The 119,093-nt window shown below is 41.9% G+C and overlaps 1 protein-coding gene and 1 pseudogene across 8 annotated transcripts; both read right to left on the reverse strand.

The window, feature by feature from the left end:
• Positions 1-14,646: 14,646 nt before the first annotated feature.
• On the reverse strand, positions 14,647-15,098 carry LOC112872043 (large ribosomal subunit protein eL33 pseudogene; annotated as a pseudogene).
• Positions 15,099-42,575: 27,477 nt separating this feature from the next.
• INO80D (INO80 complex subunit D) lies at positions 42,576-116,485 on the reverse strand. Of its 8 annotated transcripts, none has more exons than XM_086719424.1 (11): positions 116,350-116,484; positions 97,093-97,185; positions 96,741-96,896; positions 90,364-91,115; positions 82,542-82,650; positions 71,567-71,791; positions 65,059-65,168; positions 63,079-63,212; positions 56,968-57,185; positions 56,118-56,275; positions 42,576-54,742 (listed from the first exon to the last, which is right to left on the reverse strand). In XM_086719424.1, the coding sequence occupies exons 4-11, from the start codon at positions 91,016-91,018 to the stop codon at positions 53,577-53,579; spliced, it is 2,775 nt and encodes a 924-aa protein (XP_086575550.1). In that variant the 5' UTR covers positions 91,019-91,115; positions 96,741-96,896; positions 97,093-97,185; positions 116,350-116,484; the 3' UTR covers positions 42,576-53,576. The 8 variants fall into 8 exon arrangements, with proteins under 8 accessions (XP_086575550.1, XP_086575543.1, XP_086575548.1 ...); XM_086719417.1 differs by having other exon boundaries at positions 96,741-96,987; XM_086719422.1 differs by having other exon boundaries at positions 116,200-116,413.
• Between the last annotated feature and the right edge of the window lie 2,608 nt (positions 116,486-119,093).

A 119,093-nucleotide genomic window follows, 5' to 3' on the forward strand; every position in this document is an offset into this window, starting at 1 on the left:
GGATGGGGGGGTGGGTGGGCAGAGGAAAGAGGAAGGGGGGGGTCACTTTTCTCTGTCTTATTTCAGCTGTAAATTTTCTGGGCAATACGACCGTGACAATTGATTTATTTTTCATTTAATACAGATTTATTCTGCGAAGCTTTGAACACTCACTGACTCAGAATGGAGAATTTTCAGTTTAGCAAAAGCAAACGCTCAATAAATATTATTGGATATGAAATTTGTTAATCTGCACTTCCCCTGTTTGGAGATAACCATATTTTCTGCTGCCCCGTTTGACAGATCTCCAACCTCTAGCATTTCAATGTTAATCTGAAATGATAACCGATCAAGGCTCATAACCGATTTTCTTTTCAGAGAAGACTGACATTTAAAAAAAAAAATCACCTTCTTAAAATCACCCAAAGAACAAGTCAGGAAATCCCTAGGGAATCTAATCAGATCTATTATGCTAACGATGAAGACACCCCTGCCCCCAAGCCCTCAAGAAAGGATCTTAAGGAAGTAGAAATTAAATTGCCAGGTCTAATGGATTCCCTGCGTGACTAAATCGTTGTATTATTTCTCATGTTTGAGGAGCTACACAAATTTCACACAGAGGCCCACTCCCAGCTTGGATATTCCTGCTTTAACAGCTGTTGCCTTGCCCTGTGTCTAAGGTCAGGTTCATCGATGGAGGAGCCCAGGGGTTCCTACTCAAGTGGGCTGAAAGCATGAAAGAGTTTTCTGTTGACATTACTCAGATGCCTCCAGGAGACCCCTCCCCGGTCTGTCCCAGGGAAGATTCCGCCTCTCCTCCTCATGATGGGAGGTGGTGGCGATGAAAGGAATCGGGGTAGCTGAAAGCACTTTCATCTAAGTCTGAATAGTGCAGGATGGTTCGGGTCACCCAGCTGTCCCAAAGAGGCCCTGCCCCTCATGGCCTCCAACCTTCACCTCCAGCTTCAACAATCTGCTTCTTCCTGGGCCCCATTTCTTGCGCAAACTCCAGAGAGAAAACTAAATCAGCCATCTTAAGTCTTTGGGGGGAAAGGGTGGCATAAATACCTTCAACAAAGAATAACAAACCTTTTTTTCTAATGTTTATTTTTGAGAGAAAGAAAGAGGGAGAGCATATGCGAGGGGAGGAGGAGGGGCAGAGAGAGGGGGACAGAAGACCCTGAAGCAGGCTCAAAGCTGACAGCACAGAGCCCGAGGCGAGGCTCAAACTCACGAACTGTGAGATCACGACCTGAGCCCGAGTCAGAAACTTAACCTACTGAGCCACCCAGGTGCCCCAATTACAAACTTTTGACCTTCTCCTTTTGATCAGCCTATTGTCCAGGTCAACCCCAGTAGCAAAATCTGAACTAGCCCTCCAGGCTGTGGGCATAACATACAGTTTTTTACCCTCAATTCCACTTACTGCATTTACATTTTAATGTGGTTTAGATTTCATATATATTGGAAATCATCATTTAGGATGTATTGAATAATGGAATGAATATAATCGTATGGTCTATAATAGCACATGTGTTTAAATGCATCATCTGTGTAGTATAGTACGGAATTTCTTTTTTTTCAAATAGCTATTAATAAGGCTAAATTTTTTTAAATTTTTTTTTTAACATTTATTTATTTTTGAGACAGAGAGAGACAGAGCATGAACGGGGGAGGGGCAGAGAGAGAGGGAGACACAGAATCGGAAGCAGCCTCCAGGCTCCGAGCCGTCAGCACAGAGCCCGACGCGGGGCTCGAACTCATGGACCGCGAGATCGTGACCTGAGTCGAAGTCGGACACTCAACCGACTGAGCCACCCAGGCGCCCCAATAAGGCTAAATTTTTAACCTGATAAGCAGACCACTTTATCCAAACTCAGACAGGAACCATATCCTTTCTACAAATCCTAAGCTTAGTGAACACTAAAAATAACGTGATGCCTTAAGTTTAAAGTTAGTTCTTCAGGGAGTTCTTTGCTCTGATCATTTCTAGCAGCTTCTACCAAATTATTTCCATTCTCCAACATCAGTTTTAGTTATGCTTTAATAGGACCTTCCCCAGGAAAGTGTATCTACCTATTAGGGAAAGAAATCAGAAAACACTGTAACTACATCTCAGACTTCCTCTTTCTGTTGTCATGTGAAACGGGCATAGGGAAGAAAGCAGACGATTCTGAGCTGAAAGCAGGGTGTGCGGCAGTGTAGGGGGTTCATTACACCTGGCAACCAGAGAGCTCATCAGAAGGCAGGAGGCCCGGGCTCCTGAGAGCAGGCCCCCACACATCCACAGGCTGGTGCCAACAAGCCCCGACCTCGGCCCATGAACAAGGAGAGGGCACCAAATGAAGCACCTGGAAGGTGAAGGGAAGAGAGAACTTCCTAACTTTCATGCGTGCGTTCACAAAAAGGGCGAGAGGGTCTGCACACAACATAGAAGGTCTCTGGACTCAAGTAAGATGCCTAGGACCTAGATAGTTCTTCCCTTCTGCTCCCCGTCTTAGTTTGCTCAGGCACCGTACCACAGGCTGGTGGCTGAAAGAACAGACATGTATTTTCTCACAGTTACTGGTGGAGGCTGGAAGTCCAGAATCAAGGTGCCACCATATTTAATTGCTGGTGAGCCCCCTCTTCTTGGCTTGCCTTCTCCCTGTGTCCTCACATGGCTCTTCCTCAGTGTGTGCAAGGGGAGGGAGAGGGACAGAGTGAGAAAGAGAAGGGTTCTCTGGTGTCTCTTCTTAGAAGGTTACCAATCCCATCAGACCCAGGCCCCACCCTGAGCCTCTCATCTAATCCTAATTACCTCTCAAATGTTTCCTCTCCAAATAGCATCACCTCAGGGGTTAGGGCTTCAACGTATGGGAAGGGGGTCACACAAACATTTAGTCCATTATAGGACCACAAGCCCTAAAACAACCAGCCACAAAGGCTCAGAGCCATGCAGTACAGCCATTTATTTCTCACACATGTATGAGGTTCATTGATTTCATCCAGAGGCCCAACTTATGTATTTGGGGTCCAAATCTACACTGATTTACACTGATCTACACTGGATCACCTCGGGCCATGTTCCTGGAGGCCCATGTCTCTTTTCTCTAGCAGGCTGGCCTGGCCCTGCGCTCCTGGTGGTGGCACAGGAGCCACAGAGAGAGCAAGCCTTTTCCGCCGTCTTGTTGTGTCACATTTGTTACCACTCTGTTGGCCAAAGCCAGGGCGAGTATCTGAGCCCAGAGGCGGCATGGAGGGTGCAATATAAATAGTGTTTTAACACTGGTTAAACAGTATTTTAAGCAACGTTTTGACAAAGGAGGGGGGACGGGGTTAAGTCTATAATGTTCAATGAAACCAAGACTTTAAGAAAGAGTTCATCTTTCTTGGGTTTTGTCTCTCTCCTCTGCCTCCCCTTAGAGGGTGTTTTTCTCTGAAGAGAACGGTGGGAGTGGGGGGGGGGGGTGGCTCAGCAAGTGAAGTATCCAATGGGGCCTATTTGCAGCCAATTCCAGCTTGTGTGAGAAAGATAACACCACATCCTGAAAGTTACTAGGTGTGGGGAGAGGAGGAAAAAGACAAAAGAGCTATTGTACAGACATCCTGATGAATTAAAAAAAAAACAAACAAAACCTAGGCGATTTAAACAGAAAATCTAGGACTCTGAGCTTCTGAGTTGTCAGGATAATTGAGAACAGGTAATTTCCTAAGTGATAACGAACTAATGTAGAAGCCTTGGAAACAGGTTGTACCAAAATATCAAATTTAGGGAGATCCCCAAGAGACAGCGTGACGCACGCGTTCTGGTAGTGAGAACGGCATCGCGACCCTGCACAGCCGAGCGCGTGAATGGTCCTGTTGCCTGTGGTCCCCTCCCGAAGGAGGCGAAAGCCTGCAGCAGATTCCAGTTGTCATAACCAGCCTTCCCTTTCTGCAGGGGGCCCTGGGAGTCAGCCCAGAAAGGGACCCAGGTGGCAGAAAGCAGACCAATCCTTGTCCCAGAGCAGCCAAGGGTGCGGGGCTTGGTGGTTGGGGAAGAGGTACCTCACTGCTCCTTCCTGAGTCCCCTGAGGCGTGACTCCACTAAGGCAAGCCACCGGCAGACCCTTTGACCTCAAGGAAAACCCTGCCTCTGTTTCTCCATCTGTGGAACAGAGCCATTCAAAGCCAGACCAGCTGAGAGCAGGCCGTTGGGGCCAGAAATCACTGCCCTGTGTCTCCCACTATGCCAGGTACCATGGTAGCCCTTTCATGCCCATCAACTCACTCACTTTCTCTGAGAAGGGTAACACCCCATTCTGTGAGAGCCGGCACCCCAAATGCAGACAACCTAGCCCGGGAGCACTCACAGGGCGGAAACCCAGCCAAAAATAAAGGGAGGTAAAGAGGCCATCGGTGAGCAGGGTGCGGGGGTGCTTTGAAGGCGGGTCTGGTGTGCTGCTGAGTCCTGGCCCACCACACGCCCCCACCCTCCTCCAGCAGCTCCATTCACGCGGCCCTGGCCTTGGCCTGCGTGGAGGCGGAGCTCCGCAAACGGCCTCCATAGTGACGTAGAGACGTCCATGGGCACAAGCTGTCACACTTGTCACTAACACCAAGTGATCTGGGGAGACACCTCCTGGCGCCTGTGGTAACCGTGGCTGTGCCAGTGGCGGATGAAGGGCTCAGAACAAGGACAACCAGAGACTCAGAAAGCCTGGGGCCTGGAGACCAATCAACTGCTGTAAAATCTCTTTCCATTGAAATAGGACACGAAGTTCAACTTTAAAAAAGTCATCATCTGACACGCGTTCACAACTGGATTCCACACCTGGGTTTCTGAGCCAACGAGGAAATGAAGGTTTTGTCCAAAAGAAACCAAACAGAGCTGCTTTGATGCTCTGCTCATTCTGAGCCATCTTTTGTCATTTACTTGATTAATAAACAGAGGTGGTTCAAAAAAAACAAACAAAACAAAAAAAAAAAACAAAGATGAAACAGAAGACACCCTTCAGCCCTGTCAGAAAATCACCACAACATCCAGAAAACCACAGACACACAAAGGGAACATAATAGGACATGAGAGGTGCTGGTGTGGCCCCAGCTCAGAATGTAATCATCTCTCCCCTCCACCAGCCCTGCCTCTTCTCTCCCTTATCTGCCTCTGCCTCTCAGCTCCCACTCAGCGTATTCTCTCTGTAGATGGACACTATGCCCGGCACTACAAAATAGGCTACTTTTATACTAAAAGGAATTCAATAAAAGTGAAATACATAAAAGCCAGTGCTTATAGATTTTTGTTATGATTCTTTTCAGCCAGGCTTTAAAAAAGTCTCTGATGTGGGGAGAAGTATAACCAATGCATCTTGCAGGAGGAGACAAGATGTCCAGAAACAAAGCTGGTGTGCCTGCCCGAAGACAATCCCGGCCCCAGACCCCCCTCCCCCACCGCCTTCCACAAGAACCGTTTTCCAGCTTAACCCCCCTCGTGTCCACGTGCTTTGGGACAACTTGCGTTTCGTCTGTCCTCTTGACAGTTTTGGGCACCGAGGATGTGGTCCCCCCCCCCAAACTGCATCTTTTTATGAATCTTTCATGAAAGCACTCTTTTTTTCATAAGCAGTGGTAATCTGATGGTCATAGAGATTGATGAGGGGCCCGGGTGTCAGCAGACAATCAGACAGATGGCAATTTTGACAAGAAATAATCGTAATGCTTTTCACTCTCTTGACCTCAACAATTCAAGGCTCTCAAAACACAGCAGCAACTCAGAATTTACAGGGAAGGAGAGACCTTGGGAAGGGCATCCTGATTCTCCTTCCAGCTTCTCACCCAGAGCTCGGACTAAAGGAGATATTGTCATCGGCACGTGGCCTCAGGCCACTGTGGGGACTGCTGTGTTCCTGGTGAGGACACAGGTGCAGCCCATGAGCTGCGGTACATGCCTCCTCATTGTCAGAGTCAAGGGCAGAGGACACAGTGAGCTCAAGAGCCCTCCCTGTGAGATGGAGAAGCTAAAGAGGAGCTGGAGGCCGAGGGCCATGGGAGCGGTGCAGGAGGCAGCAGTGGGCCCTCAGAGCACTGTCCTGGCAGGAGATGGTCACCATGGCCACCAGGAAAGATCAGATGCTGCGGAACCTGCAGGGACACGATCATCATCACACTCTGGAGGGCCGGGCGGCCCTGTTCTTTCTTAGCAAACACGTTCTACGTGACATGGCTCCTTCCTGGGCTGTTAATCAGATGTTAAGAGGGGACGTGCCCCGAGACAGTGACTAGTGACTCACTTCACCTTCCACTTGCTGGCTGCCATGACAGGGCACTTAATGAACCGCAGCGCACTAGCGTTTCCAGATGTGGGTACAGAGACGGCGGACTGCGGCTACCAAATCTTGGTGCTGCCCAGAAACGACGGGGGAGAAGTGAGGAGAGGACGTTTTGCCTTCGGTCACCCACATCCACACACACCAATACCAGGGCCATGTGCACAAGGACCAGTTTAAGGTGAACGTCTGGCAAATGGGTTGTCAATCCAGTGATAGTTAATTTTCATCATTTCATGAAGTTCAAGGCCTCCTTAGAACTCCCTCCCTCTTCATCGTCCCCATAATCATAAGCATTCCAGCCAAGCGGCTCAGGGTTTTCTGTGCGGGCATCTCTCCCTTCCCTCGAGGGCCCTATGTCTCCTGAATCTTATGCGAATCTTAATCCTCATCTCCTTTGAAAAAGTTAATCTTGCCTTTGACTAGAAAAGCAGGAACTATCCTGCGCCCATAAAAATCTATAATAATATCTTTGTTCTTGAATGCCAAATACAAAAAGTAGAGGTGATTCCACATCCTTCTCGCCTTCTTTATCATGTCCAAACTCTGAACTGGAGGAGTTTTAAAATGTGACAAATTTATTAATTTACTCTTCCAATTTAAAAAATGCACTTGTTGTAGCCTTCTGAAAACTGGCCTTGAAACAACAAATACCCACAAGTAAATAGTGGGAGCTGAACAGTCACTAAGAAATAATGAAGTACTTTTTATAAAAGTCCTGTTTATGGCTCAATTTTTCTGCTTTAAGTACTGGCTTAGGCAGGAATAGATCCAGGCATGATTAAAACAAGATAGAACTTGGGGAGCCTGGGTGGCTCAGTCGGTTAGGCATCCGACTTTGGCTCAGGTCGCGATCTCACAGTTTGTGAGTTCAAGCCCCGCACTGGGCTCTGAGCCGACAGATCATAGCCTGGAGCCTGTTTCACATTCTGTGTCTCCCCCTCTCTCTGCCCCTCCCCCATTCACACTCTGTCTATCTCTCTCAAAAATCAATAAATAAAAACATAAAATGGGGCACCTGGGTGGCTCAGTTGGTTAAGCTTCCAGCTTCAGCTCAGGTCATGATCTCGTGGGTCGTGAGTTCAAGCCCCGCATCGGGCTCTGTGCTGACAACTCAGAGCCTGGATCCCGCTTTGGATTCTGTGTCTCCCTCTCTCTCTCTGTTCCTCCCCCACTGGCACTCTGTCCCGCTGTCTCTTAAAAATAAAGAATGAAGAAACTTTAAAAAAATAAATAAATAAACATAAAAAAAAAAACAAGATAGAACTTAATGTCCAAAGTGTTCCCAAAATACAACTGTTCCTCAAAGGCACACCTCCACAACTACTCTGCACAGACCTTCGGCAGAGAAAAGTCCAAGCATCATAGCACGACAGTGCTCTGCCATCTGGTGGCCATAAGTGAAATGACCCTGAACTTTCAGTCAAAAGAACAGCTGAATCGCACAAACCACCGCAATCATTAACACCGTGGTTTTCTGAAGCCCCCTACCAATGAGCAGCGAAAGCTGGGATCCTGAAAAAACAAAACACAAAAACAAATTAGATGTGGAAGAATCTCCCCGAAGCGTCACAGCTATGCATGAAACGCTCTGAAACTGCTTGATTGGCTGAGCCTGTCTCGTTACCCAGCACAGGTACAGAAAGACAGTGACTATTAAGTCTGCAAACCCCTTCGATCATACGTATACGCTGACCATCTATCTGTGCCATGCACATCTCTGGTGATGGTTAAATGGAAAAACACGTAGCTCATTTGGGTAATGCAGTTACAAGATGGGAAAGGAGATCTGGGATGTTCTGAGGGCCACCTGTGAATGTATTTAACTAAGTATGGTCTGCAGGAGCTAATCTATGATACACCAGTCCCAGAGACAATGAAACTGGTCACAGAAATTGGGAAAACCGGCCCCCTTGCTTCCTTTCTCCAGCACATCTGTCATTTCTCCCTCCTTGGTGATTCCTAATATACTTTAAAATATGAATCCCTCAGAGAAGTCTGACAGGAAAGTTGTTTTACTTGTTTAACTCAGACTCACTTCAATTTCTTGGACCTCTAAATATGTTTTATTTGTTGTTCTTTGGGGTTTTCTTTTCATGTTTTTTATTTTCGAGAGAGAGACAGAGTGTGAGCAGGGGAGGGGCAGAGAGGGAGGCACAGAACTCGGAGCAGCCTCCAGGATCTGTGCTGTTAGCACAGAGTCTGACGTGGGGCTGGAACCCACAAGCCACGAGATCATGACCTGAGCTGAGGTCAGATGCTTAACCGACTGAGCCGCCCAGGTGCCCCTACTTGGGTTTTGTTAAAAGCAATTTTGGGGCGCCTGGGTGGCGCAGTCGGTTAAGCGTCCGACTTCAGCCAGGTCACGATCTCGCGGTCCGTGAGTTCGAGCCCCGCGTCAGGCTCTGGGCTGATGGCTCAGAGCCTGGAGCCTGTTTCCGATTCTGTGTCTCCCTCTCTCTCTGCCCCTCCCCCGTTCATGCTCTGTCTCTCTCTGTCCCAAAAATAAATAAACGTTGAAAAAAAAAAAATTTAAAAGCAATTTTATCCATGAGGTTTTTTTATGTTTATTTATTTTGAAAGAGAGAAAAAGAAAGAGTGTGGGGGAGGGGTAGAGAGAGAGAGAGAGAGGGAGAGAGAGGGAGAGAGAGAATCCCAAGCAGGCTCTACACTGTCAGCACAGAGCCTGATGTGGGGCTTGATCCTATGAACTGCCAGATCATGACCTGAGCCAAAATCAAGAGTCTGACACTCAATCAACTGAGCCACGCAGGTGCCCCTGTTATTTGTTTTTTTAGTTAGATCTTTGTTTTCGGATCCTTTTTAAAAATTGTTGTTGTCTTTAATATGAGCCAGAGAATTTGAGAAACTCAGATCTAAATGTAGTCTCAGCTCTGCCGTTAGCTGAGCAACATTTTGGAAAGTCCCCTAACCTCCCATGTGCCTTATTTTCTTCAGATGGAAACCAAGAGCAGAGAAGGAAAAGAAAACCTTTTACCTCAGCCATCTCTAAGTTCTACCATTGTTTCCCCATCTGCGATCAACTGTCAGCAATCCACACTGTGGATTATCTGAAGCCTTTCGTCTGTGAAATAGCCAACTGACAACACACACTTGCTCCCTTCCTCTCCCCATATCCAACTAGGCTGTGAAGGAATAATAAAGAAGAAATTATAAGGGGAAAAGAACAGGAGAGGGAAGAACCAAAGGTACACGATTTCAAATAACGCTGGGTGAAAAATAGTAACTAGCTCAAGTCGTAACACGCAGCAGATTGTGTTTCCAAAGATGGCCACAACACTTCCTATCTCATGTGCTCTCCGGTGTGACCTTGCCACTCACCCATCAAGAGGGATAGTCTAATTTCCCTCACTCTTGAATCTGGGCTTGCCTTAATGACTTTCTTGTAACCAACAGAAGTCTTGCTTCTCTGCCTTGTCTCCGGGAAAGCTTTCTCTCAAAACATTCCCTCTTGGACCCCAGTAGCCATGCTGTAAGGAAGCCCAAGCCACGTTATGTAACACCGAGTAGGCACCCTGGTCCACAAGCCCAGCTGAGCCGAGGTTTTGAGACATCCCAACCCAAGTGGCAGACAGGAGAGTAAAGAAGCCCCAGACAGAAAAGCTTTCCCGGGCTACTCTATCTGCTTTATTTTTATTCACAGCCTTAATGTAATTCATTTGTTTATTATTCTCCCTTGCTAGAATATAATCTCCATAAGGTCAGGGGACTTTATCCTATTAACCACTATATCCCCAACACGGAGTACATAAAAGGCACTCAATAAATATTTGATGAGTAAGTAAATGAATAAAACAATCAGAAAAAAAAACACAGGAAAATGCAATCCATGCAAAGAATAGAATGAAACTTCAACAGGTATTAATTAATATCCTCGGAGAGATGTATAGCATCCACATAACAAGAATTGGAAGCTGTCAGGGCAGCAGGGCAAAGAAGAATAAACAGAATAAGGAAGAGCTTATACAAAGTAAAAATGGAGTCGCTGAAATAAAAAATTCAATAGAAGGCTTATTAGATAAAGCTGACTAAATCTTGCAGAAAGCTGAATCAAAAGAAAATGAGGGGGAGGGAGAGAAAATTAGGGGCTCAATCGAGGGGGGCTCACATCTAATATAAAATCCAGAAAATAGGAGCAGAGAAAATGGAACATAGCTGAGTAGTACAGGCAACTCACAGGAAGCCGTGCGTGCACCAAGCCAGAGAATACGCCACCAAGTGGAGCAGACCACAGAGGGCGGGGGGAGCCCAAGGGAAACACAGGACTGATGGATTGTGTGATTTGTCTGAGCATTTGGAGAAGCCATTATAAAGTATTTTGTTGGAAAGTTCTGTTAAGTATTGAGAAAAAAAAAAAAAACCAAACTGTGTGTGTGCGTGGTGACAGAGCCATAGCAAACTCCAAAACTAAAAACTTAAGGTGATTATTAACTCCAGGAAAAGCAAAACATTATACAATTTAACCTAGCACTAAAAAGACAAGATTATTACTCTAACCCTCAATTGTGAGGTCAGCATGTTGGGGGGATGGGGGGAGGGAAAGGCACTGAAGGAGGAGAAGTGTAAGTGAGCTAAGTCCTCCACCACCAGAAGCCAGGAGATCATGTCCAAAATGCATAACTAATATATCTTAAGATAAGCATAGTATTTAGGTGTATGCAGTAAATACAGGAGAAGAACCATAGAGTCCTAAGTGGAGACCTATGGCGAGTAGAGACGGATGAGCAGGAAATTAATATTTTTCTTTATAAGCTCTTTGATACTCACTGGTTTTTCAGCTATGTGCCTGTGTGTCTTTGATATATGTACACACACACACACACACACACACACACACACACACACACACATAAATATAAAAGACAAGGAAATCGACTTGAATATAGAAAAGGCCTGAGGAGGGTTTGTGGCAGTCCTGGATGGCAAGCTCCTGGGCATTGTTTTGTCTTCCTTCTTCTTGTTCGCATTTTCCAGATTTTCAATAATGAGAGTGTAATATGTTTGCAATGGAAACGTTCCAATGAACATTGTAAAGAACATACTGCAAATATTTATGCCAAAGTGATACTCCCCAAATCTTGATACGCGCAGAAATTCCTTAAAATGTAGAAGCCCAGGCCTCAACCCCTGCGAGTCTGGACTTTCACAGATACCCTAAATATGCCAGAAGTGCCACAGTGCTCCAAACCAGAAAATTTTGCTTTAATTTCCTAAATTACGCAATACGTGAGGCACCTACAATGGACAGGAAGCTTAGTGTCTCTCCAGGTTGAACCATTCTCTCATGTGCCCGCGTGTTTCCACACACGCCTCTGAGTTGCTAGCGCCCCCAGCAGGTGCAGGCTGGGAGCAGAGATGGGCATTTGCGGCGCACTCCCCAGGAGATGTGCCCAGGAGATGCGGGCACCACCGGTTTGGGACCCCACTCCGCAAAGGGTGCTCCCCCACCCAGTCCCTGTAGCTCTCAGTTTCAGTGCCAGTTGCTCGCTCCACAACATCTGGGGCCACTGTGTGACCACAGCCACAACAGAGACACTTGGAATTTTCCTGGAAAGTATGATTTGGTTGAGAGCAGTAACAGCTAGTAAATTCAACTGAAGAAGAGTTAACACAGTGAAGCAACTCCCCTCAGACGGTGGGAGTCCCAGCTCCACTGGAAGGGGTCAAGCATCGGTCGCCCCCCACCCCCAGGAGATGACACCACAGGCTTCCGACGGCCAGGAGGCTGAATTTCAAAGCCCCTCAGAACCCTAGCGCAGGGGGTTGCCTAAAGCAATTTTGCCCACCCACCTCCCCCCATGAGACATTTAACAACATTTAGAGACATTTTTCTTTGCTACAGCTGGGCACTGGCAGTGGGATGTCCCTGGCATCTAGTAGCTAGAAGCCAGGAACGTGGCTAAACAGCCTAGGACACACAGGACAGCTCCGCCCACCAGCTCCTGTAAAGCATCATCCGACCCAAAACGTTAATAGTGCCCAGACTGACGAGCCATGTGCTAGAAACTGTGACAGAATTATTCAAATGAACTAAAAAGATTAGCTGTTTTCTTCTTTTGCCTCTATTATCTATAAATACTCCACTTGATAGAATGTGTTCCAGGCCATGTGCAGAAGTTGGGACCATTTATCGACAGGTGCAAGCCCACCAGTCGATCCTTCCCAAATAAGATCAAGACACACACTGTTACCGCCTCTCCTTAGCAGGCACAGACATAATCTCATAAAAGATAACTTTCCATGGTATGCTGTTTTTTTTTTTTAAGTCTTACTTCCCAGTGGAAGCTGGAGATGGTAAAAAATAAAATCTGTGTACAAAACTAGTGAGAAAAACAATTTGACAAGTGATGTCCAATGCTAAAAATAAAGTAAGAGGTGTTAGTTTCCTAGTGTTGAGGAGAATAGCAGATGCCGTGAGGCAAGTTCAAGACACCAGCATGACATATGTTGGAATGGACGGATGTTAGATATAATTATGACATCACCCCAGAAATAAAAGATCGGTCAATATGCTAGAGTAAGGTGTTTCGTTAGATACAGATATAATAAGGCCAACAGATCAGAAGATGACTATCATTAAAAAGATTGTTGGGGCACCTGGGTGGTGTCCAACGTCGACTCAGGTCATGATCTCGCGGTCTGTGAGTTCGAACCCGGCATCAGGCTCTGTGCTGACAGCTCAGAGCCTGGAGCCTACTTTGGATTCCGGGTCTCCCTCTCTGCCTCTCCCCCACTCACACTGTCTGTCTGTCTGTCTGTCTCTCTCTCAAAAATAAACATTAAAAAAATGTTTTAAGGTTGTTTATTACTCATAGTTCTCCAGAGGAGGTACACGCCATGCCACACACGGCCATATGGGGAATCACTAGAAGCAGGTAGAAGGCAGAAGGGAAGTATGAGCAAGAGTCTTCCTTGTGGCTTCCATGGGGAAGACTGGGTGAAACAGAGTGGGCAGGCTCATCTAAACAGGTTTAGGATTGGCTAGTTTGGGTCATTTCAGCAGGCTCTGGGCATAGGGCCTGTCCCTGGTTGTCTGGTCCCCGGCCCCAGAGTGATTACAGTAGGTGGATAAGGGCCCAGAGCCTGAGAACCCGATAAAGGAGGTGATTGTGGTCATGGGCTCTAGAGTGATAAGGGTGTGTTTGCAAAGCACCCTAGAGGCCAAACTCTTTATTATTTCTAGAAATTGGCTAACCCTGGAAGGGGCAGTCCCTCCAGGGTCTCCAAAGCTCCAAATAACAAAGCATCAGAATACAGAAAATAAAAGACATGATTAATACAGGAAAGGAACACCTGAATGAAAAACTATGCAACATAGTAAACTTATTCTTGCTGAGTGTGCACGGGTCCACGAAAAGGAGATATACACCCAAGAAAGGTGAACGGTGCCTGACAGAGTGGGGTTTTCCCCTCCACAGATTGGGCTTCACTCAAATGGCTGAGTCATCTAATGAGTGAACAAAACCAAACATACACACAAATACGCATCAACTGATGACTGAATAAATAAAATGTGGTTCATCCATACAATGGAATATTATTTTTCAATAAAAAGGAATGGAGTACCGGTACATGTTACACCATGGATGAACCCTGAAACCATCATACTACATGGAAGAAGCCAGATAAAAAAGGTCACATACCGGGAGCACCTGGGCGGCTCAGTCAGTTGAGCGTCCGACTTCGGGTCTGGCCATGATCTCATGGTTCGTGTGTTCGAGCCCCATGTCAGGCTCTGTGCTGACAGCTCGGAGCCTGGAGCCTACTTCAGATTCTGCGTCTCCCTCTCTCTCTCCGCCCCTCCTCCACTCGCACTCTGTCCCTCAAAAATAAATAAACCTTGAAAAAAAATTAAAAAAAAAAAAAAAGGTCACATACCAGATGATGCCATTTCTATGAAATGTCCTGAGTAGACAAATCTGTAGAGACAGAAAGTAGATTGGTGTTGCCAGGAACCCAGGGGAAGGGGGACCAGGGAGCGATTGCTAATGCGCGTAAAGTTTTTGGGGGAGGTGATGAAAATGTTCCAAAATCAGAAAGTAGTAGTAATGGTCGTATCACTCTATGAACATACCAAAAAAAAAAAAAAAAAAAAAAAAAGCTACATTGAACTGTACATTGTAAAACAGTAAACTTTGGGCTGACCTGGCTGCCTCAGTTGGAAAAGCATGCGATTCTCAATCTACGGGTGGTGCACTCAAGCCCCACATCGGCTGCAGAGATTTGCTAAAACAAAACAAATAACCTTAAAAAAAAAAAAAAAGAGTAAATTTTGTGGTTTACGAATTATGTCTCAGTAAAGCTGATTGCAAAAAAAAAAATATTTTATATATTTGTTTTTTATTTTTTTCACAAGAAAACAAGTCTACACCTTTATTTACTTAATTTGCAGTTAGCTTAAATCCTTAAAGGGTACAGCATCAAACGGATTCTGTGGCCAATGGCTTTAACAGGAAGGTTGCTTCGGAATTTGGCACGAACCATGCCACTGTTTCCATGAGCACGAGTTACTTTTCCCCAGATCTCCCCAATTTTATTTGGTTTGCCACCAGGAGTCACTGTGCTGCTCTTTGCTTTGTACACATAAGCGTATCTCTTGCCTAGATAGAATTCAGTTTCATCTCAAGCATAAACACCTTCAATTTAAGAAGAGCTGTGTGCTCCCTCTGGTTCCAGAGACCCCGCTTATAGCCAGCAAAAATGGCTTTGGACCACAGCCTTCCAGACATATTTGTCGTTTCAGGAGTCCTGTTCGCAGCAGGTCTCCACAGGTTCCAAGATGGCGGAAGAGCTGTTACCAAAAAATGTTGAAAAATCAACAGACTGTGCTAGGCTCCTCCTGAGACACAGAGTGATGAATTGAGAGTGAGCAGACAGGAAGGCAGGGTTCAGGGCTGGCGGTCCTCCCAGAGGAGGGGCCTCGGGTAGCTTTGGTAGGCCTGCCCCCAAACTACCGTGCCCACTGGCTGGCCTAGTGAATTGTATTCCACCCTAAACTATTCATTACTTTGACATGTGACGGCTTTTGGTAATTGAGAGCCTCCTATTAACATGCAAATCCTCCCAGGAGAGTCAGAGCAGCGGTGTCTCTGGAGGAGGGAGGGCAATCCTGTAGGAGAAGCTGCAGGCCACCTGCATGCAAATGCATCAGTGCAGGTATTGCCAACGTGGTGAGACTCAGCGGAGCCCTCAGTCGTGGGGGCAAGGGGAGGGGTTGTGACAGGGGCGTGAGTCTGACTCCGGAGAGATTGAAGGGAGAGGGGAGCAGGTGAGGGATGGATATGGGACAGAGGAAGGAGGACATGGAGTATGGGAATGGCTCGCTTTCCGGGGAACCATAGGAGGTGAAGGCAGACCACGGCAGAGACGAGCCTACACACCCCACACTGTGGTCCCAAGCCTCCCTCCACCACACAGCACTCCCTGAGGTGACAGTGTGGCCATCCACGTCAGGATGGAACTAGGATACAGACAGGGGAAAAGACCTCGAGTAGGTTAACAACAGACCAGGGAAGGACGTGACAGAAATCAGGAGGCACAGTGTCACAAGCCAAGGTGGCATGGCAAAACCCAGGTGGCCTCACACCAGGACGGGGAGGTCGCTGAGGACCAGGGACAGTCCATGGGCCACAGTGGCAGGGCCAGCCCGGTAAGCCCGAGTCTCCTCCTGCCTCAGGCTGCCCAGTGTGGTTTGGTTCCACACGAACTGGACACAAATGATGTGTCACGCCAGCCCTCACTCCCCTCAATAGAAGGAGCTGCACTAAGAAATCTGTCAGTAACCCGTGCATTTTGCCACTCCCTCCTCCTGTGGTAAACATTACTGAAGGTCCGCCTGGCACAGGACCTATAGCAGACAGTGAGCACATGGACAGAGATGTGGCCCCTGAATGCAGTGGGGACAGAGTCACATCCAGAGTCGAAAAGAAAGCTCCTCCCATGGTCCTTGCCAGAGAAAGCCATTCTCCTTTTAGACTCAGGGGGAGAGCATTCACTCAGAGAACGAGGTCAAGGCTAGGGGCATAGTGTCACCACTTCCTATTTTATGAGCAGGTGTTACCATGGCCTGGGGAAAGGGCATGCATGAGGGGGAGAAGGAAGGCACATCTCGAGGGGCTTCTGTGGGGACAACAGGAAAGTCATCCAACATCAGGGGCTCTTGAAGCTCAAACGTATCAGAATCACCTAGAACAGATTCCTGGGTCCCGCCCCCAATGTTTCCCCTTTGGTAAGTCTGGGGTGGAGCCTAAGCATCTGCATTTCTAATCAGTCCTCAGCCATACTGATGCAGGTACTGCCCAGATAAACTGTCTCACCCGTTTTCCCAGGTCACCCGCTCAGAGGGGTCATGTGAAGATACACAAACAGGGCTAAAAGGAAGCGCCCAGCATCAAACAGCCTGGCTGGAGAGAAACACGAGGAGAGATTCCATTGAAAAGACACAAGTAGGGGCGCCTGGCTGGCTCGGTCGGTTAAGCGTCTGGCTTTTGAATTCAGCTCAGGTCATGAAATCACGGTTCATGAGGTTGAGCCTCGCGTCAGGCTCTGCTCAGACAGCACGGAGCCTGCTTGGAATTCTCTCTCTCCCTCTCTCTGTGCCCCTCCCCCATTCGCGCTCTCCCAAAATGAACATTAAAGAGCACACCCTATAAGATTTGTAACTGATCTCATTTAAACCACACAACACCCCCACAGAGGTGGTGTATTCCCGTCGTCTATTTATCCATATCAGGAAATCAAAGCACAAGGAAGGTTAAGTATTAGATTCAAGTCCCAGAATCAAGTCCAGCTCAAGTGCCCTCACCCTTAACCACTGTGCCCTGCTGCTGGGAAAGGAGGTAGAACCGACACCAGAAACCGAGAAGCTAGAACTTTCTTTCCCTCAGAATCCTCCCACCAGACCTTCAGGTAAGCACCTCAACTTTGCAAGCCACTCTTTTTGCAAGCGAAGTGAAAAGGGAAGGGTGAGTTTGCCCGGGCTGCCAAAGCAAAGTACCACGCACCGGGTGGTTTAAATAACAGAAACATATCGTCTCACAGCCCTGGAGGCTGGAGGTCCAAGGTCAAGGTGTCAGCAGGGTTCATTCCTTCCGTTACTGTGAGGGAGAATCTGTCCCACGTCGCTGGGCTAGCTTCGGGAGGTTTGCCTGCCATATTCGGTGTTCTTCGTGTTTACAGGGTGTTCTCGCAGTGTGCGTGTGTCTCTCCAAACTTCCCCTTTTTTATAAGGACACGATCAGATCCTACTGGATTGGAGGCCTAGCTTGCTCCAACATGACCTCCTCTTAAGTAATTACATCGGCAACGACCCTAATTCCAAAGAAGGTCATGTTCTGAGGTAAAGGGGACCAGGACATCGCTATATGAATTGCAGGGGTAGGGGTGGGCGGTATAATTCAACTCATAACAGGAAGCAAACACCTTCTTGGAACTAACTCCAAATACCTACGTCCTAACGATATCAAAAATTCTTCCCCGGACGGGGCCACCTTGCCATACTGTACACACTAAATCACACTAAATAAAAAGTCCCACGTTCTTCCAGGACTTGAGAAGCCATCACCTATGATGTAGAATCAACTAGGAAAAAGGAGGAGTATGTTAAGGGAATTTTCACAATGAAAATTCTCTTTTTTCCCTAACACTTGACTTCAACTTTAATGTTACTCTTTCAGATGTATGTACCATCCAATTATAAGGTAGAAATGCAGCGAGTCAGGGCAAGATGGTCTTCTGGTACCTGCCACTAACCAGTGTGTGAACCTCTCCTCTTTGAATAGCATTTGAATAAAAGCTGTGCTCATTTTTGGAGAGCAAGGTTGAATTAGAGAAGATGGATGTGAAGATTTCTCTGAACACAGGTCTAAGAAGCAAAGCAAGGAGAGCTGGTGTTATGTATCAAACTACCTGGGAAAGACATAATTATCTCTCTCTTTCATTCTTAGAGATTTCCCACATGCTTACCCCACTCAGCGTGGGATGGGCCAAATGTAGAAACCCACAGTATCCGAATCCTACAAGAAGTTCCTATGGTGAGGGATGAGAACAACCTTTTTCTGGGTATTTCTTCTTTTTCTTAGGCAGCGCCCTAATTAAGTGGAGGGAGAACAACACGGACCTCCTTGAGAATGCCAACTGACGTCCAATGCAGAATTCAATTTGGTTTAATGTATATTACACTGGGAAGATAAAGAGACTTGGGTTCCAGTCTTTGCTACAAAGACCTCTCATTCTTTCCTTTAGTTGCTGTTTATTGGACTCCTGTGATGTGTCACGCATTGTGAAAGCAATGAGCGAGAAAGTCAGATTTAACCAGAAACTTCTTTCATAGAGCTCTGCAGCCTTGAACAAATACTTGTCTTCGTGTGTAAGTTTCAAGTAATATAAAAATAGAAAATTGAATTTGCCTGAGGACTTCAGTTCAACAAACATCCACTGGCCCTTAGCTTGGGTCTAGACAGTGCATTCAGAGCTAGAAGGCTAGAGAGCAAGGCAGGGGGATGGGATCGACAGTGAGTTGCATGGGGCCCCTGCCTTGGAGACGCAGAAGCAGGGTGGGGAAGGCAGACATGTCAAAAACCGAGATCGGTGCTCAACAGAGGCATGAGCACAAGCAAAGACGGGGCTTATTCCGAGTGCTGAGAGCAGGAAAAAGCTTAAGGGTGCGAGGTGCACCCTATACGCTGGGCCCTGAAGAAAGAAATGCTTTCTTTGGTTAAGAACTGATGAAGGACAGTCCAGGTTCAACGTAGAGTGCGAGCAAAGGTCCTGGGCAGGAAAATACCACACTGACAATAAAGGCATGTAGCAAATGTAGTCCCCCTCAATAATGTGGCTCCTGTCTCCAGCCCTTTCATCCTGTACTAGGGACCCAAACATGCAGTGCAGAAGGGGGTCAGGAAACAGCTGGGCTCCAAGAGCCATCAGAGCAATTCAGGGGAGTCAATTATCGCAGATTACAAAATTGGCATGGGGCAGGGGTGGTGACAAAGCATGTCATCTAAAGGGGAGAGCCACTGCTCAGCTTGGCATGCTATATGATTAGAGCAGCCCAATTCAGGGATTCTTCAGAGAAGCTAGCAAAACATAGACAGAGTGTATGTATATATACTTTCACACGTAGGTACACGTATATATACACATATGCACATACATACATTTTATTTATTTCTATATTTTTAATTGTTTTAATGTTTATTTTTGAGAGAGAGAGAGAGAGAGAGAGAGAGACACAGAGTGTGAGCTGGGGAGGGGCAGAGAGAGAGGCAGACACAGAATCCAAAGCAGGCTCCAGGCTCTGAGCTGTCAGCACAGAGCACGACGCGGGGCTCGAACCCACGAAACAGGAGATCATGATCTGAGCCGAAGTCAGACACTCAACCGACTGAGCCACCCAGGTGCCCCATATATCTCTATATTTTTAAAATATGTTTTTTAATTTGAAATATCCTTAATAGGTTGTGCAGGACAAATAAAGGGCATCAGTAGCTGTGGGCCAAACTCAGGCCCACAGGCCACATCGCTACAAGTGGAAAGGACACCGAAGTTCCAAGACAATGGCCCGCATGAGGCCACGTGGTAGATGCAGAGGCAGGGGTTCAAATCCCGGGCTACTGGAGCCCAACGCAGGGCTTGTGGAAGGGCAGGGCTGGCAAGGGGAAATCACCCAGTGATAGCGCTGGAAGTGGTGGACAGAGAGGATGGAAGCCATGAGGGCACAGAGGAGAAAAAGAGCTGGTAACCCGGGACAAGGCGTTGTAGCAGTCAGAGAAAGACAAAAATCATATGACTTCACTCCTATGAGGACTTTAAGAGACAAAACAGATGAACGTAAGGGAAGGGAAACAAAAATAATATAAAAACAGGGAGGGGGACAAAACAGAAGAGACTCAGAAATATGGAGAACAAACTGAGGGCTGCTGGAGGAGGTGTGGGAGGGGGGATGGGCTAAATGGGTAAGGGGCACTAAAATCATTGTTGCACTGTATGAAATCATTGTTGCACTATATACTAACTAATTTGGATGTAAACTTTAAAAAATAAAAAATAAAATAAAAGAGATAAATAAAAATTAAAATTAAAAAGAAGAGAAAAGAAAAAAAGGAAGGAAGGAAGGAAGGAAGGAAGGAAGGAAGGAAGGAAGGAGAAAGAAAGAGGGAGGGGAGGGGAGGGGAGGGGAGGGGAGGGGAAGGGAGGGGAGGGGAGGGGAGGGGAGGGGAGGGGAGGGGAGGGGAGGGGAGGGGAGGGGAGGGAAGAGAAGGCCAAGACCAGACCAGCATTCTCCAGGGATGTTAAAGAACCTAGCATTGAGCTCTGCCCTGCCAGGCGCCACAGGTGAACATTTGCATATGTCAGAGTAAAGCTCACTTCTACTAGCCATCCCTGCTCTCCTGGGATATCCCCAGGGCCCTGCAAGTCTGGCAGAATTTCGGCAGAAGGGAAGACGGCAAACAAGTGCACATTTCCACCACGTACGTGCATGTTACATAGGTGCACACAGATGTCTGGGATCTGCTGGGTTTGTAATGCCAGCAGCGAAGCGATGGTGGGGAAAGGGGAGGAGGAGAGAAACAAAAACGTTGAGAAAAAGGAAGATGGAGAGATATTTAGACCCAAATGCAATATTGCACTTCTTCTTGCTGAAGCCATTCCCATCCAGCCACAGAGTGTCGCAACTCTTCCTGGGTTACACCTTAAGAGAATTTTTTTGATGGAAAACGCGTATTCTTTTAAAAAATCAGGGAAAACCACCTACTTAGATGCATGGTAAAGCCATTAAGGCTGATGGCATAGCAGGACATACCTTATTGGGTATGAGCGTGCCAAGGAGAGCTTTGTTCCTGTCAAGCCTTTACTGTAACGACACACACCCTTAGCGACTTCAGTGGAAATGAAGCTTGGAGGAGTTCTTGGGGAAGACTGACAACAGCCGCAAAGCAAATCTCTCGGACTCACACCGGCCAACATCGGGTAGCAAGGGGCTTGATTCGTGGGAAATAAAAGGGCAAATAAATTCATCTTTGATATTTGTGAAAAAAATACAGTCTCCACGGGCAACAGTCAAATTTCCCTCTACAGGTTTCTTCCTCTTTTACAAGCGATCCTGCACCAAAGGCTGAGCTGTATGAAGCAGGAAAGCGACCCTCCCTTCGGAGCAGCTCTGGAAGGAAGAGGTCAGAGGGGTGGAAGGAACGAAGCCCCTGACCCAGATGACAAAAGCAAGGACGGTGGCAGCTCAGTGTGCCTGAGCTTCCTCCCTGAGGCCGGGCACATGGTGTCAAGCTGTCCCCTGTGGTTTCAAGGGGGGCGGGGGCGTTCCTTCCTCCCATTTCCCTGAAGATTTTTTTTCTACTAGACACCAATTTTTAAAGCTTCTCTCTTTACCCGCTACACACTCTCTGCTCTGACCAAAAAGTTCATTCAGCCAACTTGGGGCGTCTGGGTGGCTCAGTCGTTTAAGCGACCAACTCTGGATTTCGGCTCAGGTCATGATGTCGCCGTCTGTGAGTTCAAGCCCCACGTCAGGCGGTGTGCTGGCAGCACGGAGCCTGCTTGGGATTCTCTCTCTCCCTCTCTCTCTCTCTGCCCCTCCCCCACTTTCTCTCTCTCCCTCTCTCAAAATAAATAAATAAACTTAAGAAAAATACGTCATTCAGGCAACTTGCAAAATACCTTCGGGGTGTATCTGTTTGAGTGGCTGCCACCGGCACTGGGTGCCAGCTGAGAACCTGCCCAAACTTTGCAACGCTAAGGAGTAAGAAAGGAGTGAGCGTTGGATGGGGCAAAGGGGGGCAAAGAACAGACTCCCCAACAGAGAGGGACGGGAACATCCACAGCCAGGGACCTGGTTCCTCCCAGCACTTCTGGAATCAACAGACTTGATCCACCTAGTGTCATAGGAGGCTCGATCTCACTAACCTTGTATTTTTCTTTCCTTTCTGCCTGATGGCTTGTGTGTGTGTGACAGAGAGAGAGACGTCTCATGAAAAGCCCTGTTAAGAAACAATGGAGTCCCATACATTTTGTAACCGAGAAGCAATATAGCTCAGAGCTCAAGCTCCGGGCTCAAATTTGAGTTCTCGCCATAGTTACATCACTTCCTACCCACATGAACTTGGATGAGTTAATGAACCTCTCCAAGCCTGTTTTCTCACCTATACAATGGGACTACCTAATAAAGTTTGTGTCTAGAAAGAGAAAATAGGGAGGCAGTGAGTTCTGCTATTTTTCGTAACAAGCCTTCTTGAAATACCTGAAATTTTTAAACCATGTCTATTTATAATTTTGTTTAAAAGGTAAAAATTATTCTAAAATATTAAAATACTTCAGGAAATAGGAGCGTCTGGGTGGCTTAGTCAACTAAGCATCTGAGTCAATTTCAGCTCAGGTCATGATCTCACAGTTGTGGGATTGAGCCCCACATCAGGCTCCACACAGGGCGCAGAGGGTGCTTGGGATTCTTTCTCTCCCCCCCGTCTCTCTGCCCCACCCCCTGCTCACTCACTCACTCTCTCTCAAAAAAAAAAACCAAAAACCAAACAAAAACAAAAAACACCTAAATAAATAAATAAAAGTAGCTTTAAGAAATAAAAAGAGAAAAAAAACCAAACCCTGAAGGCTAGGATAAGGCTTTTTTTTCTAACCAAAAAAAGAATATACACAGGTTTATATTAATGAAATGCATATTTGTATCCCTCAAACATGTATTTCTCAATTATGTTATGAAGAAAGTGAGGGTAGAAGATAAAATAAAGTGTCAATATTCACATTTCATTTTCAGCCTGAGGAGTTCATTGGGCGTAAGCCAGCCTGGGTCTGCTACCTACTTTGTGCTGGTTAGTCATTTCTCCATTACGTCTCTTTTTATTGCATGTATATTTATTTTCTTTATGAAAATCATAATTTCTACATACAGCAAAATATCCATTTTAGTTCTCCCTCAGGTCTCTTAATTCTTTTTTCTGAATATTAAAAAAAAAAAGCTTTTATCAGAAAAAGTTGATTAGATCTGTTTATTGGACGAAAAAATCCATTTTCCAAGTGCAGAATGAATTATAGTATGAAAAGAGTTATTTGTAAAAAAAAAAAAAAATAGAAATATCAAATCTAGATTTGCGTGAAATAGCTTCTACTGCAATTTACTGTAAAGAGAGATTTAAAATATGGCATAACATCACCCTAACTGAAAATTTCTCTGGCAAAATATTCTCTTATTCTGAAAGAATTTTGACAAACAGCATTTCAGAGGTAAGGCTGAATCACGTTGTAGGTCAAAAACAGTTAAACATCCACAATTTTGTGTGATCGAATCTAAAGAAGGAGGACTCAGGAGAGGGTCATTACTTTTCTTCATAGTTACAATAAAAACTCTACTCGGGGGGCGCCTGGGTGGCTCAGTCGGTTCAGCGGCTGACTTCGGCTCAGGTCAAGATCTCGCGGTCCGTGAGTTCGAGCCCCACGTCGGGCTCTGTGCTGACAGCTCGGAGCCTGGAGGCTGTTTCAGATTCTGTGTCTCCCTCTCTCTGACCCTCCCCCGTTCATGCTCTGTCTCTCTCTGTCTCAAAAATAAATAAACGTTAAAAAAAAAATTAAAAAAAAAACTCTACTCGGATTGTGCACTTACAATGGGTGAATTTTACGGCATGTAAATTATGTCTCTGTGTTATGGACTGAAGGTTTGTGTTCACCCAAAATTCACACGTTGAAACCCTACCCCTCACTGTGGGCTTTGGGTGGTAATCAGGGTTAGATGAGGCCATGGGGGCAGCGTGCTCTCGAATGGGACGAGTGCCCTAAGGAGAGAACTTGCTCCCCTCTGCTCTTGGCCAGAGGAGGGTTCAAGAAGGTGGGCGTCCGCAAGAGAGCCTTCACAAGGACTCTGACCGAGCTAGCACCCTGGTCTCAGGTTTCCGGTCCCCAATAAATTAATTCTGTTGTGTTATGAGCCACCCAATCTGTGGCACTTTGTGATAGAAGCCCAAACCAACGGAGACATTCAATGAAGCTGTTTAAAAAAATCTACTGGAGTCATTCATTCATTACTATTTTCAAAATCCTAATCTATAATTTATCGGTGGGAGAGCTCACTGAGGTTCTATGAAGCTAAACAGCTTGTCTGACTCATCCAGAGGCGGGGAGAAACCCAGGCCACGATGAAAAGCACAGACCTTGCTCTTCGTGGCTCCACCCCCTCATTCATGAGACTTGGATATAAAAGGACCCAGCCTATTTCCAGTGTTTGCAGTACTCCAACATGGGAGGATAATTAAACCAAGGCCACGGAAGTTTGTAGAAAAAGAACCAGAAACTAAAGTCCACGGTCTCAATTGCTTCCTTCTCCCTGGGAAGTTAACCATTACCTTGAGGCCAAACAAGGCTCGCTGATGGCTCCCTCACTCTGACACACCTGCTTCTCCCCAGCCCACCTCTCAGCCGGCCCCTCGTGGTGTTAGCAGAGGACAGCCTCCCAGTCCACGCTGGGGAACTGAAAACAAAATAAAAGAAAGAAAAAGAAAAAAAGGTTTGGGTAGCAACATTCAGAAAGCCTCTTTACGTGTTGGTTAGCAGCCGCAGTGGCCTGCTCGAACACGCTCCTGGGAGCAGAGAGATGCACTAAACTTCCAGGAGGCCCTGGCAGAGGACTGCCTCAAACTTGAATGCACACCCGAACCCCCCCTGGATCTGATGAAAAGGCAAAGTCTTCTGCTTTAGATCCGGAGTGAGCTCTGAGACTGCATTTCTCTTTTTTCTTTTAGAGAGCACGAGTCAGGGAGGGACAGAGGGGGAGACAGAAAGTCTTAAGCAGGCTCCGCACTCAGTGCAGAGCCTGATGTGGGGCTCAATCCCACGACCCTGGGATCATGACCTGAGCTGAAAGAATCCGACGTTCAACCGCTCAACCAACTGAGGCAGCCAGACATCCCCGAGACTCTGCATCTGGGACAAACTCTTGGGATATGCTGATGCTGCTATAGGGACTGCATTTCAAGCAGCAAAGTTCGAGAGCACCTCTGCTCCACAGAAACGCAGGCTGATGCAAAAAGACAGGAGAACCACATACATAAATTTAAATTTTCTGGTACCCACATTAAAAAAGGAGAAAGAGGGGCGCCTGGGTGGCTCAGTGGGTTAAGTGACTGACTTCGGCTCAGGTCATGATCTCACAGGTTTGTGAGTTCAAGCCCCTCATCAGGATCTTTGCTGCTAACTCAGAGCCTAGAGCCTGCTTCAGATTCTGTCTCCTTCTCTCTCTGCCCCTCCCCCACTCATACTCTCAAAAATAAACAAACATTAAAAAAATTTTTAAAAAGGAAAAAGAAATGGATATAATTAATCTTAATAATACATTTGTATATAACCCAGTAACTCAAAACATCATTTCAATATGGAACTAATACAAGAATTTCTTTTTTTTTTTTAATTTTTTTTAACGTTTATTTATTTTTGAGAGAGACAGAGACAGAGCATGAGCGGGGGAAGGGCAGAGAAAGAAGGAGACACAGAATCCAAAGCAGGCTCCAGACTCTGAGCTGTCAGCACAGAGCCTGACGCCGGGCTCGAACCCACGAGCTGAGAGATCATGACCTGAGCTGAAGTCGGACGCTTAACCGACTGAGCCACCCAGTTGCCCCATACAAGAATTTCTTTATGACGCATTCTACATTCTTTTGTTCATACTAAGCATTCGAAATCTGGTATGTATTTTATACGTACAACCCATCTCAATTCCCACTAGCCATGTTTCAAGGGCTAAGTAGCCCTGGGTGACCAGTGGCTGTTTTACAGGTGACACAGCTCTGGGGCCCTCCTTAATCGGCAAGCAACCAGCAGCCACCGCTAAGGGGAACTATTCTTATTCTACTCTCTTCTTTGCTAGCGAGAGGTCTGCGAAGAAGTCTTGCAGACTCAGAAACGAAGACAAGGAATGTTGAGTCTTTTGAGGTCTACTTATCAAAAACAGGGAGAGGCATGATTGCAAGAGGGGAAGGAGGGCATTTGCAAAAGGGGAGCCTTCTAACAGGGAATGTAGCAAGCACACAATGGGAAGTTGGGAATGGCCAGTTCGGGTGGGTGAGACGCAGGGCAAGGGGGAGGCCCCAAGGTTCCTCAGCTGCTTGCTCAGCCCTGACCCCTCACCCTCCATCCCTGACCTCGAGCTGCTCGGGTCATGCCCCACACCCTTCGGCCACAGCCGAACTCACCAACCCTGGAGCTTCCATTTAGTATCAAAAATGAAGTCAAAGAGGGAAAGAAAAAAAAATGTTTAAAGGATAAAGTAAAGATAAAAATGGAAGGTGAGGTAAGCGGGAGATAAAGGAATTTCCAGAAGAAGAAAAACTCTTCTAAACACTTAACCCCTATTTGCTTTCTCACTCTTAGTTCCCAGGCTACATAGAGGAAGATACATTTTGGAAACTTGGTTTTCCTGCCTTGACTAGAGGCAGGAGGAGGCCTGAAGCCACAGCGTTTTGGCCACGTAACACCCACACGAGAGGATCGCTCTCAAGTCTTCTACAGAATTTGCTTATGGAAGTCACAGAACTGACTGTAGGACCGTTGACTTCAAACCCCTCTTCAAGGCAGGAATTATTTCAGAAATAAGGACAGCCAGCCTTTCCTTGAAAACTTCCACAAAGGGTTTATGTCAAGAAGACATCCTTTTCCATATTTAAGGAGTATTACAAAGTCATTCCTATCAATTTATTTAACGTTCACCCACTAATCCAAGTCCTGTTTCCGGAACTACACAAGATACTCGCCATCCTTATTCTTGAAATAATTGGAGACAGCTGTTCTGGGATGCTTGCCCTCGGTCTCTTGCTGTTCAAATCTGCCAACACCTTTATATCAATTTGAGACCAATATGTATAGTGTAATTGTCCAGAAAGAGAATTAGTTAAATAAATTGTGGTTCAGCCACACAGTGAATTATTATGCAGCCATTTAAAAATGACAATGGAGATGCAGATTTATTGATAGTGGAAGACCTTCACCATATGTTAAATAATTAAAAGGCAGGCTAGAAAACCACATGTATCGTAGAATCCTATTTCTTTTAATACATAAGTATATTGTTACAGAGAGAAAAGTCTAGAGGACATATTAATTTGTCACAAAGGTTATTTATGAATGAAGGCATTACAGATATTTTTGTCTTTCTGCTTAACCACATTTTCTAATTCTTCTGTAAGAACATGTGGTACTTGTATAATACTGTTAAAGAATGTTTTATATAAATAAATATAAATCATAACGATTCTTCATAGCAGATAAGGAACAATGACAAATCATCCATGCATTCATCCAATGAATGAATATTTACTACATGCCAACTGTTCGAGGTGCGGTTGTAGGTACAGTAGTGAACAATACAGACAAAAATCCCTGCTCTCTGGAACTTATATTCCAACGAAGGAGACAAACATTAAAATATAAATTAGTAAAATACATAGTATATTAGTGACAAGTGGTAAGGAGAGAAAAAAATTAAGCAGGGAAAAAGTAGTCAACGTTGGGGAGATTGTAATTTTAGATAAGATTGCCAGGGAAAGCCTCACAAAAATGTACTGTTTTGAGTAAAGACCTGATGTAGGTACACAGACAAGCTCTATCTGTGTGTCTGTGGAAAAAGCATTCCAAGTCCAGAGAAATTCATTACAAAGACCCTAAAGTAGAAGCATGCCCCACATTCAAGAAGGACCAAAGAACCCAGCAGAGCTGGGGTGGAGGGGGTTGGGGGGACAAGGTCAAGGTATTAGCCAGACCAGTAGGGTCTTGCATCAGCCTAAGACAGGCAGCCATGGAGGTTTCTGAGCAGAGGACTCAGTGATCCCACTATGTTTGAACAGAGTCATTCCGGCTTCCATGTTGAGACTAGACTGAAGTGGGACAAGAACAAAAGCAGGGTGACCAGGCGGTCACTGAAATAATCCAAGCAAGAGATGACAGCAGCTTGGACCAGTGTGGTAACCTGTGGAGGTGGCTAATCAGATGAACCGTTGTTAGTAGCCAGAGTATATTGTGAGAACAGAGCCCTCAGGATTTGCCAGTGAAGTAGATGTAGGGTGTAAGAGAGAGAGAGGAGTAAGGATGACACCAAGATTTTAGGAGGAAGCAATTGGACGATGAGGAAGAAGGTGAAAGGGTCCAATGGAGTAGACATGAGGAACTCAGTTTTGAACACTGAACTTGAAAACCTCTTGGACAATCAAATGGAGATGTCACAAACACAGAGACACATGTCTGGAGATAAGAAGAAAGATACTGGATTGAGATGTTAAAACACAAAATCCAACTGAGTAAATCTTAAAGATCATACTGGCTTTATTCAATGATTCATGAATTGGGCAGCATCCAATCAGGCAGGTAGAAAGGAGCTCTAAGGAGCTATACAAAATGAAAAACTTTTATAGGTAGAGGGAGGCAGGAACAAGGAAATTATACCAGGCAGAAGAGCGGATTGGTTATTGGAAGGTTACTTTCCTTATGAGAGATGGAAGGGACCTAGCAGGCAGATGATTTAACTAGTGCTGATCAGGCAACTCCTAACTGGCTTAAGATCCCATTTCTGGGAGAACCAAAACTGTAATTGAGTTAAATCTCACTGGCGATACAGCCTTAGCATAAGTGACTCCATTTAGGGCCTGTTGTTGTTGTTGTTGTTGTTGTTGTTGTTGTGGTTTTACCAGATATAAATCAGGAGCTATCAAATAGATGGAAATTAACGCCAAGAGATTGGAGGAGGTCGCCAGATTGTGAGTGTGGGGAGAAGAGTTGCAGGGTCCGAGCCTTGGGGCACCCAGAATTACAGGAGCAGCGAGAAGAGGACGATCCAGAGAGAGACTGGGAAGCACCAAGTGAGAAGGAAAAACGGCCAAGAGAATCTACTGTCCTAAATGTTAATAAAGATAAATGTAAAAAGAGTTTTAACATGGAGGGAGTGGTCAGCTGTGTCTAGTGCTATTGCTAGGCTAAGTGAATGAAGGAACATGGGCTGAGTTAGCAACTCAGAGGTGCACATGACCTTGAAAGGGCAGTTCTGTGGACCACAGGGGCAGGAAGCAGTGGTGGAAGTCTCATCGAAGTAGGTTTGAGAGAGAATGGAAGGAGAGAAACTGGAGACTGCCAGTACACATGACTCTTTCAAGATTTGCTCTAAGGGATAGAAGAAAAATGGAGTAATAACTAGAGATGAAGAAGCAAGAGAGTCTCTTTTGGTTTTTCCCTTTTAAGATGTGAAACATACAGCATGTCTGTATACAGGTGGAAAGGATCCAGAAGATAAGGAAACAGTAGGGAAGAGAAGGGAAAGTTACTGGAGTAGTGTCTTTGGGTAAATGAAAGGGAATAGGATCCAAGCCCAAGTGGAAGGGGAAGCCCTTGCTGGGGGCATGGATACTTCACCTATCATACCAAGAAAGAAGGGGGCAGGAGGGGGGGTGGCGGTAAATGGGAACAGATACATCTACCAGTGAGTACGAGTGTCATAGGAGCATGTAGGACTTGTCTTTAGTTGCCTCACTTTTCTTAGTGAAACAGGAAGCAAGGATATCTGCTCAAACTGAGGCTGAGGTATGAGGTGAGATTCAAGGAAAGAGGAGAAAGTATGAACTTGCCCTCTAGGAAAGAGAAGAGTAAAGGGACCACTTGTTTGCTAGGCAGCATTACGGGTACACTTGAATTTAGTGACCATAAATCATGTTTGAGACCTACTACTTGTAATTCCATTTTTAAAAATAACTAGGCATCAATAAATGGAAATACTGACTTCACTACTAAAATCACAGTACCCTAGACTTTCCGAATTGAAAGTTACTTTAAATACTCTCATTTGACTTCTTTCTTTCATAGAGAAGGAAATAGAAGACCAAGGAAGTTAGGACGTTTGCTAAACTAGGTCCCTAAACAAATTAGTGGCAGAACCCAGATCTTTACTGTGGGGGAGAGAATGAATACTTGATAGGCGTGCGCCCCAAGAGCAGAATACGCACCAATGGCTGGAATGTATAGATTTCAGTAACGTATGGAATGGTCTCACTAGAGGCACACAATAATAGGATGCCTTACCGGAGAGGGAGTGAAGGTAGGAGACATCTTGTAAGTGTAGTGAAGGATGGTTCTTACCTTATGGAGTGAGGCTAGATTAGCCTTCCACTTCTGATATTCTACACTTCAAATGGAATGTTGAAGAATATCATGCATGGGCCTTGAAAAAAAAGAATACCAGGAGCAGCGTTAGGCTTACCAGAAGAAGTAGGGCCCACTGCCCACTTAGAAAAGCCTCCTCCCCAACGGGCACCTGGGTGGCTCAGTCGGTGAAGCAGCCAACTTCGGCCCAGCTCAGAATCGCACACTTCATGAGTTCAGGCCCCACACGGGGCTTTCTATTCTCAGCGCAGAGCCCGCTTCGGATCCTCTGCCCCCCTTTACCCCTCCCCTGCTTGAGTGCTCTCTCTCTCTCTCTCAAAAATAAATAAACAAACAAAAAACAAACCTCCTCCCCTAAATTCTGCAATTATAACTCCTGAAATATGAGAACTAACTGAAGCACCCAACTTCCCCTTCCCGCACTGTGGCCCATGTGCTTAGACAGCACGAAATGTCCATAAAACAAGTAGTCAGAGGAAGAGTAGGGAGACCTCAGGAGCTTGGATAATAAACAGAACAGATAATTAGTCCTTGAATAATGGATGAACTTAGGCTTTAAGGCTATTACTCCGACAAACATTCTTAATGGCACTAAAACTAATCCAAACATTTTCCCAGTGCCAACCAGCGAATGGATTACGAGTTTGTTCCAAAGGAAACACTGTTTAGAAATGATGAATAAATTGCTATTCCAACAAATAGCAATTGCTGCAGCAGAGAAGGTGCCTTTAAAATACAATCTGGAAGGGGCACCTGGGTGGCTCAGTCGGTTGAGGGTCCAACGTCAGCTCAGGTCATGATGTCACGGCAGGTGGGTTCGAGGCCCGGTTCGGGCTCTGTGCTGACAGCTTGGAGCCTGGATCCTGCTTGGGATTCTGTCTCCATCTCTCTCTGCCCCTCCCCCCTCTTGCCCTCCCCCCCCCCCCTCAAAAACAAACATTTAAAAAATTTTTTAAAAATTCAATCTGGAAAAGCTTTCTCCAATCTAGTTGGTGCTGTAGCATGTTTGCACATTTAAAATTTTTCAACAGCATATTTGGGACAGAAGTGAGCGAATAAGCAAGGACGGGGATAACGTCCACAGATGGCTGCCATGTGTCAAGCAAGGCTGACGGATTCGGCCAGTAGGGAAACAAGCAGCCTTGTTAGATTCAGACAGTTTGTTACTTTAGGCGGACAGCAAAAGAAAAACGGGCAAAGGTGCCAGCACGTCATGTCCCGCGTCCCACAGGGCAATACTAAAACAAAAGGGGCCAGGTAACCTACAAGGTGGATGCAGGATGTTCTGTTGCTGAGGGGCCAGTGCCACAGCCTGTAGGTCAAAAGGTGGGGACAAGGTCTCACACTTCATCAGAAGCCAGGAAGCAACGAGAAGCTCACATGACGACTTCCTGGGGAGACAGGGAGGCAAGTGGAAATGACCCTAGAGCATCTCCGCACTCGGCTCTCGTGTTCTGGGACAATCGTGGGGCCTATGTGGAAGCATGCACAGATCACTGGGGTATCAGGTGGAGCCAATCCCCTGCACCTTGGTGGATTTAAAGAGTCTCTTGAGAAAGACTATGAATGAAAGGGATGCAAAAGTCAGTAAAAATAGCCAAAAGGTGGAACACCTGGGTGGCTCAGTCAGTTGAGTGTCCAACTTTTGATTTTGGCTCAGGTTATTATCCCACGGTCATGGGATCGAGCCCAGCATCACATTGGACTCTAAGCTGAGCGTGGGGCCTGCTTGGGATTCTCTCTCTCCCTCTGCCCCTCCTCTCTGCTTGCACATGTGCACGCTCTCTCTCTGTCTCTCAAAAATCTCTAAATAAAATATTTTTAAAATAAATTTTAATAAATAGCCCAAAGGGATCTGATGAGGAAGATGAGGCACTGATCTCTCAGCAAGGGAAAGAGTTCACAAGAGCCATAATGGTTCACTGTGGTAGGATCTACCAGGGCCCGGGAACTAAGGAAAAGCCCACTGGATACACCATAACAGGAGAGTTTGGAGCATCCCCAGCCCAGGGACCCGGAAACACTACGTTAGATCGACAAAACCAACAGCAGAAGGGCGTTGCTGGAATTTTTAAAGGCTAACAGACAAAATAACAAAATACCTTGAGAATACTATTATGTTACGTTACATGAATATCTGAAGAGTTTCTGTGATGGCATGATGTTCCCTAAATACTGTACTCAACAGATTTTGTTAGAGTTTGGATCTTCCCAGTCTTCAAGACCCTACAAAGCTAGAATCTCTGGTGGCATAAGGAGGGGAAAATAGGACTTTAAAAAAAGAATCCAAAACAGCTTAGCATAGCTATACTTCATAGTGAAGACATTATTTTCAAAACAAAAAATAAAAGTTAGAATTTCGGATTTGGAAGGAATCTTGGAAATTGTATACTCCAAAGATTGTCAAACATTTAAAATTTCTAGTTCCAGAACTCACTGTTCAAAGAAAAGCCCATGAAAAAAGGAGGGGGGATCACAGAGCCTGACTGTTCACCCCACTTCATTTTCTAGTCCCACCCATCACTCTGAGGGACCTTGAGGCCTTCACAGAGCAAAGTTTAGAAATCACAAATCTAGCCTAATTCCCTGTTTATGGATGGGAAAACTAATATCCTGGAGGGTGAGTTTAATTTCCTAAGGTTAACTGTCTAGTTTATTTTATTTCATTTTTGGAGAGGTGGGAGGAGGGGCAGAAGGAGAAAGAAAAATCTCAAGCAGGCTCCACCCCCAGCACAGAGAGGATGTGAGGCTCAATCTCATGACTTCGAGATCATGACCTTGAGATCACGCCCTGTGCTGAAACCAAGAGTAGGATGCTTAACTGACTGAGCCACCCAGGTGCCCCTTAAACTTCTAGTTTAGAGAGGCAGCTTGGACTCCTGAGCACTTTCTCACAGTACAGTATTGTTGTCTGATGAGCAAAGACAGTGGTTTCTTGAGACGGAATCTACTCCTGGTGAAGATGCTGTGAAGATTGTTGAAATGACAACAAAGGATTTAGAATATTTTTTAAATTTTTTTAAAAATGTTTGTTCAGTTTTGAGAGAGAGAGAGCGCAAGGAGGGGAGGGGCAGAGAGAGAGAGAGGGAGACCCAGAATCCGAAGCAGGCTCCAGGCTCTGAGCTGTCAGCACAGAGCGGGACTCAGGGCTCGAACCCACAAACTGTGAGATCATGACCTGAGCTGAAGTCGGACGCTTAACCGACTGAGCCACTCAGACGCCCCAGGATTTAGGAAATTATAGAAAACTTATAGAAATTATAGAAACTATAGAAATTATAGAAAAATATAGAAACTATAGAAAAATTATTAGAAATTAGTTCATTAAGCAGCAGCAGGGTTTGAGAGGACTGACTTCAATTTTCAAGGAAGTTCTGCTGTGGGTAAAATGCTATCAAACAGCATCACAGGCTACAGAGAAATCGTTTGTGAAAGGAAGAGTCAATCGATGTGGCAAACTTCACTGTTGCCTTATTTTAAGAAATTGCCACAGCCATCCCAGCCTTTAGCAACCACCACCCTGAATAGTCAGCAGCCAACAACATTGAGCAACACCCTCCACTAACAAAAAGATTAAGACTCACTGAAAGCTCAGAAGACAATTAGCATTTTTTAGCAATAAAGTATATTTTAATTAAGCTATGGACATTGTGTTTTTAGGCATAATGCTATCGTATACTTAATAGGTTACACTATAGTATAAACATAACTTTTATATTTAGTGGGAAACCAAAAAATACATCTGACTCATTTTACCGCAATATTCACTTGATTGCAGTGGTCTGGAACCAAACCTGTAATGTCTCCAAGGTATGCCTGTATGTGATTTTAATGTTTCACCGCGTTTTCTAACAAGGTTTTTATTTAGTCTTAGACCTAAAACACTTCCCAAAGGAGAGCATCTCCAATTTGGTAATTTATGTCAACAAGAAAATATGATTAATTAAAACAGATCAGATTTACTGCCAACTTTTTAGGAATAAATTTATTCTGTCAAGTAGCCTATTAATTAAACAGAAGTATGATAAGAGAAACAAATGGTAATAATAGAAATAAACTACAGCCCCAAGTTTCTTACTATTTTCAGAGAGAAATGTTGTAGGTAATAGCCATGAACAGAAAAAAGATGTTATACTTTATTTATTTTTTCTAAGTAGACTCCACACCCAACGTGGGGCTCAAACTCACAACCCCAAGATCAAGAGTTTCATGCTCCACTGACTGAGCCAGCCAGGGTCCCCAAAGATGTTATACTTTAAATATCAAAATCCAGATACAGTTTTGGCACTGCTAGTCTATCAGTATATAAAAACCAAACAAAAAGGACATGATATGCTTCTTTAATGATTAATATTCTGCACATATTCTGAGGGAGATAGGACATGGGTAAACAAAATGCTGATAATCTAGCATATGCTGTGACAAATGACGGTTACAGACAAGATCACCAATTTTATTTATTTTTTTTTAGGTTTATTTATTTATTTGGCGGGGGCACGGGGGTGCGGAGAGAGAGGGAAAGAGAAAATCTTAAGCAGAGCCCGACATGGGGCTCAGTCCCACAACTGTGAGATCATGACCTGAGCCAAGATCAAGAGTCAGAGGCTTAGCAGCCTGAGTCATCCAGGTACCCCAATATCACCAATTTTTTTTTAATGTTTATTTATTTTTGAGGGGGGTGGGGAGGGGCAGAGGGAGAAGGAGACATGGAATCTGAAGCAGGCTCCAGGTTCTGAGCTGTCAGCACAGAGCCCAATGTAGGGCTCAACCCCATGAACTGTGAGATCATGACCTGAGCCGAAGTCGGACGCTTAACCGACTGAGCCACCCAGGTGCCTGCCACGATCACCAATTTTAAATATGAAGACTTACTTAAATATCAAGATATACCCAAGAAGGTAGATGTATGATTTAGCTTCTCCTGGCCTCATCATGAGCAGCAATTTATTGAGGTTCTACTATGTATGCATTGGACCCCATCCGAAGCAATAAAAATTTTAAAAAGAGAAACTCTTATCTGAACGTGGCTTGGTCTGCTTAAGGAGGCACAGGACACAGAAAGATAAATGTAAGTCAGAGAAGCATGTTCTGCAGCAAATTAGTGCTACAGGCAGTGAGTGCTACCAAGGAAAAGTGACTGAAGATTCCCCTGGAGAGGGAATCTTCTTGAGGGTGGAATGCCTTGCAAGTAGGCTCTAAAGTAGGTAGTTCTTAAAAAAGCAAAGGGAGGGTCTTAATAGAATGCATCATCACAGGTCTACACTGGGTGGTGGGTGTGCACAGACGTGTGTGCAGAGCGGTTTGGCCGGAAGAGGGGCTCGAAGGGAAGAACATTTGCTGTAGATGATCACACAATGAAATTTGGCTCAAACAGTTTATAAAGGAGCCTTGAAAAATCTATCTATGTTGGGACCCTCCGATGGGGGATGGAAGGAGATTGAATGAAGGACATTCAGATCTGAAATCATAAATTACTCTTGGCCAATTTTGGAGTGACGTGGGAAGATTAGTCGGGTAGGAGTGTATGTAAAGGCTGATCTGAGGGAGGAGAGTTTGGAAGCAAGGATACCAGTTAGGAAACTGCCATGCTAGGTTAGTCACCAAGGGATGAAAAGCTGGGAGAAACTGGGAGAAATCAAGATGACTAGAGATTCTAGTATGGGTGACCTGGAGTCTCTCTGTTTGCTGAATGATTGAGTGAACAAATGAATAAGGGCAAAGACTCAGGTGAGAACTGGCTTAAAATGGGAAGATGAGCCACTCTGGAAAACAGTATGGAGGTTCCTCAAAAGGTTAAAAATAGAACTATCCTGGGGCGCCTGGGTGGCGCAGTCGGTTAAGCGTCCGACTTCAGCCAGGTCACGATCTCGCGGTCCGTGAGTTCGAGCCCCGCGTCGGGCTCTGGGCTGATGGCTCAGAGCCTGGAGCCTGTTTCCGATTCTGTGTCGCCTTCTCTCTCTGCCCCTCCCCTGTTCATGCTCTGTCTCTCTCTGTCCCAAAAATAAATAAACGTTGAAAAAAAAAAAAAAATAGAACTATCCTATGATCCAGCAATCTCACTACTAGGTATTTACCGAGAGAATACAAAAATACTAACTCAAAGGGTTACATGCACCCTGATATGTATAGCAGCATTATCTACAATAGCCAAATTATAGAAACAGCTCAATCTCCCTCAACTGATGAACAGATAAAGAAGATGTTGTAAAGGGGCACCTGGGTGGCTCAGGCAGTTGAGTGTCTGACTTCAGCTCAGGTCATGATCTCATGGTTTGTGGGTTCAGGCCCCACGTCAGGCTTTCCACTGACAGCGTGGAACCTGCTTCAGATTCTCTATCTCCCTCTCTCTCTGCCCCTCCCCTGCTTGCGTTCATGTTCTCTCTCTCTCTCTCTCTCTCTCAAAAAGTAAATAAACATTTAAAAAAAAAAGATGTGGTATATATATATATACAATGGAATATTACTCAGCCATAAAATAGAATGAAATCTTGCCATTTGCAATGACACGGGCGGAGCTAGAGAATGTTATGCGAAGCAAAATAAGTCAGTCAAAGACAAATACCATATGATTTCACGCATGTGTGGAATTTAAGAAACAAAACAAATGAGCATTGGGGAAAAAGAGAGACAGACAAAACCAAGAAACAGACTCTTAACTATACAGAACTAATGGATGGTTACCAGAGGGAAGGTGGTGGGGGATGGGTGAAATAGGTGACCGAGATTAAAGAGTGCACTTGTGATGAGCACTAGGCATTGTATGGAAGTACTGAATCGCTATATTGTACATCTGAAACAAATACTGTATGTTAACTAACTGGAATTTAAATTAAAACTTTTGTAAAAAAACAGAAAAAAAGGGAAAGATAAGTTGGGATTTAGATAAACCAAATTCGTAGCGGTGGCCCAATATAGAGGCGGAGGTCTTCAGGAAGCAGATGTGAGGCTGAAGTCTGAGAGCCGTCAGAGCTAAGACACAGGTTTGACGTTAATCTCCAGGGAGGTCAACATTTAAGCCATGAGAGCAGAAGGATCCTGCAGTGGGATTTCGTGTGCAGAGGAAGAACAACAGGGAAGGCTGAAGAATGAGTCTGAGACGTGTTCACACTGAAGGAGAAGGGAGTTGGGGCTAACAAAGAACCCAGAAGAGGCATGTGAGAATTGAATGGAGCAACAGGACAGTGGAATGTCATCAGTGCTGACTGGTTCAGAGAAGTTAAAGAGAGTGACGGCAAAGGTCGCTGGTGGCCTTGGAAAGAATGGCCCCAGGAAAATGACAAGGGGAGAGCTGAACTGCAGTGGGTCAAGAAGTCATCGTGGAAAGAGCAAGTATAATGTGTAGCAGTAAAAAGAAATGACAGCAGTTGAAGGGAAAAGAAAGTAGAGGGAAGATTTTAGTCTTAAAGAAATATCCATGGTTAAGAGGGTAACTACTGTGGGCACCCTATTTGGGCTCTAAGAACGTGAAGGTGATATCCGCTCTAGCTCTTAAAATTTGCTTTCGACTCTTTTAGTTTAGCAGGTAACATGCACAGTGTTTTTATAAAGGACCTTCTACTCTATTCTTTATACTTATATTTTATTTTCTTAGACACTTTCTAACCCAACACCTATTCTCTAAATCAGGATACAATGACACATTTCGTTCCATTAAATGCGTTACTATGCAAGATGAAACATCGAAGAATTCTTTAAAGTTTCAAAGCAAAAGGCAAAGTTATACTCAGTTAACTGGATTTCCGATTACATCCTAGAATATTTGGGAATGTGACTGGGTAAAAGTAACCCTATCTGTGGGTTATTTATGTCCTCTTGTATTATCAAAATCGGCACTCCCTTATCAGAAACTTCTTTCCTCAACTCCTGTCCATCCCCATCTTCCTTCTCCACACCTAATCTTTATTTGTTCATTTTCCCCTAGACACTTATTTTAGGAATTAGCCTATGTTGTTTGTATCTTCAACCGTTTCCTCTAGTTACAAAATGAGCGTAACTAAAATTTACGAAGCGCTTGAAAAGTGCCACGGGCTAATCCAAGTGTTTTCCATGGGTGGCGTCCTGCAATCTTTGCAATGCATTTTATGGACAAGGCAAATGAAGCAGGGAGAGGTTAAGTGACTTACCTGAGATCACATAGTTCTTAAATAGTGGAGTCTATATTAGAACTAAGGAAGTCTTTTCCGGAGTCCACAGCCTTAACCAAGCGCTGCGCTGCCTCTCACCAGATGCTCTAAGTTTCCTGAAATCTGCATTCCTTCTGTCCACAAACACGTTGAGGTTACTAACTTCATTCAGTAATACGTATTGGGAGATAATAGGTAGGCACGCTGTGCTCGGGGCCAGAGTTTCAGGAGCTAACAATGCAGACGCTGGAGATTCCTGTCCGGAAGGGGAGGCAAACAAGAAGTCAAGTCGTTCAGGTGGAGCGTGGGAGTGAGAAGGCTAGAGTCGGGGGGAGAGCTGACATTCCTCAATACCGTCACTCCAAGGGGCACCTGAGTGGCTGAGTGGGTTGATTTCAGCTCAGGGCATGACTTCATGGTTCATGAGTTTGAGCCCTGCATGGGGCTCTGTGTTGACAGCCAGAGCCTGCTTGGGGTTCTCTCCCTATCTCTCTGCCCCTCCCCCCTGTTCTGTCTCAAAAATAAACAAACATTTCAAAAAATTACCATCACTCCTAGTGGAATGTGAAGGAGACAAGTCAGCCCCCTAGCCTTTGAATACCAGCTCAGGGTTCCCTAGCTGGGAGACTCTTGGGAAAGTGAGCTCTTCCTGGGCCCGTAAATAAACTATAGTAGTAGATTGCATACAGCTGCTCTCCAGAATCTGTCCTTGGCTTTCTTCCTTGATCATTTACAGCTGGCTTCAACAATGAACTCCATGCCCAAGACTTGTGTATCTCTATCTCCAGCTTGAGCCTCTCTTCGGAGCCCTAACTACACTCCTGGTGGGCCATGCCCACCAGACATCCCTGCTTCCAACTCTAACTTCATAAATCTAAAACTCGTTGGCTCTCTCCAAACCCTTGGTCCTGAGTAGTGCCATCTACTTCTGCCACCGGCGCTGGCACTCTTCCAGAAGCCCGGGTGGAGCCTCTTTTGATTCCACCTCCTCCCTTGCCCCACCATCTAATCAGTCAGGTGTCAAGTCTTTGAACTCCTACCTCCTTTACATTTTTACTGCCACCACCGGTTTCTACTTCGTTAAGTAGCCTAACCATTGCAGAGCCTCTGCTTCACTCTCCTCTCTGCCAGGAGACTTCCCGAATCACATCTGACAGCCCCTCCTGTGCCCCCTGCCTGTTCCACCTTCCATGCTCACTATGCAATCACCGTTGGCTTCTCCACTCTATTCCTCACCCCTCTCCTTTCTGCCTTCCACACCTGTCAAGTTCAACTGCTTATGCTGCTCCCCCCATCTGGGACACTTTCTCTATTTCTCAATGTCCAAATACTGCCCACCGCCAGTTCACACGCACGGTCCTCTACCAACTTTTCTCTCCTTTGGTTGGAAACCATCTCTTTCTGACATGAACTTACAAAGCGCTTTACTGCTCTTAGCACTTGGCAATCTCTACCTTGCTTGTGTAGTTCTTACGAATCTTCTCTCCTCCACTACGTGGCAAAATCTTTGGGTGTAGAATCCAGGCGCGGTTCATTTTGTAGGTGTCGCAACTGTCTCTAACACAAAGTGCTCAAAAATATAAATCGGTGACTAAGAAAATGAGTGGAAGGCCTGGAAGAAGATTGGAAAGATGAGGGAAAAGAAACAGCAATAACATACCACCACGGGCTTGACTGAAAGCTGAACACTAAGCAGCAGACATCCCTCCATCACAGGGACTTCAAGTAGGAAAAATAATGCACTATAATCACATGTCACTTAAACATTTTTCCAGAAAGCCAGTTATGCGAAAGGAACAAAATAATACCACCTTAACGGTCAGAGCCACACGCTGCAGAAAGGTACAAACAAATGCAAGTAAGCAGGCTTTTAAATAATATAGGCTTTTTCTCCAAGAATTATTGGTGGGGCACCTGGGTGGCTCAATGAGCTAAGCGTCCGACTCTCAATGTCCACTCAGGTCAGGATCTCATGGTCCCGGAGTTGGAGCTCCCCACCCCCCTCCCCTCCCGGTCAGGCCCTGAGCTGACAGCTTGGAGCCTGCTTGGGATTCACGGTCTCCATCTCTCTGCCCCTCCCCTGCTTGGACTCTCCCTCCCCCTCTCTCTCTCAAAAATAAATAAACAAACATTTAAAAAAGTGGGGAGGGCTGCTTGGATGGCTCACATGGTTAAGCCTCTGACTCTTGATTTAGGCTCAGGCCATGATCTCATAGTTCATGAGATTGAGCCCCACATCGAGCCCCAAGCTGGCAGCGTGGGGCCTGCTTGAGATTCTCTCTCTCCCCCTCTGTCTACCCTCCCCCTGTGCTCTCTCTCCTTCCCTCTCTCTCAAAATAAATAAATAAATAAGCATTAAAAAAAAATTATTGTTAATGAGGCACCTGGTTGGCTCAGTCAGTAGAGCATGCAACTCTTGATCTCGGGGTCATAAGTTCAACTCCCACATTGGGTGTGGTGCTTACTTAAAAAAAATATTATTAATAGAACAGAGGAAAGAGCAAGTGAAGATACGTCAATGAAGAGTTAAAAAAATAGATTCTCTTCTAAACTTTAATTTTTGCTTTTACTTGGCGATCCACAGGCTCCTAGCATCACGCTTTTAAAGATGTGGCCTCATCTGAAAACATTTCACTAATAATCTTGTCTTGTTAAGGCAGCTAGTTTCTAAAAATCAAATCAAGAACTGAGCCAGGACAATCTCAAAAGCTTGTGATTTGTGCAGATATTCAGAAAAGGAGCATCCTTAATAGAAATAAACAAAAGAATTTAATAATCGCTTTACACATTTATTTGGAGAGAGAGAGAGTAAGCATAAGCGGGAGAGGGGCAGAGAGAGAGAGGGAGAGAGAATCCCGAGCAGGCTCCGCTCTGTCAGTGCAGAGCTGATGAAGGGGGTCAAACCACAAACCAGGAGATCATGACCTGGGCCGAAATCAAGAGTCGGACGCTTAACTGACTGAACCACCCAGGCGCCCCATGAACAGGAGTTTAAAATCAACTATCAGGGGCGCCTGGGTGGCGCAGTCGGTTAAGCCTCCGACTTCAGCCAGGTCACGATCTCGCAGTCCGTGAGTTCGAGCCCCGCGTCAGGCTCTGGGCTGATGGCTCGGAGCCTGGAGCCTGTTTCCGATGCTGTGTCTCCCTCTCTCTCTGCCCCTCCCCCGTTCATGCTCTGTTTCTCTCTGTCCCAAAAATAAATAAAAAACGTTGAAAAAAAAAATTTTTAAATCAACTATCATATAACGGAAGAAATGGACAGATCAATTTCAAGCATTATTCTTCATACCTTGTCAATTTCAAAAGTGGAGCCCGGGATGGATGACGTTGTTACCGCGGGCCAATTTACTCGTACTGTGGGCATCTGCACTTCTGGTCTCAAAATGTCACCTTCTTTAGGAGAAGCAAAGTACAATTTTAGATGTATCTTAAGCATGCCTGGGTTAAGGAAGAAGGAAAACCAGTCTAAATGTCCCACAGAAGTGAAAAATAGTAAATCTCTAAGAAAAGGGATATGTGATTAATTCACTAATTTCTCCTTATGATTTTTATCCTAGCCTCTATGTGCACCACAAAATCCTTTGGCAACAAGACAGCACAGGAAATGAAAAGTTCCAATCCGCCTATTAAAAAAAATAAAAGAATGTTTCTTCAAGTTTTTTCTTTTTTTAAACTTTTGGTTATACAACATGAAGTTCTTCTTATACTTGTGAAGCTATGAAAATGAAGAGAGAAGGGGCGCTTCTGATTAAATGAAATAGAAATGCAACTTCTGGTTGCATTTCAAGGTTAGATACCACGTTAAACTCACTTAGGCTTTAACTGATCTATAGCTACTACAAATATTAATCGTTGTTGGTCTAACCATAAAGAACCATGAGTACATCTCCCTGGAGTTCTTGATAAAATACATTAAAATAATTACTCTACTTAAATAACAAAGGGGGGGAATATGTGTGCCCTGGATTTGCAGCTTCTATGTATATCCAGGCAAAGGAAATTATACCCAAAACAAGGCTACTTCACAGCAAGATTTATTAATACATCCAAAAGAAAGAAAGAAAAATCATTTTGTCACACTATATACAGATAATACATACAGTGTTTTATACACATATTACATCAGTTTTTACACAAGAAAAATATACATAAAAATGTAAACTTTTGTATACAAAAATCCTTAAACAAATTAAACAAGGACCAGATAACAAAAGGAGACCAATCCATTATTATTTCATCAAATTTTTAAAACAGTAATACAGTACATTCATTGAGATATATATGGAAAATGTGAGCCATCTCTTCATGTTTAAAGGGAAATTACAAACCAAAAGCCCATCGCCTCCCAAAATGTGGTTCCCACCCCCACCCCCCCAGCAATACCATACTCAATGCCATAGATATGCTTTTCCGTTAGAACTGGGCAGCAGGGGGATGGGGGTGGGGGGGAGGGGCTCTTACCCAAACCTGCCAACCTCCTCATCTTGCTCCTATAGTCTGTGCAGAAACGAGTGGCCCCTTAGCTTTTGTGCATATAACTAAGCTTCTAGCCACTATTCATGCAAATAGAAGATTCTCAGTTTGTAAGTTCCCTTTAAGCAGGTTTTTTTTTTTTTTTTTGTAAATAGTTTTAATGTATGGCCTGTTAAACATACTTGTGTGCCAAGGTGAATGAGAACACTGAAAAAGAAGGGCTTTGAGAACCGCTAGTCCTTGCTACCGTGCAGTTACTTGGTAAGAAGAGATTTTACAACTGTGCAACCTGTCACTTACTGGATTCAAAGATGTTACCACCTCACCTCTGATTTCCCACTGCAACTTGGTTTCAATTCACACCTCAGGACTCCAGTTAGTACCATACAATTGCCAAGAGGCTTTCTGTTAAAGGCTGCTTCTGATATCAAGTTCCAGCTAAACTATTCCATGAAATCCCTCAAACCCCAACCTCTCTGTTTTAGTGTTCAGGGGAACTCTCAATCCACTGTTTTTTGTTTTCGCGTTTTTTGTAACGTCTTACAATGGAGGATTGTCCATCTATGTTTATGTTCCTCTCTCTGTGAGGTCTTGAAATGTAATCTGCTGCCAACTCATCACAAAATAAAATATTCAACGTTTTTTTCCTTAATAGTCTGTCATTCGGCGTGTCAAATTGATATACGAATGAAAACACCTGAAGTTGTGGGGAATAAGAAATCTATGGCAAGTGCATACAGACTTGGAGCTCTTTTAAAAAGAAAAAAAAAAGTGTCTGGGAAGACCTTTTAAGTAAATAAATGCAAAACATGCTCAAGACAGCTTCAGGAGCGCTGCCTTCCCTCAAAGTTGAATTTTGAACAAGGCAGAATAACAATTAGGTGATATAATTCCCTGCAGCTAGAGAGTAGTTAACTTCCCCCCCAGGCAAAATGATCTCAGTGATCATTACTTATTAATGAAAGGAAGAGGCAGACTGGCGAATTAAGTTGGTCCAGAAGATGGTGGATGACATACACTAATGGAAATGTTAGGATTGCTTTATAACTGAAATAAACAGGCTGGTTTGTGGTACATCTCCATTTGAGAGAGAGGAAAAATGCACAAGGTTCCTCAAGTGAATCTCCAGCGCTCTCTCTCTTTCTCCTATGGGACAGATGGCATTTTAAAAAATGACAGTCTCCCTTTCGGTTAAAAAAAAAAAAAAAGTAACAATAAAAAGGAAAAGGAAGATAAATAAATAATGTGTGGATGTCTTTAGATGAGACTTTTAAATGTTCTTTTAAATAATTTTCGATAATGTATTTTAAATCATTACATACAACTGCCACTGCAGTGACAATATTCCAGTAGGGGCAGCATTTTGCTAAATGTAAAAGATTGCCATTTAAAACTCATACATATACATGTGTATATACAGTATATCAACACTATTTATATACATATATATCTGGAAAGCAACATTTCATTGCCTTTGAATATCTATATATCCACTCCCACAATATATGAGACATACTGTGTGAGTATATACGAAAGTATATGTACACATGCTCCAACATGTATATATACACTTTTGTCTGTGTGTGCATAAGAGCTTTAAAGGCACAATATATAGGGATGCAAGTGTTGTAGAGAGCTGCAGCAAAGTTAAAACAGAATGTCACCAACGTGAAAAAAAGTCAAGAGGAAATACAGCAAAACTCATTACGTAAGAATTCATTAAAGCAGTTTCATCATGAGTAAAAGGAGTTAGAGAATTCAAGAGGCATATGCGTGACTTTGTACGCTTTCCATGAAAAATGAAAATGGCAAATTTGTGGCTAAAACACAAAGTAAACCAAATTTTTAAGTGACAAATTGATGACGGTAAAGGAGAAAATAAACCTAACACTGTTATCAATTAATAAAATCGTAATTATGTTCTTTGCCAATGTGAGTAAAATGTCCCAAAATTATCTAGGTAAAACTTCCAAATGCATTTTGTTTGACTGTTGGTTTGCTCGTTTTTGAGACAAAGACGAATGCCCAATCCTCAAAACTACTCTAGAAACTATTACCAAAACTTACATCTTCTGGAAAATTTAAGAGCGTAAGATCTTTAAAAGAAACAACTGAGGAGTTAATGAAATATGCTTAAGCCAAATGCTTCTGGCTAGAAAGGCCATAATGGGGGGGGGGGGGGAAGTACCAAATGAAGTGTGATGAGAGACTGATTTAGAAGGCAGTGAAAGTCTACGGCCATACCACCCTGAATGCGCCCGATCTCGTCTGTTCTCAGAAGCTAAGCAGGGTCGGGCCTGGTTAGTACTTGGATAGGAGAAGGCATGAAGGTGAAGAATAGTGGAACTGGAAAGTAAGAATAGTTCTAGCAGGAATTCACTTATAATAACCATGAACAAGACTATCATCCAAAGGACTTCCGTCTTAGGATGCACTGATAATGTACTCTAGACTGTCACCTCCTCTTGCTTACAGAATAACCCAGAGTTTTCCAGGGACGGATAATCTTGCTTCACAAAGGCTGTTTATCTATTACACACACACATTTAGGGAAATATATGTATATAGCTTTATCTATACACACACATATACATACGTGTATATATAGATTTATACAAATGTATAAATAAACATAATACTTTTCAATCTTTCCATTAACAAGGCAAGTTCACATTCAGCAAAGTGCCACCACATCCCATATACACATCTCTGTACAGATATACACAAAAGGGTCTATTTTCACCCTTCAATCAGGGGGAATTTATTCTAGCAAATCCCATTAACCAGTAACTGAAGGGAGGAGTGGCACCGAAACCAACCCCCTTCTTTCATTTGCATGCATATGTACAAGAAATATGCAGATTTTTTTTTTTAATCCATAAAGCAAGAGTGAATGAAACTGGGAGATGCAGAAATACAACTATAAAAGGAACGACACGTAAAGCTCTCCTAGGTCTTGACTATACCTAAGATGAATGAGGCTTCAAAGAGAACTACAAATTCAGGTGTAGTATCAGGAGTTGTTTTGACAGATTTCAAAGTACATGATTTTTTTTTAATATTAAATATAAATGTGATTGGAGCACTTAATAACAACTCTAGTTTGGGCTATCTGAGACCACCAGATACTCCAGTAATTAATGTATGGCAAAATGACAAAACTCAAACTATAGGAATGTATCTTTTTTAAATTCCCTATGAATCAGGTAAAAGTCAAGGGTAGCATAATTTTTCCTGTAACCAAAATACGGGGGCCGGGGGCACACTCACTTCATAAGTAAGAGCACAAATGAGTTAAAAAAAAAAATTTTTTTTTGATTTTTGGAGGTAACTAAAATCATCCCAGCTTTGAAATATGCATGGTGAAATGATCCCACCAACTCTTTCAACAAAGCAGTCCCTTCAAAAAATGGCATTCTTTAAAAAGAGCCTATACTTTCCTTAACTTTACCAAGAAAAGATGTTCAAGATTTTCTAACTCAGAATATGAAGAGATCTATTATTAACATAAAGAAAGGTTCAACGGATCTGGTCCCATCACCCCAGTAGATAAACACAGCTCACGTCTGGGTTTGCATCTCTCTCTCTCTCTCTCTCTCTCTCTCTCTCTCTTTCTCTCTCTAATTTTTATGCTCAAAGGTGAGAGGCTGGTCTTAGAACCTGCTGTTTCTCACGTCATTTTAAAAACATAGCGTAATATATAAGTTAATCAAAAGTTAAAAGAAAATGCACATGATATCAGAGATAGCCTTTTAACATAAGACAGCATAATGAAGAATTTGGTGTATTTATACTACGGAGACAAAGAGAAAATAACTCTGATAGCCCCCTCTAAATAGTCATATTTCTACAATACATTCTGTTACCTTCCTCTATTTTCACCTAAGCACACATTCACCTCTCCCACACACGTGCCCCCCCAATGTATATTTTTGCATGTGTGTAAAAACACAGACAGAGACATGCACACGAGTAATTTAATTCTATTTTTAAGTCACAGTGGGAATTCCTTAGTGAGGAGGGATAAAAAGTTCCTGAATAAGACACTGAGAACATCTAGACTTATTATTTTCTCTATTTTACTTCCCAACTTACAGAATAAACTGTAAATTAAAGAATAAATCCATAGGAAATAAAGGAGGTCTTAAAAACTTAAGTTTACAAATTCCAGCTACAGTAGTTGGGAGCTTTGCTTGATCTATGTATTTCTATTTACCCTGTAACTAAGCTTCTAGCCATCTGAAGTGTAAACCACAGATCAGTTACTAAAGAAACACGACGCCCAACAGTTCTATGAGCAGTAATAAATGGTCTAAAGGTGTTCTACGTTTTGAGGCCCCAGGATATCCTTTTATTTTATATATCTGCAAGGTAGCAAAGGATAGCTATACACCTTGACACGGCAGAGATCCAGTGTAAAAAGGTGCTTCACTAGTTTGTTTTGTCAAAAAAAAAAAAAAAAAAAAAAAAGCTCATATATAATTTTTTAAGCTATTAAAACACATAGGCAACATAATTCATTACACTCAATACAGCTTTAGTATAAAACTTATAATTTATGAGGTGATGTTAATAGTATAAATTAATATACCTTTTCTCTTAAAATCTACAATAAGTATTCTGAAAGCTCATCGGGGAAGGAAATTTTTAAATAAAACTTTTAAAGCTGTGCGTGGTGGGAAAGGACTGTTTGCTGAAGCGGAGGAGAGCCTGAAGGAGAAAAGGAAGAGTCCTACGCAAGACACGGCGGGCTATGAAACCAAATGTTTTCTCTTTCTTGCGCTCTCTTCAATGGTGAGTCACCTTTAGTTTCTTTTAAAACTATTTTCTTATTTTAAAAACTGCCCTAATTTCCACAAGGAATCCCTGAGACATACTCAACACTGTACAGCGAAAAGAACGATCACTGTGCCGAGGAACTGATTCCAACCCTTCTGAGCAGATGAAGACAATGTTCCAAGCACCAGATTTCCTGTCACTTCCATGCTAATCTGCTGGAGCCCACTGGGCCTGAACCAGGCAGGGTGGAGTCCTTTCAGGGCAAATCAGTCTAGTCCCCGAGCAAAAGCAATGGTGTGGCGTCTAGCTGCACTGGAACCTTCCGCACTGCATACTGACATTTTTTCCAAGGGGAACTTTGGGTGCATCTAGAGCTTACTTCAGTGGTCCCAGCTTAAACACACAAGTAAGAACAAACGAACAAGTGCAAGAGGCAGCTTCTAGTACTCTCAGGCCACGATCAGGACAGATCGGGCTGTACGTGTGCATACTTGAGAACTGGGGGCAGGCGGAGGCAGGCAGGCAGGCGGGAAGGGGGGAGGAAAGCTGGGCTGCCCTACAGAGCTTACCAAGAGTTAGAAAGCTTTTCTCTTGCAACATTCTTTTTCAGACTCAACTTTAGATCACCAAAAAACTCCGCCACTCAAAGTAGTCAGACATCCCCAAGACTTGGGAACCTAGTTTATGGTCAAGAAAGTCACACCAAATTTGCTCTCTCTCCGAAATGCCACGTGTCCTTTATTGGCTCTGTTGATCACAGTGCAGAGAGGTTGGAAAGCTGACAGAAATCAGAGGTGAAGGGAACGAGAATTTTTGCTATTGAGAAACGAGGCTAAGTCGGCCCCGCAATTTTTGCATTAATGACACTGGCTACTAGGAGACAGAATTATTCACTTGTGTTTTAGGTTTTCTTTCCTAACTCACTAGTCAGGGGGAAATGCTTAACAGATGCCCAAATATGTTCTTCACTGGTATTTTATGTCAAATTTTTTGAAAGATAGCATTTAAAATGTTACTTTAATCTACTAAACATGGATTCTTGTTCCCTCCAGGGTATGATATTGGAACGCTTATAAGGCTCAAGATATTAAGAAGTCATTAAACTGTTTTACCTTTCTATAGAATGCCAGTGAAGATTCTGTATTTTCAATGTATTGCGAGAGGGGGGAAAAAAAAAATCGATGTTCTATACATGTATACTTCTACCTCCCACCTCACCAAGAAATGTATTTCTCATCGGGAAAAAAAATCCTTGGAGTGATGTAGGTGTTAGTGATGGTTTAAAAGATACAGATGAAGACTGTTCAGTATGACTACATTTTCTTTTAAGGAATCCTTTAAACTGCCTCATTCAACTGCAGAGTTCTGTTGACCATTTAGAAGACCACTGGATCAGATTATTCCACATAAAACAGATTAAAAACACAACTTAGTAGAATGTTAAAAGGCTAAAAAGAAAGAGGTTGAAGAACCTGAAAACTAGCTACCTAAAAAAAAATTTTTCAAATGCAGTCGAAACTGATTAAATAATTAGTTTAGTGTTATCAATATCTTCATCTTTTTGCAATACCAGTCCACAACAACCTACTGAACTAACTCGGAGAAAGGGCGACCGCCTCAAACACTGCTGACACAGCCCCAGAACCCCTCGCAAGGGGGCAGGGAGGACGACAAACGTAAGGGCGCAAGTTACAACGAACTGAATGGAAGGGGGTGTGCTTGGTTGGCTCAGTCGGTAGAATATGCGACTTGTGTTCTCAGGGTTGTGAGTTCGAGCCCCATGTTGGGTGTGGAGCCTACTTAAAACACAAAAAACTGAACGGTATATTGGTCAACAGAAATTCTTTCACCTAAGAAGAAAGCTTACAGATCGGGCACGTATCACAGACACCGTTTCCTTCCAAATCAAAGCACTGTCTTTGCCTCTGGGTTGCGATGGTGGCCTGAGAACGAGCTCTGATAAGGAACAGCTTTTAGTGTTAGTCACAGAAAGTGAGGAGGCTTAGCTCGCAGTTGAGACATTGGGCTTATCGAGGAAATAAATGGGCTTATTGAAGAAATAAATCTTATAAATAATTATTTGGCAAAGATAAAGGATTAGCTTTCTTTAGCCTGACACCACTCAAGACAGTAACTACAATCTTAAGGAAAAGAAAACAAAGAAACACATCTTCCAACTTTATCTCCATACCTACTATTTGCTTCTTATGAAATTATAATCTTTTCATGGAGGGACACTAGACACACCGCACTGCCTGCCAGCATGAAATTGCTCAGGAAGTCACTTATAAAGCAGTTCTATCTCACGTGGTAGGTTACTAGAGGGGAAAAAAAAAAAATCCTTCACCATATAAGCTTTGTGACGATAATTACAAAATTTTTCCATTGCATAGTCTGTCATTTGGTGGGTTAAGTGTAATTGCTATTTACTATTGTGAATTGTTACTAGCTACATAACCTACGCAGATGTGCAAATTACTAAGCCATTTTTACAGAGAAAAAAACAATGTCTTAAGTACTTTAATTAAAATAATATTAACAATTATGTAGAGAGAGTAAAGGAGAGAAAACACATCTTTTCTTCGGATGCTATAGATCACAGCCAGTGAGTATCATTCGTTAGAATGGACTTCAGATTCTCAGAGCACAGAATGTATCCATTAACTGCAGCAACTCTGTAAATTAAATCACATTAACACAATCTAACTGGCCTTTATAAATGGTCCCAAAGAACTGCAGAAATAGAGTGACCCTTCTCTGCCACTATTTCTGATGAGTTTCACCCTAGAATAAAAAGCTAGCTTCCACCTAATTAGGACCTTACATACAATCTGTTTTTGATTCCAGTATTGCCTTATTATAGTATAGTGTAAGTGCTATTTAAAAGACACTAATTTTCCTGTTTCTGGAGGAAAAGACAATTCATTCCTTCCTCTACACATTAACAGCAAACCTACTACTGATAGACGAGAATTGCTCTATATCAGCTAAAAGAAAAACGTTAACAGGTGTCTCTGGGTTCACAGATGTTCTTCTGTCTTCCAAAAAGGGACTCGCAAGAAACCGCAAAGGCAAAGCAAATTGCAAGCTTGGATATTTGTTTTGCAGTAGATGAAATGAGAGGACAAATTTGTTTTTTGCTAATTCCTCAAACCTACACTGGTACTTTCTACGGGTGCCCTTTCTTCAGCTATCACTGTGGGCGTCTAAACAAAAATGAATTTACTCAAAAGTTTTTGGTGTGAAGCTGTAACTGGCAACATTCCTGATCATTTCGTGCCTCCTTATTAGAAAGCAGGAAAGGGCTTTTAAATGCACACAAAACAGAAAATTGCGAACAATAAAATGTGCAACTTACTGCAAACTCAGTTTTGATAACTGAAGAATTTTAAGCAGCTACCACGAGGGACAAATAGCCAGAAAAGTTCAAACCGACTCCCCATGACTTTCCGTTTGCTGTCAAAGAAGGGGGCCGGTAAGATAGTGTCCTGCTCTGGTACAACCTTGGATTAGTACACGATGGAGACTAGACCAAATTGCTGGGAATGGACAGTTATCCGGCGAGGATTAGAATGGGAGGCGAAACGACTGGAGCAAACTAAATGACACTTCTGAGCAGAGGTAACTACTCATCATCATTTCATTACAGTACATTAAAATAAAAAAGCTTACTAACATAGGTTCACAGGTGAGAAATATTCAAATTATCTGCTCTCACCGTTCAGAATAGAAATTTATGGTGATACCAAATATAATTTTGCTTTGTGACATAATTTATAATTTAGAAATTTCTCAATCTGCAAAAAAGGCAAAGCTATTAAAAAATAAATCTTCCAATCAATTATCATGATTAAAAAAAAACTAAATATATTACAAACATATTTTTGGCCCACAAAAAGAAACTTCAATAAATACAAAATAGGGCATATAATGATTTCATACAGTCATGGGACATTTCCCCTCCATAACCTCAGGCGCATGGCATCTGCATAATGCCTGCTGATCACCATCATTCCTTTAAAAAGCAGAGAAAGAAAAGCTTTCAAAAGAAGGGAACTGGTTAGAATTAGCATGGCATAAAGAGAATACATATAGGAAGTAGGAAAATACATCCAAATCTTTACCTATTGAAAAGGAATTCAGATCAAATATTCCCTGACCAATGAATTATTATATCACATCATTAATAGATATGTTCTCTCTACTCATCTTTTAAAATATATATATGTAAATTAGACTAGACTCAGGTATAAATAGCCAATGGTATCTCAGGGGATGGTGAAACTTCTCAGCAAAAGCAGAAGAGTACAGATGACTTTAAAATCTAGTTCCACCCTTGGGAAGGGGGCAGGGGAGAAGGCAGGTAAAAAGAAACCTCACATATTCATTTCCATAGTCACCAACTTACTAAACTACCCAATATAATTTTCAACCCTAAAATCTCGGTACTTTAAAAAAAATTCTGCAGCTTCAATCTAAGTACTTAAATTGTTTTAAAAGTACCAACAGGGTAGGTAAAATTTAGGTCTAATTTCCATATTCTGCTTTGAAAGAAACTTTAAAATGTGTATCCTTCAGATATTACACGTCACTTCACAACTGGCACATTGATTCTACAAGTGTCTTCAACATTTTACAACTCTTACCAAAGAATCACTACTGTAAACATGAAAAATCCAAAAGTAAAAGATGGACCAAGGAGTTCGGAGACTCCATCTTTCCAAACGTATCTGACCTAGCCTGCTTTTCACATCAAAATATGGTCTTTAATTACATCTCGTGAATGTATTCCATGAGAGAGGATGGAGAAACAAACACCTGTCTAAAAAGGCAAAATAACCACCAGACCTCAGAATCTCAGCAACCCTGCAGTCACTCCATGCTTTTTGTGACATCCCCACGGCCCTGACATGAATTCAGCTTCTCGTGTTCTTGGATAACTTAGCGGAAGAGGGTTGTACAATTCACGTCACCAGACCACCACCCTCTCTATTTGGGAAACTTCGTTAATTCGGTGGGAAAGGATGACCAACCTTATTAGGGTTGTGAGACGTGGGAAAGGAGAAGTAAGAGCCTTATTATACTCGTTAGGAAAGAAAAAAAAAACAGAAAGAAAGAAAGAAAAAGAACAACCATGGGACAGCTGCTTCCTGCCCTGCACAAAAACACACACATGGGCGCACACATTCACACAGGCGGTCAAAAGACTAATAATGTTTTTCTTTTTAATTGAACATGATCACAATTAGGAATGGAATCCTGGCCTCGTGCGGTGTTTAGCAGTTGGTGCTAAGTCAGAGCCTTGATCTGTCCCTACACACCATTTGCTGTCTCTTACACGGGAACTCGATGAACAGGACCATTCTATCTAGAACCACCTCTGTAAAGACCTGGTAATAGAATGGAAAGCATCGATCTGAATACTAGGAAATAGTAAAGGGCACTGGTAATCTGAGGTATCTTCCACTTCTAGGACTTGCTGCTAAAAATCAATTCTATCCAGTCACTGTGCTGAGCCACTAAGGAAACCACTGGGGTAAGAGTGAACCCGCCGGGAGGGAATGAGCACCAGTGCAAAGGAGCACATGTGAACACTGAAGCGAGGTCCACTGCAGGGTTACTTGTTTAACTGGAAAAAGGAGTTCCCCTCTAGTCCCCATCTGTTATTTTTAAAATCTTCTTTAGGAAAAGGGGAAAGGGATGATCAACAGGAAACAAAGATAGAAAACACCAGGTTCCCCACCTGCCTGCAAACACACAGACACGCTCAGTTAGGGGAGGTAAAGGGAGAAGATGCATTATTGGTACTTGTAGCTGTGGCACCTGTTACCGTGAAGCCTGTAGGAGGGGCTATAGAGCTGTGGCTGGGCTGCAGGTCCTTAGGAATGCCACTGTGAGAACTCAGCTGGTGGCCGAAGGCTGCGCTGAACTGAGGGAGTTGCTGCTTGGGAGAGGTGGAGGCCATGAGTTCAGCAGAAGGCCCCATGCCACTGAAGCTGGTCTGCGGTAACCCCGGAAGCACGCTGGAGCTGCTGGGGGTCACGGTGGCGAAGGCAGGCTGTGTGGTCTCTGAGTTCGAAGTGGTGGGTGGCGTGGATAGGGAAGTGGAAAGAAGATGTCCATCTGCGCCAAGAAGGTTGCTAAATGGAGAGGGATCTCCAAGGTTGACAGGGAGATTGCCCCAGTGAGTTCTGGGGTTCACGACTCCTCCAAGTGGCACCTCGAGTTGGGTTGGGAGCAAGTGCTGCGCCATGATGGGCATCTCTGCTGAAAAGGTAGCTGCCATATTATCACCAGAGTAAGATGTTGTGTGGGGAGAGGTGATATGGTCACTGTAGGGAGACGGCACGTGCTCACTATCATAATGGCTTCCATGGGGCGAGGAGTGTGAATGATCACTGCTGTATTGCTGTCGTGAGGTGATTAGGTCATCTGCCTTGCTCAGCAGCTGGGCAGGATGTGGCCTCTGGGAGGCATGGCTGCCATCATGTAGTCCATGAAACTGTCCTGGGAAGGCTCTCTCCCCAAGTGCACTCTGGCTGATCAGAGTGGCAGAAGTAAGGCCGACGTTGGCTGGGGCAGAGAACTGCCCTTGGATCTGCCCTGCCAGGGGTGTAGGTGGGTTAGACAAGGTAGCAGAACGGAGCAGGTTCTCATCCAGCTCTAGACTAGAAAAATTATCATGTACTATGCGCCCATTCAGTAGCTCCCCTAGGTCTGTGTTTACTTCTCGGCTCAAGGACTGAATTCCTGAAGCTCCAGTACCTGTGGAGAACACCCCTATTCCTCTCTCTGACAGCTCCTGGACTGGCACACCATCTGACTGGGTAAGTACCCCAATGGTACTCAGGCACTCAAGAGAAGTGACAGCCTGCAAGGCCCGCTCAAGTTCCTCGGCCTCTTCGGTAGTTGGAAGAAGGTCTCCGTTCTTTCCTGAGCAAAACAAAAGCCGTCAAGAGAATCAGCAGAGTCGTTACGTATGCCACACCACAAAAATCCTCCATTGGAATTATCTGTAGCAGTATTCTATTAAAGAGAGGCCCCACGGAAAAGGGAAGCTTCCAGGGACTAGACTGGAAAGAAAGAGTGAAAGAGTAATCTGCAGGACAGGCCTGAGAGGTCAAGCTGGCCTGCAGCCTGTATCTTCAGTTTACTTACAGCAGTGTCTAAACCCAGCTGGCCAAAGCGTTAAATTCGTTAGGATTCTTCTAAGCATTACCGACTTAAAATGCATGGTGGCCGTCTGATTACACATGTTTTTACCTGAAGGTATGTCAAAATCATTACAACAGAAAATATATCATATTGGTTCGGACTGGAGACAAAAAGCCATGCAAGAGTCCCCTCGGTGCTTCTGCTCTTGAACTCTCTCCTCCAGCAGGAGGGCGGCCGTAGAAGACAGAGGGAAAAGAGACAGGCGGCGCACCCGGGAGCTGAGCACTCACTCGCACTCAGTCCTCTCCAAAACGCTTCTGTGTGTTTCCCGCTAGTCCTGCTCCCCTCATGCCAGTTTTCGAGAGGAAAGCCTGGGGGCTGCCACTGACTTTGTCTCCAACATTAAACATCTCTAGAGTTAGGAACTTGACTAGTCACCAGAAAAATATCCAGTTTTTAATGGTGAAAGAAACTTTCTAATGGCATAAAAGGTTTTCCCTGAAAGCACCACAGAACTGGTGGGATTAAAGCAAACATTGTTTTAGAAAAGTGCACTTCAACTCAAGTACAGGGTGGGGTATTGGAACAGGACGAGTTCTTTTTTTTTTTTTTTTTTTTTTTTTTTTTTTTTCAACGTTTATTTATTTATTTTTGGGACAGAGAGAGACAGAGCATGAACGGGGGAGGGGCAGAGAGGGAGACACAGAATCAGAAACAGGCTCCAGGCTCTGAGCCTTCGGCCCAGAGCCTGACGCGGGGCTCGAACTCACGGACCGCGAGATCATGACCTGGCTGAAGTCGGCCGCTTAACCGACTGCGCCACCCAGGCGCCCCGGAACAGGACGAGTTCTAAAAGGCTTCAGTAAACTCAAGTTTAAGATGTTTTTGTTGAAAAACAGAGTAAAATGACTCATTTTAAAGGGACAAAGTTAACAACCTAACAGTTGAATGATCAACCTACTAAGCCTATTAATTTGGCTAGTTGGACAAACCGCACTCCTTACCTTCTGAAAGCAGGGTAAAATCGATTTAGCAGGGTTGCATTTTCTAATTACGGTGGAAGACACTGTGTGTGAGGAGGAATACTTCACAAACGCTATTTCCCTTTTTAAAAACTCATTCAGCCTTCTTGAATCAAAAAATTGAGCCATACCTTCAAAAAAATCAAAATCTTGTAAGTCATCAGGCAGCCGTGGCAGGACGTCTGAAAAGTCCTCCTGGTTCAATTCCAAGTCATGTGGAATGTCAGTGATCTCATTGGCAATGTCGTCCGGCAATTCATCAGCACTCAGCTCCGGCGTGGATGGGCTCCTGGGGAAGAGGACACAGTTGGCCCCATCACGCCCCTTATCCCTTCACACCAGTGTCCCCAAGACACGTTCGTCAAATGTGAAAATGGGAAATCCTAGCTTAAAATGTCTCCTTTTCCTACTTCCAGAAAAAAGGAAATTTGCAAGCAAAAGGAAGACCTGACCATACTCAGTCACACAGCCCCAAAATCTTCACCCATGTAGGAAGAGAAGGCAACCGTTTCAAGATAGCTTTACCTCACATTAGTAGAACAAATCACAATTTTGTGCATTGAGTGTGTCTTAATACTTTTTAGAATTTCAAGTCTAGTCAAATAGTAATTTTTAAAAAGTGAAATGGACAGATAAAACTGAAATGTCTAGCTGAAACAGAAGCCTCATTCGACTGGTCAAAATGCTTAACTCCTGCCAAAATCAGTAAGGTATCAGATTTCTGACGGAACATTTCTGTCGAAACATATATGGAATTTCTGCTAAAGCAGAAAAATCTGAGGGCAGACAATTAAATTCTCAATTTCAGCATCTGCTTTCTGTGTTACAGTGAAAAACTTTATTTCAGATCTCACCCAATCAGATATTTGGTAAAAATTACATTGAAGACTACAAGGTCTAGGCTCGTCTATCGAATGGCTTCGGTGGCCGAGCTGCAACGCTACAGAGATGATGCTAGGTGTTGTGAGAACCATCACTGACCGGATCTGAGCGGTCTCCACTGGCAGTGAGACGCTGGTGGGCATGCTGAGGTTCCCTTGGGGGACTGCAGGGGGAATGGGTTTTTGGGGTCGACGAGGTCCACGCCGTCTCTTCTTCTTGTGTTTTTTGGTAAGTGCAGGAGGCTTGGTTTTTTTCCTGGGTTTCCTCTGCTGCTGGTGCTGAACTTTACGGGAGCTATCTCCTCTCAAGAAATTATCCTTTGAAATGAACAAATGGGTATTTTTAAACTGAGAATGTTTGGGAAAAGCCTAAGAGCTATCTGAAAAAATTACTCCCATCTCTTAACATTCTATAGAATGCCTAAAACATACTGTATACCTACAGCAAATATAACCATAAGTAAATGAGTAAAGAATTCATTTTTTTAACTTAATTCAAATTAATCCAAATCAATACATACAGTTCACCCCACATTTAAGGACACTGTGAGATTTTGGCAGGCCGAGAGGGAGGTGTGGGTGGGTAGAAGGGATAGGGAAAAAAAAAAAAAAAAAAAAGAAAGACACTGTGATAGGTGCTGTAGTGTTTAAAAAAAAAAAAAAAAAAACCAGAATGAATGAAATGTAATTGCATTCTCAAAAGAACTTACTCTTTCATGGAAAGAACAAGAATATAAGTATACATAAATACAGTACAGAGAAAATAGGGCAATAATGGCATAAATACCTTCCATGCATGTACAAAAGGAAAATCAATTACTTTTAGTTTTGTGGGATTAAAAGATAAGTAGGATTTTAAGTCACTGGGGTAAGGGGAAGACCATTCTATAGCAATGACACTCACAAGACAAAACAGCAAATAATTGGGTATGACTGGTGCTTGGGGTATGGTGTAATGGAGGATGGAATATAAAAAGTAAGCTGTAAAGAAGTTGAGAACCAGATCACGTACAACTTTGATTACCATGTTCAGGATTTTCAGCTTCATTTTATAGGCAATGGGAAATGATTTTTGATGAAAGGAGTAACACAACTTGACAAATGCTTTAAAGGGATTCAGAACACTGGCAGCAATGAAACAGACAAGGCAAGAGAATGGAGGTATTATTTCCAATCAGAGGGCCATTTCAACAGTCAATACAAGATAAATGGCTAAGGGGAATGTGAGTGGGAATGGAAAAGCAAGGCTCTGTAGGGACAGAATTCTCAAGATGTGACAGCTCCTTGGATGAAGGGAAGAACACTCTAACACGTCTCTCTAGGGTTTCTAGGTTGGGAGACTGTTAGATGATACCATTAGTTGGAACAGAGCACACAGCAGAATATGGACTCAGAAGAGAAGTTAAGGAATTCAGCTTGGCTCCCATATAATTTGAGGTATGAAGATGTCCCAGGAGATAGAGGAGGAAATGGTATGAGGGATAAAGAAAGGGATGGAGATGTAGCCTCAGAAATCATGACACCGTAAAAGCCCTTCAAGTAATTTACATGGACCAGGGAGACAAGGTAAAGAGAGAAGACAAAGGGACCGCAGCTTTATATAACTGCTGCTACTCACTTGAGTGAACAAGTTAAGAACCAGCAAGGAGGAACAAGAGATTAACAATATAACCAGCTTTCTTCATCAGCCACCCTTCAATCTGAATACTGCATTTCATCAGTTCCAAGGTACATTTTAGTATCTCTGCAACTGGGCTGCAACTGCTGTTGGCCCGGTGATGGTCATTACAGTTGGCATGGTCTACGTATGTGCGAGGGTGACAACAGTTCTTTGTACCGTCACTGTTTGACTCAAGGCATGTGCATTGTTGGTTTCACATGAAGAGGGAAAACTGTTGTGTGTACACAAGCAGGAAGAGTAGCTGAGGGCATAAAACTCATTAGTGAAGCAGATACTCATTGAAGAGCTGACCGCAATTCCTTTTTTTTTTTTTTTTTTTTTTTTGGCAAAGCAACAACCAAATGAGAAAGGAAAATAACCACAAAGTAGACAAAGCTGTATCAAAGATGATGATGTAGAAACTACCTCCTTTTCTATCTCAAGTAATTCAGTTGAAACCAGGAGTATTAGAGAAGATAAAAATCTATGTCTAACTAAGCCTAAAGAAGCTATTTTGATACATACAAAACAAAAATTGTAAAAGGGGCGCCTGTGGCTCAGTCAGTTAAGCATCCAACTCTTGACTTCCGCTCAGGTCACAATCTCAGTCATGAGATCAAGCCCGACATCGGACTCTGTGCTGAGCATGAAGCCTGCTTGGAATTCTCCCTCCGTCCCTCCTCTGCTCACGTACTCTCTCACTCTCTCTCTCTCTAAAATAAATAAATCAACTTAAAAACAAAAACAAAAATTTTAAGTAGTAAGAAGTATACTGTGCAGCATTTTTAAATTTCTTGGTGGTATACAAAATAGTGATTTTTGGGGCGCCTGGGTGGCACAGTCGGTTAAGCGTCCGACTTCAGCCAGGTCACGATCTCGCGGTCCGTGAGTTCGAGCCCCGCGTCAGGCTCTGGGCTGATGGCTCGGAGCCTGGAGCCTGTTTCCGATTCTGTGTCTCCCTCTCTCTCTGCCCCTCCCCCGTTCATGCTCTGTCTCTCTCTGTCCCAAAAATAAATAAACGTTGAAAAAAAAAAATAGTGATTTTTACAACTGAAAGTATAAATCCAGGAAATCTAAAAGAAGTTTAACACTAGCCACATACTTGAATCTAAACACAATTACAGGGGCTCCTGGGTGGCTCAGTCAGTTAAGCATCCAACTTCAGCTCAGGTCATGATCTCACGGTTCATGAGTTTAAGCCCCGTTTCGGGCTCTGTGCTGACAGCTCAGAGCCTAGAGCCTGCGTCAGATTCTGTGTCTCCCTCTTTTCTCTGCCTCTCTCTCTCTCAAAAATAAACATTTAAAAAAAATCTTTAAAAACAATTACAGACTAAAGTCACAAGTGTACAAATTTATAAAACAAACAAACAAACAAAAAAACAAAGAAAGGCTGTTTCCTAGCCTCTAATAGTCCTTTTTAGCTCAATACTTGAGGTCTACTTTTATCGTATCCATCATTTAACTCAACAAATAGTAACTAAGCAGCCACCAGTACCCACCAGGATGCTAGGCATCCATCCAGGCTTTCCCTCTAGGACCAGCAGAGACGTTAAGCAGGAGAGTCTGTCCAGCTGAAGATACACCAGTCCTACTCATCATAAGACACTCCAGTACCACCTGGTTCTAGTTCTAGGTGTGTGTCTTATTCTCCTAAGCTTGTGCAGCCCGGCAATATTCTTGGTAATGTGCCAGGCAGTCCCCACAGAACTGCTCCAGAATGAGGCCCTGCCATGCTCTTGGTAGTCCCCCACGAAGCTCCCCCACAGAGGTGGCGCCCCTATGCCTTAGCGGCTTTCCTAATGCCAACTGTTCACTGTCTCCACTATTTGCAAACACTCTTCACTCTCAACTTTCTCACTGCCTCATTCTACTTCCGTGCCAGGATGCTGCATTTACTAACTTACCATCTGCTGTCTGGTCTCATAGCCATTGAATAACATGTTCTGTGTCACAGCCTGGATGTCCTGTAGCTTCAGTTTCTACCAATGACTGTTCTGTCCAGCGCTTGAGTCTAATTCTGAATCTCAACCTCTCCCGGCCATGCGTCTAACTATCCAACAATCACTTATTGAGCATCTTTGTTCTAAGCACTGGGGATACAGCAATGGACAAAAAATGTTCCTGCCTTTGTAAAGGTTATGTTCTAGTAAAAGGATACTGACAATAAATAAAATAGTAATACAATGAGACAGACATAAATGTTAGGAAGAAAAATAAGGTACAGTCTGAGGATAAAAAGTGACTGGGCAGGGAGGAAGTGGAAGGCTTCTTTGATGACGTGACATTTGATCAGAAACCCGAATGAAATGAAGGAGAGAGGCATGTAGAAACCAAGGAAAAGAACATCCTAGGAAAAGAGAAAAAAAACAAGTGCAAGGCCCACGAGGTGAGAGCATACTTCAAGGGTTGAAGAAACAGCAAGAAGGCCAATGTTGCTGAAACTCTGGAAGTAAGGAGAGGGTACAAGATGAAGCTGGAAAAATTACAAGGCCAGATCAGGAAGTCTCATAGGCCGTGATAAGAATGTTAGATTTGGGAAAAAAAAAAAAAAAAAAAAAAAATGTTAGATTTGATTGTAGATGTGCTGGAAAGCCATTGGAAGGTTTTGACCAGGGAACTAAAGTGACCACAAGTGCATTCTCTAAAAGGCCTCTAGGGGCGTCTGGGTGGCTCAATGGGTCACTTAAGTGACTGGCTCAGGTCATGATCTCACGGCTCGTGAGTTCAAACCCCGTGTCGGGCTCTGCGCTGGCAGCTCGGAGCCTTAAGCCTGCTTTGGAGTCTATGTCTCATTCTCTCTCTGCCCTTCCCCTGCTTGTGCTCTGTCTCTCAAAAATAAATAAATGCAAAAAATAAAAAAAAATTTTTTTAAATAATAAAAGGCTTTTATAAGACATTCTGGAAAATATGAAATTACAGGGACAGGAAAACATCAGTGGAGATACTTAGGGGTAGACTACAGAGGGGTAGCACAAGAGAATTTGGGGGGATTCACAGCAGATCTTGATTATGGTGGCGGTTATAGGGATGTATGCACTGTCAATCTCACAGCATTGTGCACCCAAGAGTGGATTTTACTGCACATAAACTCAAAGGAAGTGGGACACACACAGCCTACTCGGACTGCTGTGTGAACAGGACATCTGGGTGCAGATAAGAAGGGGGCAATAAGAAGGAGACCAATTAGGAGACTATTACAATAATCCAGACCAATTCGAGAGCAGAATGGTAGCAGTGGAGTTGGCAAAACGTGTCCGGATTCAAGACAGTTTGAAAGCAGAGCCAAGAGATCTGCGTAGGTTTTATCACCCAGTATTAAGTCTCTCACTGGGGGACTGATGGGGTACAAACGTTGCTATACTCAGACGTAATCTTTAACTTACAACAGTCCTTGTGACACATTTAGCTGGTGGCAACACCAGGATCAGAGCCTTAGACTATGAGGTCCTGGTCCAATGGCCATTCAGTTACCCTGCTGCTCCCCTGAAACTGTAAAATGCTTGCAGAGGGAAAGAATTGTCTTACTCAGCTTTTTCACACATATACCTTGCATACTACCTTGCAAATAGCAGAACTCAGCAAGTATCTAGGTAAAAGTAATAAAAATGCACTTTTTAAAAATAATGATGTAATTCAGATAGTCCACTAATTCCGATTTACCTCTCCTTCCAAATTACTCTGAATTAATTAGGGCTTATGATACTAGCATTAACAGAAGCAATAGTTAAGTTCAATAGAATTATAGAAAGGGTTGGCTTTTGGCCGAAATCTTATCAAATATCCAAGACATTCACAGAATTGAATATAAAAAAGCAAAAATCTAAAGAAATGGGGCGAAGAAAGCTTGAAAAATCTGTTAAGTGTAAGAAAATGTACCTTAAGGCAAAGACAGGTATAGAATAAGGATAGATAATAAACAAAATAACTATATGTTAGTAACTACTAAATACCTTCTAGAATAGTTTTTTTTTAAACTTATTTTTAATTTATTTTTTGAGAGAGAGAGACTGGGTGCATGTGACTGGCCCACCCAGGCACCCCTAGGACAGGTTTTTTTTAATTTTTTTTTTTTTAATGAGGCTATGAAGGGGCACCTGGGTGGCTCCGTCAGTTAAGGATCTGACTTTTGATTTTGGCTCAGGTCATGATCTCACAGTTCATGAGATTAAGTCCCACAGTGGACTCTGTGCTGACAACAGGGAGCCTGCTTCAGATTGTCTTTCTGCCCCTCCCCTGCTGAAGCTCATTTTCTCTCTCTCTCAAAATAAATAAATAAGCATTATTAAAAAAAAAAACAAAAAAAAAAAAACACCCACTCTTTAAAAACAATAATAAAAATTTAAAAATGAAGCTATGAAATTTACTCAGTGGGTCATGACAAGTATGTTTACATATTATATATTACATTATCTTACATTACATTACATTATATGATATATGATATTTTACATATTTACATACAGTTTGTACCAAGTCACAAAATATTTTCTACTGTGGACTGCTATCCAAAGTTTGAAAGTCTCTGCTGCCGAAAATAAAATCTGAACTCACCATTTTTTTGGCATGTTCTTCACACAGAGGGGTCTGGTGTGTAATGTCAAACACGGGCACAGAGCACTGCTGTCCGTCTGCAAACTTGGCCGTGCAACTTGAGAAAAGCTGCTGAGAGCGGTTCAAGAGGATATCTGTGTTTTTCAAAGTTAAGAATGTAATACACTGAAACTCAAATTACTTTTTAAAATTTGTATATAAAATCTGCTTCTTCCCTTATGTTTAGCAAGTAATACATTTTCTTATCTATAAAAGCTAAAGAATGAACCCAACTACTGATGTGGGAAAATGGTAATTGTTGAATTTATCAGAAGATAAAAGAGTCTGTTTTGCTAAAGGACTCCTAATAGGTGTCTCTTTAATAGCCTTTCTGATTTTTGTTATTTGGAAAAAGGAGGGTCGTTTAAGTCTTCACACACTATTAAAAGTTGCACTATAATGGTAAAAAAAACAAAAACAAAAACAAAAAACTTTAAGGAAAACTTTTTGCATACAATCCTCAGTAAGAATGGGGCACCTGGGTAACTCAGTCGGTTAAGTGTCCCAACTTCAGCTCAGGTCATGATTTCCTGGTTCATGAGTTCCAGCCCTGCGGCCGGCTCTGTGTTGACAGCTCAGAGTGTTGACAGCTCAGAGAGTGGAACGTGCTTCAGATTCTGTCTCAGTCTACCACTGTCCCTCCCCCACTCACCCTCTGTCTCTCTCTCTCTCTCAAATATAAATATTCTTTAAAAAGAATAAAAATTTTAATTATATTTTAATTCTAAAAAACTCATCGATCCAAATTTGGATTTTTCATTTAGCATTTCCAACACAAAACTCAAACTTACAACTTATGAAAACTTACTTTTAGATCAAAACCATACCATTAAAATTGGAACATCAGTTTTATTTATTTATTTTTTTTAATAATGCTTTTACTTTTATTCTTGAGAGAGACAGAGCGTGAATTGGGGAGAGGCAGAGAGAGAGGGAGACACAGAATCCAAAACAGGCTCCAGGCTCTGAGCTGTCAGCACAGAGCCCGACGTGGGGCTTGAATTCGGGAATGGTGGGATCATGACATGAGCCGAAGTTGGATGCTTAACTGACTGAGCCACCCAGGCGCCCCAGAACATCAGTTTTATATCATAAACATTTTTAAGCATCCAAACTTTTAGCCCCTGGCTACATATTCTAAGACTTATTTTATACCTATCAAGAAAGTACCCTTCTGTTTTTCCTTTTTGCTTTTATAGTTAAGGCGATTTGTAAAACTACATAGAAAGTGATGCTGAAAAAGTGAAAATTTAATCCCAAGAACAGAAAGGAAGGCAAAAAGTCAAAGACAATAAAGAACAAGTAACTGCTACTGTATAATTTTTTTAAATGCTACTCAATTTTAAATGTTTAATAAAACGGAAAATAGTAAGACTTCATAACCAGCCTGAATGAAACCCTTTTACCACAGGTTTCCTTCTAGTATATTCTGTCTTAATGTATCTTTTTTCCCAGTCAGTGAAGTTCATCCTTCCTTCATTTCAAATCAGCACTGTACCCAACACAAATAGCAAACTATTCCCAGAGCAAAAGGCACACTGTAAAATTGTATAACTTTCTTGGAAGATTAAAAACAGTTTTTGAATAATATGATTTGATTTTTCCATCAATTGAGTGTTATATATAGTTGCTTCTTACAAGCTACTTAAGAGGCACCACAAGAACCAGAATTCTGTTAACAAAATTTAATCAAGTGCCAGCCACTGGAAGAATCTGCTACTTGCCGTCAATTTTGCCAAGTTTGATGTAATTCTTGAAAAAGAATCACAATGACGTAAGCAGAGAAGAAGTATCCAGAAGACATCATGAAAATTAGAAGTTATATAAAAATTATTTTGAACATCAAATAGTTACGATTTCAAAAGTCATTCGCGTGGCTTAAGAATGAAATATGAACCCGAATGAATTCATACTTTTATGCCCACTCGATTAAGAGGATACGTTGGAAACAATGTCTGGTGAATGGAAGGGCTTTGTTAGGGCACTGTTCACCCTTCACGGTTCCACTGCATGCCGCTGGTTCCACCTCCCTCAACGTGGTCCGGCTTATGCTAAGGAAGGAAAAACACATTAATTTTTTAACAATGCGTTAGGAATCCAGGGCAACTTTTCAACGCTATGTCAGCAGAGTGCACCACCAACATTTTACTTTTCCACATTCATTAAATGAAAGGTCAATATGAGTTACGATGACCAGTTCCAATATTTCCCTAATTTACCGACAAAAGAAATAATTATAAATGATTTCCACTATGTCTGGTTTTTTTTCTTTCTTAAGTGACATTTTGGTTCCTTTTACTTCACAAAGAGGCAACAAGCAGACAAAAGTGATCAAGAACATGAGACTAGATTAATCGGGTCTAATTCTGAATCTCAGCCCTAACTCTTGCTAGCTGTGTGACCTTGGGCAAGTTACTTAGCCTCGCTTGAGTCTCAACTTCTTCACCTATAAAGTGGAGACAGAGTACCTTTAGTGGACAGGTAAGCACCAAGATACAACACATCCAAAATACTTATCATAAGTAGCAGATGGTAGGATACCTAGTAAACAGTCCATGGCTGTTAGTTGCTGGTATTATCATCATCATCAGATTTGGGCCATGTCAAGCTGCTGAACAGTAAATGTGCAAAAAACTTGATCTATGATGTGAGGAAAGGGATTATGATATGCAGAAATGATTGATTTGCTCTCATCTTCCAAAATGAACTCACTTTGGATATATTCTTTTAACTTTTTATAGTATGTGCAACTCCTTCTTTCATTAAATGTTATCTCCACTTGGCACATTCAATGTTTCAATGTTTAAATCTTGTTTTTAAATTTACGAATAGGCGATGTGTTCACATGGTTCCAGAAAAACCGAAGAATAAAAACCAAGCAGTGGAGAGTCTCCTTTCTCCCCTTGTCCCAATTTGCAAGTTCCTACTCCCTCTATAGTTAGTATTCATTTTATTAGTTTCTGGATCTTTCCATAGTTTTACACAAACATAAAAAAAATAAAAATATCCAAATTCTCAGAAGTACAAAACGACCCTGTTTGATTCTATAAAGCATCACAAACTAGTAGGCTTTTATGCACGTCTAAGCGTAGAAAAAGAATCTACGTAATACACTGAATCACAAGTCAGGCGTCAAAAACAAAATATCTTTTGAATTGTTTGTTTCTATATCTAAGGATTTTGATAGAATGGCTTACGCTAATTAGAAGGTCATACAGAACCAAAATTACATATGAATTTATAGCAAATCTAAACAACATTTCTATTATAACTTTCATATAAATAGTAACTGCAAACAGATAACCGGGGGCTGCCAGAGAAGTTGCTTTAATTGACAGTTCTGTAAGATTTGTCAGAATCACAAGAGTGGGGAAGTGGGCCATTAACTTCAGCTCTGTAAAAAGGATACACAATTTCAAATAAAGGAAACTTTACTATTTTGGCAGCTTAGCCCAAATTCTCTTGGTCTAGATTTAAATAGCAGGTAGTTCTCTATGCTGAATGGATAATTTTTGTAGAACACTTTTTAATAATTCGCTCAGCCATCTACAAAACCTAGGGTAGAGCACATTCCCTCATTTTCTTTATCCTACACTTCAAAAGGAACCACCGGTTTCATTTTTTAAAATTGCTGATCTATGTCTTAAAACAAACAGCAAAATAAAGTCAGTATAAATAAACTCAGAGTCAGAATTTCAATATGCCCCTGGATAATTAAGGTAAAAATGCCTGACATTAGATCTATTTTATTATCCAGATAATCCCAACAAAACAAAGGGAGAATTACCAAAACATTTTGATGTTTTTATTTATTTTTTATTTTACTTTTTTTTTTTAAATTTATATCCACGTTAGTAAGCATACAGTGCAACAATGATTTCAGGATTAGTGCCCCTTACCCATTTAGCCCATCCGCCCCCCCAACCCCTCCAGTAACCCTCAGTTTGTTATCCATATTTATGAGTCTCTTCTGTTGTGTCCCCCTCCCTGTGTTTTTTTTTTTAATCTTTTTAAATGTTTTTATTTATTTTTGAGACAGAGAGAGAGAGCATGAGCAAGGGAGGAGCACAGAGAGAGGAAGACACAGAATCCAAAGCAGGCTCCAGGCTCTGAGCTGTCAGCACAGAGGCCAACGTGGGGCTCAAACTCACGGACTGTGAGATCATGACCTGAGCTGAAGTTGGATGCCCAACTGACTGAGCCACCCAGGCGTCCCTACTGCCTGTTTTTATATTATTTTTGTTTCCCTTCCCTTATGTTCATCTGTTTTGTCTCTTAAAGTCCTCATATGAGTGAAGTCATATGATTTTTGCCTTTCTCTGACTAATTTCGCTTAGCATAATGCCCTCCAGTTCCATCCACATAGCTGCAAATGGCAAGATTTCATTCTTTTTGATTGCCGAGTAATACTCCATTGTATATATATCCCACATCTTCTTTATCCATTCATCCATCGATGGACATTTGGGCTCTTTCCATACTTTGGCTATTGTTGATAGTGCTGCTATAAACATGGAGGTGCATGTGTCCCTTCGAAACAGCACACCTGTATCCCGTGGATAAATGCCTAGTAGTGCAACTGCTGGGTCGTAGGGTAGTTCCATTTTTAGTTTTTTGAGGAACCCCCATACTGTTTTCCAGAGTGGTTGCACCAGCTTGCATTCCCATTGATGTTTTTAATATGAAAACACTCACTACAAGCTTCTCTTTTGTGTGATTAGATGCCCCTTTAACAATAGTTTCTACACAAACAGCACTAGTCTCTCTATTGTGGCTACAAGGTAGTTCAATTAGAGTTTACATACTTTAAAAGCTATTTCAGTGGCTTATTCCACATATTCACCACCATATATGACAAAGTTATTAGATGAGAAAGAATAATGTTATTCAGGGGCACCTGGGTGGCTTAGTTGGTTGGGCGGCTGACTTCAGCTCAGGTCATGATCTCACGGTTCATGAGTTCAAGCCCCACGTCGGGCTCTGTGCTGACAGCTCAGAGCCGGGAGCCTGCTTCAGTTTCTATGTCTCCCACTTTCTGCCCTCACCCTCACTCATGTTCCCTCCCTCCCTCCCTCTCTCTCTCTCAAAAATAAACATTAAAAAAAATTTTTTTTAGGGGCGCCTGGGTGGCGCAGTCGGTTGAGCGTCCGACTTCAGCCAGTTCACGATCTCGTGGTCCGGGAGTTCGAGCCCCGCGTCAGGCTCTGGGCTGATGGCTCAGAGCCTGGAGCCTGTTTCCGATTCTGTGTCTCCCTCTCTCTCTGCCCCTCCCCCGTTCATGCTCTGTCTCTCTCTCTCCCAAAAATAAATAAACGTGGAAAAAAAAAATTTTTAATTTTTTTTAAAGAATAATGTTATTCAGCTTATATCCAAGCTATATTTTAAAAGGCTACCTATTAAAAGGCAGCCACTAAAGTTTTAATTTCTAAAATATTTTAAAAGCGACTTTTTAAATCTCTTTTGTGGAACTGGTCTTTGAAAGCAAAAATATCAAATAGAGGGCATTATCCAACTGACACTGATTTTTGTGAACCTAAAATATAATGTAAACTAGCAAGTTACCAATCACCAACAAATGATTATGGCTCATTGCTAAATGAGTACCAGTGATGCACTGGGCAACAGACTTTTTACTAATCTTTAGTGACATAACCAAAAGGCGTCTTGGTATTTGTTTAGTAATATTTAGTTATCATGACGTTTTTAAAACATCACTAACAGTGGTTTGGGAACTTTTCTGAAAAAAAGCGGTCAGGGGGACCTAGAGTCTACCAGCTAAAAATCATAGATAAATAGTTTTCTACACAAATACTAAATTGTCCCAAACTCCGAGTACAGTCCCTTACATCTTTGACAAGGTCATAATAACATACTAGATTCAAAGTATACAGTGCTCTACATACAAACTGCTTCATGCTGGACGAAACTAAAGTTTCTACTGAAATGATACGCTTGCCAAGCATTATGTAAATGTTAGATAGCGTTATTTTAAAATTTTATTTTTTTTTTTCAACGTTTATTTATTTTTGGGACAGAGAGAGACAGAGCATGAACGGGGGAGGGGCAGACAGAGAGGGAGACACAGAATCGGAAACAGGCTCCAGGCTCTGAGCCATCAGCCCAGAGCCCGACGCGGGGCTCGAACTCACGGACCGCGAGATCGTGACCTGGCTGAAGTCGGACGCTTAACCGACTGCGCCACCCAGGTGCCCCAGATAGCGTTATTTTAAACCTATGTCAAACCAAGTGAATTCTTTCAACAAATAGAGAACAGGCATGTTTAATTCTATTCATCTGTTCAACACTAGAGATTTAAAAACAAAACGTACATTGTTCCTGCCCTCACAAAAATTACCGTCTGACATTGTATACAATTCTACAATGAAGCAGAGCTCAATAAGCACATGTAACAGGGGGACCAAACACAGTCAGTGGAACATGGGAATTTCTCTCCGAGAAGGCTAAGTCAGTAAGCGAGGACCTGACGAATGTTACAGAACGGACACTACCTACCCCCGCCCCTACAGAGGAGCAGGAACTGTGAGTGAGGGAGAATACTGGAGGCAGCAATCATTACGTAGGTTTATTAACTAGACATACAAGCTTTCAAACAACTCTAAATATGTCAAGAAGCAGAAAACTCTGAAGGGTATAGTTATCTTTTGGATAGATGCCATTAAAAAGTAGTTGTTGTTTTTTTTAATAGCAAATATAATGAAAACCAAAATACACAAAACTAAAAAATATATAGATATGTAAGAAATATGATCAGTAGCTGAAAATCAAAGGTTATTTTTCTTAGTTTGGTCTGTTTTAAACCCCTATTTCCTCAGTGACTTATGAGCATTAGAGAAAAATTGGAATATATAGACTATAATTTCTTTCAAACTTTATCAATAATCCTACCCTCTGAGATAGCCACTGCTAATATTTTGGCATAAAACTCCTAAAAGTGTGTGTGTGTGTGTGTGTGTGTGTCTCTCTCAAGGTTGTTATCTGAAAAAAACAAGTAAAAAGTGTGAAATAATAAACTCAATCTAGAACTGTGCCTTCTAAATTTGAAAATTATTTCCTTAATTAAATATGAAGATATTTTGGAAACTTTTAATTCAATTAAGCTAGTAGTTTCAAAAGGTACATAACCTAAATAAGTAATTACAATTAAGTTTTCACCACCTAAACTAATTTCCAAAATGGTAATAATACTACAATTTCTTCACTGAAATATCAGATAGCTCTACATTTCCAATATATGGATTTTCATTTAAAAATAGTATCACACATTATAAATCATGTTTTCAAAATAATTTTTAAGAACACAAGGGAATGGCTAGGATATATTCTTAAGGGAAAAAACTGGACACATAACTCTTAAGCAGTATGGATCCAATGTTGCTTTAAATACATACTTAAAATTTAAGGAGTCCAAAGACTAATTATGAAGTCATTAAAAATCGTGTTTTAAAGAACATCAGGAGAAAATGGCAATAATTCAATGTTAAGTGGGGAAAAAAGCAGGAAATAAAATATACATATAGCATGATCTCATTTTTCCTTTTTAATACAAATGCATGGCTCCCTGGAGACTTCATACACACGCAAACACACACATGTGTACACACAAGCAGAAGAAAAGACTAGAAGGAAACAACCAAAATATTTACAGTGCTCATTCTTTGTTTTCTGCATGGTGATATTGTGGAAAATTTCCCCTTCTTTTTTCTACATTTTTCAAATTTACAAAGCAATTACCTGGACTAGAAACAGAAAAGAGATTTTCCCTAAAAGAAATGCAATGGAATAAAGTATTTTGAAGACATAATATGTGAGAAAGAAAATTTTTAAATAAGAAGTAAAATATGTAAAATGCTACTTTCGTGGTTAAAAAAAAAACCCATAAACCCTACTTCTAAATAATACATGAAATTTGGGGCGCCTGGGTGGCGCAGTCGGTTAAGCGTCCGACTTCAGCCAGGTCACGATCTCGCGGTCCGTGAGTTCGAGCCCCGCGTCAGGCTCTGGGCTGATGGCTCAGAGCCTGGAGCCTGTTTCCGATTCTGTGTCTCCCTCTCTCTCTGCCCCTCCCCCGTTCATGCTCTGTCTCTCTCTGTCCCAAAAATAAATAAACGTTGAAAAAAAAAAATTAAAAAAAAAAATAATACATGAAATTTGAAAGCACCGTTATTTTTGTAAAGACAGGTGGCACTCTCCAATACTTCACTACATAAATTCATCTGGCGGAAACACAGCAATGCTTCTACTGTCAGCTCGTGGTGCTGTTATGTTGCCACCTGTACAACTCTCTGAGCAACTAAACCAAGGTGCAATGCTTCGACATTTCAGGTTTAAATGCCCACTGCCCACTGTGTCTCCGCTATCCACTCAACAAAATACAGAAGCCAGACAGAGACGAGTTCCTTACAAACAGGTGGCTGCCTAGGGCTCTAACCTGGTTCGGCTGCACGCAGCTCTCTGCAGTTCCTGGATTAACTGACCGGTACACTCGGGTTCTCTGCTGGCCGCCTGCAGCAAGGCTTTCCTAAACGTGTGCCGGCATTTCTTTTGACGAGATTCTGCCCGCTCCAGGCGGCAGAGGTGCTTATATTTCTGCTGAAAGTAAGTGCAAAGTTGGGTCACCCTGGAGCTCCTACTCTCCGTATCATCGTCATCTGACCTGGAAAGCGCAGGGAGAGAAGTGAAAACCTGATTAAGTGTGAGGCTCATTGGAGAGGGGAAAAGCAGGTCAAGAAGCTGGCCGACATGGGGTAAAATCCGTGGCAGGTGAGCATATGCTTAACAAAATTAGAGGATGAGAAATCCAGGAGAGCTGGAAAGTACCGTATTTCGACAACAAGTAAGGCAGCAGAGACAACCCAACGCTTTCAGAACCTTCTTAGCATCTCCTCGTTAGACACTTCATGCATCATTGTCTTCTAAATTTCAGGTGACTTGGGGTTCTTGGGATTCTTGGGAAGAAAATCATGTTACCTTTGCTTACTAAAAGTCTGAGTAAATGACACGGCAGTTATGAGGAAACACTCAGCAAATTTCATAAAAGATAGGTCATACCAGAAATAGAGCAGTGAATTCCTGCAGCACCTCCTCGAAGAGCTGCCCTTTTATGTGTGCTGGTTTTAACTACTCTTTTCTTGCTAAGCACTTAAAGAATTTTGATTGCAGGGATCACAACCATTCCACAGTATTTTTCATTTTACCTTTTTAACCACAGAAGATATCCTAAACAACATTTCACGTATCATGGATTACACAGAGGTTTTTCTGTCATGATGGTAATTTCGAGCGGCCAGTGGACCCCCACTAGCCTGCAACCTTGAAAAGGATGCTGAGGCCACATCGAGACTCAACAAGAGTGCTGTGGTAGGCGGGCAGTGTCTACCCTGGTGAGGTTAAAAAGGTCACTTTTCTATGGAACAAATGTAATCTCACCTTTTACTCTTAGGAATAATGCACACCAGACTCGAAAACTGACCCAGGTTACTTTACCTTCTTCAAACAGCGCGTATGTGATACTACAGACTATTTATTATTTTACTGATCTTCTGTAAATCATTGCTTGGCTTCTCTTAACTTCCTAAGTGATATCATTCCCTTTCGTTTCAAAATAGTCCGTAAGTGGCTACTTCGCAAATTTCCAGTCTAAGAAGTAAGTCCTAAGAAACAAGTTCTCTTCGGTATAGTCTCTACTACAAATATACCAATTGAAGGATCTTATTCAATCTTTTCATTTATTCAACACTCAACTTTGCTATGTGTCTATTATGTTGAGTACCACAGAGGAGAAAAAAAATGTAAGCAATTCTCAATGCGGTTTAGATAGGATGAGCACATACCCAAAGTTAAACAATTCAAAAGACGATCGAATCAATAACTAGAACAGTGGGGCAGGCTGACCAATGATTCAAATACCTGACCTTAAGTTAGAAAAATCTAGGAGCTTCTCACAATTTGAGATCCCAAGACCTACACTAGATCTACTGAACCAGAATTTCCATGGAATGGGGCCTAGGAATCTTTATTCTGAATTCTTCCCAAAGTCCCACAGCAGGATTTCATGCGGGAGCTCTAGTTGAGCCAGTAGGTGCTATTAATATCCTTAACATGAGGCAGAGAACAATAAGTGACAGAGAGAGTTACAGATATGGCTCAAGTGCCACTGAAGTTCACTAGCAAGTATGCTGGATCAGAGGCTTCGTTTTTTTGTTTATAAATGCTTGCTTGCTTGCTTATTTATTCATTTATTTATTTATTTATTTTGAGAGAGGTGGCGAGACAGCGAGAATCCCAAGCAGGCTCTGTGCTGTCAGCAAGGAGCCCAATGTGGGGGCTCAATCTCATGAACCCTGAGATCATGACCTGAGCCAAAATCAAGAGTCAGATGCTTAACTAACTGAGCCACCCAAGCACCCCTGGATAAGAGGCTTCATAGAGGAGATGTCAACAGAGCTGAACCATAAAGAAAGGGCAGAATTTAAAGAGAAGAAAAAGGGCACCTCACAAAGATAAAGGAATACAGGCCAGGCTTTGAAGATGGACAGGATGGGGAACAGTAAGTACTAACTAGCTAGCTTTTGCTAAGGTGTGCGGTACATAGGGGAGTGATGGCGGGAACGGTAAACTTTCTGAACCTAAACTAAACACCAGATGAAAGGCTTTCACTTTTATTCTACAGGCAGTGAAGACCCTCATAGAGTTTGAAGAAAATCGGTAACAGGAACAGCTGGGTGCGAGAAAGATGACACCATCAGCAGACGGAAATGAGGAAGAGACTGGGGGAAAGGGCAGGGAGCAAATGATTCTGAAACTCCAGGTAACAGGTAACAAGAACCCACGCCGGGGTGACACAGCAGGAATGCAGAAGAGGAGAGGTAACCCGCATATATAAAAGGCAGACCTTGTCAACTGGGACAGGTAGATGGAAGGGACGAGAATCCCATGGCAGTTTCCATCACCGAAGACCAGGGCACAGGAACAAGAGCAGATCCAGGGCAGGACATAAATTCATTTCAGACGTAAAGAATTTAAAGTACAGATGAGGTATCAAAGGCAGCAGTGGGAAAACCGTTGGACATGATAAACAGGAACACAGTTAGGGAAGGAGTACAGATTTCATAGCCCAAAACCAGCAACTGAAGGACAAGGGAGTCACTGTACGTAAAAGGGCACAGAGATAATAGAAAGAACAAGGCATATAAGGGCCATTATCATAAAAGAATTAACTCAATTTGGTGACTGGATATAAAGGATAAGAAAACCAATAATGACTCAATGACTTTGAACTTGCATAACTAGGAGAATGGAAGGGCTATTAATAGAAAAAAGAGAGGAGAAACAACAAGTCTTAAAGGGAAAGTAAAGCTCAGGTAGATAATCATTTGCCAAAGCTGTTATTTGAAAAGACTCCATTATATTATAGCAGGGAGGAGAGACTAGCCCAGCAGTTCTCAAGTGTACAGTGAATGGAGAGAAGCACCTGGATGTTGAGGCGGGTTCCAGCATTACAAAAGTATTCAAAGCTTATAAGGAATTTCCAGGCTTATCTTGTTGCGGACCAGGAAGCAGCAGTTTGAAGACCTGCACAGGTCCACAGACCACCCCTGGCATGGTCCTTAACCAGAAAATCTCCCAACATGCCTCCCACTTCTAAGATGTTGTGACATTAGTATTTCACACCTGGTTGCGGAGAAAGAGTAGCAAACTGGGCAGAGAAAGGCCAGTGTCCGTCATTGACCAGCAGTGACAAGGCCTGGCACCTACTGCATTCTTGGTATGTTACCTTCCTTCCTTATCTGTGAAATAAAAGAGACCTGAGGCTTGGGGGCGCCTGGGTGGCTCAGTCGGTTAAGCGTCCGACTTGGGCTCAGGTCACGATCTCACGGTTCAGGAGTTCGAGCCCTGCGTCAGGCTCTGGAGCTTGCTTTGGATTCTGTCTCCCCCTCTCTCTCTGCCCCATCCCTGCTTGTGTTGTCTCAAAAATAAATAAATAAACATTTAAAAAAGAGAGAGAGCTGGGTTGTCTAGCTCCCAAGGTTGTTAGGAGAATGAAAAGAAAAGACTTATCTGAAATTAGAATACAAGTATAGCTACTATTATTAAATAGAGAAACCTAGGAATACTGGGTGGCTCAGTCAGTTAAGCATCTGACTCTTGATTTCGGCTCAGGTCATGAACTCGTGGTTTATAAACTCAAGACCTATGTCCGGCTCTGCTGACAGTGTGGAGCCTCCTTGAGATTCTCTGTTTCCCTCTCTCTCTGCCCCTCCCCTGCACACATGCGCTCTCTTTTACTAAAAATAAGTAGTAAACATACACACATACACACACACACACACACACACACACACACACACACACACACACACGAGATACACCTATATCCATTAACTAGCCTAAACAGTTTTACCATGAGTTCTAGCAATATCCAAAGAAAAACTAATTCTAATTACACACAAAATACTCCAGATGTCAGAAAAGAGGGGAATATTCTCCTTTAATACAAGTACCCTAAGCTTGATACCAAAAATAAGGAGAAATATGACAAAAGGAAAATTATAGGAAAAGCTTATTAATGATCCCAGAGGCAAAAAATATTAGCAAATTGAATCTAGCAGTATATAATAAAGGACATATCCAATCTGGGTTAATTATTTAATTATTTCTCAATCCTACCTTACTATACATCTCTTCTGCAAAACAACACAATTTATTCCTCTTTTCCTTTCATGTTAAAAGTTTCTACTTCCTTGCTTCCTCCTGATATTTTCCCCATTTCCTTCTATTCTCTTTCCAGTCACTCCATTTTTAGAAATTCTCTAACTTCAACATCAACTTATATGCTGCGGACATGAATTTGTTCTCTAGCCCATACCTCACAATGATATTTCAGACACAGGATACTTGGTGTGCTCACCCACATCTAACTACCCAAGAAATGCTAGAATTAGCAGGACAGAGTACTGGGAGGAGACAGGTGCACAGAGAGAAGCACTCTGCAGATCTACAGAGGATTCCCCTCAGTTCCTCACTTGAGTCCTGCGATCAGTACAGGAGTGTGGGAAATACTGGAGGCCAGGAAAGAACCACCTGAAAAGAGGAGGCCCAACTAATCCCAGCAGCACATGCAGGGCCAGGGTTAGTTTGTGTTCCCACTGTCCCAAGCGGAAAAACCTGCAATATGCAGGGCACGGGGTAGACTACTCAGGAGCGTATGCCTCAGTAGTGGGGTGAAATCAGCCCTAAACTAAAGGCTGTTGTGGTCCCATTTCACAAAGTTTAAAAAGCAAGCCTCAAAAGCTGCTTCTAAGAAACAACCATCTCCCAAAACAAAGCTCTTTAAAGATGACAAAATACCAGAATCAAGTAAGTAAAATTAACAATGTCTGACATCTAATTAAAAATTACCAGGGGGCGCCTAAATGGTTCAGTCAATTGGGCATTCGACTCTTGGTTTTGGCTCAGGTCATGGTATCACAGTTTGTGAGTTCAAGCTCTGCATGGGGCTCTGTACTGACAGTGCGGAGCCTGCTTGAGATTCTCTCTCCCTCCGTCTCTCTCTCTCTCTCTCTCTCTCTCTCTCTCTCTCAAAATAAATAAATAAAACTTTTAGTAAATCAGGAATCAATGGACAATTATAACTATATTTCACATGTTTGAGAAGGTAGAGTCATCATGACCGTGTCAAGGAGAGACATGGACAATATTAAGAAGACCCAAAACAAACTTCTAGAGATGAAAAATACAGTATCTAATATGAAAACTACACTGAATGGGATTGATGGTTGATTAGGTGCCACAGAGAAAAGATTAACAAACCTGAAGACTGCAATGGAAACTTTCCAAAATGGAACAGAGAGAGGAAAAAAACAAGTGAACAGAACATCAATAAGCTGTGGGATGATTTCAAGCAGTCTAAAATATGTGTATCAAGTCTCTTACATAGAAGGGGGAAGAAAAATAATTGAAGAAATCTTGGCCAAAATTTTTCCAAATTTCATAATTATAAACATACAGATCCAAAAGGTCAATGAACCCCAAACACTAGTAACATAAAAAAAAATTAACTACACAAACGGTTTAAAACTACTGATAAAGAGGGGTGCCTGGGTGGCTCAGTCGGTTAAGTGTCCAATGTTGGCTCAGGTCATGATCTTGCTGTCAGTGAGTTCGAGCCCCGCGTTGGGCTCTGTGCTGACAATGCAGAGCCTAGCGCCTGCTTCAGATTGTGTCTCCCTTTCTCTCTGCCTCTCTCTCTCTTTCTCTCAAAAATAAACATTAAAAAATTTTTTAAAAAACTACTGATAAAAAAACGTCAAAACTCAGAGAAAAAAAGATACATAATGCTACTTGGACCAAAGATGTGAATGACAGCTGACTTCTTAATCAGAAATAATGCAATCCATGTGAGCAACACCCTTAAGTACTGAAAGAAAAATGGTTAACTTAGGATTAATATCTTTCAAAAATGAAGGCACACATTTGCAAAACCATGGATGGACCTACAGGGTATTATGCTAAGTGAGGTAAGTCAGAGAAAGACAAATACCGTATCGTTTCAATTATATGTGGAATCTAAAAAACAAAACAAAGCAGAAATGAACCCATAAATACGACCAACTAGTGGTTGCCAGAGGGGGAAGTAAACCATTCATACAGAAAGAAAATGACATCAGATGGAAATATAGAACTATTCAAAAAATAAAGAGCCCTAGAAATTATAAATATGTGGATAAACACAAAAGAGTTATTTTTCTTTGAAATCTCCTTAAAAGAGAACTAACTGCCTAATACAACAGCAATGTATTACGGGGATTATAACATATGTAGAGGGAAACATATAGCAACAAGCGTCTATGTTAGATGCAAGGAAGATTGGGATGCCTGGGGTGACTCAGTCAGTTAAGTGGCAGACTCTTGATTTCGGCTCAGGTCATGATCTCACATTTCATGAGTTCAAGCCCTGCATCGGGCTCTGCACAGAAGACTCCAGAGCCTACTTGGGATTCCTTCTCTCTCCCACTTTCTCTGTTCCTCCCCTACTTGTGTGCGCGCACCCTCTCCACTCTCCCTCTCTCTCTCTCAAAATAAATACACTTAAAAAAAAAAAAAAAAGGAAAAGAAAACAAGGAAGATCTCAGATTTAACTAATTTATCACCTTAAAAACTTGAAAAAGATCTGCCCCTCCCTCACTTGTGCACGCACACGCATGCTCTCTCTCAAAATAGATAAGCACTAAAAAACTTGAAAAACACAAATTAAACTAAAACAAAGAAGGAAGGAATAAAAGAATAGAAGAGAAGGAAAAAGTAAAGAACAGAAAGCAATGACATAAAGCTAACAGAGAACCAATGAAACCCAAAACTGGTTCTTTAAGCAGATAAATGAAAAAGAATAGAAAATGCACACATAGGGGTGCCAGGGTGGCACAGCCAGTTAAGTGTCCAACTCTTGATTCCAGCTCAGGTCACGATCTCATGGTTCATGAGTTTGAGCCTCGCGTCGGGCTCTGCGGTGACAGGGTGGAGACTACTTGGGGTTCTGTCTCTCCCTCTCCCTCTCTGCCTCTCTCTCTCAAAATAAACATTAAAAATAAAAGAAAATGCAGGGGCGCCTGGGTGGCTCAGTCATCGGGTAAAGTGTCTGACTTCGGCTCAGGTCATGATCTCGTGGTCTGTGGGTTCAAGCCCCACATCAGGCTCTGTGCTGGAAGCTGGGAGCCTGGAGCCTGCTTCGGATTCTGTGTCTCCCTCTCTCTCTGCCCCTCCCCCATTCGTGCTCTGTCTCTCTCTCACTCTCTCAAAAATAAACATTAAAAAAAATTTTTTTTAATAAAGTTAAATAAAATTAAATAAATAAAAAAATAAAATAAAATGCACAAATAGACATACATGTCAAGGGCTCCAACCCAATTACAGTGTTTTCAATATAGTGTTGATTAAATAGAAAATCCACATGGAAAAAAAAAAACGGTCCTTATTACCACCTCACATCATGTACAAAACATACAAAAATAAATTTCACAAAGATTGATTGCCAGTAAAATAATAAAGCTTCCAGAAGATATGTAGCTTTATGACAGGGGGGTAAGCAATGATTGTTTAAAAGAGTCACAAATACACTAACCATAAAGAAAAGACTAATAACTTGTCCTCATTAAAATTAAGAACGGTTTTCTATCAAACATACCATTAGAAATATGAAAAGGTTAGCAGTTACTAGGTAATTACTGTTCCTTAAAAATATATTTAACATACCGACTTATTTCTGCTACTGAGACCTCAGGAAGAGCCTGAGAACTCTTTTAGCACATGCGTCTACAGTCAGACTAAGTAACCAAGAAATCTTTTACAAAACAAAACCAGGGCACCTTGACCAACACAGCGGGTACAGCATGTGACTCTTGATCTCCGGTTGTGAATTCAAGGCCCACATTGGACGTAGAGTTTACTTAAGAAAATGAAACAGGGGCGCCTGGGTGGCTCAGTCAGTTAAGTGTCCAACTCTTGATTCCCGCTCAGGTCATGATCTCATGGTTCGTGGGGTCAAACTTCGCATCAGGCTCTGCACTGAACAGTGTGGAGCCTGTTTGAGATTCTCTCCTTCTCCCTCTGTCTCTGTTCCTCCCTGATTCTGTTCTCTCTCTCTCTCAAAATAAATACACTTCAAAAATAAAGTCTTTAAAAAGAACAAAACAAAACAAGGCCAAACTTTTCCCTAAAATTTCTTCAAGTATAATCCTAGTTTAGCAAGAAAACTCATGAAAAGGTTCTGGGAGGGGAGGGGTTTGTGGAGAATGGTGATCAGAACACTATCGGTTTTTCTTCCAAAATTCCAAAAACTCAATGAACTCACTGAACAATCTTAAATGGTAAAACCTTTTGAGTAATTTTAAATGGCAAAACTTCTTGAGGATACAATGGACAGGCTAGGTAGGGTAGGGCCAATTTTCTACAGCTGTCCATTTTCTACTAGACTTAACCACAAGGTACAATAAATGACAAGTAGCTGCAAGACGAAACTGAAATAAAGTTGTTCTACGGGTAGTTTAAATACAGGACAAAGGTCCCCACGAGAGGGCACAGTGGCAGATACAGACGGTGGAGATACAGACAACGAAAGCATGGCAAAGCAGGCCAATCCAAGTTTCACCCAAGGGAGACCATATGGTGTGCCCATTCCCAGATCACAAGACTTTGATGAGAATATGCTGAGTGAGCGAGTGAATGAATGAATGCATGGATGAAGGGAAAAGATTAAAGTGCCTGCTGGACAAGAAGTGAGGATGGCTACTTATAAAAAGAAGGCAAATATCCCGAAGGAAAAGGAGAACCAGGAAAAGAGTATTGTGGTAAGTCAGAGAGCAAGCCAGCTAGCAAAAGTGACCAAGAAAGTAAAATGCTACAGAGATGAAGAAAAACTCGATGGTCTCAAGTCTGAAACAACAGAAATATTCCAAAAACTCTGTTAAGAACTGAGGGCAGAAACAGGGGCACTCGGGTGCTTCAGCTGGTTAAGCGACTGACTCTTGGTTTCAGCTCAGGTTACGATCTCATGGTTTGAGTTCCAGCCCTCCACACTGACAGTGAGAGCCTGCTTGGGATTCTCTCTCTCCCTCTCTCTTTGCCCCTGCCCTGTTCGCACATGCTCTCAGTCTCTCAAAAAAAAAAAAAAGAAAGAAAGAAAGAATAGAAGGCAGCAACAATATACATTGCTCCTAATCAAGAGCAAATATGCCTAATATTGATGTTCAGGTCATCCTGAGAATTCCAACAGGAATCTTAACTACCATTAATCAATCATTGCCCATGTATAGGGCATTGTGCTAAGCATGGGCTTATGTTCCCTCATTTATAGCAATTTGGAAAATTAATTCAAAATATCCCAAATCAAGTTAAGCTCATAGAACATCAACCTTAGGAAGCATGACGGATCGGAGCTGTAATTACAAAGGTGTGAGTTCAACGGTACTCTCTCTGAAAAAAAAAAAGAATTCACTAATGGTAAGCAAGCAGTCTTGAATGACACATAAAATGGAACCTTTGAGCCAGAAAAAAAAGTACAGCATTCTCTGTTACTGTCTGGGAGTTGTGGAGGCGAGGACGACTGGCCATCAAGAAATCCAACTAGTTCTCCTTGCTCTAGTTAGTTCCAGGCCCAAATAAGCTCCTCATGTAGGCCGGCTTCGTCAACATTTGTACTACTTAATGATTATTTCTCAATTTGAACTGGCATTTTGGTTTGTACATTAGTCTCTAACGAATCAGTTCCCTAAGCCTAATTATTTCTGGCTGTACTAACAGATCACATATTAAGCCTATAAACTAAAAAAAAAAAAAACCAGACCCTAGAGAATATATGTCCGTACAACAACACTGTGAAATTCTAGGAGTCAGCCGCGGGCAGATAGCTGGCCTCCCCTCTATCTTGCCAAACATCTATTCAAATCACAATACTTAAAAAATAATAACAATTAGCTGAGTCTGAGAGTCATCTTTGGCTCCACAGACAGGGATCTATTTCAGTATGGTTAACTGTACCAAGTGAATCCCTAAGGCAGTCCCCTGAAACACAACAAGCTTTCTCACTATCAAGGAAGGGGCTGTGTGTTAATCAACCTATAGCTTTCTCATAAAGCAGATACCAAGAACCTCTAAAGAGATTATCTTGAAAAACATTTCAGCACATTAGAAATACTCAGCGCTTGGGGTGCCTGGGTGGCTCAGTCGGTTAAGCGTCTGACTTCGGCTCAGGTCATGATCTCTGGGTTCATGGGTTCGAGCCCCACATCAGCTCTAAGCAGACAGCTTGGAGCCTAGAGCCTGCTTTGGATTCTCGGTCTCCCTCTCTCTCTGCCCGCCCCCCCCCAACTTGCGTGCTCACGCTCTCTCTCTCTCTCTCAAAAATAAAACAAAAAAAAGTTTTAAAAATATTCAGTACTTAAGAAATATCAAAGAATGGATCAATCTTGTGGAAGACAGATGAAGTAAAAACCACTGATTTTTCAGCTAACTACCAGAGCAGAGCCAAAAGACCCAGATACGTCAGACAGTGGGACTCCAAGTAGCCCTGGGACCACAGCCAAGTTCCTCAACCTGTCTGGGCCTTGGTTTCCTCTTCTGTAAAATGAGGAAATGAGACTAGGTAATCTCTAAAGTCCCTTTTCCACTCTAAATTCTATTATAATTGGTTCCTTCAGTGATAAATGGGAACGGTACAGAAACGAATTTCCCAATTCAACTGAAGCGAAGCTCTCCTGAAACAATATAGTACATTTCTTCCCAAGTAGAATCTATTTCACCTCCATTACAACAAAACTAGATCCAACGAAATAAACAAACATTAGCATATAGAACGAAAAATCGGGCCACAGCAGGGGTAATTAAAGAATGAAAACAAAAGGAAGACTTACGTGTGTCTTTCATATCTGAGGGTTTCTCGGATGGACCATGCCACCTGGTATGGCGAGGCCTGCTCAGAGTCCTCTGGTTCCTCTCCGCTCTCTTCCGACCAGTCCAACCCTGGGACAGAGGAGAGGATATGGCAGGTGAGAATAAATGTATTCTTACTTAAAATTTAGGAAAAAAAAAAAAAAAAAGCTACCCAAAATGCATAACACAAAAACCTACAGCACCTGCTATCACAGTGTACATAAAATGCCTCCTGATGAGTTTCATCCCTGTTCTGGCAAAAATATTAATAATGAATACATGACATACACTCAGGTTAAAACTATGACGTTATAACAAAAAGCTATATTCCGAAGATGAAATTCTTGTCAGACATTTTACAGACTAGACACAACATAAGCAGGGAGTCAAGTACCCCCCTGCCAAAAAGGTAGAATTTCTGAAGTATCAAAACATTATACGTTAAACATCATACATTCTGACATACGTAATGTCAGGGAAACCCAAAACATCTTCACAATGGTAGGTAAGGAAGGCTAATGTATGTTCAGGTAAGAAAGAAATCAAAAGGTACTGGTGAAAGCACTCTATACTTCAACAAAGAAGGGCCTTAGAATAAACTGTCAAAGGCAGACACTTCATCCCCTTTCCCAACACCTCCAAAAAAAGGACTCCACTCCCCCCAGGCAGGGCCATTGACTGGCTCGTGCCCTCCGCAGGAAGAGGGAAGGGTAAGATGGCAATAACCTGATGTGGCTTGGAGATCCTTTTAGTTCTTTTACACAAGAGCTGGCACATTTTGTGACATTTTGAAAAACAAGTTTAAAGGGGAAAAATAGAGAAATACAGTATGAACAATCACTTATTTTATTAAATGCTACTGTTTTTAATGATTGGATAATTACTAGCCTCCAACATAGATGTTTTACCTTTATAGAAGTTTTGTATCTTGAAAAGGTCTTAATACTGATGTTACACAGCCTAACATCCATAACTTCAATATACTGATAACGCAATGAGACTTTAATTAGATACCTTGATAAATACTGATGTTGTACAGCCTAACACACATAACTTTAATATACTCATACCTCTATGAGACTTTAGATACTTTCATAACTAGTATGGTCTTCCCTCTTAAACCTCCTAAAATCAAAAGACCATCTTCATTAGACACTTACGTTAAAAAGGACCTCACAGGTTGCTTCTATAATTTAAATGAGTTTATATGTGCTAAATAGGGAAATTAAGAAAAGGCTAATCAAAATGCAAATTATAAATGGTTAAAATTAAATAACACACTGCCACTGGCATAAAGAAACCTCAAATCTAGTTCCAAGATGACCATCCAAACTGTCAAGTCACCTTAAAAAGTAAATTACTTTCTCTCTACTAAAATAGTAATTACAGGGGCGCCTGGGTGGCGCAGTCGGTTGAGCGTCCGACTTCAGCCAGGTCACGATCTCGCGGTCCGTGAGTTCGAGCCCCGCGTCAGGCTCTGGGCTGATGGCTCAGAGCCTGGAGCCTGTTTCTGATTCTGTGTCTCCCTCTCTCTCTGCCCTTCCCCCGTTCATGCTCTGTCTCTCTCTGTCCCAAAAATAAGTAAATGTTGAAAAAAAAAATTAAAAAAAAAAAAAAAAATAGTAATTACAAAAAACAAAGTCAGAAACAAGTAATCACAATAGAATTAGCTTCAGGACAGAATATTAAAAGGCAAAGCCTTTCAAACACAAAGTTACATTTAAGCACTTTCAAAAATTAGGACATGAATTATCTTTTATTGTTTTTATATAATTAACAGCAATTTCTACTAAGTCACCTGTACCTTCTCTGAAAAAGTCAAGATCTCAGTCATAAGTACTAAGATGGAAGTGTTTCTCTTGTGAAATTAACTGTCCAATAAAGCAAACCTTTGATCTTGGCTTCATTATCACTAGTTTTAATGTAACTAACTGAGATAACCAGGCCATACAAAACTGTTTTTAGCTGATTACAAAACTGTATTTTTCTTTAAGTATTCTTTGCTGACATGAATGCAGACTGTACTTGGTCACAACAGTGCATTACAATTTCTCTTCTCCAAAGTAACCTTTGTTTTGAAAACCTAGGCCCGTAATATGCTTGAATAAAAAAGACAATACATTTTCTATAAGTTTTCATTCTGTTCAAAATGATAGAGCCTGGGTGGCTCAGTCAGTTAAGCTTAAGTGTCCGACTTTGGTTCAGGTCATGATCTCAGGGTTCGTGGGTTCGACCCCCATGTGGGGCTCTGTGCTGACAGCTTAGAGCTGGGAGCCTGCTTCACATTCTATGTCTTCCCCTCCCTCTCTGCCCCTCCCGTGCTCACACCCTGTCTCTCTCTCAAAAATAAATAAACCTTAAAAAATTTTTTTAATTCAAAATGATAGAAAACCAGCCCTCAACACAACATAGTTTGTTTCAAAAGCTAAAAGAAAAAAATCAGCATCCACAGATAATCCAAAGTATAAATATTTAGAAGAGGACGTAGGTAAATTGTGGAATAAGAGGCAAACATCTGGGAAAAAATAAAGTTAGATCTTTGCCTCAACACTCATACCTAACGAATTCCAAATAGAGGACTGCAATGTAAATAAGAAGAAAAGGACTAAAAGAAAATATAGGTGAACATATTACACAGTCTTGGGATGAAGAGAGCCCAAGCAAGTAAAAAACAAAATAAAAACAAAACAAAACAATAAACCTGATTCAAAAGGAAGAAATTCTAAAAAAATAGAACATACAAACGATTTCAACTCCTAAATTCCAAAATCATTATCATAGATATTTAAAAGCAAATAACAAATGGGCAGGAGGAGAGGTTTTGCAACAAATATGATGTATAAAAAGCTGTTACCTAATCAATAAAAAAAGAGAAACACTTCCATAAAAATGAGTGAAAAAAACCTGAAAAGGTGAAAAAAGAACAAGACATATAAATGTTCAAAAAGCATATGAACAAATACTCAAAGCTACATTATTAATTCAAAATAGCAGTTCTCACTCCAAGTATGGTCCATAGATCCCCAGGGGTCCCTGAGACCCTCTTAGAGAGTTCCTTAGGTCAACACTACCTTCAAAATAATACTAAGACATTATTTGCTCATTTCACCATGTTGACATTTGCACTGATTGGGGCGGGGGGAGGAGGGAACCATGGTGAACAAACCTGCTGGCACCTCAGCAGGAATCAGAACAAAGGCACCAAACTGTACTAGCAGTCATTATAGGTTTCACACCATGAATTGTAGTGAAATAAAAGCCAAAAACAAGTTTTAAGAGTATCTTTGACAAAGCAATTGTATATTAAAGATTATTGATTTTATTAAATCTCAATTCTTTTTTTTTTTAATGTTTATTTATTTTTGAGAGAGACAGAGACAGAGTGTGAGCGGGGGAGGGACAGAGAGAAAGGGAGACAATCTGGAACAGGCTTCAGGCTCTGAGCAAGCTGTCAGCACAGAGCCCAACGCAGGGCTTGAACTCACAAACCGCGAGATCATGACCTGAGCCAAAGTCGGATGCTTAACCAACTGAGCCACTTAGGCGCCCCTAAATCTCAATTCTTGACCACACGTCTTTCCAACATCTTTGTGACTCAATGGAAAGTCATAAAGTGCCTCTGCATACCTCCCAAGAAAGTATGGTGGTTGCCTTGAGGAAAACACTTGCTCCACTGTTTTAAGCTGTGACCTCAACTAGCTGCTTTTTTGTCATCCAACACCATTTTTATTCAAAAGAGTGACTGACAAACTACAGTTATTAAGACTTGGGTATCTGGCAGTCATTTTTTTCTAAAATGAATGCAGTGAAACTGTCACTTCAAAGAAAGCAATGAACAGTATTTGCTCCCAACTATGAAATTCACATTTTCACTTGAAAGCTTGTTGTTTTTGTTGTTGTTGTTTTTGGTTTTTTTTTTTTTTTTTTTTTTTTTTTTTTTTTTGGAAAACCTGAAGTCTTCACTAAGTCTATGACAACTTTCTAAAAGATTTTTCTGATGAGGTTGGGTGAGAGTATCAATGAATGTGATTTTTAAATTTTGTATAACGAAATATATCAACATTTGGAACATATGTTTAACTTGGTAAACCGCTATTTTCCAAATGACCAACACATGACGTTACAAAATCATGCATGAGTAAAAAGATCCATGCAAAGTACAAAGTAGATCAATGTATTTTAATGTAACAGTTTGCAAAAATTCCTTGATAATGGCCTCAGATTCCACATTCCACATTGCAACTAATCTTTAAAAACCCACCACTTGTTGGGGGCGCCTGGGTGGCTCAGTCGGTTAAGCATCTAACCCTTGACTTTAACTCAGGTCATGAGAGCCCTGAGTCGGGCTCTGAGTTGATAGCATGGAGCCTGCTTGGGATTCCCTCTCCTTCTCTGCCCCTCCCCTCCACTTGCTCTCTCTCACTCAAAATAAATAGGCATTAAAAAAAAAAAAAAAAAAAAAAAAGAAGAAGACACCTCTTCTCAGTGGCTCAGTTGGTTGAGCGTCCAACTTCAGCTCAGGTCAAGATCTCACATACTGTGAGTTTGAGCCCCACATTAGGTTCACTGTTGTCAGTGCAAAGCCCACTTCAGATCCACCATCCCCCTCTTCTCACGCTCTCTCTCAAAAATAAACATTAAAAGAAAAAAAACTGCAAAACTTAAAAAACAACAGAAAAAAGAAAAAGAAGAAGAAAAGAAACTACCACTTGTGAAATTTTGGTGTAGAATCAAGAATATCCATAATTATTTTTTAAAAACCAGTACAATATTCCTCCCTTTTCCAGCTATGAATGTGTAAGGCCATATTTTTATCTACTAATCAAAACCATGTATTACGACAGATTGAACGCAGAAGTGGACAGGAGAATCTAGCTGTCTTCTAGCAAACCACACATTAAGATTTGCCCAACAATGTAAAATAATGCTGCTCTTATTATATTTCTGTTCTTGGGAAAACGTATAGCTATTTTTCACAAAAAGAACATGTTAACATGTAGTGACTTTGTTGTCATCTTTAAATGCATTAGGATCTTTTAAATTTCTGAGTTTTAATTTCTAATTCAGTAAATATCAATAAATTTAACTCATATACACAAAGGTTTTGGAGTGTCCTCAATAATTTTTAAGAGTGAAAAGGGATTGATTCTAAAGCCAAAAAGCTTGAGAAACACTGATCTAAAGTACACAAATTAAAGCAACTTTTGGGGGCACCTGGGTGGCTCGGTCGGTTAAGTGTCCAACTTCGGCTCAGGCCATGATCTCGCTGTTCCTGAGTTTGAGCCCCGCATTGGGCTCTGAATTGAGAGCTCAGAGCCTGAAGCCTGCTTCAGATTCTGTGTCTCTCACTCTCTGACCCTCCCCTGCTTGTGCTCTGTCTCTCAAAAATAAATATTAAAAAATAATTAATAAAAAAATCAATTTTGTATCAAATTTGGAAAGGCAAAATAACTAATATCTCATACTATAAAGATGTAGAAAAACTATCATTGTCATATACTGCTGAAAGAGGTAATGTGACAAAATAATTCTGAAGAAAATATTTGACAACATGTATCAAAAAGCTTTCTATTTTAAGTTTTATTTATTTATTTTGAGAGAGAAAACAACATGAATAGGGGAGGGACAGAGACAGAAGGAGAGAAAGAATCCCAAGCAGGCTCTGTGGGGTCAGTGCAGAGGGTGATGCAGGGCTTGACCTCACGACCATGAGATCTTGACCTGAGCTGAAATCAAGAGTCAGACGCTTAACTGACTGAGCTACCCAGGTGCCCCTCACAAAACTTTTTAAAAACTGCAAAAGCTTAGAATCACCAATTCTGCTTCTAGGAATCTATTTGAAGGAAAAATTAAAGATGTGATAGTAATAATTTTACTGTGAAACTATGCAGCTACAACACTTTATAATGATACAAACTGCAAACAACCTAAATTAGAAAAAGGATTCAGCTGTGACAAATGACGTTTTGTATGAAAAATTACTCCCTTGGTAGTCCAATATGAAAAAATTTTAAAACAGTTTACAAAACTGTATGTAGAGCAGGAACCCAATTTTATATAACTTAACTATACCAAGGCATTAACAAATCAGTATTAATAAGGTTTGGGTGTTTTAATTTATTATTTTTATCCACACCTTTTCTTTAAGTTTTATTAGTTGCTTTAATTACCAAAAGTCATACATGGTTCACTAACAGGTGAAACAATATAAAACTATACTCTAAGAAGAGTTACCTTTCCCGTCTCTGTAAAAACACATCCTGACCAGTTTTATCCCCCCTTGAGAGCCAATGTCAGCAGCCTGGTAGTGTATATTCAGTTACACTTTGCCTATAATCACACCTAAGAGGCAAACATCTATCTATACATATACTTGATCAATAGATGCACTGGTGCCCCCTGTTTATTTTTTTTTTTTATGGGATAATACCCATACTTCTTGGTTCTTTTCTACTTAATATAACATAGGCACATCAAGTTAAAAGATACAGATTTCATTCTTTTTAATAGCTATATAATACTTCATAAAGCATATATAAACCATAATTACTCAAGGCCTACTATTGGTTATAAAGGTTGTTTCTGGATTTTTAATACTGCAAGAAACGTTGCAATAAACATCCTTGAACACATATCCTTACATTTTGATATATGTATTTTTTAATCCAAAGATAGAGTCCCAAAAGTGAGTTTGCTGGCTATATATACACACTCTTAATTAGTATAAATACTACCACATTACTTATCAGCAATGTATAAGCCTCATCAACAACACTGAATATAGTTTTTGCTAATCTGATAGTAACTACTGTTACTTTAATTTGCATTTCCTCACCTGCTATGGGGATTGGGGTTTTCACTGGTTTACTGACCATTTAATTTACCTTTATTCTTCCTCTATTCCCATCCTTTTCCTATTTTTCTATTCTATTGCTATCATATGCCATGCAAATAATTTTTCCTAAAGTTAGGATCACAGCTAACACCATATTTAAGAATAAATTCCAAATGAATTAAAAGTTTAAATAATCAGGGGTGCCTGGGGTGGCTCAGTTAAGCTTTGGACTCTTGATTTCAGCTCAGGTCATGATCGAGGCTCACCTGCTTAGGATTCTCTCTCTCCCTCTCTCTCTAACCCTCCCCTGCTCGTGCACATGGGCTTTCTCTCTCAAAAGTAAATAAATAAACTTAAAAAAAAGTTTAAATAATCAAAAACAAGCTATCAATAACAAAATATAAAGTATCTGTATGAACTTGGGATCAGAGAGATTTTCTTGAGCAAGAAAATTCAGAAGCAATAAAGACAGACATTTCACTACATTAAAGTTTTAGCTGTTTTTTTTTTTTTCCCACTTTTAAATTATCAACAGATATTGCTTTGGGAATTATTTTTTAACAAGTTTTTCTTTTTTTTTTTTAACTGTCGGCAGATATTAACAAGGCTATCGTTATTCCAAAGTCCTATGATAAGACATGTTGAAAACCTCATCAGACACAGGTGCTGAGCTGGCAGAGGCACAGAACTGCCAAACACAACCAACCACCTTTTAACACCGCCGCTACGACCACTAACCAGAAGCTGTGATGGGATTCTACACTTCCCAACTGCGGCTTCCGCATCCTGTCCACCAGGGAGGTTTCCTTTATCAAGGCCTGCGTAAACACGGAGCCCCGCAGCGGACCCCGGCCCCGGTGCCCTCCACCCCCATCGCACGGGGGTCGGCCGTGGGCACGCGGCCTCGCGGGAAAGGGCACATTTTGTTCCCGTCACGCGGGCACGATCTGGCACAAGAGAGAACTCACCTAGATGGGGGAACAGATCAGTGTCCAGCTGATGTTTCTGGGTGCACAGTCTCACCAGTCTCTGCAGTCGGCTGATGCAGGAGAAGTGTGGAGAGAAGGCTGTGGCTTTCATAAGGACCCGATCAGTGCTGGGCGGGTCCGCGGCGGGCGCCCTGCCGGAGGGCAGGAGGGGCAGCGGCCTCTTGTGAGACGACTGCCTTGCTTGTGCTATAGTGTGTGTGGTGGGGGCCACTCCCTGCAGTGGTAGGCTGGTGTTCGGAGGTGGAGGGGACTTGCAGACGAAACCCTGCGGTGGCGGCGGCGCCGGAGGTTTTAAAGAAGTGGGGGAGGGTGACGGGTGGGGGTGCTGCTGCGGGGGCTGCTGCTGTGAAGGTGCAGGAGGGGGACTAAAGTGCTCTTGTCGAACTTTTAAAATCTCGGTCTCTCTCTGGCGCTGCCGATTCTGGGCCAACTTGCTCTGCAACTTCTTTCTCACAGTTGCCCCTTTCTTTAGGTCATCATCTTCCTCGTTGAAAGCAAACGGGTCTTCCAACTCGGTTTCCAGGTAGTGGAGAGGGACCCTAGCCCCGGGCGGAGAGAGGGACATTCCATCCAGTCCATTGGGCATCTTCAAGGCCAGCGTGGGCACCGTCAGGCTGAAAGCCATGGTATCCATCTGGTGCCTGACCTTTACCTCATCTATAGGATCATTCTTTTTCTTCCTCTCTTTTTTCGGGATAAAGCCAAGTACCTGCAAGTGGCTGTTGCAGTACCTTTAAAAACACACACACAGAAGGGGGAAAGGTTTATGATATACAGAGTAAGAAAAGGAGAATATAGAACAACATGGTATAAATTGTGACTCCTGCCTAATATGTTATAAATTCATGACTATCTTAACTCTTGGCATTCGTGGATTTAATGTAAACAACTGCCGCTACTCTCAAGCAATCCTCCAAGTCTGCCATTTTCCTGAAGCAAATATGTGAACTGTGTATGTGCAGAGGCTGCAGGACAGAAGCAAGTCATTCAAATAGTGAGTGGCCCGGGATAACCATCTGGCTATTGCTTCTCGCTCTGCTTTGTTATTTTATTTTGTATTCATAGCATACAAAGTAACGAGTCTAAAGGATCACCTAAAACTCTCCTGTGCAGAAATATGTATGTATGTGTATTTTCAAATATTTGTAGTCACAAAGATCTTATGACATAGCCCCTAATAATGTAGTGTCTACAGTGTATTCCACACACACACACACACACACACACACACACACACACACACACAGTAAGAGAGAAAGAAGAGAATACAGAAGAGAAGGAAAAAGTAAATTAAAACTAATTAGTGGGACTACAGATGAAAGGAGTTCCTCAACAGCGAGAGAGAGAAGTACATGTTTCTACCTGCAGGAAATACTAAAATAATGCCCTGTATACAGATGAGGAAGCTAAACCTGATAGAAATCAAATAACTTGCCCCAAACCCCACATCTGGAAAGTGTCAGAGTGGAGACCTGAACAGATTATCAAAGCTCAGAAAGACTCTTAGTAGGTCTTCAACACGAGGCTACTTTTGTAATGTAAATGGTATTTTAAAAATACTAAAAAAGGACAGAATCCTTCTACATAATAAAGTAGAATGCGTGTTGCTCCAATAAACCACACTGAAAACCTATGGAGGCTTTTCGCCACTAGAAAAGCAGTGTTTTCCAAACTGGTATTCCTTAAGCAATTCAGAGTAGGTTAACAAGTATGCTTTAAAGAGTATTCCATGCTTAAATAAATTTGGAAAATACTGGCTTAAACAGAATTAGACAATGATTTTGTTGTTTGTTTCTGATGAACAACTTCTCACAGCATTTTGTATGATAATGTGCATTATGCTTCGAGGTGGAGATGTACCCATCTGACAGTGTTTCCCTAACTTATTCGAAAATGGCATCTATCTTGACTGTAGCCCACCTATGTTATCTCCATCGGACACAGTTTTGGGGGAAACGGCACTAAAGTAAATAATTAACGTCAGTCCTCAAACTCATTGGGCTGCATCGAGCAAATTTTAATTGTTTTTAACGTTTATTTATTTTTGAGAGAAAGAGTGCACGAGCGAAGGAGGGGCAGAGAGAGAGGCAGACAGGATCCGAAGCAGGCTACGCTATAGTGAAGGGTGTGATTTGGGGCTCGAACCCATGAACGGTGAGATCATGACCTGAGCCGAAGTCAGATGCTTAAGTGACTGAGCCACCCAGGTGCCCCTGAAACAAATTTTTAAGTAGTTATTAAAAATACAGATTCACCAAATAATCAAGAGACATGGTTTCGTTGGCTTTATACATAAATCTATCAGAGGCACTTCTCAATTTTAATAGGACTATTAAGAAAGCTTTCTGGACAGTAAAGAGAATCTACACACCTAACAAGTTTGGGCTAGGTCTCACAGATACCTTAACCAGAATAGATTCATAAAGCTGTGGCCAACAAGGAAAAAAGCTTCAGGGATAACCGCATTAACCAAGCTTCCCAATAAAGAATAAATGATTTCTGTTGTCGTTGTCAAGTCATTTTCAAATTAACAAAAGGGTTAGTGAGGAGAATAATATTTTTTTAATTTGGAAATCTAATTTTTCTGCTCATTACACACAGGCAGCCTGAACTGGTAACTGAGCCCGCTATGCGCCGCCACCTCACGTAACATGGCAGAGGCTGATCTGCCTGTACAGTCCTTCCTCGACCTCACCCTCAACTCCTGCTCCAGCCACTCTGTCAGCATCACCACAACACAGAGTCTGAATTTGTAAAAATAGTTCCTCTTCTAAAAGGGAAAAGTTTTCATAGCTAGAATTACAACAGCTTCCTTAGTTATGATCGGTGCTTAAAAGTGTACAAATATGAACAGGGAAGACACTGCTAAGGGGTTCTTTTGAGGGGAGAAAAATGTAAAATTGGACTATGATGATAGTGGTACAACCCTGTAAATATCCTAAAAAATACTGAATTGAACACTTCAAGTGTATGAATTGTATGGGATGTGAATTATATCTTAACTAAGCTGTTTTAGAAAAGAGTAAACATCGGGGCGCCTGGGTGGCTCAAGTCGGTTAAGCGTCTGACTTCGGCTCAGGTCATGATCTCAAGTTTCATGAGTTCAAGCCCCGCGTCGGGCTCTGTGCTGACAGCGCAGAGCCTGGAGCCTGCTTCGGATTCTGTCTCCCCCTCTCTCTGCCCCTCCCCTGCTTGTGCTGTCTCTCAAAAAATGAATAAACGTTAAAAAAAATAAAAAAAGAAAAAAAGAAAGAAAAGAGTAAACATACAAGAAACAAAAAATTTCTTGGCAAATAGATACTACTAAAATGTATAAAATTATAGCAAACAAATTTAAAATATTATATAAAATAACCAACTTAATATAACCACTTACCTCTGAGACACCAAGGTAACAGTGATAAGCCTTAGCTTCCCAACTTTAAGTATATTAGGAAATTAACTTTACTTTTTAATTATACTAGTACTTCTACTGAACATAACATTATTCTACTTCAAAAAGGTAGAATCCCATAAGTTAGCATTTATAATACATACCAGATAAGTTGGACACCAGATATTGAGAACCTTCCTTTAGCTGACTACCAGTCAGATCATTTTATCAACTAAGAGTCCTCAAGGTGGGGGGAGGCCTCAGGAATTTGTTTTCTAAAATAATACATAAAACCACCTCAAATTCCTAAGTGTCCAAAGAAGAACTGCATTAACAATAATGAAAGCTTTGTTGGGATGAGCACTGGGTGCCCTATGGAAGTGATGAATCACTGGGTTCTACTCCTGAAACCAATACCACACTGTATGTTAACTAACTTGAATTTAAAAAAATAAAAAACTGGGGCGCCTGGGTGGCTCAGTCGGTTGAGCGGCCGACTTCGGCTCGGGTCATGATCTCGCGGTCCGTGAGTTCGAGCCCCGCGTCGGGCTCTGTGCTGACAGCTCGGAGCCTGGGGCCTGTTTTGGATTCTGTGTCTCCCTCTCTCTGACCCTCCCCTGTTCATGCTCTGTCTCTCCCTGTCTCAAAAATAAATAAAACGTTAAAAAATAAATAAATAAAAATAAAAATAAAAAACTAATGAAAGCTTATTTTCAAAAGAATCTCAATCTTTTCTACACTATATCATATCATAGAGTGTAGTTGTAACTATCAATATTTATATACATGTTTAGACCTTATATGAATTCCACCTGGATTTTTTTTTTTTAAGTTTATTTATTTATTTTGAAAGAGTGAGTGCGCATGAGCTGGAGAGAGGCAGAGAGGGAGACAGAGGATCAGAAGTGGGCTCTGGGCTGACAGGAGAGAGCCCAAGGCGGGGTTCAAACTCCCGAATGAGATCATGACCTCAGCCAAAGTCTGACACTTAACCGACTGAGCCACCCAGGCGCTCCTCAACCTGGATTTGAGGTAATAAGAAAAATATTACCTCCTGCTAGCTAATGTCTACTCTAATCTATTCCAAATGCTACAAATAATAAAAATATTGATCCCATTTGCATTGGTCTGAACCAATTTTGAAAAAATATATGCAATTTACTAAGTACTTAAGTATTGCTTCTTTTGACATAGCAACACACAGAGTCCTTCCCCTTCTTGTTCTAAAAAGAGGAAATCACTTCAAATATCAAGGTGAATACCTAGGATTGAGAGAATTAATATCTTGGAGAAATTCAGAGCTACTCTTGCTTTACTTCTTACTGCTAGCCAGTAGAAATTTCTTTACCTACTTGCTTCTACTGAAATGAAGGGGAGGAAAAAAGCCACAGTGGACAACTGCAACTGTGATAAGCTGACAAAATCCCAGGGGTGCCTATCTGGCTCAGTCAGAAGAGCATGTGACTCTTGATCTGAGGGTTGTGAGTTCAAGCCCCACATTAGATATAGAGATTACTTAAATAAATAAACTAAAAAAAAAAAAAGACAAAAATTATAGATGTGTTTATAGTGGAGCTTGAAGTAAATTAATCCAAGTTCATCAATTCTTCAAGTTAAAAAAGGGCGGGTAAGAAGAAGTGGGCATGTTAAGTCTGCTAAAACCAACTGGACCCATATGGTTAGCCAGGAACAGTGGTCCCTTTCTCATCTGAGATTAAAATTTTATTCCTTGTCTCCCTGAGCAGCTGCTTCAAATTTTCAGGTATTGTCATGTGAAGCTTTAAGTGCTCATTAGAAATTCTCAGAGAGTATTCCCAAATCACCACATGGTGCTATACTCATTTTGGTGAGAGGTCTATCAACACAAATTATCTATTTCATCCTGAAAGTGTAAAAATTGTTCACCATGACATATAAAATACATGGTTTCTTTTCAACCAATGTATGCAGGTGACAATTGCTTATGTATAGGAACAAGGATATATATATATGTGTGTGTGTGTGTATATATGTATATACATGTGTGTATATAGATGTGTGTGTATATATATATATATATATACATGTGTGTATACATACACACACACACACACACACATATTTTAAAGATAGAAGTAAAAAGTTCACATTTTCTACCTAAAGATAACAAGTATTTGAAACTTTTGGGAAAATAATCGTGTTATCTCCCTGTGACATCCTGCAATGATCCACATGGTTTCTGGAGAAGTGAAGAAAAAGAAACATGAAAAAGAGGCTATAAGAGGAAAAAAAAGAGATTATATGGGAAATAGTGTGAATTTTCCTAAGAATATGAATGATGAATAACCATCATAAGACTCCTCTAAAAACACCTCCATGTTTAATTCAGCCAAGTAAAAATTCACAATCCTAGTGATAAAGCCTACTCATACTAATGAAAATATCATTTTTCAATTATAGTAAACATACTTTATATGGAACTCTTTTAACCAAAAGAGGCAACAATATAAAACAATGCCAAACACTGCTTAGAAGTCTGATAGAAAATAAATATAATTCAAGTAATCATTCTTTTGAATAATTTTCAAGAAGTACATACCCTTTGCTACCTTTCAAGCACAGATTTTAAAATTCCAAAATTATTATTGTTAATTACAACACCTAAGTAGTTCCTATAATTTCTGTTGTTTAACCAGATTTCTATCAAAATCAGGACTTACTTTGTAGGACTGCAAACCAAACACAAGCAACAACTGAGGGAAAAATTCTTTTAAAGTCTATTGCATCAATAAAAACACTCAAACATACTTTTCAAATAATTCCCCAAGTTTACTACCCCATTTTTTAAAAACCGCCATCTCTCATCTTCAGAAGCATTCCAAGGTTTACTTAGATTACCCCTGGAACTCAATGTTTAAATTCACCACATTAAGAAAAAAATAGACAAGAAAAATTCCAAGCCTACGAATTAAAGCAAAGATGGATTCCCACTATTAGCTCTTACCTACGATCCTCTGATTTGGGGATTGGGTTGGTGCAGCGTTGGCTGTTATATTTGGCCACATATTCACATTGCTTGAAGGGGGCAGTCTTGTCCTCCAGAACGTGTCTGATACAGAAAGCGTAGCCGTTGAGTCGCCGCTGCTTGCACAGTTTGGGGCTATATGAGCACAAGGGCTTATTGTCAACCTCAGAGAAGTGTATATGTTTCCCTTCATACATCACGTGACTCTATTCCTTGTGAACATCAGCTAAAAGACCACCACAAAAAAAGAAACCCAAATGATAAATCAGAGAGTATAAGGCAGATTTAAGTTGAGAATTTCACTGAGGGACTTCTGGCCCCACAGCCATACCTGATTTTAAATCTTCTGCACCATAGCAATGTTAAGAGAACCCCAAGGATACCACAGTTTGGAATGCTGCAGAATCAAGATGAAGCAGATTGTCTACAAAAATATCAAAAGGCCTAGTTAACAAATAGGAACATGAAAAGCTTGCTCACCTGGGAAGTGAAATTCTAGGATGTCACCCTTCCTAATGGGATGGATTCTTCATTGTAATCCATCATCCCGACATTAAATTCAAATAATAAGAGACATGATAAAATATCAAGTTACCTTATCCCTCCAAATTGAACTAAATAACTTTTACTCTGATTAAGTGTTGTAAGTACCTCAAAGTTACAAATGTCATAAACAGATGTCATAAGGTGGCAGGTCTTTTTTATTTCATTACTGGTGGCTGATTGCTGCATCTGTTTTCAGAGCCCAGATCTTTTCACAATACCAGTAGAATGAACCTACAGACCTAAAACTTCCCTCAGAAATTCAACATTTTTTGATATGTTGGCAAAATATTTGGCAATTTGCAACAAATGTTCCTATGAAATACAAAAAAAAAGGAGGCAATCCCTATTTTAAAAGTCATTTTGCCTGTAATATTTTCCACATTTATCCCATCCAAACTATAAACTTCTTGAGCCCAAAGGCTCTTCACCCAATACACTGCTACCATTCAGCGCACTGCTATCCATAAACGCTGCTCCCAACTACACTAAATAGTCTAAGAATCATGACTTCTAAGATTCTGGAGTTTTAGTAAACAAAATGCAAGTTAGAAATCACATAATGCCCACTACCTCTCTACACACAAAATGTCCAACAGGAACATTTACATATTGTAACTCCATATAGTCTACAATGAAACTGAGTCAACTGATTTGTCAAGTCAGGACTATATGTGGGCTGATGTGGTCTAACACTTTCTCCAGAACCCAAAAGTCACCCAGATGGCTGATGAAATAGCTTGGATCCTAGCTACAGAAAAACTCAAGAAATACTCTCTTCTTTACAAAACTGAATAGGAAATTCCTTACACCAATAAATGACAAGATACATAAATACTTAAAGGACTCAGAAGACAGGTTTGCCAAAATCTGCTACTTTCAGTGTTACCTTGAACAAATAATAAACGCTCAGTTTTCTCATATGCAAAATAGGGGTTAATAGTAGTAGCTATGTTACCATCACGTTGCTCTAAGGATCAAGTAGATAACAGAGCACACAACCCACCAAGTATCAAGCACTGAACAAATAGGAGTTACTAAAAAATGTCAATGCTGGGGCGCCTGTGTGGCTCAGTTGGTTAAGCTTCCAACTCCGGCTCAGGTCATGATCTCATAGGTTGTGAGTTCAAGCCTGCTTGGAATTCTCTCCCTCTCTCCCTGCCCCTCCCCCACTGGCTCTTTCCCTCAAAATAAACAAACTTAAAACAAACAAACAAAAAAATGTCCATGCTCTCCCAAGAAGACATCCAGATGGCCAACCGACACATGAAAAAATGCTCAGCATCACTCATCATCAGGGAACTACAAATCAAAACCACAATGAGATACCACCTTACACCTGTCAGAATGGCAACATTAACAACTCAGGCAACGACAGACGTTGGCAAGGATGCGGAGAAAGAAGATCTCTTTTGCATTGTTGGTGGGAATGCCAGCTGGTGCAGCCACTCTGGAAAACAGTATGGGGGGTTCCTCAAAAAACTAAAAATAGAACTACCCTACGACCCAGCAGTTGCACTACTAGGCATTTATCCATGGGATACAGGTGTGCTGTTTTGAAGGGACACATGCACCCCCATGTTTATAGCAGCACTATCCACAATAGCCAAAGTATGGAAAGAGCCCAAATGGCCAACAATGGATGAATGAATAAAGAAGACGTGGTATATATATATATATACAATGAAGTATTACTCGGCAATCAAAAAGAATGAAATCTTGCCATTTGCAACTACGTGGATGGAACTGGAGGGTATTATACTAAGTGAAATTAGTCAAAGACAAATATGACTTCACTCATATGAGGACTTTAAGAGACAAAACAGATGAACCTAAGGGAAGGGAAACAAAAATAAAAACAGGGAGGGGGACAAAACAGAAGAGACTCATAAATACGGAGAACAAACTGAGGGTTACTGGAGGGGTCACAGGAGGGGGATGGGCTAAATGGGGAAGGGGCACTAAGGAATCTACTCCTGAAATCATTGTTGCACTATATGCTAATCTGGATGTAAATTTTAAAAAATAAAAAATAAAATAAAATTTAAAAATGCCAATGCTTTGGGGAGCCTGGGTGGCTCAGTCAGTTGAGGGACCAACCCTTGCTTTCATCTCAGGTCATGTGTCTCCTGGATTGTGTGCTGGAGCCTCCACGTAGGCCTCTGCACCGACAGTGGGGAGCCTGCTTAGGATTCTCTCTCACCCCCTCTCTACCCCTCCCCCACTCATGCTGGCTCTCTCTCAAAATAAATAAATAAACCTTAAAAAAATGTCAAGAGGTGCCTGGGTGGCTCAATCAGTTAAATGTCTGGCTCTTGGTTTCGGTTCAAGTCCTGATCTCACTCTTCGGGAGTTCGAGCCCCACGTGAAGCACTGCACTGACAGTGCAGAGCCTGCTTGAAATTCACTGTCCTTCCCCTGCTCTCTCTCAAAAATAAATAAAATAAAAACTTTAAAAATTTTTTTTTAAATAAGAACTTTCCCTTTTCACTTTATTAGGATACAAGGAAAAGTTGTATTAAAAATTTTAATTTAACTGTCCTAAAGGTCTAGATGTTCAGGACAGGAAATATTTCAAAGCAAACTCATGCTGTTTCATTTTTATACTCTCTCTTTGGCTTCCTCATCCACCTGGTCAACATAAATATTTCATAAATTAGTTCAAGTAAACCTCTGTGAACTTCAGGGGGAAAATACACTGGATATAAGTGAAAAAAGTAATTTATAGAACTAATTTGATTGCCATTGTGAAAAAGCAGCCAATGTATCTAGCTGCATGAGAATATTTTATAAATAATAGAAAGAAAGGACACCTGGGTGGCTCAGTCGGTTGAGCGTCCAACTTCAGCTCAGGTCATGATCTCACAGCTTGTTGAGTTTGAGCCCCGTGTTGGGCTCTGTGCTGACAGCTCAGAGCCTGGAGCCTACTTCAGATTCTGTGTCTCCCTCTCTCTCTGCCCCTAACCCACTTGCATTCTGTCTCTGTCTCTCTCAAAAATAAATAAACATTAAAAAAAATTTTTAATAAATAACAGAACAAGACTGAGGGCAGGGATGGAGGGATATGATGGACCACCTTCACTTTTAAGACATATTCTAGGTTAACAATCACATCTGTGTAGATTGATGATTTCTCCTTTCTTTCCTATTTTTATACATCTTTTTTTCTCTATTTGAATTGGCTAGAACTGCTGGAATGATGCTAATAATAATGACAACAACTGTTACTCCTGTTAAATGAGAATTGCTTACTGTCAACAGTAGGAATAATGCAAACTTTTTATAAGACATATTTCCTATCATGTTAAGAAGTATCAAGTAATTCCTATTAAGAGTTGTTTAGGGGCACCTGGGTGGCTCAGTCGGTCGAGTGTCCGACTTGTGCTAAGGTCATGATGAGCCCTGCGTTGGGCTCTGTGCTGACAGCTCAGAGCCTGGAGCCTGCTTCGGATTCTGTGTCTCCTCCTTCCTCTGCCCCTCCCCTGCTCATGCTCTGTCTCTCAAAAATAAACATTAAAAAACAAATAAAGAGTTGTTTCTTTTTTAAAATAAACTCAGAACTGATCGTTAATTTTACCAAATTCTTTTTCAGCTTCTCAAGAGAAAATCATTTTTCTCTTTTATACTTTTAAAAACACGGCACTTAGTATTTCTCATTAGTGATGTATTTAGTATTTCCTGATTTCCTGACACTTCATCCTGGGATGAAGGCAACCTGGTCATCAAGTATTATTCTTTTCATGCGTCACTAAATCACACTTGCTAATTTTTAGGATTTTTGTAATTTGAGACTGGTCTAGTGTTTAGTTTTTGTGTGCTTTTTCAGAATTTGGTATCAAAATAATATTTCAAAAAATAACTTAGCAAATCTCTTTTCCTATGTACCAGAACAAGTTAAAAAGCACTGCAGTTATGTTTCTTAGAAGGATGCCTGGGCCTCGTGCTTTTTTGTGTAGATCAGGTTTTCATACTTACCTGCACGCAATTTAGCAATAGGACCACTTACATTTAATTTCCTAAATATCCGTGATGCATTCTCTGACTCTGCGTCTGTTCGTACACAGGTGACTCGTGCTTTCTCCCTTTGCTCATGATTAGGCTCAATGGGGGTTTATCTGTTTAAAACTGTTACCAACATCTTAAAAGAAAGGTTCAAATCTCTTAGATTTATTAATACCTCCAAGTATGTTTTCTAAATCCATCAATTTCTGCTTTTATATTTGCTAATACCTCCTTTCTGCTTTCTTTCCATTTTATTATTATTATTTTGTAACTTCTTGGGATGAATTCTTCTCCTCTATCATTCTTTTCTTTAGTAATTTACTTATATCTATGAATTTTCCGCTGAGTACGACTTTAGCCATATTCCGTAAGAACACACAGAATTCTGATGATTGGTATTACTAGTTGATACGGATTTGATTTTTCAATTTTTCCTTTAGCCCAAGAGTTGTTTAATTGTCTCAGCTGGCAGAGTTTTATGCTTTCCTTCGCTTTAGTTCTATAAGAATAAGGAGAATATGGATATATCTCTGCTTTTTGGATTTGACTGATATTTTCTCTGGGCTGTAATAGGGTATGCTTGAAAAAGTATTCATTGTTTCCATGGTGTGCCGTTTGCTATTCCGTATATCATGCTATTACCTTTTACTTTTAAGTTTTCTAAAGCACAGTTTTAGATCATGGGTCAGCAAACTGGCTTAAAGGACAAATTTGGCCCACTACCTGTTTTTGTAAATAGTTTTACTGGAACACTGTCCTGTTCATTCATTTTACATGCTGTCTATGGCTGCCTTCACATCGTAATAGAGCTGAGTAGTTACAAAAGAGATCGTATGGTCATGACACTTAAAAAACTCACTAAATCAATCAATCTCTAAAATATTATTTGCTGGTCCCTTTTCAGATGCATCTCTTAATGGATGTAACTTTTTTGTCCCAATCTGTCATTTTCTTCTAATAAATGAGTAGTATCTAATTTATAATTTTATATTTATTTACATGACAAGTAGTTTGTCCTAATTTTATTTTTTTTGTATTGCTTTTAGCTTTTAATTTTTTATTAAAAATTTCACTATATAGTCTGTTTTCCTGGAAGATTTATAGTCTGTGCCCTTTAGATAACATCTCTTCACTCCACACTAAGAAAAGAAATTGGTATATGATTGACCCTCTGAATAATGTGAGAGTTAGGTGCACCAACACCCTACATAGTCAAAAATCTATATATAACTTTTTACTTCCCAAAAACTTACCTACTAATAGCCTACTGTTGACTGGAAGTCTTACTAATAACATTAAATAGTTGATTAACACATATATGTATTATATACCATATTCTTCTCTATTTTCATTTTGTAACTACCCAATCTCCAATTTTTCCCTTATATTTCTGTACTGCCATAGTTTATAACATTATATTTACACTTACATTTATTTAATGCTAATCACTAATCCTTTTAACTTAGTGTTCAATTCATCTATTAATTCAGTAGTTTATAATACAGTCACCTCCCTTCTCCAGCCTTGCCCCGCACCCTGCAGGGCTGACTTAGGAGAACTATGCTGTGCTTTTTCTGTTCGGAAATATGTGTCAATTGATATTATACTTACACGATAGCTTACCTGGACATAAAATTCCTGGGTCATATTTTTTTTGTCTAGTGACCTTGTGTATTTTTTTTTTTTCCATTTTGACTTAATAATAAGTCTTTACATTTAAAGATTAGAAACCATTCTAGAATTTCAAGTCTTTTATTAGGGGAAACTCTTCCTTAATGTCTTGGTAAGTTCTTTCTGTTTCAATGATTCTATTCTTCAGGGGTTATCAATTATTGGTATGTTAGATTTACCATGCTCCGTATCTATCACTCCCTTTTACTTTTTCCATTTTGGATTGCTCAAATCTCTCAAGCTTACCTCCATTATTCCCAACAAGAGTGTATCTGATGCTTTGAAAGTGACCTTCATTTCTATAATAACTACGCATATATTTTTTTCTTTTGTAACCTGTTCTATCAGCTCACTCTTACCTCTTCCCACTGTCTTATCATTGATTTCTTGAGCTTTGTCTCCTCTTTAAACTCCTGCTTCAGAGAAGCCATCTCACCCCAACTCACCCCCAACTCCACACACCACCTGTCACCATAGGGAACTATGTTCATAATTTTCACTTGCTGGGCTCTTTCTGGAAATGATTATCACCAACACTCTTCCCTTGAAGCTTGACTCAATGCTGAACTTGTCTCCCCAACTCACAGAGGCCCAAAGGCCATAGATTTTCAGGGGATGATAATGCAGGCTTCATTTCTCTTCAGTGGACCAAGATCAGCAGCTGTAAAGATAGGTGCTTCCAGTTTCTCCTCTACTCTAAACTTCTCGCAAAAACAGTATCACTGCAGTCCATAATTCAGCCCTCCCTCTGGCCATTCAGGGAGCCCAATGTACATACCAACTCTGCCATTCCACATATGCAGGTTATTGGTTTTGCTCCCAAGGTGTGTCAGCTATTTGGGAGAAAGCTGCATCCTCACTTTGCCTGAGATCACGCTCTCCCGGCATGCTCTTACCTTGACTCAATTTTCACTGCACTTACCAGCACTCATTCACTTATTCTGGTTATAAGGTTTTGTTAGTTACCAAAGAATGAGTTGCTTTTGTTTCTCACGCTCCTTGTTACTTCTAGTTGGTTTGAAGAGAACAAAGATGTCAGTACTCTTTATATTTTAAAATTCTGTATGGTAAAATATATCAAAATAAAACCAAAATCATAAAACAAATGTATTACCCAATTTTTTGTAAGAAATCCATTGCTTCTGTAATCAATTATTTTTTATTTTAAAGAATCAATATGCGGGGCGCCTGGGTGGCGCAGTCGGTTAAGCGTCCGACTTCAGCCAGGTCACGATCTCACGGTCTGTGAGTTCGAGCCCCGCGTCGGGCTCTGGGCTGATGGCTCGGAGCCTGGAGCCTGTTTCCGATTCTGTGTCTCCCTCTCTCTCTGCCCCTCCCCTGTTCATGCTCTGTCTCTCTCTGTCCCAAAAATAAATAAAAACGTTGAAAAAAAAAATTAAAAAAAAAAAAAAAAAAAGAATCAATATGCTATTTAAAAAGTTAATAAACTTGGGGCGCCTGGGTGGCTCAGTCAGTTAAGTATCCAACCTTGGCTCAGGTCATGATCTCATGGTTCGGCAGTTCGAGCCCTGCATTGATTGGGTTCTGCACTCTCAGTGCAGAGCCTGCTTGGGATTTTCTCTCTTTCCCTCTCTCTCTCTGTGTGTCTCTCTCTCAAAATAAATAAACTGTATTTATTTAAAAATAAATAGTTAATAAAGTTGATTCAATTCATTTCACTATGTGAAATCCACGACTCTAGCTTTAATGGCAAGTATTTACTAATCACTTGTGAAAAGTTCATCATTTTCTCAGAAGCTGTGGAAAATAGTAAAAGACACAATTTTTAACTAATATAACACTGTGTTAACTAAATGGAATTAAGATAAAAACCTAAATTTAGAAAAAAGACATAATTTTTGCCTTTAGATGATATCGCCTATGAGACAAGATGCACTCAAAAGGAAGTGTACAATTGGAGGCCCTCATGACAGCTGAGCGGCCCAAGCTCCTCTAGTCTCATCAAATCTAAGAAGCTGCTCCCTCTGTCTAGAGCAGTGGACATCTTCCCTGTTCGTGCTCCCACCTGGGGCCAGACCTAGTCCAATCCTTCAGAAGCCAGCTTAGTCATGGCCACCTACAGATTCCCAAAGGCTGGGTTAGGTACATGCTCCTCTGAGGTATTCCATGCATTTCCCTGTTTCAGTGATCATCACATTCCACTGTAACTGCCTATTCTGCTGTCTTCTCTCCTAAAAAATAAGTTCCCAGATGGACAAACCATTTTCTGTTCATCATTATATCCCAGGGCCTAGCACAGTGCCCAGAAGTTAACAGGTGCTCAATAAATAGGTGCCGCTTACATAAATAGCTTCTGTGACAGTAATTCTTAATTCCAGGTGGTCTACCTAAAACAGAGGTTACAATTCACCCAGGGATCATTAAATAATTTAAAATCACTAAACTGGTACTTCGGACAGTCTATACAGTAATTTCTAATAGCCACAGTCATATACCAAGAGAAAGTTAGTATAATCTAGAAACTTTAGGGGCGCCTGGGTGGCTCAGTTGGTTAAAAGTCCAACTTTTGCTCAAGTCATGATCTCACAGTCTATGAGTTCGAGCCCCACGTTGGGCTCTGTGCTGACAGCTTAGAGCCTGGAGCCTGCTTCAGATTCTGTCTCCCTCTCTCTCTGCCCCTCCCCCACTCGTGCTGTCTGTCTCTCTCTCTCTCTCTCTCTCAAAAATAAACCTTAAAAAAAAATACAGACGGGCGCCTGGGTGGCGCAGTCGGTTAAGCGTCCGACTTCAGCCAGGTCACGATCTCGCTGTCCATGAGTTCGAGCCCCGCGTCGGGCTCTGGGCTGATGGCTCAGAGCCTGGAGCCTGTTTCCGATTCTGTGTCTCCCTCTCTCTCTCTCTGCCCCTCCCCTGTTCATGCTCTGTCTCTCTCTGTCCCAAAAATAAATAAACGTTGAAAAAAAAATTAAAAAAAAAAAATACAGAAACTTTAAAGTTTTTATGAAGTAACATCAAATAGATATCATATAAAGTGGCACCCAATGTCTATTCAGCAAATAATGTTTAAAAAATAAGTAAGAAAGGGGGCGCCTGGGTGGCTCAGTCGGTTAAGTGTCCAACTTCAGCTCAGGTCACGATGTCACAGCTCGTGGGTTTGAGCCCCGCATCGGGCTCTGTGCCTAGAGCTCAGAGCCTGGAGCCTGCTTCCGATTCTGTGTCTCCCTCTTTCTCTGCCCTTCCCTTGCTTGCGCTCTCTCTCTCAAAAATAGATAAACATTTAAAAAATAGTAATAATAAATAAAGTAAGAAAAAAGTGACCTTGTAATTTTTCTGTAAGTCTAACACTATTCTGGGATACCTGGGTGGCTCAGTTGGTTGAGGGTAAGACACTTGCGAGCGTCCAACACTAGATTTAGGCTCAGGTCGTGATACCAGGGTCATGGGATCCAGCCCCACTTCTGGCTCCCCTGCAAAGGGCTCTGTGCTGAGAGTGAGGCCTGCTTGAGATTCTCTCTCTCCTTCTGCCCCTCCCCCATGCACATGCATGCTCTCTCTAAAATAAAAAGAAACAAAAACCAAAAAAACCCAAAAAAACATTTTAAAATAATATAAGTAAGAATGCCTTCAAATCTGCCAATTCAACCTTTTTTTTTCTTTTCTTTTTTTTTTTTTTTGAGAGAAAGAGAGCTTGCCCGCGAGCAGGGGAGGGGCAGCGTGGTGGTGAGCACCCTAAGCAGGCTCCACACTAGGCCCAGAGCCCCACAAGGGCTCCATCTCACTACCAGGAGAGAACTCGAGGCAAAATCAAGAGGCCAACACTTAACCAACGGAGCCACCCATGCACCCCATATTCAGATTCTTTCTAACTCAAAGAATTCACTGTCTACCCACCTGCCCTCTTCAGTATTTGCCACAAGGTGCCAAAGCTCTTGCCAAGGACCTCTAAGACATTACAGAATGGTGTTTAATTTCAACATCTTAGAAACAACTTCTATTTAACCTTAATTTTTTTCTATCTACCTGTGATCAATTTTTCTTCCCATTTCTTTGATTTTTAATATTTTAAAGTTCCACTAAAAACCAACTCTATATCATTCTACGTTTTGAACAATCAACACTTCGCCATTTTCAAATCCCTCTTTTAAATGCTCAATTTAATCTTCATACTTAATATTTCCAATTCCCTAATGTATTCAGACTCACTTTATATACCATAAAAGGAAAGAATGTTGGAGGAGAATGGCCCTGTGCTTTGAAATCTAGCTTCCTTCTAAATGAATTACTATTTAATATCAAAATCACTTTGTCTATAAACTGGACACAACTCTTCATCTGGTCTTCTCTACATTAATGGGTTTTTAATTAAAGAAGAAATCATAACAAAAGCACTAAAGTAGATCTCAGAAAAAAAAGAAACCTATTTTTTTTTTCATTTTTTACATGTAGCCTCCTACAACTGACGTGATTTACCCCTAACTCCAAAGGTGAAGTTCACATAGCCTTCACTCCTTAACATTTGTTGTAAGACATAAAGAGGAAACGTATAAAGTCCAAATGGTCTTAACCAAATTATTACTGTCTAATCCATGAAGAAGAAAAACTATACCTAAACTCTATTTTAACACATGATCAGTATCACTTGGAAAAGATAAAAAAATCCCAACCACACTCAATTTATTGACAGCAATAGTAGATATTATCTTCTGCTGTGGAAATAACTGGTTTGGACTGTAAGTGGATCTGTGCTCCCTTAAAGAACACAATGCAAGTAACTGAACACTAGAGAGCAGAATATATGCCGTTATTTATTACTAAAAGGCAAATGTAATCACTACTGAGAATAGTCTCACAGAATTAGTATTTCCACAGCAAACAGCAAACATATCCACATACTGGAATTCAAGAGTGGGAAATAATGGTTAGGTATAAAATCTTAAAAAACAAACAAACAAACAAACAACCTTCCTCGGTATTATATTATAATGCTGAGTTTAACTGGAAAAGAAAACACTTCCTTCCCATAGTTTCTTCTTTCAAATACAGCGGAAGAAGATATTAAGCAGGGAGAAAAGACAAGCCTTTAACAAAGCAACCTATGGCCCTTTCAGTCTTCCCACAGCAACACATAAACCAATCTGACCAAAATATGAACATTATTCTCTTTGGGACTGCCACTGTACCACATCCATGCGGAAACTCTGCATGTCATTACTGTTCTTTTGAGTCTCATGTTTCAGAAGCATGTTCATTTCACTGCCACAGCAGATTCCCCTAATTGCTCTCTGTAATTGTATAGTTTAGCCCCTTTCAGGAGCCTAGACTTACGACATACCTTACAATTTTTTTAAATCGAGCACTTTAATTCCCAGAATGTTAGCTTTCTTAACATATTTAATACAATGAAAAAAAAAATTTACTTATCCCTGAGTCCTATACTTTCAAGGCTCAAAAAACTTTTCTACCCATGCTATGCTTTTTAAAATTATTTTTGTTATGATGGTTTTTTTTTTTTTTTTTTTTGAGAGAGAGAGAGAGAGCACGTGTGCATGAGTGGGTGAGAGGGGCAGAGGGAGAGAGAAAATCTTAAGCAGGCTCCACACCCAGCAAGGAGCCTGAGGAGGGACCTGAACTGATCCCATGACCCTGGGGTCAGGACCTGAGCCAAAATCAAGAGTCAGACACTCAAGCAACCGAGACACCTAAATGCCCCTTAAGCTTTCTTTGAAGTTTGTTTTTTTTTTAATTTCTTTTAATGTTTATTCACTTTTGAGAGAGAGAGTGAGTGGGGGAGGGGCAGAGAGAGAGGGAAACACAGGATCCGAAGCAGGCTCCAGGCTCTGAGCTGTCAGCACAGAGCCTGAAGTGGGGCTCGAACTCACAAGCTATGAGATCATGACTCACAAGCTATGAGAACTCACAAGCTGTGAGATCGGACACCCAACCGAATGAGCCACCCAGGCACCCCTGAAGTAAGTTTTCATTCAACTTCATGGAGCACCAAAAGGTAGTGAGATACTAAACAGATAAGTATACTGATTAAAAAAAAAAAAACAAAAAAACAAAAAAACAAAAAAACAAAAAAACTAACATCGCACATAGCAATGTGAAAAGCGGTAAAATTAAGACTCGGAAATGAAAATCTTCCCGCTGATGAGATCTGAAGAGAAAGATCAGTGAGAAAAATTGCCTATCACCCCAAAACATAAACGATATTCAGCATAAAGTTCAAACTAAAATACTTGAAAATAAACCAAATAAATGCTTATTGAGCATCTATTATGTGCCAAATACTTTGCTGTACAAATGAGTCTGCATTATGAATTTAAATTAACATGGCCCTTAAGCTAGTTGAATTCCTTGGCTGATTAATTAGAAAGGGAAGGACAGTTCTGTGGCAGGTGTCAGTACTCCTGGGCTCTAGCGCATGTCAGAGATGGTGCTCCAATCTGGTTCTGCTAAGTACTAGGTGTGTGACCTTGGGCAAGTTATTAGGTTCCAGTTTTCTCCTATGTAAAAGAGAGGACTATAATAGTATGCACCTCACTGAGTCCTTCAGGAGAATTAAATTAGGTATTTCATGAACCGTACTTAGCATGGAACCCAGCACATAGTAATCACTTAATCTTAACTACTATTAGAAGTGGTAAGAAGTAGTTTATTGGTATTATCATTTTAATCTAGAATCTGCAGGGCTAAAATGCACTCTCCAGCTGCTAGTGGTTTTCTGAATGGTACAGTGTAATTCTCCATTAAGTCAGGGCCTCCCACCTTCTTGGAGCTAGAGTAACAGAATCCACTAAGAATAAACCATATAATCTACATTAAAAATCCAGTGTTAAAAATATTTTCTATGTTCTATAGAGTCACTATATCCTGATATTCTCGTGATGCGAAACATCAACTCAATGAGCAGTGCTTGATTTGGCTGCAGCATTGATGAGGTCCACTTAATAAACCTTTACAACAAAGGCTTCTGAGTCCCTATGCAAGCCACGGTCACATTCCATTGTGACAGAAACCCTATATTGCAGGACCAGAAGAAAAACTAAGTTATAGCTATAGTCCTCAAAGTTCTTTTGTTCTAAGAACCTGAAACTAATGGCCTCTTTGTTGCTAAATTCCACATACACTTTTCCATCCCTATCTTACTTAACCTCTGCAGTGTTTCACACTGTTGACCACTTTTTCTTTCTTGAAAAGCTCTCCTTTCTGGCAGCTCGTGGATTCCTTTCTCTTGCTCCCACACTTAAATGTCAATGTTCCCCAAGACTTTCTTATTCTTATTTTGTAGGGATGGATGCAAGGTGAAACGCCTAAATGGGCCACAAGGGTGGGACAGGGACAGACTTTGCTCCTCTAAAGGTGGCTGACTCAAACCAGTTCTAGCAAGTTGTTGTGATATTAAAAAAAAGAAGAAAAGAGATAAATGCAGACCCAAGGTTTCTAAATCTTAGCATTTTCAAAAGGCAAGAATCCAGATTTCCCATTAAATTGTTAAAATAGAGATGCGTGACCTCAAGCAAGTCACTTTATAAATCGGTTTCCTCATCTATGAAATGGCAGTGATAGGGGCACCTGGGTGGCTCGGTCGGTTAAGCGTCCGACTTCGGCTCAGGTCATGATCTCACGGTCCGTTCGAGCCCCGCGTCGGGCTCTGTGCTGACAGCTCAGAGCCTGGAGCCTGTTTCAGATTCTGTGTCTCCCTCTCTCTCTGCCCCTCCCCTGTTCATGCTCTGTCTCTATCTCAAAAATAAATAAACGTTAAAAAAAAAAAAAAAAAAAAGAAATGACAGTGATAAAGTCACAAATTTTACATAAAGTGAATAAAACAAAACATTTCTACAGCCCCTCATTTTATCTTCCACTCTACATCTACCCCAAGACTACAGGTTATGATCCCAAGTTTAGTTTCAAAACACATGTACGAATCGTAAACACACCTAAATGCATTCTTCTGGAGAAGAATCCAGGGTCCATCAGATTCCCCCCAAAAGACTTCAGAACCAGATTAAGCCAAATGTTTCTGCTTCTACAGCTTTAGCTGTCATCTCCATGACACGATCCCCAAATCGACATCTGGCCAACCTATGCAGACCACTTTACCTCTGTGACCAGCCTGTCCACTGACTTGTCTCCATCTCCACTGTCATTCCCAATGCCTCAGTTCAAACCTTGCATCTCTTCTTAACAGCTTCCTCTCTGGTCTATTCCAGTCTTGCTCTCCTTCACTCCAATCTTTGTACAACTCAGATCCTCTGAAACGCAAATAATTTCTTTGGCCAAAGCCCTTCAGGGTCTGCTCACGAATGTAAAAGGAATCCAAACTCTGGAGCCCATCACTTAAACTCCCAAGAACCTGACCAGGCTGACCTCTCCCCCTCCCACTATTTATTCCTATTCCTACAACTCCTACAATTTGCAACACAGAATACTCTTTTGTCCTCAGGCATTTATTCCTACTAGCAGGTCCCACCTCTCCGAATGCCTTTCTAACTCCTCCCATTCGCTTAGGGCAGAAACCCTAAAAGTCTAGAAACCCTGGAAAGTCCTTCTTTTCTTTGAGGCTTACCCCTAGGCCAGAATAAATAGGTTCTCTTCCTCCAGGCTAATCTATCCCTTATCATTTAATGTTGTAAATGTCAGCCTTTCCCCACCCCCACCCCACCCCTAGACTAAAAACTCCTCAAGGGCAGAGAATGTGTCGCAGTATTACAAGGCCACAGTGACCAAGAGGAAACTAATCTGGTAAATGAATGAAACAGCACTGGTTCTGGCAACTTCCACCATCACCCCAGGTAAACATCCCACCCTCCTAAGGTGAGCCCACCAAAGTCACAGACTTCCTCAAAGCTCTGCAGCCCCCCCCCCCCAACACACACACACAAGCAGGCAGATAACTACAAGGCTTTCAAGGGAGCAGCTGGAAGTAAAGTAAACCCGCTTTCGATGCCCACTGGAGTACTTACCAGTCCTTTACATCTGCCAACTCACAGAATCCAACGGCTAGACCACCATCAAGCTGCTGAAACTTCTATGAAAATCCTGCTAACTTTTCAGTGGCACAAAAAGGTATTTGCCCCATGAAGGCAATTTTAATATTCTATCTGTACTCAAATACAGTATCAGTATTAAATTCTTAGTATTGGTAATACATACGGAGCCAAGAGCTTCTTGACATTGAAAACACATCCATAATACGAAGAATCTTTAGAGGAAAACATTATATAAAAGTCACGCACCAGGCACCATCTTAAAAACTATGCGCAACTCCTCATTTAACTGTCACGGCAACCCTATGATAAAGGTATTATTATCACCCCTTTTCACAGATGAAGAAACCGAGACTTAATGAAATTAAGTCAATTGGTCCAAGTCACGTGAGATTCCAGGCTGGTCTGAGGTCAGAACCCAAACACTTAACCAACACGAAGCTACACAACACTTAAATGCAAGATCCTAAGATTCAGCTGCGTGCACATCCAATCACACAAGGAGAGAAAACACAACCAAAAATGTTAACAGTGGTTATACCTCTGAGTGTGATAGACAGGGCCGAGTGGGGTGAATATGAGCTAGTATAACTTGTAGTCAGAAAAAAGCAAACAAATAGAAGAAATGGTATTTAGATGGTTTAAAAAAAAAAAAAAAGGTTAAGGTGGGTTAGAATAGTTAATGAGCACCTACCAAGAGCCAAGCACATAGGCCATCTCATCTAATCCTTACGCCAAAAAATGTTCTATTTCCGTTTTACAGATAAAGAAACTAAACATTAAGTAACGCTCCCAGTGGAAGAGCTGGGATCAGAACCCAAAGCCCAGTCGAAATGTGCCTGACTGCAGGATACCACACGACAACTAAAATTTAACCGAAAAGCTGTTCAAAAACAAATCACATTCTGGGAAAGAATCAGAACCAAGAAGCCTGGCATAGTAAGTGCAAGGTGAAAAAGAACAGAGGCCTAAGGTTTTAACTTGAAGCTTTAGTCACTAGTTATCTCTGAAAGTGTCTCAAAGAGCCAGAAGCATCGTCTAAAACTAGCCATCACAGGGAGGACCCTGGGACAGACCTGTACCTGATGGAGTGGGAAGGAGATTCCATTGCTGTTTGTTTTGCAAAGCAGAGTCGTATTAGCATAAGTTAAATGGACTTAAATGTGACTCCATTGTCAAAGCAGCAGAGTATCTGCTTTGGGGACAATTTGCTGCTTCCAGCCCAGACTCACCCATTCATCTATTGTTTACAAGTTCCCAGGTGTGTGGGGGGAGAAATGAGGTGTTACAAGTCTGAGACTATTGCTAACTGTATTCAGATATAAATGACCTCTCATTACCCAGAACTACTGTTCCAAACCTGGACGGTGAGAGCGGCTAACCCTTAGGGAACATCTCTGGTAAGAATGAATGGATCAGCACTTTTTTTGACAGGACATGTTTGAATGCTCTGACTTTGAAATTTTAAAATCCATATAAACTACAATCTCATTTCTCTAAAATAGCAGTAATATGATTTACTGAGGAAAATAGCTGGGGCGGGGGCCTACACACATTTCCTTATACAATCTTTCAGAAGAAATAAGATGCGATTATTTCACTTACAAATTACAATAAACATCTACTTTTGAAACTAAATACTTAATAGTGAAACATATATTAATTACCTTAGCAATCTAAAATTAACTCAATATTTGCCCTGAAACTCTTATTAGTTTCAAATAAAATACAACTTTTAAAAGTGTCAAATCTTCCATTCCTTCAAGAATAAAGTAGCCCATGACACAATTAGATTAGGAAATTTCTGTAGGTTTGGGACAGGGTGGGAAAAAGCAGAAAACTCTGGGATTTGTACATACAGTTTTTGAAAGCTTGGGAAAGTGAAGTCGATAATATACCTTAAAGCTAGCAAATTATGGGGCAAAGATTTTTATTTTTAATCCTAAAATGTTCTAGGAAAAGAGACTCACTGAACGATTTCTTCCATCCAACATGCTCTAAAAATAAGGGCAAGCTATAATAGAAGTAACAATTCTGAGTACACAAGTACATGAAAACGTCCAAGTCAATAAGCAATTTCAATTAATCGATAAAGTTGAACAACCATTAAGCGTAATTTGCATTTTTGTATGAAATCCATGCCTCAAATATCAACCTTTCCTTAAGTAAAATGCTAAATGGCTGGATATCTATCACTGTGGAGAAACAGGAGTTTTATTTTAGGCAGACAAAAGGAAAAGAGACAGAAGAATCATAGGAGGAGTCTCACTTCCACGCCCGACAGGAGTCAGACCAAGTCATGGGTGATCCATAGCTCTGCTCAAGTGCCAGCTTCTCACTAGGTAACAGTGCTGGGGGGGGGGGTGTGTGTGTGTGGGGGGGGCTGTGTGGTCAGAATGTGGAACACCTCTGCCCATGAACGACAGCCTGATACCGGGTAGGACACACACACAGACACACAACATAATGGCCTGGGTCCGCTAAAAAAAGAAGGGGGGAAAAAAAAACAAAAAACGAAAGAGGAAAAATAACTTGCAAACTTTTGCCCACACCAGGGGCTGGTAGTGGGGGCAGGGGACATTTAACATTTCCACTTCCATACTAGACGACAACCAAAAGGTGGTTAAGTGTAGCCACAGGAAACATCCCATCCCTGAAAACCAGGAAATCGAGATCTGGAAATTTAAGTTTTTTACTTTTTTTTGTTTGTTTGTTTGTTTTTGCAACTTGCAAAGCTCGTGGCACCAAAATAAAACTAAAATTGAACCCGTTTAAACATAGGGGAAAAAAAAAAATACCAAAACCACACCGTGTCAGCTTCGTTCAGTTCCCTGAGGGCTCTTCCACAGACCCTTCTGAGTTGTGGCAATAACAAGTTTCCTTAAAAATCCCCATTTTTCGATGTCTAGGGTCGGACATAATATCACATTAATCCAAGTAGTTATTGTCACAATAAATAAGTCACTCATCCTTAAACTGTAGACCTGGTTTCAGAAGCTGCCCTGCCCACCTCCTCTCCCTCCTCCTAATTTTTAATGCTTCCAAGCGTTCTGACAACCAGGGTCTCCCCCCTCGGGTTCCGTTCGTGTGTCTGATACACCAGACGCTGACCAAATAGGACAGGAAACTCCCACGTCTGGGGGCTGCTCCAGAAATCGAACCCCCGCTAATGACAATCTCCTCACCGCTCCCTTCGTCTTTCCCTGTGCGGGGACCGTCCAGGAAAGGGGGGCTTGAGACCCGGAGGAGTCCGAGAGGAAAGGAGGGGGCGTGCTTAATCTGAAATGAACACCCCCGGTTTCTGGAGCAAAGGCTAAAAAGGCGATTAGGAGAGCCAGCCCAGGAGAAATACCACCTGAATTTACCTCCTCCTTTCCCACACCAAAAGCCCAGTCACTAACTAATAAGCTGAGAAAATTCCCTGGAAAACTTTTCCAAACGGGCAGAGAAGGCCCTCTCCCCAGCCTGGGGGCTCCTGGGGAACCGGCAGGAGTTTGCAGCCCGGGAAGGGCTCGCCGGGGAGTGGGGTGGGGCGCGGGCGAGGGGTGCAGGGGCGGAGTACCTTCAATGGACAGGAACTGGCAAAGAGTTGCAAAATAGCCGAGTGCTCTCCTCCACGCCCTCGGGGGTCGCGGGCGCTAGGACCAGGGCTCCCCGAAAGGAGGGCAACCCCCAATTCGGGCCTAAAAGGAAACTTTCCGGGCCGCGGCTGCACCTGACTCCTCGCCGCCCCTCCACCCCACCCCACGCCCGCCAGGCCGCCCGCCCCGCCCCGGCCTGGCCGCCCAGAGCGCAGAGGGGAATAAATAAATTCAACTATTACCGGAATCGAGGGTGGGGGGGCGTCGGCGAGAGACCAGGGGGAAGGGCCGGGCGGGTGCCCATTCCCCACTCCTAGGCCCTGACGCCCCTGTCCCGGCAACCCGGGCCTGCCGCCCCGCGGGGGAGCCTCCCGGCCGGCGCACGATCGGGCCCCGCAGCGCCGCCGTCCCGCCCGGAGGCCCCGGGGGAGCCGGAAGGGCGCGCGGAGGCCCGGGGTGCCGGGGCAGGGCGCGGCCGCCGCGGGGCCCGCCGGCCCGAGGCCTAGCCGGCTCCCCCCCAACCCCCCGCCCCGGCCCACACCCCCACCCGGGCCCGCGCAGGCCGCGCCGCTCGGCCGGCTCGGGCCCCGGCTGGACCCCCCGCCCGCCTGCCGCCGCCGCCGCCGCCCGTGGGCGCCCCCAGGCCCTGCGGCCCCCAGCCCCCGCCACCCCGGCGCCGGCCCCTCTCACCCTTTCATTCTCTGCCCGGGGCCTGACGCGGGCCGGCGGATCCCCGGCCTCACGTAAGCGCGCTCGCCGCCCGCCCTGCCTGCGCGGCCCTGCCCGCCGCCCTACGGGAGCCCGGGGATGTGGGCCGGGCCTGGGGCCGCCTCTGCTTACCTTTCAGCTGCTTTTTTTTTTTCTCCTTCCCCCCTTTTCCCTCGGCCGGGCTGACAGATCAGAGTGAGAGGCGCTGGCAATGGACTAGGAAGCTCGGCTGCCGCTGCTACTGCTCCCCCCTGGGCTCCGGCGAGAGCCTTTCCCTGTCAAGCAAGAGGGGTGAGGATCATATTTTTATTTTGGAAACTAAAAAGTGCTCCCAGGGTCGGTGATTATTAAGGGGAAATCCCTGAATATACTCTCCAGCCAAGAAGGCAGGGCTGCCGGGGCTGCACAAGAAGAGGCAGCAGCCTCCTACAGCACCACTACAGGCACTGCGAGGACATAACACCAGAGAGCCGCTCCTCTGCCCTCCGAAACGACAACTTTCCTACCATCTTGGAGGCAGAGGAAAGGGGGGCCGGGGGGAAAAGTGCACCCGCTCCCGATAAAGTGCAAATTTCGACTTCTCATCTCTGGAAAAAAGTCCATACCGGCCGTCTACACTGGCGCCTGGGGGAGAAAGCAGGGAAGAAACTGGGGGTGCTTGAGAAACGTTTTCATTCGCACCTCGGGGGAAAATGTTTCTGCATCTTCTGATGGAAAGAAATCTTTACAAGACACAGGTTTTCCGGTGATTATTGTTTTCTGTTTCCTATGTGATTTTTTTCCAGGTTGGTGGCAGTGGCATTTTAATTTTTTTTTTCAGGCTAATAATGATTCTTCTCCGTTGCGGATCCAAGTTCTGTGTCTGGTGGTCAGTTTATAAATTTGTACTTCAAGAGACTTCATAGCCACTGTATCTTATATTGGTCTATGGATATGTTTTTACATGCATATTTGCAAGTCGCTTTCTATATAAAAATTTGTATTATTTATTCCACTCAAAACTGACATTGCCAAAAGACAATTGTTAAGGGATGTCTTTTGTCTCCTTGTCTCAAAGCTATGTAAATAAAACCTGACTGTCCAGAAAGGCATGATACAACTGTTTATTTTTCACAGTGCCAATAAAGGCAGAGATCACTGAGAGGTTAAATACAATTTAAGTATAACTGAGCACATTTCTGAGAATAATCCTCATTCTGTTATGGTCTACCCAAGAAGAAAGGTTACTGTAAAACTGGAAATAGACTTGAAAAGACATTCTTTTTAAAATTGCTTATCGAGGAAATGTGCTTATTCTATCCAGATATTTGATTTTCTAATTAGATTCTTTAGGGGTTAGATCTTTGGTGCATCGCACATGTTGCTGTCCACTTTCTGTGTCACAGAGTGGAAAAATGTGTGTTTTTGTTAGAGTTGATATGTTGTTAGTTCTTAACTTCCAGTGTGCTGCCAGCTGTATAAATCACTTTTAATATATTGCAGTGGTTGTCACAGATCTACTTTTTTTAAATGAGCACAGCTTAGTAGATAAATGGTATCAAAGTTACCCGAAGCTGAGGTAGCACGGAGATCAGAGAAGGGTACCGCCCACTTGCAACAATTCCCATGGACTCTTACTGGAGGAGAATAAGTTACAGAGATATTTTCCTATTTTTGCGAAGAAAGAGAAGAATACCAGAAAAATTATCAGAGGAACTTCTTATATGTTCTACAGGGAATGATGAACTGAATCTTGTACTAAAAGTTATTTTTCTGACATACGTTGGCCAACCAAGTGGGAATGGATTTGTGATGTTAGTGCCTTGAATCAGCAGAATATTTAATTTCTCTCATTTAAAATGTATTGCAAAGCATTTAGAAATGACTGATGACTCCACTTAAAAATGTTTATTTTTTGAGATTCCAAATTTAGAAGAAATTCCCATAAGGTTAAAGTGAGTTCAGATAATGCATGTATCAGGTAATTATTATTTTCATGTTGACCCCATCTTTGTCCTCTAAATTTGAATACAGTACCTGAATACTTTGGGTTTTCTTTTTGTGGCCTTTCATTTTTCTCTGTAGTAGAAAAATCTGAAATAATTAAGGTGTAAAGTTAACAGATTCTTATCATCTTGGAAACCTCAATTGTGAAGTTGTGTTCTATGTACAACTTTTTAAAAAACATTTGGAGAGCAAACACATTGGTCATAACAAGGAAATTACTTCTCTTAACGTGGAACTCTAGTGGACTCAAAAAACGGGTTTTTGAACTTGTTCCTATATATGATGTGACCTTATAGGTATGCTTTACATTTTCAAGAAATTAAGATGTGTTCGCTTTAAGCTGACTGCACCCTTTTATGCAATCCCTCTTGTGACACCCAAACTTATTTGTGTGATAGGGATATGGGATATGGTGCATAATCTTAGCATCTCAGTGTCTTTCTCTTTATAAAGCTTGACTTGTACATGGCTATAATCCATGATGTTTATCCACCAGCTGAGCTAAATAACCCAGACCTGGGGAATTACAGCTTAACCAAGAAAGAAATCTCACTACATTTTGCAATATTGGTGAATTTAATTGGCCAGTATTTCAGGTGATAATTGAATTCCTTGTAGGTGCTATGTCTCCCCAGTTCCTAGATGCTAAAGGTGCTAACAAAACTACTGACATAATTAATCTTAAATAACCCTATTTTTGCTCAATAAAATTCCCAATATTCAAATTTGTCTAACATTATTGAGCACCTAGTGCATTTTTTTTTTATATATGAAATTTATTGTCAAATTGGTTTCCATACAACACCCAGTGCTCATCCCAAAAGGTGCCCTCCTCAATACCCATCACCCACCCTCTCCTCCCTCCCACCCCCCATCAACCCTTAGTTTGT

Source organism: Puma concolor, chromosome C1 (assembly GCF_028749965.1).
Source record: "Puma concolor isolate L17-30 chromosome C1, mPumCon1.1.hap2, whole genome shotgun sequence".
Classification (NCBI taxonomy): Eukaryota; Metazoa; Chordata; class Mammalia; order Carnivora; family Felidae; genus Puma; species Puma concolor.

Coding starts and splice junctions, on each gene's coding strand:
- INO80D (XM_086719421.1), bottom strand. CDS start 96,958: ATGTATGAAGGGAAACATATACACTTCTCTGAGGTTGACAATAAGCCC. Junction 71,792..82,541: donor CTCAGATATGAAAGACACAC/GTAAGTCTTCCT, acceptor TGCGCTTTCCAG/GTCAGATGACGATGATACGG. Junction 65,169..71,566: donor GCTGCGTGCAGCCGAACCAG/GTTAGAGCCCTA, acceptor TTCCTTCCTTAG/CATAAGCCGGACCACGTTGA.